General features: G+C 31.8%; 4 protein-coding genes across 8 annotated transcripts; 2 read left to right on the top strand and 2 right to left on the bottom strand.

Annotated features, from left to right (window-relative positions):
- Positions 1 to 5,895: 5,895 nt before the first annotated feature.
- Positions 5,896 to 21,394, bottom strand: LOC125072844. The gene is made up of 13 exons (XM_047683565.1): positions 21,136 to 21,394; positions 20,388 to 20,524; positions 19,471 to 19,614; positions 11,361 to 11,453; positions 10,831 to 10,936; positions 9,904 to 10,014; positions 8,668 to 8,835; positions 8,270 to 8,365; positions 7,940 to 8,074; positions 7,551 to 7,626; positions 7,160 to 7,341; positions 6,865 to 7,001; positions 5,896 to 6,790 (listed from the first exon to the last, which is right to left on the bottom strand). Exons 2-13 carry the CDS (start codon positions 20,522 to 20,524, stop codon positions 6,784 to 6,786), a joined length of 1,392 nt encoding a protein of 463 aa, XP_047539521.1. The 5' UTR covers positions 21,136 to 21,394; the 3' UTR covers positions 5,896 to 6,783.
- A 1,187-nt stretch (positions 21,395 to 22,581) lies between these two features.
- Positions 22,582 to 48,650, top strand: LOC125072638 (anoctamin-8-like). The gene is made up of 24 exons (XM_047683281.1): positions 22,582 to 22,940; positions 23,693 to 23,821; positions 27,460 to 27,589; positions 27,848 to 27,953; positions 30,030 to 30,168; positions 30,311 to 30,427; positions 33,116 to 33,222; positions 33,656 to 33,759; positions 34,622 to 34,703; positions 35,278 to 35,430; positions 35,962 to 36,079; positions 37,026 to 37,081; positions 38,162 to 38,236; positions 38,576 to 38,708; positions 38,781 to 38,959; positions 39,273 to 39,470; positions 39,810 to 39,941; positions 40,338 to 40,469; positions 41,046 to 41,191; positions 43,609 to 43,702; positions 44,802 to 44,930; positions 45,095 to 45,218; positions 45,400 to 45,542; positions 45,615 to 48,650. The coding sequence occupies exons 1-24, from the start codon at positions 22,820 to 22,822 to the stop codon at positions 45,741 to 45,743; spliced, it is 2,976 nt and encodes a 991-aa protein (XP_047539237.1). The 5' UTR covers positions 22,582 to 22,819; the 3' UTR covers positions 45,744 to 48,650.
- A 273-nt stretch (positions 48,651 to 48,923) lies between these two features.
- Positions 48,924 to 52,831, bottom strand: LOC125072748. Of its 3 annotated transcripts, none has more exons than XM_047683429.1 (2): positions 52,660 to 52,831; positions 48,924 to 52,553 (listed from the first exon to the last, which is right to left on the bottom strand). In XM_047683429.1, exon 2 carries the CDS (start codon positions 52,536 to 52,538, stop codon positions 48,996 to 48,998), a length of 3,543 nt encoding a protein of 1,180 aa, XP_047539385.1. In that variant the 5' UTR covers positions 52,539 to 52,553; positions 52,660 to 52,831; the 3' UTR covers positions 48,924 to 48,995. The 3 variants fall into 3 exon arrangements, with proteins under 3 accessions (XP_047539385.1, XP_047539386.1, XP_047539387.1); XM_047683430.1 differs by having other exon boundaries at positions 48,924 to 52,550; XM_047683431.1 differs by having other exon boundaries at positions 52,715 to 52,831.
- A 4,187-nt stretch (positions 52,832 to 57,018) lies between these two features.
- Positions 57,019 to 69,061, top strand: LOC125072787 (regulation of nuclear pre-mRNA domain-containing protein 2). 3 transcript variants are annotated; one of them, XM_047683482.1, is made up of 14 exons: positions 57,019 to 57,672; positions 57,804 to 57,951; positions 58,437 to 58,566; positions 59,373 to 59,548; positions 59,761 to 59,935; positions 60,615 to 60,752; positions 61,086 to 61,205; positions 63,688 to 63,813; positions 64,240 to 64,322; positions 64,656 to 64,734; positions 65,119 to 65,253; positions 66,017 to 66,099; positions 66,855 to 66,936; positions 67,503 to 69,061. In XM_047683482.1, the coding sequence occupies exons 1-14, from the start codon at positions 57,386 to 57,388 to the stop codon at positions 68,087 to 68,089; spliced, it is 2,349 nt and encodes a 782-aa protein (XP_047539438.1). In that variant the 5' UTR covers positions 57,019 to 57,385; the 3' UTR covers positions 68,090 to 69,061. The 3 variants fall into 3 exon arrangements, with proteins under 3 accessions (XP_047539438.1, XP_047539437.1, XP_047539439.1); XM_047683481.1 differs by having other exon boundaries at positions 67,500 to 69,000; XM_047683483.1 differs by lacking the exon at positions 61,086 to 61,205 and having other exon boundaries at positions 67,500 to 68,998.
- The last annotated feature ends 48,661 nt before the right edge of the window (positions 69,062 to 117,722 follow it).

The raw sequence follows: 117,722 nt of genomic DNA, 5'->3' as shown, positions 1-117,722 counted from the left end.
AAAAGCTGCTATATCGGTTGCCCACGTAATGAGCCCAGCTACGTGACGGGTAATGATTATTGCATTTCTGTCGTACGCTTGAAACTTCCGAATAACAAAGTTTAACCTAGTGCTATAAAATCCTAGTACATCCATCAATACCTGTTATCAAGTGAAATTCATGCTCAACTGGATTGTTGTTAGTAGAACAAAAAACGACTGAATGGCAAACGTTTGAATTGATCGAGATGAAGTTATAATTAGATAGTAGAATTAGTAACAGCCCCTAAATGTCCCACTGATGGGCTAAGGCATACTCTCCCTTTTAAGGAGAAGGTATTATTCCACCATGCTGCTTCAATGCAGGTTGGTTCACACATGTGGCAGAATTTTAATATTGCTGAATTTCGAAAGTAGGCACATACAGGTTTTCTTAACCGCCAAGCACGAAATGAATTATAAACACAAATTAAGCACGTGAAAATTCAGTGGTGCTAACCTGGGTTTGGACCCGCAATAATCGGTTAAGATGCTCGCTCGCTAACTTAAACTTTGTTAGTAGAATTGGCGCCCAGAAAATACACCAGAGCTTGGCAAAGGTGTGCTCTTAAGGTCTGGCACGAGATAAATTATATTAACTTATTCAGTGGTGCCAATACGGACTAGATTCGAACATATAGGTAACCAACGGTAAGTTTCACAGAGAATATGTAAAAAAATTTAATATGCATTATTTCATGACGTATTTATTTCCAAATTTAAATAATCTCAATCTGGGTACCTCCCATCGTTAATATTTACGATGTGTGATAAGGAAATATAAGATTCTCAAAAACTTGATCGTAAGCCATTTACAATAATGTATATTGTTATATCTGGTAGGGATTAATAGGTTTCGACGCCATTTGACCGATTAACGTGAAAGTTTGTACATCGAGGTTACAAGAGGTGTTGCACTACATACACTTAAATACCATTTAAAATAACGCTGGATGAACCCTACGAGATAGATCAAAATTGTACTACAGTATCGAACACCTTAAAAAGGTCTACAAAAAAAGTCCGCAATGGTATATGTATGTCTCTTAGGGATAACCCACACTAACCATTTGAGTCGCTAGTTTTAGATAAAAAATAAAACAACTATTTGCTACACATACGAATATATTTATAAGTGACATATATGAATTACAATATTATAATATAGAAAAAATACATTGAATTTTAACGGTTCTGTCAATGAAGGTAAAGAAGGTAAGTACAGGCCTTAGTTAATATTCATTTAAATTGAACAGATGCGACTTTAACGGTTTGCTTGAATTACAAATTCTATTTGTTTTTTTTTTAAAGAAAATTCAATCAGAGGTATTTTTTTTTTTCAGAGGCGTTTTATGAATTACACATAAATTTTCTCAATATATGATGATTATTATTAAATCCAAATTTTATTTCTTTTTAGTCGATGAAATTAAAATATATTTACCTATAATTAAAATTAAAATATATAAATTATAGAAAGTCAATCTTGAAGAAGTGACCTAATATACCTATTTTAAATATTATTTATATTAAAATCTTTTCACTCGGATAGAAAGAGTTCAGCAAAGAAATAAGTATTAAAAATTAATGTTTTAGTTAAAAATATGTTAATCTGTAGTAGTTATAATAATAAATTATGTTTAACCAATATTAAAAGTTACCATAAAAGTAAAGTACGAATAAAAATGTTACAAGTTTTTAATATTATGACAATTCGATTGAAATTACAAAATTAAATTTAAAGAAATAGTAATAATAATAATACATAATAAATATTTATTAGTATATCGTGTAGCACAAAAGATAAAAATGTAATAAAATCGATTAAAATTGATTGAACGAGAACAAACGATTGAATTCAAAAAATATAATTTTTATTATTGAATAATTTTTCTATTAAATGTTTCCAATACGAAGTAGATTCGATAACTTTCATATAAACAACTTAGTTATACACTCAATACAATTTTAAAGTAACTATTGTTGTACATATTTATTCAAACAAACGCTATAAACAAGATACTTTGTTTATTTGATTATTATAAGGGTCCAAGAAACTGTTAAATGCGCATCAGAAATCAGTAAAAATATAAATCTGATAAAATTTAATATTAATAATAGAAACATACATTTGAATATATCTACTAACATACAAGCGGTCAAGGTGGGGTAAGTGAACATTTGTATGCGTTAATAACTATGTCACTTGCTATAATAATGCACAAACTACAGATGCAAATAGAGACAATGACAAAACACCGATCACATGAAACATCAAATCGAAAATGGAATCAAAACATTGACATAAAATGCGAATAGTCAATTCAATAATTTCGAAACGATGTATACAATACTTTTAAGATCTTAAAACATAAATAAACTCTCAAAAAATATTATACAAAATAGGCTCACTCTCGTCAACGGTTCATAATCTGTTACAATTAAATCATAGATTAAAAAAAAAATTGAAAGTGAGCCTCTTAACACACTCTGATAACAGCTTTTAACACTTGTTGTTCCTAATACTCCTCCACATTCCCTTTATTATCACTAGAAGATGCATAAGTACAACAATTTTGATCTAATTCTAGGCAATTCGGTTAGCTATATCCATTAGTACTTGCGCAGTGACAACGTTAGATTTAAGTGAATACTTCGAAGAAATTTCGAACAAAAAACACAACTTGAATACTTTATTGTCAATTGGTAATAAAATAAATTAATTTTAATGACAATACATTGTGAATTAAATTTCTTCAAAGATTTTTTTCATGTATTTTTCGCGAAATGTTTAAGAGAAAATCTGTAAATAGATTTATTTGTAATATAGCAACATTGTCACAGCGTAGCATAATGAATAGTACAACAAAGGGCATAAGCTTATAATTATAAGCACTAAAGTTCGTCTCGTTGATGTCGTAAAATTCGTTACTAATTTAATTAATTTAGGTGGGTTGAAAAATGTTCATGCCCTTCGTTTTTTAATAGTTTTGGAAGAAATCAGTTAACCAGCTAACGTTTATTTTGCTGCATATTTACGGCTTTACCTATAAATTACGACGACGGAATGATTAAACAATGATGTCTTCTTCTTTCGAATATCAAATGATAATGATAGAAAGAGATAAATCTATGTTTGTTCAAACCAGCCGCTATACAAAGTTTACAAGTAAAGCCGAAAATGTTTTTACATGATCAATTACTTTGCTATAGAAAAGTTATTTATTTGAAATGAGAACGACCGATCTGTTATACTATTTTCTGTCAACTGATTTATCCAATTTACTCTTATTTTCACATTGTTTATAAAATTTTGCCGAACCGAATCAAGTTGTTTCACAGCCTTATTGAAGTCTTGGTTGTTAAGTCTCTGCCATATTTGGAATCAAGGTAGTAAGTACGCAAAACTATTACATCTTTGGTGGTTTTCGAATTAATATTAATAATAGAGATGCGTACCGTCAACAAAAAATGACGATGTAACAAAGGGGATATATTTTTAAAGCTGTTTTTTTTGGCAGAGACGAAATTATTAAAACAAGAGGCGGGAATGTATTTCCTTTGTTAATGTTCTTAAAATACGGTTGTCATTTGTATTTATATCACATTTTATTATACATATGTCAGTTGTCAATTATGGCTGTCAGAACAAAAGTGGCATATAGTTGATACGGAAACAGAGATCATTTAACTTTTCCACATTTAAATTATGGCTATTTTAAAAAGGTAAATATATGTATTTATTTTATGTAAGGCTATCATTAAACTCTTATATTTATAATATAGTTTTGAAATTTGATATTTTTATACTGTACAGGATGTAGTAATAAATATCTTTGTACGCTATCCACTTTTGCAATGACCGCCATTGTTGTTCTTAATATTATTTTGTAATACATATAATGTTCTTATTTGATCTAAGCCTCTTCTATTTGTTCTCAGTCTCAGGGAATGTATGTTGGTAAGTCTCTTCGTTGCCTTACAAAATATGTTCTTCGCATCGAACTTTTTATAAACTTCTTAAAAAATATTTGAAGAAACCATTGTTTTTTTTTTCAAGTAATTTAGTGAGTTTATTTATCTAAAGTACTTAGTACTATAACCTACTTGAAGCAATTTCTTTTAATACAATTAAATTGGCCTAGTAAAGTGATTTTCGATTACAATAATTATTTAGCACAATTCGATATAACAGGAATCGAAGGTAAATGTACGAATATAATATTTTTTGTACACTATAGTTAAAGGCATATTTTCGAATAATTGGGTTTATTCTTAAGATCACAATGTTTGTGCGTGACTATGATTTATATATTTATTATCAATTTTTGCACTCCTTGTATTATTATTGAGGAAAGCTAAAGCCGTTTCAATGTGTTTTAGTCAGTGTATTTATAAACGCAATCGTGTAGCGCTGGGGACGGACTATATATGACTTCACTGAAATAAAACTTTACCAACATCGGCTGATCCATACGAATATACATATGAATATACAAGGTAGTGCGTTTCGAATTTAAATCGTTCGTATGAAATAAAATGTAATTTCAGTTTTTTCTTCACTCTCGTGGTCGATAATGTAACGATAAATGCAATGTCTTTTTAATATTTGTTAAAAAATTACATTGTTTTATACAAAATCGTGTTTCAGCTTAAAAGATAACACCCTATTTAACATTCAAGTTCCCTCGGAGAAAAACTAGTTTCATCGCAACAACAGAGTGGCACGTATGATAAAAATAACTGTATTTGATACAGTCTCTGAGATTGTTATTCTCTTAAAGCTATAGAGTTGATATAAATTATAATATGTATTTTTGTAATACTTCGTTACATTTTGTGCAATTCGATCTTTAATACCGCAGGTGAACGCGTTATTTTATATAATATATGTACAAATATCCCACGGTTCTGACTAGATGTTGCGAATGTCTATACCACCACGCCAAGTTACAAATTACAGTTTATCTCATTTTAAGCCTCATTGATTCCAACCTCAGCCATTGTTGTTTCAAATAAATGATATATAAAAAATATAACATTAACCATCGGTTTCCAGATAATAAAATGGTTACATATATTTATGGATGTTTGTGAATATTGATATAATTGGTAATGAACTAATGACAGACTAATATGACAAGATACTATGAAAAAAAAACCAGTATTAAATTCAATTTGTCTTAGTGGCCATATATATAAAAACTACAAGGCTGAATATTTTTCTATGAAACTTATTAGTCTAAACCTATTTTTTAATCTCTGAATATGAATACTGCTGCATTTATTTCTTTCATTTATTATTTTTGATTTAAAAATATAGCCTTTTTTTGATATCGTGTTATTTAAACGCTTGCAAAGACAATATCAGCTGAACCGTCTTATACAACCCTTGGCGTGGGAATTCTAACTTTTTTTAAAATTTTTATCATGACTTTTAACTACGATAAATTCGTATTTTTGAGAGATGATGCCAGTAAACATATCATTCGGCTTTTCTCAATTTTTTATACATATTAGAAATTACTAGGAAACTCTATTTTTTTCGAAGTTTTATAATTTAATCTCTACTCATAAGCATGTCGTTTAACTAAATTTTTGCTACCTTTGATATGATAAAAGATTAAGATAGCACTTCACTCTATTCATTAATAATAGAACTTTTTGGTAACAATAATTAATCAATTAATGTTCTACCGTGGACAAGTTTATGACTACAGATTGAATATATATTTATACATATACACTCTGTTAGTAATTTGGTGAAAATTGACTTTTACTATGACTTTTGAATGTCATATTATTTAAATTTGTATTATATATATATATATAGGATACAATTTTCACTGTTTTTTTTTTTAAACATTTTTCTTCAAATTTAGAAAACTTAAGCTATTTACAAGCGTAAAACATCTATGAAGGTTTCGCGTCTTCACTAAGTGCATGTTTAATTAACGTGAACTATTTATTAAACTTTATTAGGTCTCCAGTAAATTCTAGATAAAGGAACTTTTGCAAATTAAATATTTCACTAATAGTTATGAGAAAATGCAATTTAAAAAAAATACATACATGAATATTCGAGAAGAAGTCGTTTAGGCCTAAAGATATCGATTTTTTTTTTTTAGATATTGCAATTGCATACCTTAAAACAATATTTTAGGAGAAATTATCTAAAAACGATACACAGACGTAATCGACATATTTCTAACGATATAATTCTTATACCTAAATATTATACCCAACAATGAATTTAGATTTGAGAACCCGAAACCAATTTTTGATTGAATTGAATGTTATTCAATCAAGAATATCTTTTTAATATTTATGTTTTAAAATTGCATACTGCAATACTGGTCGGTACGAGAAAAAACTGGTTATAAATAAAATTTTATATATAAAAAACTTTTAGTTTTCCGAGTTCGGTACAAAACAACACCTCCTTCCTTCGACCAGCATCTGCAGCTGTATAGATCGTCGTAAATCAGCTCCTCTTCATCATGCAATGCTTTTAATACATGAATATCAAAAAGATACCTAAAATTACAAGTTGTAAACATTTGCGACGAACATCGCTTCAAGATCAGGCTTCGTGGCCTTTCGAAATGACACCAATTTTTTTGACTTTGACTTTGAAATATTTCCAGTGAGTCTCACTGACCTGAGTGAATACTTTTTTTTTATATTAAAGATCTTCCTACAGTCCGTCGCTGGTAACCGTTGATAAGCTGCATCTTCACTCTGAGATAATTTCCGAAGTCCACCCTAAAACCTGTTTGAAAACAATGTTATATAATATATGATATTAAAATGACAAGGGCACAGTGCGCTCTCGGGTCCACTCACGTGCGCACGGCGGGGCGCAGGCTCTCGCGCAGCACGTAGTCGATGCGCTGCGCGAGGGTGGCGCGCGGCCGCAGCGCGGGGTGGAGGCGCTCCCACAGCGCGGGCGTCCACTCGAACTCCGTGTACGAGTTCACTTGCTGTGGGTGATCGTACCATTAGGTTCAACGGAAACAATATCAGCCCGAAAACGTCATTCATGTGCTATGTCCAAATATCGCTTTTATTTATTAAGAGTAAGATGCTAAATTACTTTCGCAGTTATATTGTAAAACCTTACATTAACAAGTGTACTCACTTGTATATATTCAGGATCAAGGATCTTCTGGTTATCGGTGGCCAGCACTCGAACCATGTGATCGCTGCGTGTGGCCGTGGTGAAGCGACTCTGTCTATCGTATATGGCAGATATTTCCAGATCCTGTAGAGACCTACGCAGGCGAACTATGCCTAGGAGATCGTATTGCCATACCCAGTAACCTGAAAATTTGTTTGTCCAGTACAATTGAAAATTCTTAAAAAAAAATAAAAAATTAAATCATACATATAGTATCGATTTTATTTTTTATGCATTCAAGCAACATTACAGCTCATTAGTGACAACACATAATTATATCAATAATAAAAAAAAATAGTATTTGTTTAGGAAGTCTACAATTTCTCAATTAGCACTCAGTGATGTTACTCACCATGTATGACAAGTCTTTTTAATTGAGTGCACTGCCAGCATAGTAATATAATCGGATTCACGTTAGACATGGTAAACTGAAATAAACAAAATATGTACAGACATAATTTATTCATTTACTTTTGTTTTTTAATGTTTATTAATATTTTTCATAATTTTGATATGTGAAATTACTTCTACGGAAACTTTGGGATTAAATAATAATTTTATGTTACTTTTTTATAAACTTGAAAATACGTATGGAAAAACATTTTCATTTATATATTTGGTTAGCTATAATTGATTTTAACTGATACACATTTACGCACATAATTTTTTTTTGGTGTTTACAGCACAAGTTGCACACACGCACACACACACATAAGTATGGTATAAAAATTATAATGTTACCTCAGTGGGTTCCCGGTGATGTTTGATAATCCTGCCGCAAACGTCAACAGTGTTACCCGGGGAGTCGATCCAAACGAATTCGCGTATCGTCTCCTTGTACATGAGCACAACGCGTTGGAGAATACCCACGTGTAACTGTCGAATAAAATAAAATTAACTCATATTATATCGAGACTATTACTTTGAAGATGTTTATATTTATAGCTTATAGTTTCAAGATGGACTAAAGCGGTATAATTTACCGAATGCTGTCAAAACAATAGCAGATACGCTAAAATTTTGTACGATTTTTGGATACACAGATGTAGATAATAAAACTTAGTCACTCACCGTTTCACAGAATAGAACCTTCAATGAGAACAATGGTAAACCCTCGATGAAAACTTCCTCAATCACCATGTTCATCATGCAGTGTGGGACTGTTATCTGTGAACAAAGCAGATATTATAGATGGAATCTAGAGATCTTTGATTCGAGAACGAATGCTGCTCATAGTTTGGATGTAAAAAAAATACAAAATTCTGGAAACGTTTTGACTAAAAAGAGTAAACTAAACTGGGACATATTCTTTGACATGACCGGTACAATCAGTGTCCTTCAGAATATGTTATGTGGAGCATAATCGAGGGACAGAGAAGCATTGGAAAAAAGAAAAATATGGCTTAGAAAAGAACTGTTCTGTTCTGTTGTATATTTGTATACAAATCGCAAAAAATAATAATACTTACAACAATCAAAGTCACTCGAAGGTTTCGGTTCGCGTAGTTCCAATCCACGAGGGGCAGGTTGACGGGCCGTTTTTGTCCAATATTCAGCGTGAGGTCTGTTATTTGACCCATCTGACTGAGAGTCTGCAGCGTTGGCGTACTCATCAGGTCAAAGTCGAAGATTAGTTGCTGGAAAAAAAAAAAAAAGTTAACAGTAAGCAACAGGCAATAATTTTGAGGCCAAGTTTGTATCATCTAATACATAAGACGATTGTATACATAATCTCTTAATAGTTGAGCACCATAAAAATTATAAATTAAAATATTTGTCGCATCTGTCTTTATAAATGATCACAATAATCTCAGGTTACCGGGTACATTTTAATTTAGATTTTTTCACTGCATAGATCTAATTTACGAGAAAGTTTTCAGTACATTATTTATGATTTTTTTATTACGTTTTGTGCGAATTAGCTGTACCGATGAAATAATAAATTAAGTGTTAGTAGAACTTTAGGGCGTCGCTACTTAAACGCATTAAATTTATACCATCTATAGTAATTAATGACTAGACGTTATTTTGTAATTCCTAACTGTAAAATATACTAAACCAATATACATAAAACTTATACTAGAAGATGGAAGTCCGTACAAAGAGTTAGCACATAAGATTTTCTTGTAAGCTGCAGTTCGCAGTATCACCCGTTTAAAATTTAGATTATTGGCTTGACAAGCATGAATTACACGTTCATGTGAGATTGAAACGTTCATTTTAAACGTTAATATAAATTTTATTATCATATTGAGATAAAGGTTTTCGCTTGAAAATAATAATTTTGCTTTTGGATATATGTATAAGCATATTGCACGCTCATCTGGTTAGGTCCTGCCACTCATCGTATATTCTCCCGCCAGCTGCAATGTGGTATTGTTGTTGGAAAAGTGAGTAAGCCAGTGTACGGGATATAACATCTTAGTTCCCAAGGGTTGTGGGTCATTGGTTATGTAAGAATTGGTTATGAAGAATAAAATTTCAGACAATGTCTATGGTAGTGGTAGCCGCTTAACATCAGGTGGCTGACTTGCACGTCCGCCTACCTATATCAAAAATAAATTGTATGTATATATAACATAATAGCATACAACAACATTAATATAAAAAGTTAGAGCTACTTTTAATGCAGTGACTGCTGTACGTAATCTACTCTGTTATCGCATTACTATTCAAAATTGCGTGCTTGTCGGTTAAATACTCACTCGTAACGAAGAGAATGCCATCAAACCAGCGTTGCAACGCGAAAATACTGTATCGAACGGTGAAACAGTGCTGAATGTAAGCGGTCTCGAATAATACTCCACATATTTATGCTGAAAGAGATATATAATTTTATTTTCATATTAAAAATATATATTAGAGAGATTACATCCTCCGACTGGTGAGTTCCGTTTCGGTGCTCAAAGTCAAAGTCAAAAATCTTTATTCAATATAGAAGTGTTTACACTTGCTTATTGATAGTCAAAAATCTACCACCGGTTCGGAATTTACCTCACCTCGGACCTGAGAAAAACCGGCGAAAGAAACTGATGATAATTATATTTTAGTTATTTGACACAGCTGTTCGGTAGAATGCACAATTAAAACCAATAACACTTCAGCATTACTGGCATCCTTAACGCGGATTTTCTTCTTATAATCTAGCTAACTAGCTAGATTTAACATTAACATACATTTTACATTAACAGCCTATTCATTTCCCACTGCTGGGCTAAGGACGCCTCTCCTTTTGAGGAGATGGTTTTGGAGCATACTCTACCACGCTGCTCCAATGCGGGTTGGTGAATACACATGTGGCAGAATTTCGTTGAAATTAGACACATGCAGGTTTCCTCACGATGTTTTCCTTCACCGCCGAGCACGAGATGTATTATAAACACAAATTAAGCACATCAAAATTCATTGGTGCTTGCCTGGGTTTGAACCCGCAATCATCGGTTAAGATGCACGCGATCTAACCACTGGGCTATATCGACCTAATCTAGCTAGTACCAGACTGCATTCTAAATTATATTTGCTAACTTTAATTAAAGTATGGGTTGTTTCTTGTCTAGACCAAGTGTGTTTCTTACCGGTTCTTCTGGGTAAAGGAAAGTGATTCTCAGTGAAAGGAAGTGTAAATTACTTACCGTGTATCTGTCGTTTTCATTCTTCACCGGTGCCATGATAGAACCCAGTAAACTGAATCTTTGTAAACAGTGAGAATTCTTAAACATTAAACTCTCAGTGATGATTCTGAAAAGATATTTTTTTTAATTTCACTTATCGTGAATAAAATTCTATAAGATTTATTATTAAACATTCCCGATTTGAGAAAGTCGAGGAACGTTAAAAATGTATTTAACATATATACAAATTATATATTTATATTTTGATCTAACCTGTTAATAATGTTCATACTCTATTAAAAAAAAGCATTAAATTACAGACAAATTATCAGATTAGTATACAAATGCGATAAGAACTCAATATTGCAAATGTAAACGTTAAACCCACACACGTGTAATCAACAAAACCGATCGTAATTACATTTACAATAGATGTGGCCTGAATAGGTATACGACAGGCATATAAAATCACTAGCTTTGATAATACAAGATAAATTATTTACCAACAATTATAACAGCATCGAGAAACTGCTGACGTCATATAAACTCACCGATTTATTTTGGACGCTGATATGATGTTCTTCTGTTGAAGGTAAACGGGTCCAATAAATACTAATTCTTGCAAATTCTGCGTATCAAAGAATCTGAAAGTAAATGTAAGTATTTTCATCAATATGAACTGTACAGTTCTTATTACATCATTGTGATGTCGTTACAAAATCTACGAAGAAAAAGTGTCGTTGTATAAATGTTTTTAAATTTAAAACATGTCGGCGGGCCAGGTGATGTCAAGTGGTAACTATAGACATTGGTACGAAATATTAACCATATCTTACATCGTCAATGCGACACTAATCTCTGGTATTAAGACGATGTGTACATTGTGCCTGCAATTAAGCTGGTTTTCTGATCCTTCAAAGTGAAACACACCTTGATGTATCACCCACTGATGATTGGGTGGGACTTAACCAGACTTAATTTATAATCTTGGAGGTAGAGACACCCGGGATGTTTTACCAAAGTAGGAATACTCACAGTTGAGTCACAATATATTATACACAACAATGTTACGTATATTCACAGTAATATTGAGCACTTTGATAGAATCAGTGATAATCAGTGTATGGACAATACATAAGGATAAGCTTATAACGTCGAGTTCCCGACTCCGCAAAATCAATAACTCCTTATTTGGGCTTGGTATTCTTTTCTATAATAAAATTCCGCAGATATTTTTAACTTTGCCGATTTATAAATTCAAATAATTTGTTTCAACACTATATTACATAGATGATAAAAAAAAAACGGAGAGCTAATAATTGTTGACTTTCAGTCAATGTATCTCAAATGTAGGAAAAGAGTATTTACTGAGTTTTTTTTCGTTTCTTCTCGGTAGAATCTACATTCCGAACCGATGGTAGCTTTACTTTTATAGTTCTATTAAATGACGATTTTGAATAAAGTACATTTTATTTTAATTCAGATTTTATAATAATAACAACGCATATTAAAAATATTATTGTTATTGAATAATATTTATGAATAAAAAAGTAAAGCTGTGTAACCTAAACTCACGCCGCGTGATAAAACTGTGTGAAAATTCAAATTGAACAATAATGTAATTAATTTAGCTATTTATGTAAGACACGTGCAGTACACTCGAATACAATTTGTACGAAGTGAAACCATTTAAATGACGAAATAAAAAGCCGGCCTTTGTTTATTTTGTATTGATTTTTTAATAGGAAAAGTTATAAATACAACGTAAATTAAACAAATTTAAACGAGAATATTTAATTTGAATATTCTTCAATTGGATACTTTACAATAAAAACGTAATTGGATACTTAACTATTAATAGATCGTATTGAAGTAGATATTCATTTAATTATTATTACGAGGATGAATAAAATTTCTTGGAATTAGCATTTGAATACGAAAATATATATTTTAAGTTTTTACATAATCCCCTTCTAATTCAATACAATACGCAAATCGAAATTTTCATTCCTTCCGCAAACATTTTGTTAACTGCCATTAAAGTCATCTACGTCACCATCATCAACTTTAGTTACACGATTATGATCTTAATTTTTGAGAAACAGGAGCTAAGTCCGGAGATGGTGGATGTTTAAGGATACCGAAGCAATGCGGATTGCGTAGAGCGCAACTTCCGATCGATAAGCAGGAGTGTTATTGTGAGTAAACATCACGCCCAAGGTCAGTTTTTCAGAACTCTTTTTATTAACCGTATTAAGCATTTTTTAAATTACTATTGCATACTAATTTTTAACAATAATCTTTCCTTTTGGCACGTTATAAAGGTATTTATAACGTATTAGTATTTGTAGTGTTTAATAAGCAAAAAGACATAACTCCAGTTTTGTACAAATCGGTTCATGGCATTAATAAATGGCTCTAGGATAGGGCATTCTAATAAGACTCGGACTTGATTGATTGATGATTTAAAAACTCCAGAGGCGCCTTTTAACAACACTATGTACATGCCAACATATATTTTGATTCACTCTCCTATCAACGCAGATTTTTGAACGACCAATGAGTCGACGATATATTTTGGTGCTTTTTCCGGATAATAATATGATAAACAACACTAATTAAACAGGAACAGTAATAACATTAATAATTATGATATATTTAAAATAAATAAGGCTAAATTATAATAAATTTATTTCCTTATTCGTTAACAAACTTCATGTTTGAGATTTCGTTTATAAAAATTTTTATTACTACCAATTTCTATTCGTATCCCTGCTTTCTCCATTCAAAGATACCTGTGCAAATATACATTATCTTTGATTACATTATTCCAAAATGACGATTTTAGTGTTTGTACTCGAATAAAGTGTAAATATGATACTGACTTAGTAAAATACTTTCTATTCGGTAAAAATATTAATCTATTAAATTACATGGAAAAATATCACGTTATTTTCTAACGTATTTAAACATTATTTTAATGAAACGTTTTATGCATTTAATTGAAATAAACGATATATTTTACATAAGCGGTCGTTACAAAAGCAATACATGATTTGAATTGTTAAACGTATCGTAAATATTACGAAATTTTTTACTTTAATCGACTTTCTATTGCGCAAGATAACAATAAAAATGCTTCATAATGTAAATGTACTAACATTAGAAAAGAGCAATTTATAATTCTATTAACAGTTTAGTCTTTTGAAATAACGTTTAATTTACTTGTATTTTACTTTTGATTTAAATTTACTCGTGAATCTTGTAAGATCGTTTAAATTCGTATCGTGATCGCCAGTAAAGAAATACATCACGAAGAAGTCTACATATTTGTCGAAATAAACTCTGACATGTAATGTTCATGCTTACGTAGTACATATATAAAAAGTTAGTTAGTTTAGTTAAAAAATACATATGTTTAAATGATCATTGAGCGATAAAATCTGTTAAAAAAAAATTAACAAATTTAATAATTTTGTAATTGTTAACATTTGATTGATATCAAGAAATTACGTTTCATTTTCGATTCGAATTTTCATCCAATGAACAAACTTTCTAATTGAAACACGAAATTAAAATCTTAATTTGTTGCATGCTATAAGCTTGTGCCTCAAATGCCTCAGTGTATCGTTTATCAAAACCAATTAGTAATATGATTTCATAGTTTGATATTTATGAATTTAAACCTTCAAAATAGTATATTGCTCGCACATAGGAAAACGTTTTTCTGAATATTACTATATTTGTACGTGATACGTCAATAAGGAGAGACAATACATAACAGCAACTGTAGAGATGGAACATTGTACATCACTAGTCACACAACAATATTAATAACATAAACTATATCGCTATCGTAGCAGGTCGAAGAATTTTAGAAATTTGTACTCTCCTGAACTCTTTCCGATCAGGTCGGATTTTTTGTTCTATTATATTATAAAAGTGATAAGATATGGGTTTACACACACATACACTTGTGCATCATATGTAACGTCTTCTGCAAGACGTCTCTTGCGACGTTGGTTAGTCTTCCATAAGAATACAAGCCGCGGACGAAATCGTTCCAAGGACACAATAAATAACAAAATTCACGAGCCACGATATTTATATATTTCGTAAGCATATCGGGCGAGGATATATCTGGTACTTACAAGAACTTTATGATCTCGTGAGAAACTATTTCAATTGTAGTCGCCCCTAACTAACAGCGGTGTTATTGTTAGACGTTGTGCATAAGAATTTAATATTCTCTTTAGATTTTTTAAGTATTTTTAAAAACAATCGTAATATAAAACTCTAGCCTACTTCAACATACTTAATATTATATTATGTTATCCCAAAATACATTTTAAGTAATGAGAGCGTCAAGAATATTTTTTTTATCCAATAAATATATTGTGAATGTCGTCAACAGCGCCATCTGTGTCATAATAACGTCCAGGTGATCCTTAGTTTTTCAAACTTTTTTTTTTTCAAACGCAAGCCCTTCAGGATAAGAATAATGAGAAGTCGTACTTACATTGAAATTTTCTTAATAAAAATAGAATGTCGAAATTTATCACCATTGATGTTAGTAACAAAAATAATTTCTTTATGTTACATTACATTATATGTTTGTAATAGCTTTAATTTGTATCACAAACCAACTTTATCGATTAAAACAAGTTTATTTATGATATCGATGACATTGCGTGATACGATTGTAGCTAATGTTCCTCATACATTATTGTTATGCCATGTCGTCGTTCAATACACGTTGGGCCAGTGTGTTGGACCAATACACTTGGTCAAAAATTAGTATAAAAGTGACCAGTTAACACATTAATGTAAACATTTGGCGTTGGCCGTTTGATATAATGTGAGTGTTTTCTTATTGTAGTCCCTGGTACCTATATATTTTTATACAGCGCGTCCTATTATAGTCGAAATTAATAAAAGTAGAATATCCAAAACTTCGAAATCTATTATCATTAGTCTGACGTAAAAATAATTATTAACATATCAAATATCTTTTACTTCATATTTAATAAGACCTAACTTTGGTCGGCTTAGCCGAAACATAAATTAAGCAATAATCGTAGTATCGTCTTAGTCTGAAAATAAAAGCCAGCTTTGAGAGGTTATAAATAATGATAATAATTGTTATAATTTGCTTACTTTAATTTTGAAGAATAAAAAGTGTGTCAAATAATAAACTATAATTTTATATGTAATTTTATTTTATGAATATATTGAATTTTATGTAAAAAAAATAACTTTGTTAGTGTAAACGTGTAACTTGTGATTATGATTATAAGTACGATAATCTTCTAAAATTAGTATTAATATGTATTCCAATACGTCATCGTAAACCTAAAACTTGAATTTAATTATACCCAATGCAACTATCTCTATTTAGGCGTAACTACAAACTGATTATGAGGCCAACACTGTTGGCGGAGAGCGCCAAGATCTTTTGAAGTATGTACGATAAACCAAGGCGATTCGATCGGACAACAAGTACTCGCCGCCAATGACAATTTAGACCAATCGGGCCTGTAGACATTCATCCAACACATTGGCCAAGCGTGTTGACCCAACATGCACTGCAGGCTTTACATATTTTATCAAATTTATAACATTAACGTTTTACGTTACGTCTTTTGTATTTATTTGGATCATTGCGACTTGATTTATTCCGTGTTATTATGGTTTTATTTACGCGAATTTCGCTCGATTTGCAACTAATTGGGTTAATGTACATTACTAGACTGCCAGAATAACAAAAATATAACAGTCCTAGCGTTCAATCGACACGTACGTCGTAAGTGAACATCTAAAATTGGCGTACATTTTATAGTATCATCAAAATATATTTATTATGTAGTAGATTTATTTATGTGTGAAAATGATGATATTATTTAATATTTCCATAGACGAAGGATATCTAGACTCTTGTCCCATAGAGTCCATTATATGCTGACGACATTATACTCTTTTCTTTTTATGCTTCTTCTCTTTATTAATGAAACGGCTCAAGAACAATGGTTTCTACATTTATCGTATTAAAACAGAATACATGAACTATATCAATATCAACATAAAAATTTCCTTGGTGGTAGTTTTTTGTCCGTCTGGATAGGTACCAACCACTCATCTAATATTAAACGCCAAATAATACTATTGCTGTGATCAGGTTTGAATGGTGAGCTAGTGTATCTACAGGCACTAGGGACATAACTAAATGTAAGCAATGATTAATATTTCTTACGGCGCTTATGTCTATGGGCGGTGGTGGCCACTTACCAATAATTCGCCCGTCCGTCTACCAATATGATAACATAAAAAGACACTCAAATTACGATCAAACAGGTAGATAAACGTCACATACAGATAAAATAATGTATCGTTCGAAATATTACAGAAATGCAGAAGATATTAGAAAAGTATTAAAAATACTTCATTTTATTTTTATAAAGCAGAACACAAGCTCTAGTCTGATTACTGCAAATTGTAATGTATGTAATCTTATTAAGCTAATTCATATTACCTAACACGCGTCATTACATGAATGGCAATTTTCATCGTAAGTAGATTATGTGTCATTTTGTCGTACAGTCAAGACTTCACATATTCTTGAATGTTCCTTAAAACTATAATTTTATTAAATGTCAAAATTCTATATCAATTTTATAATCCACTAGCTACCTATCCTGGCTTCGTCAACATAACGTTTTAATTGAATATCAAACCATACAAAGAAAGTTTTCGGCGAAGCGATTGGCGTACGCAGAACACCTTATCAAAATCACACTCGGATGTTTGGTTAAAGAAAGGTTAATGGATAAAAATACAAGGTATTTTATATTAAGTTCGATGTGCAACACAGATTAAATTAATTTTGAACTAAGAAGACAATCATCAAAATACAGAGGATTATTATTTACTAGTTTATTCAAAAGATTTTTTAGTTATTTCGTACCTTTTTTCATCTCTCTAAAATTAATTCTTTAAGTAACAATTAAGTAAACTGCAATCAAGAATTTTCTGCACATCGACGGTTGGAGCTCTTCAAAATGAGACCATTACCCATTATGTGCAGCTATCGTCCCATAATCACTGGGACGAAAATCGGCTTACGATATTAATATATTATTAATCATTAAAATTGAACAAAGTTGCCGTTTAAAAAAACCTTATTTATTGTTTTCGTTTTACACATAATTTAATTTTAAATATTTGTATTCAAGTAAATATTTCGATAAAACATTTAAATATAAGAAACAATTTACACAGTCAGTAATATCAATATCTTTAGTCGAATATTGAGCAAGGTAAGTTTATATTTTGCATTTGCTCCCGGTGTCGTATAATGTCAACAGTTTTTGTTCTACAATCTTCTGTATACATTTACATCAACAATATTGTATACATAATGTCGACTACCGTAACCAAAATGACGTTTACGTTTGAGGCAAATCAATTATACAATCCATCTGATCATTATGTCGGACCAGAGGAAGGGAAATCATAAATTATGGAAGATAATTTATTTTTAATATTAAATCATATTTTTTAACGTATATAAAGAACAGAACCTTGTCGAGTGGAAATTGATCTTAATGATTTTATTTAAGAACATATTCAATTTTCATTGAATTTTCTATGAGACTTTATGTTAACAATTCATCGCGTGCTCGTCTTTGCATGTTCAAAATTAAAAAAAAAAAAACGTAGGTGGTGAAATTTCAGATATATTTACATTTGTGATGAATTCGAGGGCCATTTTTAACGGAAACGCAAGAGATATTATACTGCAGGCTTGTGTTACTGTATGTGTAAACACACTCACTATATTCCCTCACTCTTTCAGGCGAAGGATGCAAGGCTTCACTTGCATACCGAGACATACTTCCTACCTCCATGATATTAAAACTAAACCCTATATTCGAACCCGATACTTTAGTTGGGTGTGTTAAAGCTAATCACTAGACTAACGAAACAAGACTGATTTACTATCACATTACATATACAATATCACATATGTTATAGCTCAAGGTGTACAGTTTATTGCAAGTCTGTTTATATAAGGCGGATACATTAAGCACGACACTTTCAAGGCACTGCACATTTCCTACACATAAACATCTGAGGAATCAAATTATAAGTCGCATGATTTATATTCCCACCTTCTTAGTTATCTTGTTCAAGGTAATTATCATCATTACTTATGTTGTATACTTATATCCAACTGAACAATTTACCATTTACATACAATACAAATTATTGCAGAGTTCCATTTTGAATGGTGAGTTAACCAGTGTAATTATGGGCACAAGGGTCATAAGTCTGCCGTAAAGGAATCATTTTTCTATTTATTTATACCAATATTAATAAGACATAAGAACTGTGATAAAATGTTACATAATAAATATTAGTTACTTTCTGCGGTGAATTGAGGAATTTATGGTAACTGAGGATCAGTAAGGTAATATTACAATTGAATTTGATTGATGATGAAACCGCAGCAAATCAGTATTCAGAATGTTTTTATAATTAAAACTTAACTTTAAGTATTTTAAAACATATGATATAATAAATAAGTATACATGGTGATTAAAAATAAATTTAAATAAAAAAGAATACAATTTTGATTAAATTATTAAAGAATATAATACTTACTGCGGCAGGACAAAATTCATAAAGTTCTCCAAATCTTTGTTGTCACTATCAATGATAATGTGAAGTTTCCTTGTGTACTTCTTGAACAGCCGTGTGACAAAGAGATTCCTCTCGAGGGTTTTCACATTTAACTTGAGTAATTCTCTGTTAAGGAATAAATAACACATTTAATTAAAGACATTTTTTTCAGAAATGTATGTTATTAGCATCTTTTAGATTTTTAAATCAAATTATTTTACAAAAAAATTCAGAACTATTGGGTATTTCTAGGAAACAAGTTTGATGCTTGTTTCTAAAAAAACATTGTTTCCTAGAAAACAATCCTCTAAAGAAACAATATCTCATTCATTAAATACAGTAAAGTATGGTTATTGCATTATGGAAATCATTTTTTCCATTGTTTTTTACTATATAAATATTTAATAATCATTTTCAATTATAAAGAAAATATAATTAATTAAAATATGCAAATGTATTCATATAAGAAAAACTATTACTACGAATGACTAGAATAATAAGATCCTTGAAAAAGAGGGATTAGTGTGAACTTTAACTGGAAAATAATATTTATAATATAAATTCTAAAGGTATGCAAATAAATAAAACTTGCAATGGTTCCATGACTATTTAACAAATAAGATTTATAATGTGTACTTTATTTCAACCATAAGAGGAAGGGTAACATTCGATATAAATAGTCAAGTGTAAGTGTTGTATTATAAATAAAGATATATTAATTATAAACTCTTAGTAGTGATACAATATAGCTAAGATATTAGCAAATTGCTTGAAAAACATAAATCTGTTTTGTTTACCTTTATTCCTACTTTGATTGGAAAAGGCTATAGAGTAATTATTTAAAAAACATGTTTCATTAAAATAGTTTTAAAACAAATTAATTGTGCAGTTATACTTACTTCTTACCCTCATATAGTAAAATGGCACTACGCCAGTGACGGCAAGTGGACAATGCAGCGAGCGCATCCTCTGTACTCAAATGATCTAATACGCATCTCAGTGAGAGGAGAGGCAAGCTGCCCCATTCTGCAGACATCTATTATCAAAATGATTGATTAAAGCACAATGCCTTAAAGTATCTGTATGATGGTTTCATTATTATTTATAGCTAAATAAAATATTTATAACAAATAATATTACAATTAGAAAAGTACTACTTTCAAGATGTTTCTCTGAGCAATGGATTGATATTGCATAGTATAAAATTATAATTTCTTACAAATTTAATAACAAATTTACTAATATATGTTTTCACATATTTATATTTTTTTAAGATACATCAATCACTTCACGCACGTAAAATATTAATCAATATTTAATACGCATAGACAGAATATTGACCTTCACTTTCTCGTCAATTTTAAAATAATTATTGTAAGTTCAAAAACATGAAAAACAAAAAAGACTACTTTATCAGCTGTTTAGCATAAGGTGTGACGACGTAACAGCTGTTTTTGAGAAAGTAGGCTGTTTATAACAAACTGCGTAAATAATTATTACTTGTATAGATATAAACCACACCTATATGCAGAACACAGTAATACAGATCAGTCAAAACAAAAACAAATCTAAAATATATTGAATTATACTATTTCCAGACTTATTTAAGGTAAAAACAAAGAAAGGTCATTTAATAAAGATACATACCTTCAGATATGTCGTATTTTCTGACGATACTATACTATATTATTCCGTGTATTATAATATTAATACTTTTAAAAAACAGCTCTCATAGGGAAAAAGATTACAATTTTATTTAAACGCCCATTGTCAATAGTATTTTTATAAGAACCGAAATCACTCGTTGCAAACACAGATTACTGGACACTTACTGAATGAGAAAACTACGTTTTACAAAAAGTGAAAACTAACTTCAAGTTGTTAACCATAGAGTAAGCAGTGCAGTGTAAGGGGAAATGGGGAATGCAGTAGAATCGAGAAGAGTTGCCAGAAATACTACATTCGTTTTATTGAAAGATTTCGTGCAGGTACAAATTAGACAAATTAACCCTAGACATCTTATAACTTTTATTTACAATTTTAATATATTAAAAAACAGCTTAGAAAAAATTGTAACAGATAGAACCAGAACCAACGATATTTTCCGAATATGTTATTTATTTTATTTTTCAATAGTAAAATATAGCATTATAACAAAGAGTAGGTAACGAAGTTACAAGTTTTAATAATACATAGTTCCATAAAAGACATATCTCCGACTCAGAAGCTTATAATAAAATAGAATATTATATTAAAATTAAGATATTTGTCAAAATTATATTAATTATCAAATCTTCACCGTGTGGTTGAATATTATTTTTATAGAAATATATCTTAGATTAAAGTCAGTCAATCAATTATTATAATTTTTATTTATACCAATCCAAAATCTTTCATAAAATAGTTACGAGAGATAACGTAAGAAATTAATTTTGTTTTTTTATGTTAGCGTATGATTGTCTAAGATTTCTTAGTATCGATTTTTTTAATGTAGTTTTGTTTACAGTTTTTAGATTTGTTTTTTAATGTAGTTTCGGGCACACTTTACAGAGACCACTTTTTATTTTACAGTAACACATTACACACATACACAGATAATAAAATTTTGCAAATCCTTTTGTGCTCAAAATTGAATGTCCAATGGCAACTTCTTACATTATAAAAGTTACACTATAGTAAACACACGAAGGACAAAAAACATTTTTTTTTATGGCATTGGTTGGCGTACGAGCATATGGGCCACCTGATGGTAAGTGGTCACCACCGCCCATAGACAAAGGCGCTGTAAGAAATATTAACCATTCCTTACATCACCTATGCGCCACCAACCTTGGGAACTAAGATGTTATGTCCCTTGTGCCTGTGATTACATTATGCTAATTGCATTCAAAATAAAAATCATATCTCAGTGACTCCTTTTTTTCAAGTGTCGTATATTAACCAGAGAAAATGAGTTACCCTTAGTAATTTTTAAAGATTTATATTTATCGGACCTGAAATTTTTGTTAAGTACTTTCAAATTATTTCGTTGAGTGCTATGGCAATTCAGTGACTACTAGGCGAGCAATGGCGGCCAAAAATCAATTTTGAATTCTGACAGATGATTGTTTGTCGCAGTAATATTTAATAAAATAAATATAAAATGCTACGCGTACATTACTATGTTTTATGTTTGAATTGTTATGAATAAGGCGGAGGTGACATTAGTTTGTGCATATTGTTATATTTCGTGAATAAGTCATTGCATACTAGTTATTGTAATCGATGATGTAAGATCATTGAAGGTCTCTGTGCGCGTTTCATTGTTCATTAGTTTTTTCGTGTATTCGTCATGGAAGGTAATAATTGTGGAATCGGTAATCATGAGAAGGAAGATAATGAAAGTAGTTCCCATTCTACACCCCAGGAACATAAATCTTTTGCCGAATTTGCGAAAGATAAATTGGATAGCGGTAAGTCAAAAAATGTTTACGAAAATGTTTTTTTTTTTTACTTTTAATTATTTTGTTTATTATCTTTTTACATTTGATACATGATTTTTCAACTGCTTATTGTGTATGTTTTTAGTATTTTGTAACAAATTTAAAAGTCTTTATTTAAATGTGAGTTACTTTTTGATTTGTCTCTTTCGTTCATGTTTTTCTCTAAGACTAACTCATGAATAGTGAACAACTGAACATGTAAATATAAAGAATTAGTTGGACATTAAAGCTATCGCACATCCAATGTTTTTAATTTTTATCTTCTAATTTGTACTTTTAAAGTTTTAATTTATTCACTTTCTTATTATAAATACTATTGATTATTTAGACGACTAATCATTTAAATACTGTACATTAATTATCTGATTATCAGTCTACTATTTTCTTGTTACTTATTTTAATTTACTAATTTTTTTATTAATAAATATTTATAAAACAAAGTTCATATCAATTATCTAACTTGTCTCTGAGAAGCTTCGTGGGCTTGAAGATACAATTGCAACCATTTAATACTCTATGATAAAATTATTATTAAACTAACAAAACAACACCAACAATTTATACTACACTAACTCGAATGTGTGCATACACTCCACTAACTATGTAAGTTTAATTTCAACATTTAAATATATGTGTATAGGACTTATTTTGTGTTAATCTTATTCCCTTTAGAACAATTTTTATTGCAATTAATTAGTTGTTTATTACACTACTTACTACAGCTGGTAGAGAACTGCGCAGACGTTTACCAATGGCAGGGCAACTGGGTGCTCATTTGATGCATCCAAGACGGTTATTGCTACACTCAACTCCGACGCAACAAACTGATGTTGTGCTCATTTTTCCTAAAGGTAAATGTGAAATTTTCTTTTTATTACACACAAAACATTTTTTATTAAAACTTGTGTTTATTGGATATTCACAATGAGGATCTATATACCTATGCGTTATAAAAGTACTTTGAATTAAAAACATTGGGATTGTCATTTAATAAGATTAATTTAAATTTAAACCACAAGTTCGGAATGTAGATTCTATCAATAAGAATAAAGATAAGAAATACTATTATACCTACATCCATTACTTATATCAATAATTGATTTATTTATTAAACATCAATAAAATTAATAAGCATCAATAATGGAATAGTTTACAGGCCCACCTAGATATACAGAATGTCCATACTTTACTTTCTTTTCAATTCAATTTAATTCAAAAGAAATCTTGATGTTCCAAATGTGATGTTCTTCTGGATAGGTACTACCCCCTCATAATATATTCTGCCTAGGGATTGCAATCCGGAAAAACGGATCCGGTAATCCGGCGAATACATTATCCGTCTACTGGATCCGGTACCAATATACCGGATCCGGGGACCGGTGCTAGCAATTTTGGCAAAATGATAGAACCTTTGCATGAGAAGACACTTTGCGCTTACTTTTTAAAAACTATTTAATCTAGGCTTAATTAAATTACATCGTTAATGTACTGCAGAACATACTATCAGCTGCTTAAAAAACTTCGATTTTGATACAGAACTGATATTATTGGCATGAGCAAGAGTCATGGTCAAAGTAGGTAAGCTTATGAATTGTTATGAACAGCTGTGCTTCGCACATTAGCTATGATTAGCTATGGTCGATATTTTATATAAAAATAACGAAGAGAAGGCAGATGACCGCCTGGCAACAACGCCAACAACATCAAATGAATCAGATACAGATGACGAAGACACATCGAATAATGGTGAACAAGGAGTTACAGTTACAATAACTGATCCTCGTCATCCTTATCTTTCTAAGGCAGAAGTAATTCTTAGATACAATGAGTTTCTTCAATAAGTGGTAAAGCTTTTCAAAAGATTGTCTACTAAACGATATGTAACTGCAAACGTATGTGACAGACGAAACAGGTAAAGAATTACGCCTTACTTTGGATTACCGCTAAAATCCTATATTTTTTTTACCGTTGTTGGATGTTGTTGGATGGAACCGGATGGGAATCCGGTCGAACCTGAAAATTACGCCAGATTGCAATCCCTAATTCTGCCGCCAAACAGCAATACTTGGTATTGTTGTTTTCCAGTTTAAAGAGTAAATGAGTCAGTACAGGCTGAAAGAAGGCGAGTGACGATGGTGGCGCGTTGGTGATAAGGATGAATTGCTGTTTCTTACAATATCAATGTCATATACAGTGGTGACTACTTTAGGCCTATTTGCCTACTTTAATTTTATAAAGAAAGCTTGTGCTATTTAATTCCCATATATAGAAACACTGTTCTCTATTACTCTCATCATTCTTTCATTCGGATCATTGTTTTGTGAGACAGATATTTTAATATGCAATGAATTCTCCTAATTCAACTTAGAATTCGTGTACAGTCTTAACAGTCACGTCTGCGCTAGACCGCAATATTGTATATACCTAACAGAACCAACGGAGCCGCGTGTAAACTGCAGATTTACGCAAATCGTTAATCAAGAGGAACGAGTGCAGTAGTTGGGCAATATAAACGTAATTGAAATCTGCTTAAACTTTTTAACAAAAATTATCTTTCAGAAAGGTTATTAACCACTAAAACGTAAGATAAAACCGATATTAAATTCAGGCTTATGTAGGCAGTAGTGTAATTCACCCAAATTCGACCTTTTCGTGTCGTAAAAGCCGACTAAAGATTTTTATTAAGCATCAATCGAGCACTTACGCACCAATAAAAGTATTCCCAAGAAACGTAGGCGTAAATAAATTAGATAAGAGCAAGCTAATGGTGATGTATAACTGTGTTAACTATAGGCAATGTTTTAATGTTTTAATATAAAATATAATGAAAATGTTAAAGAACAAAATTAAATATATTATCCGACTACAGAGTTTATATGAATTCAGCATGTATGTAAGTTTTTTCATCTGTTTTATAACTATTTATCATAACATAACGAATGAGGCATCGTTAGACCACGGCCAGCTTTATATTACTATACCGAATACCATATTCTATGTGATTAGGTTGTATGTCTGCTATATTATGCATTACAGTCAATTCTAGATTCATTTATCCCTCTCACTTTACTTTTATTTAAAAGTTGCGATAATCGTTTCGCAGACATTCAAAATGCAATTTTTTCCGAATTTATATCGTAGATAAGGATTCAATATCTCGACCAATGTTTAAGCGTAAATCCTCTTGTAGTATTAATAGAATATTTTATTATCTATGTATTAAATAAAAATATATGCAAGTTGATACTTAATAGATAAGGTATTAAGATAAATATCTCAGGTAAGACTATTTACCTTTTTATTAAAAATCAAATCGAAATCAATTTTATTCAAGTAAACTTTATGAATAGACCTTAACAATTCAAGGACCGCGTCTAAAATAAAAGTAATTCCCTGTATAAATCAGGCTGAGTAGACATTTGGCAAGGCTATTTGGCAAAGTAAAGTACCTATTTAACTTTCAAGTTCTCACGACGAATGTCGCGCTCAGGCAGGAATCGAATTGAGAGGAACTTTTTTATTTTACATTCTACTTATTCCTACCTTATTCAAAGCTAAAATAATTCATTATCTTTCAAAGTATGTTATTTACATTTTGTAACATTCGATTATTTGTATTGATGATAAATAGATAAATAATGCATAAATAGATTTAATATAATTACATATTTATGTTGCGCCAAAGTTACAACAAAATAAATAGTAAGCATATAAACCTCTATGAACAAAATACAAATGTGTCAACTTTTACATATATACAACATGCTTAGATGGAGATACATAATTAGTATTATAGTACATAGAATATTGATCTCACTTACGAAGGCGCGCCCTTCCATGTTAAATTTTGTCGGTATTTTAATGTAATAAAGTTAATAAAAATATAATCCAAATATTTGTTGCTGTATTTACTCTAAGTCGTCTCACGTACACTTCAGCGTCGTATAAGCATTGTGTGCAAGTGTCACTCACTCAACTGATGCTACTCGCTGCTTTGTTCTTTTTGTATGTAGTAGTTAAAAGTTGTCGACAAACTGACGGTGTTCCGTGTTGGTGTGTTTAAATTATTTTATGTAAAATATGAATCTTATTATATTACAAAGAGCCTTATTTGCAAGGGTTTTCCACGTGTCGTTTTGAAGTTCCGTGGTATATATACAAAAAGCCATCGATTCTTTATTTATGAAACTACTTATTAATATTTTTCTGTTTTCATTGTAAAAGATTGCCAAAGTATTAATCGCATTTCGAAATGAAATGGATCGAGTAATCGAATAATTATGATTGAAAATTAGAAAGCCAAATTGATAACCTCCTTTATTTAGAAGTCGGCTAAACAGGATTGCCTCTAGTTTATTTTGGTAACAATAAGGCAGTTCAATTTATTAAGAAACAAATTGTATATCAACTAACGAATGGCTATATAATTTAAAGCCTATAAACCTTGATTTGAAATTATTATTTATAATTCTACACAACATTTTTTTAGGTCTCCCAGACAGTATGCTACTATGGTTGCTGCAAAAGTTGCGCGGGAGTCGACCCCGATTACGCGTTTGCGTTCGTCAACATGCTTCCTCACAATGCTCTGCTTTTTATATAACTGCTGATGATGAAGTGTAAGTAAAACAGATATTCATTTATCTAAAATAAATACTTATTTTCTGGGAAACTTTTTGGTCGTAAATTTATTGTAAGGTCGTAAGTATTTGGTCTTTAATAGGTACTCTCATGTGGATTGTTTTTTGTCATTGCTGATTTTCTTTTAAATTATTATAATTTATCTGCATTCAGGCAATAATTTGCCTCAATAATATTTTAATTGTTGAAAAGTGCTAAAATATAAGATTTAACATATCTTTCTTTTCAACGTTTAGACTTTTGCAAACAGCTGAAGAAGTCCATTTGCCAAAGTTGCTGAAACCAGAATTTGGTGGCGGATATAAGGAATTCACTGTTCGGGATATGCATTGTTTTCAAAAGGTAAGGGACATTGATTTCAGTGATATGATCCATCCTTATATGACACCGCGTTAGTTCGCAATCATTCCCGATAAATGCGTTAACAGATATATTGAACTATTAAAACTTGAGATTAGTGTTATTAAACAAACAAACTCTTCATGTTATAAAATTAGAAAAAATCCTAAGTTATGTGCAAACAAGTCAATTTTGTAGTAGATAGGCCTTTTTCCTTTAAAGTAAGATGTACATCGTTTACCACCAAATTGTCAAATCTCATTATATCAGTAGGTACTTCTCCTATAATATCTACTTAAAGCTTTGCAAATATATATAACTTATCAGCAAAGCAATAGTCGACTTGTAAACCTATGCTTATATGTTGAAGAAATCGATTCTGAGAAGATATATACACGAGTAATATTTAATATCAATGAGCTTAGCTCGATTCGGGCCTACGATAAAAATGTACGTGCGTTGTATCCAGAATACAATTTCTATAAATAATATGGAATGGCAATTCTCCGTACCTTGTTACTAAGTTAGGCGTTTTATGATAGGTGAATTATGTTATGTAGTCACGGAAATCGAAGCCTATAGACCTTCTGTACAGTACGAAATAACAAATTATATTTGAGCCAACCAGACCCACAAAAATCAATAGTTACTGTTATTAAAAAGATTGTTTCAATACATACTAGCTGTGCCGTGCGGTTTTATTTGTATAAGAAATAGTAAAAAAAAACTTACATCGCGGTGGTAGGGCTTTGTGCAAGCCTGGTCTGGGTAGGTACCACCCACACATCAGATATTCTACCGCCAAACAGCAGTACGTATTGTTGTATTCTGATTTGAAGGGTGAGTAAGCCAGTGTAACTACAGGCACAAGGGACGGAACATCTTAGTTCCCAAGGTTGGTGGCGCATTTGGTGATGTAAGGAATGGTTAATATTTCTTACATAGCCATTGTCTATGGGCGGTGCTGACCACATACCATCAGGTGTCCCACTTGCTCGCCCGCCTATCGATATCATAAAAAAAAAACATCGTAACGATATTTACAATGTATTATTTTGATTTATATTAGATTAATATTATAGATTGGTAAGTTTTGCTTGTTTTTGTTCGGATACTAAAATCCAAATGATATGGCTTTTGCATTTTCTGAAGTTTAATATTTGAAAAGATAGACATAAGCTCAATGGCATGTTTATACGGACGGCATATAAAATTTTCAGACTGGACGCTTTCTAATAGAACGCTGCCAAAATTTAAACATATACGTTGTTTGTATGATTTTTAAATCTCCAATATGTTTAAAAAAGTATCACCGAACACACCAGTGGACACACCAATGGTTAGGTTACAAAAAAAATTGCCACGATTGCTTACGTTAAATTATTAATTTCACAGTATTATAAGAAAAATATTGAAGTACTCGTAAGTTATTTTCCATTATTTCAATTCCATTTTATAGCATTAATCTTATTTATTACATACTTTTCCGACAGTAATACTTTCGGAATACAATTGTATATTTCAATCTACAAGAGTCTTAAGAGTCGTACGTGCCTTATCATTATTAAGTCCGTCATTCATTTTATATTCCTATTTTGTGAAAAGTAATAATTTTTCAAGCACTCGTATTGTGTTCATTGATATTATTATTTTATTTTAGTTCAATAAAGTTAGTTAATTTAGCATTGCATGTAATGTCAGAAAAATAATAATGGCGGATGAATTAAGTGTGGTGCTTGACATTAAAACTAGGTACGTATTAAAAAAAATAAAAAAAACAAAAGCATAAAATTATGCACTTTATTAATTGAATTATAAGAATTTTTGACACACAGCACGTACATTTTTTTTATTAGTCGTTAAACTATCTTACTTTATAATAATTTTCATCGCATACATAACATTACTACAATGCAAAGATGAGCTACATCGATAACGTTGCTAACGCTACAATAAGCGCTATCTGACGTCATACGTTGCTGGATTCCAAAAGGTCCTATCTTAACGGCATTCGTATATTGTGAGTTAATAAAATTTATATCTACGATTTATGGGTAAATTAAGTTGTATATTAAACAGGGTACAACAGCCGCAGATTTGTTAAGCTCCCAAGAGCGCGGAGCGTTGGTGAAACACGTACTCGAATCGGCGCGCGCCGAGCCCGGAGACGAGCACGCACTCGAACCGGCACTCACTCTGCGACCTGGACAAAGTATCGGTAAGATGTTTGAACTTAAATTAAGATCATCTTAAAGCCTTCCAAAAAATAAAGAAGCTTTTTTAATATAAGTATTATAAAATATTTTAAATGCATTTTTTCATAATTTTAAATGCTCATAATGTAATCTTCTGTATTATAGTTCCAGCCTGCGTAAGTCGTGGTGTAGTTGCTGGAATGTTCCCACTTCATGAGCGCACTGCTCTAGAAAACCTTCGGAAAAAATGGGTTAAGACATTATTCTCACCTCAGCCATTGGGTAAGTTTTTCTTTTACGTTATCAATTCAAACATCATACATCTCAATGAGAAAGCCAAGGAATTACGAGCTCTAATGATTTTTATTTTATTTTATTAGGAAAGCAAACAGTGACATTAAAAAGTATTAAATGATATGACATGATGACGGTCTTTAACGAGGTCAATATTTTTAATTGTTTTTTTAAATACTGACTCCTTCATACAAAATTGTATTAAGCCAGGTTGCTTAAACGTCCTAACTAATTGAATATTAACTAACATTTATTAGCATAAGTTAGAATTTGTTAAGATTCGTTTGATGTTTTCAACGCTGATGAAATTGTTGTATAATATTGTGGAACTATCGTTTTGGACTCTGGATCTCGGAAACTATCCGAGGTAGATAATTTGTTTACTAACATATTAATGATAATTATAATGTTATAATCGTGAAAACATTTGATAACTTTTGCTAACTTATGATAAAATGTTAATTGGCAAATATCCAATAATGGTTTATAACTTTTGTACAATGCTGCTTCCACACTGAAGTTATACGCAGTGTGGCAGCAGCATTACTTGAATCTTCTTTGTATATCTGCTGTCCGTATTGTCGGTTGTTATAAAAATAATTTTATAACTTTCCCAAATGGAGTTTTTATACAAAGGTGGTAATATATGAAGCTTTTTTGAAAATTCATCCTTTCAGTTTATTAAGAGGACAGTCCTTGCGGAACGCTAAAATAGCGCTTACTATTTTCAAAATATTTTAAAACTGGTGAATTGATTATGGATAAAAAAATACATTCAGTATCTGAATAGATATATCTCAAGTTTCACCGGATCATATTTATAAAATATATATCAATAACTTAGTAAATTTATCGTCAACATCACTCCAAATACTGAAATCGACCTTTTCTAATAACATTTTTTAAGCTATTTAGCGGCTAGTTTATATATGTATTTTTGGTTAAATGGGGACACAAAAGTGTAAATAATAAATTCACCATGTTCAATTTCTGTTATATCACACAGTATTATAGTAATTTTTATTTAAATATTGCTTACTTTTTGGCATTCGTCGTCCATACATTTTAGTATGGAGAAAATAATTTGACGGTTTTGACTTATTATTCGACATTTATGTCAATAAATTTTCAGTTCCTCCCCAGAGCCCAAGGTGAGAGCACGTCAGTTTTTATTTCGAGCCGAGTCTTATAATTTCGCGAAACGTTTACGCACACATAGATAAGTTAGCATAAGGGTGGGGCGCGAGTGTCGTTTGATGCAATTGTTAATTTTTACTTTTTATAATAGTTTTGGACTTTTTTGTAACAAATTATAATATATTTGTTACACTTAAGTACATAAACTAGGTAAATACGACAATCAATTACATAGTAAGAAAATCAAGTCTAAAAAGTGTACGAAGGGTAACCTCTTTCCCCTAATATCGAATTAAAAGTACAAAATTGTAAGGATAAACATAGATAATACCTGAATATACCTGAATGTAATGTAATGTTTGCACTATCCTGCTTATTTTTTTCTCTAAATTCGAAATGTAAAACAAACGCCAACTCATACCATTACTCATGTCGTTTAGTTCGTCTGGTTAATTTCTAATTATTTAAATGCTTTATTAAAATAGTGCATAGTGCTAAGAAAAAACGGTTGATATACATTCCTGTGTTTCCATTTGTATTGATGTTATACTTAGTTAGTACCTTTCATGACCAGATACCGTCAACGGCCCACCCCCCTGATTTTTTTGTAATATAAAATAATTTTAATTGAATTATTTCATAAAAATACTTTTTTTTTAATAAAGACTTGTTTAACCAAGAAAAAGTATTTTGTCTTTAGTTTTTTGTTAGTTAAAAAAATTATTTGATTAATATTTACCTATTTTTATTTATAAAATTTATATTCTTTACGCCCTAATTTGGTATACCTACCAATCTTAAAATATCCAGAAAATAATAATTATTTAGTTAGACGAATGCGGTTGAAACATTAAAAATCATAATGTATATTAAGCATCTTAATGCACTCTGACCGCACCCTATGCTAGCAAATAATTTATAATTGTGTTTGCGAGTGACAACCTTATAGCTAATACATTACTCGTAATTAAATGTATTTTTATAAATCCTACGTTATGAACGCGCTATGAAAATTTAATTTATTCGTTGCACCTAAAACAAGCAACTAATTGTCTCCGGGGATGCGTACGATACACTGCATAATGCAACTGTATTATTGGAAAGTACATATGTGTGTGTCTTAAAATAAATTCCCACGCTTACAAACTACGCTCTTAATGAATATTTATATGGAAATTTGTCATTATTGAAGTTAGAAAAATGTTATTTTTTAAATCATTCCCAGTGGCTAAAATTTTGAATAAAAGTTTGATATTTTTTAAGTTAAAAACGTATAGGTTTCGAAGTAACTCAATTGTTTAGAGGTTTTAATTCCTTGCCGCGACAAGTATAAAAAAGTATAGTCAATAAAGGTCGTAGAGAAATAGGAATCTGAGATGTTCACAAACTCACCTAACTCACAGATACTTATTAACAAAGACAATTTAAAAGTTTTTGTAGTGAGAAATAGCTGGTAAATTTTACACTTAGAAGATCTTCTTTAAAAATGCTCAGCTTTAAGTCTGCTAGTTAAAATCATTATGATTTCTTAAATTTCAGATGAAATAAGCGAATATTTCGGTGTGAAGATAGCAATGTACTTCGCTTGGCTGGGACATTACACTCAGTCGCTGACAGTTCCTGCTGTTGTTGGGTTTATATTTTGGGTAAGCTCTGATTAATCAAGTAAAGTGATTTGTTTCCTTTGAACTAATGCTCTAGTGAGTTATTCGAATATGTTTATTAATACGGGAATTATTTTTTTGTTCCCTTTTTTAATAATATTAAGGAGGAGTGTGTTATATGGTAGTGCAGTAAGCTAGAATGTATATGTATACATTTACATACATTTCATAAAATAAAATAAAATATTCATAGTTTGCGTCTCTACTACTAATCACATAAAAGTCTTGACGAATTTAAAAAACAATGCATTTGTTTACATTTGTTTGGATATTGTAATAATGACAAGGAATCAAGAGTCAAGATATTTTTTTTTAATTTGATATTCATAAAAAGTGGCAAAGGTGCAAATTTCATAATTAATTTTTACTATTTGTTAATTTTATAAATAATTTAATCACGTTTTATTTTTTGTAGGTTTGGTTGGGAACGGCAAATGATTACTGGAAAGATATAGCTTATGTCTTATTTTCACTGTTCAACGTTCTTTGGGCCTGCGTTTATTTGGAGACTTGGAAAAGGTTTGCAAATGTAATTCATAGCGCTCTTTTGGTTTTTTATGTTACTTATATAAATATATATATATATATATATATAAGGTATTACTAGTAACAGTGCATTTATTTTGTACAAGGGTTCTGTATGATTCAAAAATACCAAATACAAAATGTATCGCATAATTTATACAAAGATAGACAATTGTCAATAAACTTTATAGTCGAATATTTTGTCGCTTAGAGAACTATGCGAGTAATAGCAAAAAAAGGTTAAAGCAACAATTGTTACAAAGGTGAACATATTTGTATTTAAAAAGAGAGAAAAACAAAACGATCCATTTGTTTTTTTTTTTCTTAAAGCAAGGCAAGGATAAATAAGGAAAGGAATGGTTATCTCTATCTCAATAGATTTTCTAAATGTCACTTAATTGGATAATCATCTATGTTAAAGCAAATTACAAGGTCAAATTTTGAGTGCATTGTTACTAAGTGTAACATTTGTAAATTACTTGCATAAAATCTGTACTGAGCATTAAATTATTTTAGTTATTTCCAGCTTTAATGCTCTGACAGTGCTAATCTGTTCATACCTGAACATTTTGCATATGTGTGAGTGAATGTGAAACGTATTTAATGGAACGTTTTATCCAGTAAGAAAATTAGCGTTGATTGAAATCTTTTTAATAAGTTTTTATATTCAAATGTAACATTATAATATTATATTTATGTATATAATATTTTTCTTGAATATCTTTCTTTCTTTTATCTTTCATCCGTGCTCATTTGGGGTGAAAAATTAAGTGTATTATTACTTTAAATTAAAATTAAGGTTACAGTACTTTTATTCTGAATTATGTTAACAATATACATATTTATTATTTTGCAGATACTCAAATGTCTTGGCATATAGATGGGGGACTTTGGACCAAAGGGATGAATGGCTCGTCGAACCGCGACCTTTATTTCAGGTAAGAAACTCCGGCAATAATTTTTAATTTTTGTGTATGATTCAATTTGTTATCTTGAATAAAAAAAAACATAGTAACGTAATCTGTAATTCTTAAGGAATTCTGAGTTTGAGTAAAGCAAGTTATCCTAGTGGCTTTTTGTTGAACTAATATTACCTAGTAGTCGGTTTGCACATTTAAATGGTTATTTGCCTTATTATTGCTAAGTTATATTTTTTTACGTTTTATTGACAAATGTGTTATAACACTGTTATTAAATATGGCCCCTATCCAATAAGATAGCGTCGTTTAAAGGGTACACGGTTTTTCACCCGTAGTTGTCTAATGTTCAACTATACATACATATATATACGCTCACTCTCAACCTATAATTAAATTTATTCAAGAAAGTAGGAATCATTTTTAGTTAAGTCGAATTAATAATAATTAGTATATGTATTTATTTTTGAAAGCGGATAACCAAATATTTTGTTTGTATACCAGAATAAAATTGTGGCTATAGTCTTAACGTTAGTGACAATCTATTAAAAAAAAAAATAGAACATAATTAAAATGAAAGAGTTGTCGGTACCAGGGCGAGATGGGTACGAGCGAGGTGACGGGGCGGCCCGAGCCGCAGTACGCGGCGTGGCGCCGGCGCGTGTGGCGCCACGCCGTGTCGCTGCCGCTCATGCTGCTGTGTCTCGCCGTCGCCGGCCTGGCCACCTTCGCGCTGCTCAGGACGCAGGTCAGGCGGGTGGTGGTACGGCTACCGACCTGGGATTTGAATACTCGATCTACGATTTAGCTTAAGCTACCCAAAAATATTGAGTTTTTTGTAGCCGAAGTTAGGAAGTTTGTATTGTGGCCTCCCGTGCCTTTGATAGCATTAAAAAGGCGTTGGTCGTGATTTTTTTTATTTAGGCGTTCGGGCAACTCGGCCACCTGATTGTAAATGGTCACCAACACTCATAGACATTGGCGCTGTCAAAAAAATTAACATTAACCACTAACCAAGGGTACTTCAAACTGGAACACAAGATTTTTTAGTATTACTGGTTGTGGGTGGTACCTACTCACATAGGCTTGTACAAAGCCCTACCATCAAGTAAACTCCAGTCGCGTCAGATGTCCGTTTCATAGAACTTTGTATATAAAAGAATAGAGAATTCTTTGTATAGAAAGAATAGAGTGCATGAACTGCGTTGAAATTTGGTCAAATAAAACTATTTTTACGCTTAAAACAGAGTTATTACATTTAACTTAAATTTATTCACAGGATTGGTGGGAAGATACGATATTTTATTTCAGTTGGATACCACGCGCTTTTTTGGCGATACTTATTGCAGTTGAAGAAGAAGTTTATGCACGAATCGCGAAATGGCTTAACGATAAAGGTAAGTCCTGTATATTAAACGATTTTATTTTTATTTTTCAAAGTCATTATATTTAAAATCAAAATGTGAGTTGTCAAAATTTAAATTCGTAAAAATAAAAAAAGCGTTGGGTATATTATATATATAATAAGTGTCTTTTGAAAATGAGTATTAAACTCAATTTTCAATTTTTTTTTATTAGAAATTATTATACCTAATAATGAATAGGTATATAGCGGTCCCCATTAGATAGATAAGAGATTCTTAGTTGAATTGAGGATTATGAGTACGTTTTATTATATTAATAATAAAGTACTGTACTGGATTTTAAAAAAAATTATCCTTTCTCATTTTAGTTCTACAACCACTGGTTATAAATAGTACCCCTTCCATTGACACTAGTAAAAAGATAAACAAAAGATACCTAAGGTCAATTAAAATTGCTTGGATACGATCTCTCTGGTAGGAAGCCCTTAGGAATTATTACATTTATATAAATAAAACTATTAGCTTAGTCAAAATTTAATATCATCATAGAATATAGTACGACACGTCGAAATTATATATGATGTTAATAACATTGTGTGCGTTGTGTGGATTTTACATTTTTTTGTACTAGCAACATTCACAGACAATTGAACACTAACAGAATAGCGATATTTAATATTTTTTTTGTGCATGTGCTGTGACAATACTTCGAGATTCTTCTAGATGTTTTTATAGACTTAAAATTAGAATATTTTATTCTTAAATAATATTGAATAGTTAAACTTAAATATAATAATCATTGAACTTAGTTATAGTTTTAGATGAATGTAGCGATAATATTGAAAGAGTTTGTAGTGTTATAAGATAATATAGTGCATATTGTTTTCTCTTTACCGCTTACCAAACGGGACTGGATGGAAAAATACATCATTTTAATAAAATGGTAACACCGACACGGTCCAATTTTTATAAAAAACAGAAAACTATCGACTCGAGACAAAGTATGAAAATCATCTGATTCTGAAAATAGCATTGGTTTGTATTAAGCTATGAAAAGTAATGCAATACTAAAATTACAATCATGCTTGTGCTACACTAATAGCAGGCCTGCCGCTAGTTGCTGCATCCGCGTTGATAACCATCTCTTACACAATTTCTATGTTACTTAAAGCACAACGATTTTGGGGGTAATTTTGAAAATTGGAAGTAACGTCCCATATATTCATTCATATACATTTGTAAAACACTAATAACGTCGCAGTGTTATGTCCTATCTACTTATTACTAAATACAGATCTAATGAGTTTTAGAGAGAACAACTAAAAACTTCAAGTCTATAGTTTTGAAAAACAAAAATCATAGATTAAAAGTTGGTTCTTGTGTTATCATAATATGAACCTGCGATATTATAATTGTTTTACAAATCAGGTATATTTATTAAATAATAGAAAAGAGTATTCGACATGAGTATGAATGGTTTATTCTCAACGCGATTATTACAGTAGTCTTCGGTCATCGTAGATACAGCCTAAGCGAGGTGTACGCTAATCACGCACGTTCGTTGCGGGCCTGACTAAAACATAACAACTATTAACCAAACAAATTAAAAAGTCGTTAAAGCACGGCATTCTCATAAATTTACCAAACCGCTTGCATGTGTATTAAATATACATACGTATTAGCATGGTCTAAAAATAAATTATATTAAAACCGCTTTATATATTCAACATAGCATCAAAAGTTTAATTGTTAATTGTAATGTAACATTATTAATAACTGAGTATTTAAAATTATTATTACATATTAAACTTTAACTTTTTTTTGTCGCTATACAAATATAATATATATCTTAGTATTATTTCTCAATCGCTTCATCATTGTTACACTTCACTATTTGTTTTTATAATATAGTATATAATGTTTATAAGGCATTTGATAAGAAAAAATAATTCAAGACTAGATTAGCTTCATAAACTTTAATCTCCATTTAATTATATATTGAAGTCGAATTGTTGTTTGTCTTTGTGTGTTAAAAGTGTGTTAGACGTGCTTCTATCGATATCGTTACATTCAAGAGTATTTACCATACTTTCAATGATGTATTTTCTATTTCAGTTTCAATTTGTGAATTCATTCATGAGTTTGTTCTACATTGCGTTCTATCTTCAGGATATGGATAAATTGAAAGAGGTGAGATGATTTGATGTTATGAAAATTTGGTTGCATTACATTTTACTACATTTCGATAATTATTTTGTTAATTTATTCAAGTCCGGTCGCTTCTTAACGCTTCTCTTGGATCTTTTTAATTATATTATCCGTTAGTAGACCGAATAGAGGATAATAATTTTATCGTAAATTCTCCTTGCCACTTTAGACGTACATCGTCAATTCGATCGGTTATCATTTTTTAGGCACACTATGTCAACAGATATAATTCGTGAACTTCGGTATTCCTAACATTGTAAATCATTATAGAGTTTTACATTATGTTCAGGGAAATAATAATTCGTTCATATTCACTTGTAGCAACTAGCTGTACTGCTCATAACGCGACAAATAATTGGAAACTTGAAAGAGTCCGCCTTACCGTATCTCATCGAGAATCTCAGGCTGGCGAAGATTTGTTTCGATGTTTTCGGTGCTTTAAGTCCCAGCAAAAGTGAGTTGATTTAAAATTTTTCAAATATATCATTTTAAGTTATGTGTCCTAGAACTTGTGCACACGTTTCAGTACCGACGTCCGCTGAATTGAATGAGTTATTCGAAAAGAGAACATCGTCATCTGGTGAACCGCCAGAAATGTTGATAAACGGCGGTACCGAGAAGGAAAAAAATGACAGACGAGACTCGGAAACGCTCGTTGGACAGAAGATTATACACCAAGCGGAACTCGAGTCTCAGTTGTTTAAGGTAAATTTTGTAATCTTTGTACTCGTCTCCATCATCGTTATAGTTTACTTGGTCTCATCTTACCGCACAAATACCTCACTCATACACACACATGAACACACAAAACAGACACTAGCATGTTGCACATAATAAAAACAGCACACAATTAAGAATTAGGTTAGACTTATTTTAGCACCAACACAATACGACGACGACACGACACCAGGAGAGGCTGTACAGATACCAGTCTCTTACACAGAATTACCTCAATAGAAATAACCATTTCTGTGCGAGAGAGTAGGAATAAAGTGACCATTACCTTACCTCCGGGCAGTACGAGGGCACGTTCGCGGAGTACCTGGAGATGCTGACGCAGCTGGGCCACGTGGTGCTGTTCTCGGCGGCCTTCCCGCTGGCGGCGCTGTGCGCGCTGCTCAACAACGCGTGCGAGGTGCGCGCCGACGCCTTCAAGCTGTGCCACGTGGCGCAGCGGCCCTTCGGCGAGCGCGTCAGCAGCATCGGCAGCTGGCAGGTGCGATATGTTTACAACGTCGCTGTGCGTATTCACGGCAGCATCGGTCGCCTTGACAGAATCTGTGAGAAGAAGAGTTTATAACGCCCAGTTTCCGACTCCGCAAAGTCGATAAATCCTTCTCGGGCGAGATACTCGTTTCTATTATAAAATTCCGCCAAACAAAAAACAAAATGTGTAACTTTGCCGTTATTTAAATCCAAATCATCAGCCATATTATTCAACACCAGATTATATTTTCCAAAGCGGTTGTAAGAGCCTACTCGAATGAAGTATATTTTGTTTCGTTCGTTAGTTATAACATAATTATCATATACGACATGAGCCGTTCGGCTGCAGCACGCCATGGAGGCGATGGTGGCGGTGGCGGTGCTGGTGAACTGCGCGCTCATCGGGCTGTCGGGCCCCGTGCACCGCCTGCTGCCCGACGTCACGCCCGCGCAGACCATCCTCGTCATAGTGGCGCTCGAGGTACTCGCCGTTTACAATACCAACTAATTGTGCTGTCACATCAATTCAACCGTAGCTATTTCGTCGAAAATAATATGTGCATTTGAAGAGGAAACAGATTTTAAATTAATTTTGAACTATTCTTTGTTATATTAAAAGGTAACTTGCTTCTGAGCTGATCAAATAAAGTGGACGATAATACCAAACAATATACAGAATTACGTTGTATTGAGACATCTTGACAAATCTAGTCTACTTCTAATCTAGTCAAATTACATATTATACAGATGTGGTAAATGGAGAAATGAGAATTGATCGGTTTTGAGTTTTTATTACGTGTGCAATGATTATTTGTTTAATCTTATAGTACGAATTGCTTCATTTATTATTATTAAAACGGTATAAATAATATTTCAGCATGTAGTGTTAGTGATAGTACTATGTCTGCGGATCGCCATCCCGGAGATCCCGGGCTGGTTGGCCACTGAAATGGCTAAAACGGAGTTCCAAAGGAGGGAAGCTATTAAAAACGCACATGCACCACTATTGGTAAGCTGCTACATTTAGGTGATACATTATAAATAAAAAAAATATATACGGTTAATGTTTTTATGTTTAACGAAATTATGGAAGTTTAACAGATACTAAGTACCAAGTAGTTTAAAAAAAAATTCGTCTTCTTCAAGATATTATTCAAATAATCTATTTACAATAGAGGTAAGACATATATCTATGAAAGCTGTATTGAATTTTCACCAATATCAAATGTATAAAGTTTGATCTCAATTGAATCTGTTTTAAAATACCGACGTAGTATTTGAACCAATTAAACCACGCCCAAAAACAACTAATGAAGATAAATAAAAACTTTTTAAATATCGTACGCAAAGGGCAATTAAAAACATTTGTTGTGTGCAAGTTTGAAGGGTGAGTGAGCCAGTGTAACTGCAGGCACAAGGGACATAACATCTTAGTTCCCAAGGTTGGTGGCGCACTGGCGTTGTAAGGAGTGGATAATATTTCTTACAGCGCCATTGCGCCATCGTCCGCCAACCTATCCCATAAATGAATACTCACCCGTGCGCCCGTGCGCCCGTGCGCCCGCGCGCCCGCGCGCCCGCGCAGTCGGACGGCACGAGCCAGGACGACGTGCGCGCGCCGAGCCGCGCCACGCCGCGCACGGCCACGCCCACCACGCCCAAGCAGAGCGACAAGCCCGCCGACAAGAAGCGCATCAACATCGGCAAGATCCCCGAGATCCCGCCGTTCAGGTGAGACATACCTCCGCGGGCTCATTTATTAGGATTAGCAACATAATGTGGTACTTAGCGAACGATTGCTGAGGGAGCGTTCAAGTATTACTTGAGCAATATTTCTGTGACATCCCGCAAAAAAAGTTATTTTTAAGTTTTGTTTTTTTACGTTACGTGGAAATTTTAGAATCTTCGTTGCTCTAGTAAGAAGTAAGCAATGAAATTCGTTATATGTTATCGGAAGATATTTAGTTTTTGTTTCCTTTTTGTTAACGCAAGATTGTCCGTTACCTTTGTCCGTAAAAGTAAAAAAAATGAATGCATGGATTCATGCTCCATGGAGCATTCGTCTTTTATAATTCTATTAGTCTGCTTACGTTATACTTAAACGCCTCTTTGAATGGCTTTTTGGAGTAGTTCGAAATCTCTAAAGACGCTACCGCTACTGATGGCGCTATTATTGTTTAAAGTCGAATCCTCATCGATTGATGCTCTACCGTAATTTTACTTAAACGTTATTCAGATTGGTCCCATAACTGTTCTCATGTATTGTATGTGTTGTATAAACATAAGTCAAACATGTTGATATAAAACACCATTGGTTTAACTATGAATATTTAAAGAAATATGGCTATAGCTTTCTTGGAAATGTCTTGAGGTACTGTTTATAAAAAATACTAGTAAAGATTCATTTTTAATAGATTAACAACGGCAACGACATGATTATTTCTTCACATTTCACTTAATTCGAGAATATTACGTATTTTAGATTTAGAGAATGTTAAAATATGCATGAATATACGACGGGAGGTCCAAAAGTGAGTGTATTAGAGCGAAAAGGTTACCAATGAAGACATACACACAATAAACAGGGCAAGTGCTACCCTTTCATATAAGTGAGACCGAGAGATGGAAAAATAACCAAAGGAGTTTTGCTCTTGTAAGACACCTTCGGCTTATTCAAATTCCCTATTGATTATTTTCCAGATTCCACATTTGAAGATTTATATTTGTTTTCAAATTATAAAAGAATTAACGAAGAACATTTTCAAATGAATATAACGTAAAGGCTGATATTCCGAACTGTTGTTAAAAAAAGGAAAAAAAGTTTTGTCATTTAATTAAATAAACAAATCCTCCATTTCGAAGACTTTTGGACATCCTCTCGTAGTTCATTTTAAGTTTATTAAATGCTGTCATTACGGCTATTTTCCATTAGCAAGAGTTATTGTTTTCTATAGTGTAAAGTCTTCAAATACTCATTATTATTATTATTATTATATATTAAATGTTATGTGCACGTGACGTTATTTCATGAATTTAACATTAATGTATAGTTAAGTGTTTCTTGCTAAAGAACTCTTAAAAATTGGAACGGAAACCAAGATATAATCTACTAAAATAATGTACATATTTATGATAAAATTGTAATCCAACGTCAATTGCTTATAAAATATATACAGAGTCACAGCCCTATAATAGTCTATTCGGCGTTAGTGTATACTTTTTAGGTAAAAAATATTAGAAATTGCCATTTAAGCTGGACACAATCAACCAATCAAATTTCCTTCTAAAGGATATGTATCTTCTGCAATAAAATGTAGAAAAAGAGATATAAAAAATCTATCAAATTGTTAATTTAATTCATAGCAGATTGATGAGTTTACTTAGCCAAACGTTTTATACACCATAGACACAATTTTTACAGGTAATAATTTTATAAAATTCAGTCGCTCGTCGGAACATTTGTAACGTACATTCATGTAGACGATCATGTATTTTAAATTTGTTTTTTTCATTTTGTTTTCAGTTAATTTGACACAAGTAATATGCCTGGATGGGTGTGTAGTTACAGAGTATATATTCCGTCATAATTCCATCGAGTCAGTATTTATTATCTATATGCTTATTATGATTACTCCGTTGTAATTCATTTTTGATTTGCAATAAAATTTATCTTTCGAATTTTGTAGTTTTTTTGGCTTTATAAAACTTTGAAAAAGTTAAAAAAAATACACCTTTACAGATAATTTAAAATAGACAATAAAATTCTTCAAGTATGATTATCAGCAGAATGCCTATTTATTTCAAAATTTAACGAGGTAAAATGAGTTTTAAATTTGCCTTGCTTTTTGCTGATATTGCCCTGACATTACACATATAGTTATTTGTATATTCTATTTAAAAACTTCTTTCTTTTACCATATTAAAACTGTTTCTAACAAAGATTTCCTTTAATCTAAAACACCTGAGTTTGTATATAAAATGTCCTTATTAAATGTATAGTTAATCAAAGATCACGTATCCACTATTTTCCATCCATCGCACGTTTTTTTATGCCGTAATGTTCAACGCTTTTCTATCTACCTACATTCTGCTTGCCTCCAAAACACACTGTACTTTATACAGCGTGTTCAAATAACTAATAATTTCAGACCTAAGGCAGCTTCTGTAACTGAGCCGGCGGTCACAACGGGGTCCTTACAAATGCTACAGGATGTTAGTCCGACGAAACCCATACGGCGTAAGGTAAGTAGTCTTTATTGAATGAAGAATATTAGAGAATAGAAAATAGAAAAAAATCATTTACATTAGTAGCGTTACCCAAAATATTCGACTGGTCTAATTTTTATTAATTAAAAATATTTTTTATTTTACCTTCACAAAAGGGAGACAACACAAAAATCAAAAAGTTCTTTTTTATTATATCAAACAAATTAAAAAGTTAAATCCAATGTGCACAAAGGTATTACCGATAGGATAATTCTTGGTAAGCTAGTCGCTGCATTCTCTATGTAAGTACCAAGTATTCAAAGTCAAAGTAAAAGTCAACAATCTTTATTCAATATAGAAGTGTTTACACTTGCTTGTTGATTGTCAAAAATCTACCACCGGTTCGGAATTTAGCACCTCGGACCTGAGAAGAACCGGCGAAAGAAACTCAGCGGGTTTTTTTTTTTTTACCATTTTCCATGTAATCGCAAACGCTCTTTAATGATTCTTTTGAATTATATAATTGAATAATTTTGAACGTTTTCTGGGATCCTGTTGTAAAAACGTATACATTGCCCCAAAAAAGAGTTACTAACCCTGTGTAATCGGGTACTTGGAGTAACAAGTTTATTCTTGTTCCTAGTGTTAATAGAATGTACGTCACAATTTCTGGGAAAATCATTTATGTTTTTGCGTACATACATAACATCATCAAAAACAAATTGAGAAGCGACAGTCATTATTTTAATTTCTTTAAATTTACCTCTTAACGAATCTTTTGGGCCCAGGTTATAAATTGCATGAATAGCCCTCTTCTGCAGTACAAAAATAGTATTAATGTCAGCTGCATTACCCTAGAGTAGGATGCCATACGACATTATACTGTGGAAATAACTGAAGTACACAAGGCGAGCCGTATCCACATCAGTTAAAAGTCTAATTTTTTTCACCGCATAGGCTGCAGAGCTGAGTCTATTCGCCAATTTATTATCGGGCAAACAGGGTAAAGGGTGAGCTAGTGTAATTATAGGTTTAACGGTCTAAGAAATTGCTTATATTATTTATCCTCAGTTATTAATTAATCACTATTTTATTGTTTTTTGTACACTGTCATTATTAAACATAAGCTCTATAGGAAGGTACGCCAGGCGCCCCGCTGTCTCTTCTCGGAGTACGCGGCTTGAGAGACGAACCTCTTCACAGATCTGCTCACTGCATTCCGCATCCCACTCAGCATAGACCTTTAGTCAATCCAACGCTGCAGGCAAGTATCACTAAAAGCCTAATCTGTTGTTCTATATGAAGATTACTTCATACTCTATGTCGACAAGTTTATGAGAAAAAATTGCAAAAAAAAAAAAAAAAACAAAAAAAAAAAAAAAATAACAAAATTATTCTTATCATCACGAGGATGTGCGCAATTTTCAGGAGCTTTCGGGAAGCGTCAGTGCAGGTGGGTCGGAGCCCGACTTAAATGCGGTACCATCGACGGCGCCATCCATGGACACTAGCGCTACTTCCAGCGAGGACGATAAACCTAAGGATAAGAGCAGTGAGTAACATCAATTGTTTATAAAATAGCAATCAAGAATGCGCTAACACTAGAGCAGATATTACAGATCCTAAGGCAGCGGACGTTCCGAAGGGTCCTCTCGGCCCTGGCGTAAGCTAGAATAAATCGAGGTACGATGCAATAAGTGGGAGTTGCAACTGAACATGCGGGTGTCCCTCAGGCCGCTCCCGCGCGCGCGCGGCGCTGGTGAAGCGCGTGCGCTCCGTGGCCGTGTTCTCGCTGGGGCTGCGCAAGGCGCGCGAGGCGGCCGCCGCGGCCGACAAGCACTCGCCGCACACCCCCGAGCGCCCGCACACCACGCCCGTACGTCACCCCGCCCCTCTCGGTCCCTCTGTGGGTCGTCTCTGTTTTCATAGTGTCCTTTCGTTCGCGCAGGGGCCCCCGGCTCCGATGCTGGGAGGCGAGCTGTCGCTGATACCGATCGAGCAGCTCATACAGGTGGAAGATGTCAAGCCTCGCCCTTCGATACAGGTGGAAGAAGTCCGGACTCGGCCGTCGACATGAGTATTTAACGAATATAATTTTGATGAGTCGTTCTGTTTTTGATTTTGTTTAAAATAGGTCTGTAAACGCACAACAGTTATGCGTAAATTCATTGCAAAAAATGTATCGGTTACACCTTTAATATAAATTGGGTTTATGATATAATTTTAACTGATAAATTCAATTGTAATCATAGGGTTATCTCGTATCGTACTAAAATTGCCAAATGAAACCCCGGCATTTGGGTCTAAAAATAATTTAAATTCAAGTCTAACAAAATATCGGGACATTGTTACTATTATTAATAACAGTAATTATTTTATCAAGATTTAAAAACAGCAATATAAAGGTTGAAACATTTTAAAACTCTATAGGAGTAAAGATAAACAAACCATAGATTTTTATATTCCAAGCGATTTACCATTTACCTCTGCTATATTATGCACAACAAACCGTTCTGCATTAATATATCTTTCGATACAATACAACACAATTCCAATTCAAAGTTTACATCAACTTTAATTTTATTTCCGAAAAATCCGATAACCATTTCGCCGATATTCAGAACCGCCCCTTTTTCGTGACCTCGATCAATGCTAGCGTGTCGATTCAGCGTCAAAGTTGTTTATTTTGCTTTACTCCTATTGTGATTTAATATATAAAAAATTGTAATTTCAGTAACATTCTCGTATAGTTCCTGTACCTTAAGCGAAGATCGTTAACAATATTAATATGTAAACGTCCAATCAGTGCAAAAATAAGTAATTCTGATATTTATTCAAAGATATTGGGGCTCGTGTCATAAGAAAGTGTGACGATACATTTATAAACGATTTGCCTTTTAAAATACAAGTATTGGGGATATTCAAGATAATACATAATACGTGTTTATTTTATGTGATAACAAGTCTTTCGTCAGCTTTCAAATAAAATGTTATGCATTTAGTACAAAATATTTGTATTGTTGAAAAAACCCTTTCGGAGTTTTCATATTGAAATACGCATGTTATATATAAGATGGGTAATATCGGTGATTAACTTTACCGAACTATGTCGAACAAATGGACAAAATATGGTGTTGTGTATCAAATGAAATTTTGGACATTTTTAACATTTTGTAAGAATTTTTCGATGTTGTTGATATCTTCGTTTCAAATGCAATTGTTGTAACGCAATTTGTTTCTCGAAGCTTCCAAGTTCAATAAGCAATCGTCTGACAATAAGTTGAAAATTGTGTATGTCCATCGTTTGTCTTTATCCGACCAGAGGAAATAATTGTTCAAGTAACTATACTTTCTAACGTCGGTTAAAATAAAGTTGTTAGTTTTTGTGTCTCGTGAGATATAAACGAACAACGAATTGTTCTTTTGTTTTCATTGTGGTTATTTGAAGATGAAATTACGTTTTCTTAAATGACTCCAGGTTGCAAGGAAGTAAATATCATTATAATAGGTAAATAAGTTATCGTGAATGGTACAGTATTATTTCTCAAGATAATAATATTAAAAATTTGGTCATTTTGACCATAGATTTTCTTCGAGAGTTATATTTTGTCTGGTCGGAAGTTTTTCTTATCTATCTGTGTAATACCGCTAGATTCACTTCACTCGTGTCGTTGTCTGTAGGATAGTTATAAAATAAGAAAAAGTCTGTTAAAAGTTTCTAGAAAAGTACCTAACGAATTTGATCTTAGTTTTATTTCAGTTTTTAGGCTTTATTATGAACTTTTGGGAAGTTTACATTTTAGTTTAATTTGTTTAAATTGATTTTTTAAATTTGGCTGTTTTTTTTTAACGATTATAATATTTTGACTACGACCTTATTATTTATCATTTTGGTTTAAAAGTTTCGTTTATGATTGCTCAACAAAAATTATACAAACACTGTCAATTAATACGAGAGGAGTTTCCCCGAGTTATTTTTCGAAGTCAAATACAAACTTTTTAAAATCTAGAATTCTCTATAGTTTCAATATATTTAGTTGTCAATCGATGTTGATTAGCAATACATTACAAAAGTATTGTAACTTTAATTGTTTAGGTTTAGTTTAGAATTGTTATTAATATATTTAACACTAACATTAAAAAAATAAAACTGCAGTATCTACTTCTTGCATAAATATTCTTGTATTGCTATGAAGAAGAGCTATTTATTATTGTTCATTAAAAATATTCATTTTCTTCTGTTTATTATCAAATGTATCACAGACTATTAACAGCTTTTTTATTATCAAAATTATTTATCTGTATGAAGTTATGACAGATGGATTGTGTTTTCTCCATTTTCCGATGGAAATAGTTTTTTTTTATCATTAAAATACAAATATTTTTAGTACAGTCCGGTCAAACTTTACATTTCATATAGCAATACTTTATTCCATGCAACAGTAGACATTGCAGCGATATTATAGAAACTAATATTGAGAGAAATAGTATAGTACTTGGTTTGTGGTCGATTAGTTTCAGCTTACATGCCTTATAGTTATTTTAGCATTAGAAAAGTATTAAATTGAAATATCTAAAAAATATATTTAATTCGCTATAAGAAAAATCATATATATATATAATATTTGCGTCCATCTTCAGTTTTAAATATAATGTGCTCGTGTAAACTGCCCTTAAAATTAGTATCCGGAAAAATCGTCAACAATTCCTATTTTTCTTGTTTATGTGAGCACTGAAAGTATTTATTAGCGTGTTTGGAATTCTATTGAAAACCCTATTTTTTTGTAATGTGTAAGATCGAGTAATAGTTTTGTATTATTTGAATAGTAAAAAAAAACTTATGTTTAAAATAGTACACTAAGTATTACTCGATCCGTATAACGGTGATGTAAAATGCTTTATTATTAGCATTGCGAAGTAGCTAATTAAATATTTGTTGTTATGTAATTATTTTTTATACGAAATATTGATAAACGTTGCATTTTTGAGTAGAATATAAATTTTATGTTTGCCTAACGGTAATGCTGTTTTATTTTATTTAATTCTAAATTCTTTAAGTTATTGCTCTGCAATAAATTGCCTCTCCTGTTAATGATCACGAGGAATCAATTCCATCACTGCAAATATAGAACGTCAAACTCAGTATATTTTTTCCAATGGGCCACCTCGCAATAATAAAAAAAAAAATTATATACTGTTCCTAAGTAAAATTATTAAACTTAGAATTTTCTATCAAACATAAATAATAACAAAGTACTACATGGATATGTAACATATTTATTTAAATACATCGGTTACATTGTTAATGGTTAGAATATATACATTATTTTCAATTAAATTTCTGATACATAAAAGTTATAATTTCTTCATTGCCAAACTTGATAACTTTTTCCGAAATATTGCCCAGCTTCTGGTAACTTGAATACCGTGAACCAAGAAGAGTCAAAGTTAGTATAAATGTCTCTGGTACTTGACTATTAGTTAGAAGATTACATATACACATTTCTAACGCATCTCTTGTTAAATTTGTGTTATACAAGATCGTGTCGATTACATTGGAAATAACTTCAGTGATTTCAACATTCAAGCTACAATAATAAATGTTTTTCTCTTTGAGACAATTTATAAATGAGATTAACGCATCAGTAAACCCAGTAGCTATTACCAAGGTATCTAAGTGATCGTAACTTAGTTCTCCATTTGCGTCAATCTGTTTGGGGCCCACAACTTTCTTAGAGATTATAGTTAAGTTGTAATTCCAATACAATAGATATATTTTATTCATTGGCATCGAGTGTAGGATTAGATCCATTATTTTCTCTAATATGGGCACCGTTTGTATTTTATCTGTGATATTACAAGAATATTTCAGAATTTTTTGCAAAATCTCCATTAAAAATTTATGCACTAAGAATTTATCATCGCTTTTCCCCATCAGTTCAATGCATTTTTTAATAATAATTGATGCTAGTTCCCAACATCTATTCATTTCTTTTTCGTTTTTAAAATTAACAATATATTTAACAGCAAGAATCCACTTCTCGTAAATAAGTGTGTTGTTTCCCCAAGTGTTGTCAAACATTTCTACCTTTTGTTTAAATGTCGTAGGCTCAATCATCTCATTTAATATTTTATTGCGACAAAACTCCATATCTACACAATGGATATTCTGCCCTATTTCCCTTATGACCATAATTTTCCTATCAACGTTCTTCGATTTTTGATCTGAAAATGTTTCGATCGCCTTCCAAGCTGATTCCAGATGATCACCTTTCAAAGACTCTGGCAAATAGCAACTCAAAAGACTAAAAATTTCGTCGTCGTCATCCTCGTTTAAATCTAAGGTACAGGATTTTAATACCTCATAGAGACTCTGTTGCAAATTATCATCCAATTTATTTATATAATGAAATAGACATTTGTAGAGGATTTTGCGCAGAGATACATTTTTTGTATTTTTCCAGACATCCATTATCAATTTCTTTAAATCTTCAGAATTGAAGCACCGGAATGCTAATCTTAAACCATGCTTTTGTACTGATACTGGTGCATCGAGTATGGCAGAAATAAATTGTATGGAGCTCTGTTTTGGTAAATTTGCTACATAGGAATTCAACATGGGCAAACAAAAGCTCAAGTAATCACCTTTTATAAATTTCAAAATAGCTGGTAAAGGTACAGGTGGCCTTGAGTAATAAGCAAAGCGACAAATACCTTCTTGAATCAATAAAATGTTTTGGTCAATCTTGTCATGTGCTACTTTTGATTCTGTCGGTGAGTACTTGGTAATAAAATTGATTTTGTAATCATTATCCGCAATATGAAATATACCATTAATAACAGTAAAAACAAGGTTACGTTTGTACAATAAATCTTCTTGTAATAAAAATGTTTCAAAGATCTTTATACAGTTTTTAGTGATATCATTTGAAAAATATACTCGTAGTTTTTTCATTAAACTGTTCAAATTACTGCAGATCCAGCCAGAAGAAAGTTTATCTATAGCATCTGGTAGAATATTTAAAAATTCTGTAGTATCTTGTTTTAGTAAGCGAATTAATAATACAGGTGTTAGGCAAACAGGTTCATCCTCAGTAGTTTCCCTAAACAATTCTCTGTCTTTATAAATTTCCCAGTCAAGTTTTATATATTTATAAATAATATCTGGACAGTCATGCTTTGTCTTATTAAAAAATACCAAAACATCTAAAAAGGAACCAATTATGTTATTTATTTGATCTTTATTATCATTATTATATTCTTTGTCATCGAATCTTTTTATTTTTTCACTAAACAATTTTTTGAAGAACTCAAAAACAAGATCACTTTGATCATCAGTTAAATATCTGAAGTGTGGTTTGAAATATTGTTCTATTTCATATAAATATATTCCATCAACTTGAAGGTTTGATGGTATATCTTTGTTATTTATTATGTAATAAATAATAGCAAGTGCTTTTGTTGAATTCATATACTCTCCTGTAAAGCTTTTCATACTGTGGAAAATTTTATTAATAAAATTCCAACATGACTCATTAACATTAAAAATATTGTGCAAGTCAATGATTTTATTCAAGAAGTCTTGTTTGTTAAATTCTATCTCATTGACATGTCGCTCATAGTAATATTGGGTCAGTTTTTCTAAGTCTTGCTCATTCCTAACAGCAGATACTAAAACTTTGACAATTTCAGCTCGTTTAGATCTTTCATCAGTTTTGTATATATATTTTTTTATACCCTTGAATGCCATATCAAAATTAATAAACTGATACCACAGGTAATCTTCACCTGAACCCAACAGTTCCTTCCCTTGCTCTATATGCTTCAAAGCCCATAACTCTCTTTCTTCAACTGTTAACAGCCGATAATATTTTCGTTCATAAAAGTTTTTACTCATTTCAAATTCTTTGTCATGATATTTATTCATGAAAATTTGTCTTAAGAAGCTGTAAATTTCATTAGATGGTATCAAATTCAGTATGCTTTTGTATGTTTCGTAAAAATCCATATACCAGAAATGATTTACATCACTAGGTAACAAAGCAACAGCATACTGCTTAGCATCTTCGGCAGAACTATATTTCACAATAGTTTTCATGTTTAGATTTTTCACATACAGAGAAGGATTTCTGAGAACTCTCTCTTTATGCTTGGTCATAATTTGCTTAGAGAGCCGTTGTCCTAACTTTGGTTCATTGTAACGGTCTTGGTGACCAAACTCTTCAAATAAATTTAAATATTTTTCTTTTGAAATAGAATACAAGTAACGAAAATGAATTATTTCATCTTTCGTAAACATTTGCTGACTTCTTAATTGTTTTAAATATTTCTCAATGAGATTAAATGAATTTCCAAAAAATTCCTGCAAGTCCAATTTCGTGTCAATTTTAATTTTGTTTTCTATGTACTCAAATTTGTGTGCTTCAGATGTAAAAATAAGGAATTTTAATGCATAATCTTCAAGTTTAACATTTATACAATATTTATAGAAATTAAGCATTCTTTCTTCATTTCTCACGTGACATGATATAGCACACAGCATTTTCTTTTTCATCTTAAACGACATCGATGGAAAAACATTATGATGTAAATAATCTGGATTAATTATTTGAGAAAAATTATCTCCATACAGCCATTCGCACTTCAAAGCTCTCGAAATGTATAATGTATCTCCACATTTAAGAGTTTCTATAATGTAATCAACGTTTTTATATTTCGAAGCAACGTCAATTTTAAATAATCGATCGACATCGGAATTTTCTTCGGAAGATCGAATTTCATCAAAGTTAGTTTTTTTGGAAAATGCTTCATTAACATGTTTATTCAACTCTCGTTGTCGCTGTGGCAGATTAGATCCGACTAGATCCAACATATTGCTGATTATCTTCTGAAACAAGTTTTTACTTAAATCAAATAAATATATGGAAATACCTATGTATACACTAGGTAAGAGCTTTTTATTTTGATTAAAGTAATTTATTATAATTTCTTACTTATTTCTTATGGTCGTATTGCATTAATAAAACATATTTTTTTAAAACCACTCACGTTGAATGGCTTTTATTCAGAATTATCAACACAGTTAGAAACTTGTTTTTATTAATTTATTTGACTGATGACTCCCAGTCCCAGTCTCATGCGACTCATTTTTATAGGGCACAGACTACAAATTTATAAAAGCGGATCTCATTTCAACGGGCTACACCGATGATAATATTGATTTTATCGACAATAACAAAGCGAAAGTATTGACATTAATCATAATAATAATATTTATTCCACACAAAAATCCGAAAAATTGCCTTTAAGATGGCGCGTTGAGCAATTTCTAAGGGTTTGATAGTAGTGTTTGGTGCATCACCCCAACACGAGATGCAATATACAATAAGAGATTGGCATAACGCATAATACATTTTTTTAATCAATGAAAAGTTTGCGAAATGTCTTAGTGTTTTAAATGTTTTAAAAATATAAATTAATTTTCGCACTCTGCCTGTTAGTAACTCTATATGATCTTTAAAATTTAAATGCTAGTCAAGAACATATATGCACATTGACAGCTTAAGTTGTTTTTATTGGAACAAAAGTGAATTTTGAGCAATACTGGAGTTATTGGTTGTGAATTTAAGCGAATTGAGAAGTTTACGAAATTTGTTTTAGTAGCGTTGATTGTAAGATACAGAGAGTGGATGCAATGCAGGACGGAGTTCAGTCCATTATTTCTAAATAAAATAAAACCTGTATAAGGAACATAAATTAAATTTTATTCCTAAATAACGGAACAGTGTAAATAACCGTTGAAACTAATAACAATAATAGATACCTGTTTTACAGAATTCCACCTAAACTCTAATACAGGTGCGGCGGCCAGGGCATTAAATTAATAAAAAAAGTTTACATTAACATTCAGTGACATTGTATTAGTTATTTCTTGTTGTTGAGTGGAGAGGTAATGAGCAATATCTTAATCTTTTTCATGCAAAAAAGTCGCTACCAAAATTAACATTCATGCGTTTATTAACTAGAATTTATAATTCTTCGCAGAATAATTTGAATAGGGCGCCTTTTGCCGCCGGAAATCTAACTTTGTCTCTGATTCCGTTTCACTCTATCGAGTATAAGCGAGGTTCTTCAAATTTCACCTATCTCCAGCAGCGCTATCTAAATTTGTATTGTATAAATATGTATTGATGGACACTTTTTAAACATAATATACAAAGATATTTCTCCTGACTCTTACTTTCTACACTCCAAAATTAATGTTGATGGGTACTATATTCTATGTTTATTTTAATAAGGTCGTGCAAAGTTGTCTTTGTGGTATAAATATTGGCAAGTCCAATCTATCGAACGTCATGTATAATTATTATATTTTATTTTAACGCTATGGTGCAATAGAAATACAATTATAATATATGCATAATTTTACATTTTATTTACGAGTAGCGGTAGTCGTATTTATTTATAAATACGTAGGCACATAAATTATTATTATGAATACATACACATTAGTTATTGAATAGCCGAAATAGTCGGTTCGGTACACGTAAGTAATAATTGCTTTAACATGTTATATTTGTTCCTTTGCCTTTTTCGAGTAATATTATTGTTATTTAACTGTATTTTGTGTTTTATTTCTTTTATTTTATAAACTCAAGGAACACTTTGTGCTAGCCCGTCTGGGTAGGTACCATCCGTTCATCACATATTCTTTAACGAAACAGCATTGTTGTTGTGATCCGGTATGAAAGGTGACTGAGAATCAGGGTTTACAGGCCCATAGGGACATAACATTGGTTCCCTATCTATGTTGCGATGTGAGGAATGGTTAATATTTCTTACAGCGTTAATGTATGTGTAATAGGCGACGATGACCATAAACCATCCGGTGGCTCATTTACCCGTCTGCCTATCTATATCATAAAAAAAATCTTGACATAATTAATAATTTAGCCTATTCCAACCACAAAAGGAAAAAAACAAACAAACAAGATTTGACATTGAATTAACGCGATATAATTGGCCGAGTGTTAGAATAATCTGATATTAATTATGGATTTTCGAAAAAATGGCGTTTTGAATTTGAACACCGACGAAGCTGTTATCGGAAGTAAAATTAAAGTTGATATGACTCGTTAAAAAGAATAGTTTATATTATAAATAAACACATATTAATCAAGATCTATGAGTAGCCACAATATAGCCGAGCTATAAGCAAATCGCATGAAATAGGTAAATTTAAGGTTTGTTTATCTTTAATCCTTCTTTGATCGGAATAGAGTACGAAATTTTGTTTAATCTGTCAATATGATTTTAATAATAAATTTATTCTATATTATAGTATACATTTAAATATAATCATATAAATTTAAATGTTGATCTTTTTTCTAGTTCTGACTTACGTTATTTTTGCAATTTTAAGGTTTTTGGATTTGTTCGCGTAATATTGGTTATACTCGTGGTGATTGAGTTGCGATAGCTGTGTTTTGTCCGGGGGACTTTTGAGTTTTAACCCTGATAACAGTTAATTTCTGTGCCTACTATTAAAATATATATTAACGACTATTATTAATAATATAGACCAAACAAAATATTTACTTACTGTTAAGTGCACAAATGAAGTCGTCAAATATTTTCAGTGTAATCAGCGATAGCGTTTTATCTCTTGATACGTGTTTTTTATAAAATAAACTTTAAATCTATATATAATCTGTTATTTACGCTAAGGACTGATTCATTAAACCTACTTTGTTACGAATAATGAAAATCGAATCTACGTTTGCTAAGCAATTAAAATACAAGCTATACCTACATATTGTTTCTACTTGCATTTGTGACTTTCTATTGAAATTTGGGATACATTAAGAAAAAAAATTACGCTTTTTAGACCTAACCATGTACCTATGATCGAAATTAAAAAAATTACACGATCTATTTCATGTGTTTTTTTTTTTTAATTTAGTAAATATGTTTTTAAGTATTCAGTATTCGGTCGAATATAAAAATGATGGAATAGGAACCGAATATTCGTTGCAACTCTAATAAACACAACTATCGGTTTTATCAAAGTTAATAAAAAAAGTAAGTGGTATCGTTTTGGACATGATAGAGTAGCCATCAAATTTTTATAACATTGTTTGTTGCCTTCTAACTGCACCCAAAAAAGTGCATTTCAATAAAATTAAAAGAAGAAGGATAAATAAACAAACGGTTAAATACGGATACACATAATATTTTATGCAATTGCTTAGAAAGCATATAAGCGCAGCTGTATAATTTTCTATAAACGAATTTTGTATAAATAAGCTTCTATATATGCAATTAGACCAGAGTTTCATATCACACACAATCAGAGGCTTTGGATAAGTAACAGAAAATCCTAAAGGCATCCTATTACACCTCCAAGGCTTCATAGATATTCCTTATAAGCTCGATACCAGCGTCGGTAGTCGAGCGACCATTCGTAAATCCTAATTGTTTTCTATGAAGCAGGTTATGTCTGTTAAAGTGTGCTAATAATAATTGATTTAAAATATTTTTTAAATATACTACTGAGGGTAGACAGCATTGAGATTAGGCTTTAGTTGTTGGAGTCTGAAGAACTACCAGATTTAAATATTGGAATGACTTTACAATGTTTCATCAGGTCAGGAAATATATAACGTTGGACACAACTATTAAATATTATTGCAATAATAAAAAAATATTGATAAGGTGCAATCATATCGATAATTTAATTTATCACCTTTACAGAAATACCCACAGTTAGTAATTTTAAATAGTTACTGACATAATTGGCATCAACGTTTTTCACCAGAACTGTTGAATTTTCAATAAATATTAAAAAATTCGTAAGTTTTTTTCTAATGTTCACGGTCGGACAGCTGATTTTTAATTAGCCTGTGCGTAATGGGGTTAACTGTTCATCCCACGGCAATATTTCGTTTTAAAATTGATAAAGTCGATTGTAATGCACTCTATCCATTCACATTTCCACTATCTGATACGCATACTCTATTATATATTTTAAATACAGGGAAAACTGTTGGATTTTATAAATATTATATACAGCCTTAAGGGATGTTCAGCTGAAGAATTTTCTATTTCAAAGATTATTATAGAAAATCAAATTATATTTTAATTACACATTATAAGTTGTAGGTACTAATAAAAAAATGTATATAAAGGCATAAACAGGATATATAATGCTCAAAGAAAAATATCCTTTATATTCTTCAAGACTACCATATACATAAATATGATGATTTGACATCCCTTTATTTTGAGTCTGTGAGGCTTTGTCGATTTGACAGCAGCATAGATAGACATTGCATTCTATATCTATAGAAAATGGCCGTTGTTGTATTAGGAAATACATCTTATTATTAATGTTTCTGTATTTAAAGGTACGCCTGTAGAGTTGTATAAAGCTATGAGTATGTAATATCTAATATTACGATAACATGTATCATGTAATTCGTATTAATTTCTTTTGAAAATCGTTAAATATAACAGCACCATAAAACGCGGTTTTTCTGAGTATATATTTTTTAAATATATGTGTAAATAAACTGTTTATTTCTAAATACATATTCTTTAAAAAAATATATAGTGAACGCATTGTATGGACTACATTTGTTTTGAAATTATCTTAATTTATTATCACGTGTATGTGAGATTGAAATAGTGATGTGTTGATTGTTATTCTTCATCACAACAATGGGGGAGACCGAAGAATTCAATACTTTAGCATTCGAAAAGAAGCTAACACAGCTTAAAGATACTCAGGAGAGTATACAATCATTGTCTGGATGGTGCCTAAAGCAAAGACTTCATCATAAAAAGATTGTTTCTAGTTGGTTAAACGTTTTAAAAAGAGTAAAGGTGGAACAGCGACTCGTCTTATTTTATTTAGCGAATGATGTTATTCAGTACAGTAAGAGGAAGAACTACGAGTTTGTTGAGAGTTGGGGTCTTAATTTACAAAAAGCGACGCCTTTAGTCAGGTGAGATTAAAGTGATTAATAAAAATATAAATAACATTTCCAATAAAAATTATATTTCAAGGACTTTGTGATTTTATTTGTGTAAATTAGAATAAAACTAATTGAACTAAAAAGGAGTAAATTCTCTTCAGAGATGAAAAAGTGAGGTCGAAGATTTTACGAATATTTAAAATATGGGAGCAAAGATCAGTATATGATGATGAGTTTCTCTCAGACCTCACTGGCTTGCTCAGTGCTGGAGCGATTAAAAAGACTGATGATGATCCATTGGATTTTCAAGTAAGTTGAATTTATTTACATAAGTAATAAAAATAATTTTGTGTATGTGTTAAAATTTTATACATTTTGTGTAAAATATTTTTTTGTGAATCTTATCTTGAAAACAAGCGAGACAACTATTATGTATTGTCAAGAATATTTTGTACTTCTAACATATAACTAAAATCTTACTAAATTCATCAGGAAGTTATAAAATAAAATCTAAACTGGTTTAAATTAAATAAAGATTTGGTCTCAATTGTTCAATATAATCTAATAAGATAAATGAATATGTCTAAATTTGTTATTTAAAAATATTTCCAATGGACGTTAAGACATCAGAAATCTAGGACTTATTTTATCAACTTATTATCATATTTGGTATAGTATTACCAAATATCATTTGTAAAAATCATTAAATTTATAAATGTAATAAAATAATAACATCATAAAAACCTTAGCAAAATATTTTGGATGATTTGAAAAATATATTTTATTTCTTTCAGCCACAGCAGCTTGTAAATAAAATAAAACAGTGTACAGTTCTCGAAGCAGATACAAAGGTTAAATTAAAATATGTACATGAAAATCATTTAGAATTATCCGATGCAGATGCGCTGTGCGCTAGTTTGAAAGGTATTCATATTTTTGTATTTATCATTAACAGCTAACTATAATAAACTAGTTAACGTAACAATAGCATAAGGTTATAGTCCAAAATATGTAATCTCTAAGATTTAAGAGATTTTTTTAAGAGACAATTGTACATTGTCATGTAAACAGTATATACAATAAATTGAATATATTGTGTACAATAGTATATAAGGTCTGAAAATATATAAGTTTTATCATTATGATTTGCTCTGTTAACTTGTATATGTTCTTATTAAACTTCGACCACAACAGTCTAGAATGCAGCATATTTTAGGAGTATTCCTGTTATACTCAATAATATTTTTACATCAAAGTCTCACTATCCCCCTTAGTGACATTGCTCAAGTATGTAACATCTGAAAGCTGAGAATTTGTAATCTAAACCCCATCAATCAATTTTCTTTATATAGTCTGTATATCTGATGTGTTGGCACAACTAAAAATCATTGTTTAAAGATATTAAGTATCTTTGGCTTTTAATATATAATTATTATTATTATTAATTTGAGAGTGTATTACTTTTTATTGTAATTCAATAGTGCTGTAAATACCTATAGTGGTGTATCACACTACATTGGTCCATGTACTTTTGATTGAATTGTTTTTGTGAATATGCCGATGGTGTTTCAAATAAATAAATAAATAAATAAATTACAAAATTATAAGAATATAATACAAAGTCTTAGTATTTGATGGTAGAATAAGCAATGACTGACTGATGACTTTGTAGGGCTTTCCTAATGCTCAACAAATGATCAGTGATATGAAATTCTTAATTTGTTCCACAGAAAGGAGTCATAAAGATGATGTAGAAAAGGAATTAAATGAAGGTATAGCTTGTGTTGAGCGTTATACACAGGCATTGCAGAGAGAGATTGTCGCCCGGGAAGCATTGTTAGCTTTGCTCACTTCGGCTAATCAATATTATTCTACCCAGAGAGGGGAAGTAAAAGTTGTTGCATATGTAAGTTTGTTTTTGTATACTTTTCTTGTCATTAGTAAAATGTTAATGAGATCAAATTTATTAAATTGTTATAGTTTTAAAAAGGGTTTAAATTAAGAATAACTTATTATACTGCTTATCTTTAATTTGTTTTAGTAATTACTGTTACTGTTACATAAATAATTTTGAAATTTTTACACAAATAAAACAATGAAATATGAATTTTCTAATAGGCTTACAAAAACTTTGGAGCCAGAGTGAGAGCATTAAAACGGAAACTTGATGAGTTAGTACCAACATTACCCAGTGCAGCGCCTTCACCCCCGCAGCATGACGAGGATGTTCCTTCTCCGGGTCCTGATGAAGATCTTGAATTACCAGCTCCAGTTGAGACTGGAGAGGATGATGGTGCGTATATTTATTAACTCTTAATTTTATTTCACTTCTGTAATTGCTAACTTATTTGACATTCTTACTATTAAATTTATTTATTAATTGATCTTCAAAACACCATCAACATATTCATCAATAATTAAGCAAAACTAAGAAACAAGTTCAAATCATAATTAAAAAAGTGAGATATTTTACTTGGTGGTAGGGCTTTGTGCAAGTCTGCCTGGGTAGATACCATCCATTCATCAGATATTCTTCCATTCTACCGTCAAATATCAATACATGGTATGTTATGTTCCGGCTTGAAGGGTGAGGGAGCTAGACTAAATACAGACACAAGGGACATAACTTCAGGGTTCCCAAGGTTTGTGGCACATTGATGTGATGTTAGGAATGGTTATTATGTCTTACATGCTGATGTCTGTGACCAGTGGTGACCTCATGCAATCAGGTGGTCCATTTGCGCGTTTACCTACCTAAAACATAAAAAAAAAATAAGTGAATACTGGGTATACTGTAATTTCAACCAAGTTATATATTGAAGTAAAGAACTGTAGCTTATTTTGCACATATTTTGCCATTTCATTTTCTCTCTTGTAAATTTGTTTGCTGGGAACATATCTGGTGTCTCAGTGATAAATCCGCTACGTACTTTTATATCTTTCTCGTATTTATTAAATATTATTTATTTCAGTATCATATAATATAGACCGGACATTCAACACATCTTTGTCAGCCGATGGTTCGTTGTACAATCTCGGTTTATCATCTTTCCTGACATCAGACAATCCGATGGCAATATTCAATGACACAGCCGAATTGGATATCAGTGGTGAGTTTTATAAATATATATTTTCTATTTGTAATAAATTAATATGTGTAATATAAATACAAAATAAGTATACTTCTTGTTTGTTTATAAATAAGATATGTATCATGATACGGTTCCTTTCTATTTATATTTTTAACTTTTACGTTTTACTTAACTTGCTTACTTTAAATCGGCTCAATGCCATAGTACAAGGTTTGTTTTAAAAAAAAATACACAAAGGTAAGTCAAAAATAAGTTTGTTTTGAGATGAGATTATATTTTAAATGTAGAATGTTTAAAACTTCTTATTTGCGTGTCTTTTGTACTTTCCAAAAGAGTGTTAACAATTTACAGCCAAAAAAATTGAGGTAATCAACTCCAGATCGTCTGAAAAACAAGATTTCGATTTAGGAGAAATATTGAAGAACTTTGAAACTCCCGATAATAATTCGACTTCTTCCGAAAATAATTCAGGTACGGTCGGAAAAGAGTCCTTCGATAGCGTTACAGCATGTTTTAAATATGTCTCATACAATTTGGCCATATTTTATTTATTGATATTCATTTTAAAACGTAACAAAAGACGTCTGCTTTCCTCTAACATCAATAAAAAAGAGGAATTAAAAAAAATAAGACACTTTAAATCTTTTTCCATAGACATTACGGAGCCTACTTTTTTCTGATTGCTTTCTCATTGTATCAATTAATTTATTATATAGTGTGCATAGAAATAAAAATATCATATCCTAGTTTATAGTATTGTTAATCATGCATTCGTTATTTTTGCTTGTATTCATTTTTTAAATTATTTTTTCAATTTATGGATAATTGGATAATTTCCAAATTATTTAATGCACATCCAAATTATGTATAAGATATATAGTCCGCACGCTAATATAATGGGATCTTTATCATGTATTTTGAAAATGAGTTCAGTTCTCGAGCGATGTAGCGTTAGTAAAACAATTCTGTAAATATAATTTTTCAACTAGCAAAGCAAAAAGGGTAATGATTTTTTTGCAGATTATGTCAGTGTATGTATGTATGATCAACTATGGGAAGTATAAAATTTTCTTTTCTATTATTATTTTTTGTTTTTACTTATTTTCCTAATCTAACATTGATCTTATTACTAAAGTTATTTACAACCATTTACAATAAATAACGTAACAAACATCCCGTGGGCGGTCAGACCGCGCGTGTGTCAATTCCAAAAGGTCGGATCTCATAGTAATTGTGCGCGGATTATACGAATTGCTATTTTAATCATTTAGAAAACCTATATCATCTGTACCTAAAACAAATATCACTAGTTATAGCTTATTGTATTCCACATTTGTTCAAAAATGTATAATATAACATAAAGACAATTGCAATGTAAGGAACATTAAAGAGAAATAAACAACTTTGACCTTGAATTGTTATGCTATCATTGTTCGAGATCTATATAATCTGTGGTGTACGTGAAAAAAGTCGCTTAGAATGTCGCCAAAGTTGTTACAAAATTTTAGGAGTAAAATTTGATGTAAGTAGTTAAATGTAAAAGTCCTGTATTATGTATAAAGGAAAATATTAACAGAGGACTGTTTTTAGTGCATAATCTTATATATTAATAACGTAAGCCGTTTTTTGTGCCAGTGATTATGGCACGATAGCTGCACATAAAAAAAGGTTAAATAATTTTAGAGAGCGGAAAAAAGTTACTAACCGATGGAAGGGGGGCTCGACTACGGCTGTATTTATACATATAAGAAAAAAAAAGAAAAGTAAAGTAAATGTTTTCGACAAACTACAATTGTAACTGAAATAATGTACACTATTTGACATTAAAATTGAATTTTAAAAAGTTTTCATAATTTTGGCGCTAAATGAAGTTTACAAATGAAATCAAAATAATCATAGATTCAATCACAGGTTTCGAAATTCCTAAAAACTTTTGAATACACGCAAAGTTTCGCAAGAGACCTACTAGTGTAGCTGTTAAAAAAATCTTGTTTGTTTCTTTCTCTTACTATCTTTACTTTTCCTGTCATTGAATTTTTTGTATAGTTGGCAATTGTTCATAGTGATAATTTGATTTATATTTTAACTTTATTTGAATTGTTTTTGTCTATTTTTACCAAATACATCAATCATTCAAAGAAATATATTCTCCTATTTTTTTGTTTGTAAAAAAAAAAATCTTGTTCAAAGTTATCTTATATATGACATGTGGCCATCGTGTTGCTGAATGAATGAATGAAAGAAAATAGACGTTTAATGATGAATGATTACTGATGTGTTAATAATGTTTTGAACGTTCAACTGGTTTAGTTAACAGGTGATCTCATATTAATTTTTATTTTTTTCAGCTTGATTTAATTATTTGGAGAAATATATTCACAATCTGATTAAATATCTTGTATGTCCCGTTCACAATATAAGAGTAAATAAGGAATTCTCCTGACTTGATAAAACTTGCTCAAAACTTAATAGTTTGTAATAGTGTGTTATAATTTGAATCGTGTGTGAGTTAGTGTAATTTCTACTGCCCCAATGAGCAAACAAATTAGAAGCTAATAAGAATTTGTAATTTACAGTGTATTAACAGTATAGAAATAATAATAAAAAGTCTATATTTTTTACACTGTTTTTGTCACTAACAAAGGTCATTTACTATCATTTGCAACAAACGTTCTTCTGCTAACCTACTGTAATTTAAAAAAGGATCGCCTCTTTTGATTTGTTTTTTTGTTATTTTTTGTATTGTATGTCGTTTTGTCTACAATGTGCACTGAATTGATATATCATTTATGAATAAACTTTCCGAAATTCATTACAAAAGGCGAATATTTTATGAAAGAGGTTCTTCAGTGTGTTATCCTGATGAGTCTTTCGAATTAATTCACAAGAATAATGATTCGATTAATTTAAATATAAATCATATCGAATACTTAGCGCAATAGTTTTGTTTCAGCTGCCAGTGCGAATATTTCACAGAAGTCGCAAGATGCCTTGCCCGGTCTAGATCTCCTGACTCCCGATAGTACGGGCAATCCCGCCCCTCCAACATCTTTTTACGGAACTATGGAGACCATCACGAGTAAGTATCCTTTATTATCCTCGAAGTGAATTTGTGGTGGCAAGTCTGCCTAAATAGGTACCATTAACTAAAAATTGAATTTATCCTAAAACTGCAAAATTTTGTGTTGCTATATAAAACTTGAGACACGTATTTTAACTTCATATCTTGTCGTATCTATATAAAAATATTTATGTACCGTTAGTAGAAAAAAAAAACATTTCATTTTAAAATATGATATTTCTCATTTGTTGTGTAGTTTCATAATGTGTATCATTTATCTATATCAGAATACTTTTATTATGTTTATCTTACGTAATTTATTTGTTTTTTGAATTTCGAATTTTTGAAGTCTGATGCGTTTCAGATATCACACCCTACGTGCAGACTTACAAAATTTAACAAAACATATAGGTATGTTAATTAATTAATGAAATTATATAACAGTTGCAGATGAGCCGGATCAGCCATACTTACCTGAAGCATTGACGAATACCCAATGGAATAACCCTACCTGGACTGTACCCGCGGTTAGTATATTTAATATAAACGTTTAAAAATTATTTAACTGCAAATATTATTAGTTGACGGTAAATGAAAAATAATATTTAAATCTTTGAAATTACATAAGGTTTTGTATAAAACAAATAGCTTATTTCATTGAATAATTTTAAACAAAAAGGATATTCACGGTATGATGATCCTGATTCGAAACAGTTTTTTTGGCCTTCACTGTTATTCTGTGCTGATTGCTGATTCCAGTTCATTTTGTTCATTTTATCGTGCAGGATATTATAGTCTATCTAACCTCTCGACTGTAGACGAGTTATTTATTCGTGTTATTGAAATATATATTTTGACAGGACATACCACCAGCGGATGTCGACCATCGCGGTATATTGCCACCACCGCCGCCGCCGCCGATACTGCCGATATTGGGTCGTGAGTAAAAATATATACTATACGATTTAAAAATTTACATGAATATGTCTATTTTAGGGTAGGGTTTTTATGATATCATTCAAATTTTGAATTTTTTTTTCAAAAGCCTGTACACGGAAGGACTTGATAATCTTGGGTACGTATTTTTTTTTAAACTGGAATTTTTATATTTAAATGTAACCCAACGACGTAGATCGGTCGTTTCGACGTGACGACATTATTTTGCCGTTAAGTATACGCTCATTACGACTCGTGTGGAATAGCTCTATATGCCTATAAAATCCAAACTGTTGAGGATTTTGATACACCCAAAAACGGTATATGTTTATTGGTAACTAATGTATGATTTTTAAACCCTTTAAATTTTATTATTATTTTTCGTAGACATAGACGACGTGGACCACCGCCTGCTGCCCGGCCTGCCGCCGCCGCCGCCCGCGCGCCACCCCGCGCACCTCCCCGCGCCCCACGCCGCGCCGCACCCCGCGCCGCACCCCGCGCACCACCCCGCACACCAAGGTGCGTGCGCGCGGCTCGCTGTTGTACGCGGTGCTTCGTTGGGAATTTGAACTGATCGCGATACAATATCAATATTATAAAGACTCATAATCCGGTGGTAGGAATAGTTCAAGTTAGTACGTAATTTAAAATATAAATTTATGGGCTTAGGTATGCCGTCATTTTCTATGAGCACACTAGTCATTTGTAACATAAAACGCTATCGAAGCTGTCTCCAGAATGAATTAAGAGCTCGTGAATAAAAGTAGATTATTTTTTTTGAGAAAATAATTATTATGATCAAGTTTTAGATGAAATATTCAATACCTAAATTTCGTTACATCGGATATTATTTGCAGTACACCCTATCGTCATCGTCAGACCATGCTCTCCAAATTTTTCATATGTTGTCACTCTACCAAGTGGACTTTTTCTTTCAAATTTTTCCAGAGACGGTCTCCACTTAAGTCCTCATCCACCCCATTGGTTATCTTTTCTCCGGCAAATGTGATCCGCCTCGGCCACTTCGACTTTCTAATTTTATCTATGACTTTGTCGTTACTACAATCCTCGAACGTTCAAATTCAAAACGGTTACGTGAAAATGATTATAGTACTTTTTTTCGTAATGTTGTGCATTATAATAAAAAAAAAAATCACTTAGAAGAATGTGCTTGAATTTTTTTTAAATTATTATATCTTTGAATACTTGTTAATGATAATATTTGTTACCAACTTGTACATACTAACTATTAGTTCAATGTTTTATGTATATTATTTTTCAGACGTCGATCACAGAAATTTAATATCGTTAACGCACCAGCCTGCAGCGCCTCAGCCTGTTTCTAGACCGCATATTGTTGACCAAGTAAGTTTAGAAAGAAACAGATATAGTGTGAGAGAGAAAGTGTGTAAAAAATAAGTAAAACATACTTGGTGGTAGGGCTTTGTACCCTTCTGGGCAGGTACTACCTACTCATCAGATATACTGCCACCAAGCAGCAATACTTGGTACTGTTGTGTTCTTGTGTACACAACTCAACGGATATACCATCTTAGCTCTCAAGGTTTTGTGGCACATTGGCGAAGTAAGGGATGGTTAATATTTCTAACTGTACCAATATGCGGTGGACCACTTAACATCAGGTGGTCCATTTGCCGGTCCCCCTACCTATAACATAAAAAAGTTATATTCTAGATATTCTACCGCCAAATAACAGTACTCTGTATTGTTGTGTTCCGGTTAGAAGGGTGAGTGAGCCAATGTAATCACAGGCACACGGGCAATATCATCTTAGTTCCCAAGGTTGGTGGCGAATAGGTGATGTAAGCAATGGTTAATATTTCTTACAGCGCCTTCGTCTATGGTCAGTGGTGACCACTTACCATCAGGTGGCCCATATGCTCGTCCGCCAACCAATGCCATAAAAAATCTAATTATCTATGTAACTTGATAGCTGAAATAGAGTAATTACTGAGATTCTTGTCGGATCTTCTAGTTTTCCATTCCGAACCTGGAGCTTCCTCAAATAATGTCTTTTTTGATTTGTACGAAACGTTTAGGATGAAACGCTTCTTCGCAAACAAGTTTTACGTCTGTCATGTTAAAATATTTTTTTCTAGGATTATAGAGTTCCGCCGATGCTGCCGCCGACGGATATTGTCGAGAGCGTTGACATGGATCTGTCTGAGGATGAGGAGCAACGTAAGTATATCGTTATATTTTTTTATTCACCAACCAGTTGATTGATATATTAGGTTTGGGTGAGCGTTATCTTTTGTAAGAATTTTAAATTAATTTACATAAAAAATATAATTGAAAAATAAATTGTATTTTATATTAGCCAAATAAAACAAACATTAAATAAATAGTTATTTATTATTTAAAAATTTAATTTAAATTTAGGCTAGGAAGCAAAACTACAATGACTAACCCGTTTTACAATTGACGATAAATTCTCAAATATTTATCTAAAATACAATTTTTTTAAAAACAGCGATTTAATAATATACCGTAAGATGTTCTTTACGGCTCTACTACATTTTTATAAAAGAAACAAAAATAATTGCACTCAATTATGATGAATTTGTACAAATGTAAGAAAATAAATAACTATGCCATGCTGTACAGAATTGGGTATCTGTATTTGTCCTTAAATAAAATACAATAGCTATGTTATTGTACGTCGATTTATTAAATATATGTATGAATATATATTCACTATCAGTAATAAAAATAATTTAGGAAATGTTTTATTTTAATTTCAGAAGGAATGTACCCGACGCAACAAATCCAGAACGAGCATCGACGCAATAGTTTCAACAACAATAAAGTTTTAGTCGGAGGCGATATCGAGAAAGTGAACCACGTAGATAACAACCACATAAACCTTGTACAAATGAACACTAACCCAATAAACGCTATGAATAAAGACGGCCCTCATAGTGCCCCTATAGTTACTCCCCTATCTAACCCATTCGACAATATGCCATCTGGCCTTAAGTTCAATATACCACCAAACTTCCAGAATATGCCGCCGAATTTCAAAAAGCCGGCAAGTTTCGATGAAATTAGAGAGGAAAACTCTAAAGATATATTATACGAAGATGATCTGAGAAGCAGAAATTTGGAAGTACCAGTCGATCGAAGAAATCCTTCGCCACCGGAATACGAAGATTTTGCAAAAGAGAGCGACTGGCAAGCGGGACCTAGGCCGTTTATGAATCAAAGGTTTCCTAGAAATTGGGGACCCCGGACTAACTTTAGACCACAGAACTACAGTCCCCAGTTTTGGCCGAGAAACGGTCCCAGACCAGCCAATAGATGGATGGGACCTAGGTCGCAAAGATTTTGGTGATCACGTGTTAGTGGTAGTGGTAGTGAAAAAGAGTTCTTATTTATAGTGACAGAAGCCTCTATTTTGACTGTAAGATTAGTATAGGGACTTAAATCATTTATGTATATTACCAGCTAAGTTTCATTTGGTCGAGTTGTAGAGGAAAAATTTTGGCTTGTTTTTATTTCAGAGTTATTATGCACATTATTAAAATTAAAATATAAGTATGCCGTATTTTGTTTTTATTGCAAGCGGTTTGTGAATTTGTCTTGTCTATGATTATAATTCGTTAAAGTTATTTAAGTACCCTCAAATAAACTTTACTGTCTTTGAAACTAAATTCTGTTACAGTTGTCGATTTATTGGATATAATTGATAACATAATTTATATATGTCGATTTGTTACACAAAAGTACAAAACCTCGCTGGACGATTTTAGTCGCTCACGTTTTATATGCGCGATCTGTTCCAATAATTGTACCTTTTATGTCGTTTTAAAATTGAGTATCTGGAAGTCATTTATACTAGATGGAATTTTTTAAGCAGTTTTTAACCCATGGGATTTTATATAAAGTCTACAATATATTAGTCAATTTAAATTTTACGTTTTAGGTATAAAATAGGTCCAAGATTAATCTTCAGGATTCATATAAATATTAAATTGAGCGTAAGTAGGTCTATATTGTCTAGGTAACGGAACTCTAATAGTTTTATAAAATTGTGTTATCTGTGGTTAAGTCTTAATAATTTCTTCCTTCTTATAATCCTTACTTTCATTTTAATTTTAAGTCACAGTATGTAGTGACGTTATATATACTAGACTCATAAATGTGTCAGACTATTAATTGCAGAGTAGGTGCTATAACAAATAATTCTTTAATAGTTTCTGCCTACAGTTACACCCGCGTGTGAGAGGGAGGGAGCTGTAAGGTACTCTGTGTCCCTTTTCGGTAACCTTCGCAACGGTTATTATTTTTATTAAAATAAATTATCTATATTTATTTTACCCCTACTTGGGACTCCCCGTTATTAATTATTTATATATTTAAAAAAAAATTAGATATTAAACAATAGTCAATAGACTATTTATATAGAATTTTTCTCATTAATAAGTCTAGGAAGAAAAACTAAGAAAGTAAGTAGTTTACAGAAATGTTGATTTAATATTATTTAAGAACGTTAATTTACGGCCGTTACAAAATACGCGAATAACTTAGACACTCCTGATTGTTATGATTATCTTATTATTTAAATTGACCTGTTTGGACGATTCCAGTGGCAGGAGGAGTGAAGATAAACTAATCACGTGACCTTGAGTTGCCATGACGTCATTAATAAAAAAAGGCCGTTTTGAATGTCAACGTCAAAAGTTGTTCGGAGCTATGGAAGTAAAATGAAAGTGGATATAAGTAGTTAAGAAGTTGGAATAATGCTGAATTCTAAATAAAGACATATAATTAAGAACTGTTTGTTGTTATTAATATAGCAGAGCTAGTAGCAAATCAAATGAAATATGTAAATCTAAGGTTTGTTTATCTTTACTACTCCTACCGTTGAAATGTAGTATCGTAGCGGTCCTCAAACATTGAATCATTTATCACCATAATCACGAACATGAGAACTCGATATGGAACATCAAACGTGGATCTTAATAAAATAACGCTGGGTAAATCTTGGTATTTACTGTTATAATATTTTGTTTGTCAACTATTTCGCTCACTGTGAAGGAAAACATTAAAAGTAAATCTGCTTGCGTCGAATTAAACATTAATTATTATTATATAACATAGCATTAAAGCAGCATAATGTAATAAGTGCCAATATATTTTTATAACACTAAAACATTTGCTCTTAGGTATTGTTATTGACTGATAGGATGATCACAAACGACTTGACCTTGAATTAAAAATGTTTTATTAAAATCTTACGCTTCCGCTTTACATAACTTGCCTAAATGCTCCCAGCGTTTTTATTTAAAATAAGAATTTCAATAGAAATTAAACATCCGTGAGTTATTTACTGTTTTAATATTATTTGCGTGAATGTTACTTATTGTATTAAATAATTTAATCCGAGTTTCAATGCCCATAAGCTTAGTATGTCTGTTTTATAATTATGACGAATATTAATTTCGAAGTCTAAGTGTATTGGACATTGGATACTAAAACAGACTTGTCTAAACAAAGTTATTTTTTTTGGTAACAAGCACTCTTCATTTCTTTGTAAGTAACTACTTACAAACTAAAATAAAATTATTGGTAAAGTTGTATTTTAAAAATAAATATTTATTTCTATTTCTGTGAACGCAGATTTGAACTAAATACAATCTGTTACTATCAATATTTAAACGTTTATAAAATGATCGTTTTCCCGTCGATGGGTAAAATATCGATTAAAATAGATTTTTCTTACTTCAATAAAAAAAAATTGAATACTTGTTTGACATATTACATAGGACAATTAACCAGAGTAAATGAACGCATTAAATCGAAGTAAACATCATTATTAATGTATAATATTAAAGCCAAATAATTATTATACAGTAAAAATTTTCGCATTCAATATCCGGTTTTGAGTTAGCGAAATGACAGTCAATATTTAATATACCTTTTTTAATCGAAAAATCGATTTAATCGAATTGTGTAATTTAAAAAAAATATATGCTATTTTTTTTTTCAAGCAATACTTATCTGAATTTGACAGCATTATAAACAGTTTTTAGACCACACGCCGTCTTGCATGTCCTTTATTTTTTTTATAAACTTTCCTTTTCACTTTAAAAGTCTTTGGTGAGATTTTAAGTTTAAATCAGCTACATACTTTAAGTCACAGTAATTTTCTTATTATGTTACTATGTGTCAGCATATTTTAAAGTCAGGTGATCCAATAGTCCCTTTAGTCGAGCCTGCTTTGGGATAGTATCCAGTATGTCTTGTGTCATTTTTTATTTATTAACCTACATATATGTCCTATGTAAATTATATTTAATATATCCTTTTAAAGTTTATCTTTAGTTGTTATGCTTTTTATTGCATGATTGATGGTTGTATGTGATTGAAGTGTCCACCATCTTCAATCATACGTCTCAGTCTGAGGCAACGCTCATTCAGGCCTTTCCGGCTCATCTTTTTTTGACTCTGGGAAGTCAAGGATTGTGGGAACTCCTTTTGTGCTTTATTTTAATATGCGATAAAGATCTTATATAAATTTTCAAATTCAAAACAAAATTTAGTAGAGGCTCTATTCATTCGGATTTTAAAGTTTGAACGCTGCAACAAGTAAATATTAGTAGGTCGATTTGAATATGTATAAAAAGGTCAGCAGTGAGGTATTTAACTCGGAGCGTAGGAGCGATCATCTAGCTAGTCATTAAAGTATTTTGAGTCGCTCTTAAATTTGGGTGATGCGTAAAATTGACCTTTGTGGAGTTGAGTTCGACTTAAGATTAAGTGACTTCAGTATTTATTCGTTTTAAATATGTTTATTTATACTGATACATTTTTAATATGGACATTTATCTTGGTTTCGGGTTGATAAGTATTATTTGACAACTCCTAGTTTTTCCTTCACTATATATGTAGGGCGTGGGACGGAAACAGATCCGAGGTGCAAAATTTGAGAATATATATTTTGGTCAGGTTACATTGATTAAGATCGCTTTTGTCTGATCTGGGGTTTCACTGTAGATTTGCCGTTGTAGATCGGGATAAATTAGTTTAAGAGTTGTTTATGAACGGATTCAAATAAAGAACTTAACATAACCCTCTAACAAACCCCTCAATATATTTTTTTTCTCTTACATAGATCCAAAAAAGGTTTTACGAGAGATGCATAATAACTTTAGACACTAAATTAAACAGACATAAATTGGAACATCCCTGTCTGAAGTTAAATTAGTTTGGAAACAGAATCGGATTAAAAAAAATCTTCTAGAATATGCTTTTAACGGCAAACGTTTTTTTTTGTTCTCGAAACTGTTTTTTGTTTCGTTTCTATGTGATAAATAAATGCATAACTTTCGTATTCCTGATTTATATTATATTATTTTATTTTTACACTTAATATATTATGGTATATTTGTTTCAGCTTATTATTAGAAATCTGTCTTTTCTGCTTATGGTAGTTAAACCTCAATTTCGTCGCAGCATACATATTTATGACCTAAAATTTAAGCAAGGCAGAATTTTTCCGAGACCACGAATAATTGTTATCTAATATATCTCAATTAGGATAGGAATATCAAAATAGGATCCTATGATGTTGTAAATATAGTCGATACTTATTTAAGTTTCTTAAAGCCAATATAGGTTATGTCAATATTTGGCAGACGAAGTTTTTCCCTGCATTAAGAATATATTCCAATTATCAAATCAAATCGAAATCCTTTTTTGATGTCCTGTAAGTATTATTATGAAGTATTCAGAGAAACATAAATAAATATCGACTATATTCAGTGATTTTTATATATAAAAATTATGTAAAATATTTTATACTATTTAATTTCATAATTTTTAAGAATTTTAGACTGAATATATGTTATTGTTATGAATAGTTTTCGTTTTAGATATAAAGATAAAGTGTATTTTTTAGTTTTAGTCTTTAAAATAACTAATTTCTCTCATTTGCAATATTTTTCTAGTCTTAAGAATTCGTATTTGCAGGGTTACTTTGGTCTATATGAAAGAAAGGTTTATGAATATTATTATTTAAGTGGATATGACGTATCAAATCTCCGCAAAATGACAAATAAATTATTATTTGCAAATATCTCCTTATTTTTTTGTCGTTTAATTAAATCACTTTAAAGGAAATTAAATATATTATCATTTAATTTATGAATTAATATTCAAATGTAAAAAAAAAAGTTATTATGATGTTTTACGAAACTATTTCGTTCATGTTAATTTTATTTCAGATAATTTGTTATTGAACAAGAAACAATAAGTGTTCAGATTAAAATGTGTAATTTTAAGTTATCGCTTTGGATATTAAATTATTAAATCACTTGTCATACTCAGATTATGAAAAAAAGGCAGATGGAGTGCGCGCAACGACCTTTTGATTTCCAAGTCATCAGTAACAAATAAAAATTTGAAATTAATTTCAAATAAGTCTAAATATACCACTTCAAATGATATTTCGCCATAATTTTTATTTATTGAGATTGCGTCGCTAAGGACTGCGAGTTTTCATGAATAAGGCTTCCAGTAAAAACTCAAATAGAGGTCTATATACAGACAATAATTTTTTTTAATAATATCGTGGCATCTCTATCCTATTATTATTAGTATCTATTTTAACTAGGATAAGAAGAATTTATTATCCTAGTTTTTTTTTCAATGGCAAAAAAAACATTATAGTCAAAGAGTATACAATCATTACGTTTTAGTAATAATATTCGTTATATGTCGAAGTCGACACGTATTATGTAAATGTACTTTTTTTTTCGTGATGATGATGAACTTGACAATCAAATGTTTGTATTTATTTTTAAAAATCTTAAATTAATTTACTGTAACTTGCGTGTAAGTAATACTAGAAGATAAAGGTAGAAATTTTGCAATCTATGGAACTTTTTCATTGTGTTTATAATTTTTAAACGCCTTTCAATTTAAATATTGGACAAGTTTATAAAAGTGCCTGCATAATTTAGTGTAGCGTTAATTATAGTATCTACTGTTGTGAACTAGACCAGTGAAAACGCACATTACCTATTTAAGTCAATTAAATTAAAGGAAAACTTTGATTCCTTTGATTATAGTTTAGAATTATCGTGTTTGCGAGTTACTTTGACCATGGGAGATAACTACAACCCTCTATGGCAGACCCGACTTAAGCAGAACAAGCAAGTAGTGCAAGAAGTTATCTGGTGATTTCCCTTCTCTCCCTATAGATCCTTAAGAGAATTTCTGGGCGTCTCAGCGATTGTTTAAGACGACAATCATCGCCGAGGGGCTTCTAACGTGCGGCGCTCGAGTTGTTTTAAACCCTTACACAACGGGGAACAAAAAAAAATTAACACTTAACCAGGAATAACGTAATTCAAACCTTAAATATAAATATCATTACATCTGAGAGCGCATAATTTAGTTTTATGTTCCGCATTGCTTGCGTGCATACATGTGCAAAGCAGTTTGCACAGGTAAAGGCATGAGTGAAAGGTTTCACAAATTATCAAAATTAAAAAATAATACATAATTGCCAGTAATATAAACATAAACTAACTCTCTTATAACAAAAACTCTGCCTCTGACTCTACTTGCTATTGACATCAAACGCCCATCATTATTATTGTAACAATTAAATATACATAAAAAAAAACAAATGATATTACACGCAAATTTAAACTGAATGGACAAAGTGACTGGCAAGCACCGTGTAACCTTTATTTTTGTATCTGTAATATATAGTTGTAAACACGAGTAGATTGCAAAATTTATTGAAAACTTTCAATTTGTAAGAAAATCTAACTAATTGATAAGAAAATCGAATTTCTGAAGTAAATGCATCAAGATTAAAGGTGAAATAATGATGATATATTTGTGTTTGATTTCATATCTTTAATATTTGTTCTCAGGACCGGATGCGTGCAGTATGAACGTCAGGAAGAAGTGTTCGTAATATCGGAAAAAGAAGATTTGTGTGACATAGGGTACGATTTTGTCGTTCTTTTTGTATATCTTTAAAAGTTTTACTAACTTACATAAAACAATAATATTAAACTCGGGTCAAAAATCCAAATTATTTGTATTGCTTTGAATTAATTTATTTCACGCATTAATGGTGTAAGAAATGACTCAAGATTCTTACAGTGGACAGAGGCGATTTACCTTATGTAGACAATTTGGCAGTTTGCCTTTTTACTCTGAATAAATTAGAAAATAGACCGGCATTGTGACAGCTTGGTTGAATAATGATAGACTTCAAACTCCTGTGGTCGAAATTTGATCAAAACCATTGTTGAAAAATTGTGTAAAACGTACCTATGATTGTTTTTTTTTGTACTCTTATTTCTAATTCTTTAATGATAACTGAAAATACGTCATTATATACTAAGTAACAAAATATACATGAATCGGTACGTAAACCGTTAGACTAACAAAGGAGGAAAAAGAACTGAACAACTTTGTCTTTGTCTGTCAATTTATTTATATATACTACAATTATTATAATTGTCCAAAAAAAATAATATATATATATATAAAACTCTACAATATTATTAGTAATCCTGTTATATGACATAATATGACAATAAATAAACTTAAAGTATCAAGAATTAAATGTGAAACTAAATCTGAAAATTCAATCTATGCGAATGTACATTTAAGGCTTTGTGTACAACATGCAATGCCCCAAGAACATGTCTGATAAAGACACACTATAGTCACACTGTAGAACGTGCAATTTAGATGCTAACTTTGATACTAGAACTTAGAATATTCTAAACTTAATTTTGGATTACACAAAGCTAGCACGCTAGGTTCCATCGAGTGTCATAGTTTGTTGATCAAAATTTACATGCTAACTAACTACTCGTACCTATCGTATGTATTTTGGTTATTTTAATACGTTTCTTTATGAGTGTCTCGGTTTATTAGGTAGCCATGAATAGACGTCGATGTTTTTGATTCAGGATATTAAGAAGTTATTTGGAATTTTTTCAGAGGCAGTTTGAAACTTGTCAGTGAAAAGTCGCGCATCATTTTACAATTTCTTTCAATTAAAAAACTTTATTGTTACTTACGATGATTTCTTCGTAATTCTACTGTCGCGTTCTTTACTTTACAATGTATATCTTTAAGATACGTAAGGTATATATCTATATTCGTACACTTAATTCTGTAGATCTGTAATTTTTTGTATAAATGATTTTCGTTTCTCCGATTTTCAATCATTATGTTGACATGAGCTATTTTAAGTCCGGTATGATACGTTCGATTCTGCGATTTTCTTATCGCAAGAACGCTGAGTTGAGCTCGAGATCGGCTTCCTTACATTAAGTCAACGTTTTAACTTTACGAAGTGATATTAAAATACCACAAAGTCTTTTTTTCTCCTAGTTTTATTTTATTACACACAGTTACCTTTATTAATTATCATTCTCAATTTAATTGACCAACAATCGAGTTCTACCTATTGAAGTTTCTATAATTACGACATTACAAACGCCATCATGGAAGTTTCTCGAAACTAGGGCTTCTTAGTGCAATTATTAATAGCGAATGGAACTATTATGTGCACTCTAGACTAACAGCTTGTGACGCAAGGCGAGTTATATAACTGCAACTAGTGATATGTTGGAACTAGGAAGTGTGGCTAGAAAATAAATATCATTTTAATAATGGTACTAAAAATTGGTATTAACGCTTCGGTCGTGTCGTATTTGCCGTTCCACCGGACTATAAGTGCGAGGAAAAAGAGAGTATATCTGTGTTTGCGCACACATTTGTGCTTGTAATACGTCCTGCGTAGTTGGTTGGTTCCCTTGAGATTGTCTTTCGTATCCGAATTCGGTCAGTACGACGTCATCATCAAGATACTGCAGGTGAAACGGACAAATTCCAATTCGATGTTAAATTCCTGGTACGACTACAAATTTTAATATAGCTACTTAAATAAATATAGGCAATTATCCAAAACCTGAATCATTTAGAATATATCTCAAATAGGCTATTTCGGATACGTACATGATCGTACAGATTTTATAGCCTTAAATAATTACTCTTGAAAATATCATACGTGACAGAAGATCTCTAATTTCCAGTCGGAATCGCAGGTTTAACACGAGTTTTACGACTTTGATATACGACCTCACAACTTTAAGCACTCTTTAGTCCCAGAGTTGTGAAAGAAAGATAGTTCGGAAAGAAACTGTTTATTAAGACAAGAATAGATGCGTGTCAATTATATATGTGCTTTACAAAGTGACGCGAGAGTGTGCTACAAAATCAAAATAATTATTACTACAAATAGGTTCTTACACGACACTCTTGAAACGTTCTTTAGCGACATTATACTTATTAAATTAATACTCTATTACAAATAATTATTTTTATAGCATGATCCTAATCAATAATTGTTTAATTTTTGAAAATCTGTTATCTTTAAAAATCTTATTTGTTTTTCAAATGTAATGATTACAATAAAATTGGCCATCTAATATTTAAGAAATTAGCTAACAACAAAACATTATTAAATTGTTCCAAAAGTGTTTAAACCCAATTCATTTTCGCCCCATAAATTTTAAAATAACGCGCAAAGCGACAAATAATGGAGCGAAAAGTTCCTTTTGCCCGGACATTTTATCCGACATAATCTGTACGTAGGCCGTTAGTCGGTAATTAGTGGTGCTGAAAAACACTTAAACGGCGTCGGTTAATGCGAAAAAAAAAAACACTAACGACTTGGAGAATACCATGTAGGTATGTGGATTTAGGTTTGTTAAGAATAATATTGGTTTTTTAATAGCTACACTAAATATTTTTTAGAAAAAAAGTATTTTCTTTGGGTGGGAATCAAATTAAGAATGAATGAACGCATTCTTGAACCATTTTCTCTTTTAATAAAAAATATAAACACGGTATTGAATAATTAAATTATAACCCAAAACAAAAAATTATTATTATAAAAATAACGATTTTACTCAAATTTAATAAATAATAATTATAGATGATACTACGCCATAACATATTTGGACGATGAGCTAAATTAGTCATTCAATTGACAGCATAGCCTTTTTACTGAGCGGCACCGTTCAGCCAGTGGTCTTAATGTCATTCAATTAATACACCTTCCGTTCATAGAATAGAGTATTTTAAATACGTAGTTGTCTGCGATATAATATATATGTACTTAGAGCTCAAAACTGCATATAGAAATATATTGATAGATTCAAAATATGGTGTGATTTCTCTGTTATTTTATTCAAACTATCTAGATATATGTAAGAATATAGATGCTACTAAAATATTGGGCGTGGCCCAATATGAAATCTTTATTAAAATCGTCCAAACAGCCAACGCATTTGAAATGTTATCATAACATATCTTCGAGTTTATAAGACTTCATAAAGTGAATCGAAAGAAAAAGTACATTTCCACGACCTAAATCCGTCTCTCACAAAGGCAGGAACCCGAGCCACAGTAATATCTGGAGTATAAAGGATAGCGAACTCGGCACTAATTTCATGGGCATCAAGTAAACTAGGTCCTTTTTATTGCTTTGTAAGCATAAAATATTAGAGCAGTAATATTTTATTCTTTATTAGTTATCTTGTAACGCATGTTCGAGTTAACTAAAATAGTGAAACTAATTATTATAATAGTATTGTTTTACGGCATTTTTTGTTATAACGTTAAAAAGTATCATCCAGAAAATGTCCCAAAACTGGACCACATTTGGCAAAATTTAAGTATATTATAAATGTTTTGATTTATCATATATAGAAAGGCTGTCTAGGTTGTAGTTTTCTTGAATTCGTGGTGGTACGATTACGAGCTTCTATATTATGAATGAAACTATATTACCCTACTGAATTTAACTTCTAAGGCATCCGTATGGATCCTACCCGCATAATATACACTGGCATACTGTCAAATATAATTACATCATAAATACTAAAATAATCACATAGAAAAGTTGCCTTGACTAATTTAACTGGGCATATTCCTAAGAAAAGCTTGATGATGAATGAAACGGATGATTTAAAGTGAACTTTGTGAGATTTTATCCCAAAAAATATCGTATCATTGTAAATGCGTAAGTAAGATTGTTTTTTTGTTACGTTTCACGTCTTAACTAGCCGATCATTATGAATTAGTACGTTGTTATCAGGTGTACCTACAGAAAAGGGAGCTTAACACCACCCACCCTCCACTAAAAGTGTTCGAAATGACATTTTATAAAAAAGAAACATCATAAGCGAAAACTAGTAGGCATTGTGTTTTTTAATTTTATTAAAAAATATTTTTATATTATTAAAAACAAGTTTTACTCACTACCTACCTGTGAGAAGTGTACTGTTTTTGCATCAAAATTTAAACGCTGCACTTAATTTCGACCTTGAAATGCCACTTTAATCTCGACCATTGAAGTTTTTTCAAAATAAAAAATACAATCAGTACCACGTCAAGCTCAAGCGATCTCTCAGCCCGTGGCAAGGTGCCAGCTTACACAGCCAACCCTACGCGATGCATTTTTTTGTTTTCACAGAAATATTTCAATATCTCCAAAACTATTTGAAATTAGAACAGATTCTAGTTATGAAATAACGTTACGATTATTATAAACTATGATTTGTTTTGAATAATTACTTTTTACGTATAAATGTTTGTTACATTCTTTTTTTTTAGTGTTGGTGTAAGAAAGTCGATATGGTTCAATGGTTAGAATATGTAAACCTTATCGACATAATCTACGAATGTCTCGTGAACAAGACATTCGTAGGTAATGTCGAAATATCGAGCTCCACCTTATTATTATTTATAATAAAAACCATGGTAAATATCCCGTTTTAAATACTGTTAGTAATAAAAATAACCATGTTAATTTAAAATCTTATATGTAAACCTTAACCGGTGATTGTGGGTTCCAATTTTTATATACTAAATTTGTGTTTTTAATTATTGAACCCGTGTACTAATGCATTTCCCCAATGCATGTGTACGTTTTTGTTGTAGTTATTATTGTAAAATGGCCGCTGTTCTCAGGTGGTGGAATATACTTTTCTTTGCCTAAATGTAAATAACAAATCACGAGTACCTATATGGTTAGAAATGTAAAATGCGATACTTTATTCGTTTCTGCACATGGTTTGTTTTTAAAAGTTAAATATTGATTGAAGATTAGTGGATTTACTCGGATGGTTTTCTGATGGTAGCTATAAGTACCTATTTTGTTTTGTAAACTTTTATGCGTAAATAAATAAATAAAAAAATACTAGTAAATAATTTTACATGTATTATTATGTATCACCTCGCCAAGATTATCACGATTACATAATTATGGATTAGCTAACCTAACATTTTGTTAATAATACTAGAATTTGTATCGTTAGAAAATATTTTATAAACTGAAAGAATTTCCGTACAATTCTAGACGAATACATTTATAATCCGTTGAAGAAAACATTCAGAATTAAAACGAAATTTCAGTTTCATTCTTTTGAATTGAGTTTTTCTCCGAAGGTAAAGTTTTGTGTGGAATTGTGTTAATTATCCCTCGGGACCCTTTGTATTGGAACCGGGAACGGAAACAGCGAAATAAAAGTAATGGAAGATGCAATAATCGTTACAGCTAAGCGGAAAGCCTTTGATATATTTTTAACTTTCCTTTTGCGAGTTATTTTGTAATTTCTTAAAATCAAAATTGTTGAACGTCTCTGTCTACTACAGTATTAAGTTTGATTCTATTTTGTAGAAGGATGTGTTTGGTTTAAAGAGTATATATAATACATACTCAAATCAAAAATATTAACTCTACTACCCTGATACTATTGATTTAAAGTAGTAGTGGTTTCAGAGTAAGTATATCGACTACAATCAAACAAATCTCCTTATTAGTAAAGATTTGAAATAACATCCCGACGTTTCGAACACTTTGCAGTGTTCGTGGTCACGGGCAGACTGACCACGAACACTGCAAAGTGCTCGAAACGTCGGGATGTTAAAATAATTAATATACGCGATTAAATCCGTTAAAAACTAGTTTTATTTCAATGTGTAATAATCGCGAAAATCTTAGACAACATTAGTAAAGATTTATTGAGCTTTATTTAAAACGTATATGCAATAAATGTTTCAAGTCCTAAAAGAGTAACTACCCCCAATGTCAATGCGCCACCAACCACGGAATCTAATACTGCTGTCTCTTGTGTCTACAATTACAATGAACGGAAAACAGTCATACAAAATATTGATAAAAGTTGATATTTCTCCAAATATTCTACCTCAGTAGTATAACAAATGAGGTCTCACTCAACGTCTTTATCTCTATAGAAACTTGGTAGGAATAAAAATGTTCGTGAATTATACAAAGAAGAATCATTAAACCTTTGTCACTTATAGTCTAAGTAATTATATTTTTTTTATAGTATAGGTCGGCGGACGGGCTCTTGGGCCAACTGATAGTAAGTTGCCCCAGTCACCTTGTCGCTGTAAGCAACCATTTCACAAATAGTCCATATGCCTCCAACTTTGGGAGATATTATGTCACTTGTACCTGTAGTTACGCTGGCACATTCACCCTTCAAGCCGGAACACAAGTATACACTAGACACTGCTGTTTGGTGGCAGACTATTTGATGAGAGTGTGGTGATACTCAGACGGGCGTGCACAAAACTATACTTAGTATATTAGATTGTCATTCTTTCGCGTCATTGTTTAATAAGCAACTAAGGTGAGGTTTTTATTTAAAATTATAAAAAAATAACTTTTAATTATTCGCCATTTGGTAGCCTCTTCGTAAGGATAAAATTTACAGAAACATCATTTTCGAAATAATTATGAAATGATTAACAATGAATTTTTTAACGCAGTTGATTGCGGAGAATATTTTTTACTAAATGCGGTGATGTAAATGAAATGATAAATTAATTTAAAGCCGTCCATAAAATCCTTTTCAAAAAATTGTTTCCGACTTAATGTTTTCCTTTCTGGTATAGCCAAAGTCTCATTAAAATACTTAAGGGAAAAAAATAAAACAGAATTAAATTAAAGAAATATAAAAAAGGATGAATTAAAATTTCTTCTTCTAAAAGAACACAGGCAACTTTTGATAAAAACTTGCTACCCTACTCTACATAAGCAACATGGAAGATCTCATTACTAAGAGGTTATCACACTTCATTTTGTATATAAAGATAAAATTAAGTATTAGTAGTTCATCAAACGTTGCTACAATGTCCAACAGAGATGCTACACCGTCAGACGGAATGGAAATATGTAACAGTTTGCATCTTACTTCACATCTGTATTTAAAGATGTTAACTCTCACTCGCTCAATTAAAATTAATTGCGACTCTTTTTCTATTTCAAATATGAGAACAGAATGTCCTTAAAAAGCTACAAACTATTAATACCTCAAAGGGGACTGGATCGGATATCTTAATATCGCTGTTTATAAATAAATGTGCATGAAATTTGAAAAAGCGTCTTACAGTGGTTATAAATCATTACAAAAGTCAATGAAATCTGGTGTTCCTTAGGGCTCATACTTGGGTCCTTTTCTTTTCAATATCTTAGTCGATGATATAATTAATTGTTTTTTTACGCCTTTTATTTGTGCTGATGATTTACAAATGTTATAAGTCGTTGGTAAATTAAATAAAAAAACAATTACATTTATATTTATTTGTTTTTAATGTAGATTATTATTATCTGTAAGAGCTTCAAACTTGAAGTTTGTAGTTTGGGCTTACTAAATTATCTCATATAGAATTTTTTACCATGTTTTTTATTCGTTTTATCGATTGTGATAAATTGTGACAGATAATCTATATACAAGAGACTTGAAAATATCGTCCAATCCAACATACAGATGCTTTGAATATAAACTGAAACAGTACAAGGGAATGATTTCTATAAGACTAATGTCCGCTTACGATGTTCAAGAAACATTTGGTTTTGCTTACGTACGTCAGAATTGACTACGAAGCGTTATTCAAATCATTTCCAAAGATACGTTTCGTAAGTTACTAAGACTAATAGGAACTCGTATCCCAAAATACGTAATATAATATAAGAATCGGTATGGAAAATCTTAGATAATCATGTACACTTACCAGAGTAATGATGATACATGTTAATTAATTTTACAGACTCTGATCTAAGTCACGTAACATTCGCACTGACATTAATTACATGAGCTAAATTAATCATTCCTGTTTCCTTAACTTTCATGTAAATAGAATATTTATTTTCTGCTCAATAAGACATCTTGTTATTTTTTTTTTATTCAGAGATGCTGAATACAAATAACTAAAAGAATACAATATCGATAATGGCCACAGAGTATTTTTTTTTGTATTATTTATTGTTGTTGGCCGTAATGGTCTTGACAGCGTGAACGGGCCGAGTGTAAGACTTAAGAAAAGCCTCAGAGCAATATTTTATATTGTTTCTTAAATAATAAACACGTGATTACAATAGCCGTCGTAATAATAACATTTTCTTAAAATAGAATAAACGTATCTGATACAAATAAAATCATTTAATGTTTAACAATGCTTTAACAAATTGATTAATAAATAAATGTTTAGTTATATCAAATTTAATCAAAATAACATAAAATGAAATAAATCACACAATATATATATACAATGTAATATATCTCTAAGTCTATAATTGCTAGAAGTGCTTCGATTATGAGCTCATTTGAGTTATGAAACTGTAAAAGACGTTACAAATTTGATATATAAAATAAAAAAAATACATCGATAAAGATTCAAACTACAGCTTTGTTGTTTGAGAAGCAAACAATGCATTAAAATTATGTATTCCTTACCGAATTTTATGTACATGAGAGCTAGTGACCACGTTTTCAAGGGTCATTATTGAGGCTGGGTTTGATGTAGCGCTTGGCAGTAAACAATGTAACGCCTTAATTGCTTTGCTGCCCAAAATATTATATGAATATATATTCTATTACGGTTTGCTAGCTACCTTTCGCATCTTGTATTCGCACGGTTTTATTACGGGTTAACCCAGAGGCTATTGAGGTGGATATATAAATAAATATTATATCACAAACATTATCGCGACAAGCGATCTCTGCCCTCGTATCCCAACACGACCCGTCGCTAATATATCTTGACGCAAGTATTACCTTTTAGAGTTTTTAAACGCAATATGTAAAATTTCGGAATGTAATTTTATTTTTAAATAAATAAGTATTTGTTGTAACATGATTGCATATGTAGATAAGTAGATATATATACACTTATTTATAAATGTTAGCACATACAAACATACTTTCTCATAACACAATATGATAAACATCAGGATAGAAACAAGCTTACAAAGACTGCCTAGCGCCATTGCAATTTTTATCTGTCCATTCTATCTGACAGTCTGTTAACTAATTAAATTAAAGTTTTATCTATGAAAATAATCATGGAACAAGTTTAAAATTCGAATAACAACGACTGACCATTTACGGATAACTCTTATTGACATTTACTTTACAGTTTGACAATAAACTAAATCGAATTCAGTATACGTGACCTTGTGAATAATTTCCAAGTGACACAAATACACATATTATATTTTAAAATTCGAACGAGAAAGACTGGCCTATTCTGGAAATCTCAAATTAATTTTTGCTATAAATTTTGAGAATGAACTAAATGAATATTCATTATACGTGACCTTGGGATTATTTTCCACGTGACACAGACACACAGATTACAGTTTAAAATTCGAACGACAAAGACCTATTACGGAAATATCCAATTTACGCTCCCTGTACGGCTTGACAATCAAGTGACGTACGCATACGCAATCGTACCAGCCATAATGGTTCACAGATCAGTACATGCAATGCATCTCTATAAAAGATGCATCTGCCCCACTGGCAGTGCATCAGGCGATTTATCCTTATTTATTGCTTTGTTTTGCTGCGGATTTGTGGAAATAGGCCGTATTTTATTTATGTTGGTTCGTTTGTAATTTATGCGTATCATACTATTTCATTATGTGGTTTAAAAATGATGACCAGTTATTGCGTTTTGTTATTTATTTGTACGTCTATACGGATACAGTGTTTCAGTCGGTTAAGTGAATTTTAATTTATTTTAAACTATTTGTCGCTCGTGGATTTGCTCGCTTTTTAGGCCTTGGTATAAAAAGTATTCTAAGCTTATTTCCTTCCTTCGAGCTCAAGCTTGCTCTAAACGAGTAACACAGAGAGACAGACTTACTTTTGAATTTATAATATTAGTATATATAACGTTACTTTTTATAATTTTACTCTAATTCTTAATAAAAATGCCCGTAAGTAAGATCATTATTTTAAATGAACATTTGGAAAACCTTACGCAATGACGATTTATCTATACTAATATAAAGACAAAAACTTGTATGTTTGTTTGTAGGGTAAAAAACACTGGTAAAATCGCTGGCGTAAAACTACTTACAGTTCTATAGAGTATAAATTATATTTATATGATATAATTTTCTTTATTAATAAGCTGAATCCTTGCGAAGCTGGGGCGGGCGGCTATCAAATTAGTACCTATTAAAAAAAAGAAAATAAACATTGAAGTATAAGCTCAATCATTTCGTACCAGCAGTGTGATTCTGTAAATAGTCACTTCGTATTATACTCGCGAAATTATGACAAATGGCATACGTTATATTTAAACAAATTAATTCTTTAAATTTTATAATCAATAAGATCAATTTCGTGTATTACATTCTGACATTTCACGTTCGTGATCTGCGGTGAGTTTCGAGTTTCCTCTTACAGAATACATTTACATTGTACAATGTACAATTTGATACGATAAAAGGTTGCAAGATGTTTTGCTCAATTAAATTCTAAATCCAATCATTTTAATATCGTATACTCGTAACGTAATTGAATTACATAAAATTATCCCATAAATTAAATCCCTCGATCTCAGCGAGTTATTAATTGCTTTATTTAATCACTATAGTAACTTATTATTCATTCAATTATATTCCTTATACTATATTATAATACGGTATACAATGGTTTACATGATAATAAGACATGTCAGCGCGATTAGTACCCCAGAAAGATCGCTGTCGTAAAATGTCGCCATCAGGGTAGCCATAGTGGTATCAAATCTCAGCTAACTGCAAATGTAGGGGCTATGAGCTGAGCGGGCTATAATAATCAGACTCCGTGAATATCCCACCCACTGCTTGGTAACGGCCTGTGCTTATATAGACATTCCGATTATTTAATTCAACTTAATAACGTCGTTTGATATTCATGTGTCAGTTCATTTTCCATGAGATTCCACTGAGCACGGGATAATTGGTAGGTAAACACTTATAAATAAAATAAAAAACAAGATGTTCGGCCGGATTCGAACCCATAGTTAAGTTACAGATCTTTAGAAATCAATAATTAAAATTCATAGAATAAATAAAAACTAGTTTATACGATTAAAAGTAGGTACTGACTAAAAATAATTTCGCTGATTTTGTGGCTACGAATGAGTTATAAACTAACCCATAAACCTCGGTCGGCTTCATAATGTTAATCCCATGGAATCACTTCGTGAAAACATCGGTTTTTCTATAAGCTTCTTCAAGCGTATGAAGGAGATATAAGCGCACTTATATGCTATAATAACATAATAATATTTACTTATATAATAGTAGAGTTATGAAACTTGGAGTATTTCTTGAAAAAAAAGACATAATAGAGGTTAAACAGTATCAATAAGTTCTTGGTTGTCGTATGCATTTCTACAAATACCTGTAGATAAATGAGTCAGTATCCGGACATATCATAACGAGTCAGTAACCGTACGGACTTTCTGTTCCTTACTCTCATGATTAATTGAATTAAGCAAATCCGATACTTATTGAAAGAGCTCTTCAACGACTTCCCAAGGCGCGCTAGTGCAAATGCTGCCCACTTCCGAGCTCCAGCCAAAATCGGCGTCTACTGAGAATTTACCGACGGAAAAATCAGCTAAATTTATAATGACCTATCTTTTAAGCCTTATCCGAATTCGAACTAAGAACTCAAACTCAACTCAACGAACGAAGAACTCGATATTTAAGGTAACCAGTGAAAACTCAGTTCTATCCTATACTTCGAATGTACATACTTTCGGATACCATTGGTCTGAGATTTATCGGAAATTAAATGCTCTGATCATAATAGATCCGGCAATCGATTCTTCTATTATAACTTAAATGACAAATAAAAAATAATATAATTAAGAAAGATAAATTGTACAGAAGCTAAGTGTACTGACCGACGTGAATAGCATCGTCGACCTTGAATTTGTCATTCGGTCCTATTATTGTCAAAGAAAAGGAGATTCGTCCTTTTAACTTTTACAATGTCTGATGATAATAATTCAAGACGGGACACCAAAATTTCACCGAACAATGAAAGCACAATATAGTAATAAACGGTCTATCTACACCCTGACTCCCTTTCACCGAAGTCACGTATTTCATTTCGTATTCAAATTGCTCCGATATGAGCCTAAAGTTGAAAATCAAATTCCTTCCTTCGAAGTGTGAAATATTATAATTGTGAATTGATGGTTTTTGTTAGCTACATTTTTTTTCCAATAATTTCTTTCATTTCGTATTAAACGATCAATGAATTGTTATCGTGCACGATATTGCGTAATCACGTACAAATTTTAATATTTTTTTCAGTTATTAATTTTTTAGCTAGATGTTTTTTTTTCCAATAATTTATTTATTTGAATATAGAATGATCACGAATTCTTTGTAAACGATTATACGGTATGATTGCTTTTATTTTAAATTCGATTGTACTGAAACTATTGAGAAAATTCCATATTTTTCCAGTTACTAATTAAAAACTTGACAATTGAAATGTTTACGTGTTTTATTGCTTACGTTTATATAATACTAATACAATAATCAATCGTTACTATCGCGGAGAATCGATGGATTGTCAAATTGCTAATATTTCTGATTGTGTAGATATTTCTTTTGTTCATTCAAAAATACGAGAACCATTTGTTTTGGTTACGTTTCTGTGTTTATTCTTCGATAGCTCTGCGGTTTGTTTATTTTTTTTTTATTCAATTGATTATATACATAGGGTTTTATATTAATTTTCAAATTCTATCTCGATAAGTGGTGGTAGAAACTAGTGGATTTTCTATTTGTTCTTTACATTGAACTCAATAGTTTCTTTTATCGTGAATTAATTTGAATGATTCTTATTTTTCGACTAATTGATTTATCGGTCTCTATATAGAATTCGTCTTTTGTGTATATTTCTCAATATAGGCGTTGTGAGTGAAATAATTATTCTGGTGTATGAAATTCTAATAAATCTATTATCATTACATAGTATAAAACAAAGTCGCTTATCGCTGTCTGTCCCTTTGTATGCTTAGATTTTTATAATAACACAACGGACTTTGATGCGGATTTTTTTTAGGTATATTGATTCAAGAGAAAGGTTTATTTGTATAATACGTGCACAATGTAGTAGAGAAACACAGATAATTTTAGGGGTTTCTAAAGTGATGTCATAAATAAATACATTTTTTGCGCTTACATTGTAAACACTGGCTGAAACCAACGAGATAGATCAAAATAATGTACTACAGTAATGTACACCTTAAAAAGATCTTCAAAAAAGTCTGTAATAGTATATATCTATCTCTTAGGGATAGCTCACAATAACCTATAGATCAATGGCCCAGCATGTAATTTAAATGAATATTTTCGAAGATAATACAGATTTAAAACGCAGGGACATAGCGGCTTGTATTGTCTAATCACTGAAAACTATGAACGTTTAAGACATTCTGTAGAATATTTAGTACCAGCATTGCACCCGTGCGAAGCCGGGGTGGGTCGCTGGTTAATAAATAAAGTATACTTTGATTATTTTTTGTTCACCATATTTTATATTTAATTGTAGTTAGAGCCATTAAAAGTTAAATAAAAAGTTAAGAATATTATGGTCACAATTTTATTAGTAAATATATTCTTAGCCCGATAGTGTTTGCCAAACACTACCGGGCTATTGCCAATGTAATAACACCATTAACATCTGACGATAATCGTTTTAACTTGGATGATTAATTACACGTACCGTAGACTAAGTAATGATCTTCACTATTATAGTATCTATTTATTATATATTATTCAATGTCTATAACTAAATCATAGAAAAAATAGGTCGGCGTAGTATACATAATGGTCTATTTAAGACTGATAGGAGCAGTTCCAAAGTTCTTCTTGTTTATGTTATTATACAATTAGTGAGTTTATCGTTAAATAATCGTTTCATTCCTAATTTGTGGTACGTTGGTAATGAATCGATCGAATATTGGCTATTTATTGATATGTGTAAATAATCACAAATTGACAAATAAAAGATACCGCTGAGTTTTTTTCGTTCTTCTCTTCTTGATTTGACTTCTTCCTGTTGAGAAAAATATTTGAAGGTATTCCACCAAGCGGTTCCAATGTTGAAATTTAAGTTCATTTATTCAATGTGCATTTGTGGCGAGGGTAGTGGTGTGGAAGCCCTGACATTGCAGCTCGTCTGTAAACATACGGCATCCATAATGAGCAGACTTGTGAGCAATACCGCCTTAAGTACTTTAGCGTTCAAGCTGAACAGTCATCTTTGCTTCGAATGCTGCCCACAAGTTTGTTACGCGGTTATTTTTTAAGTTCTCAGATAGTTCTTAGTTATATTTTTATATTATAAAGTTCTAACACAAGAGGTTATGAATCTGTACTAACAAAATCTGGACATGATGTCTAAAATAAAGATACCACCAGTTCGGAAAATAATATAGCGACCTGAAAAGATACGGTGATTTATTTTTATACTTAAATAAACTTGTTTACGCACTGGTTTATGTCACCTGTTACCGTCGCTTTAAGTATTTACTTATATCTATGGTAATCCTTGGAGCTGATAAATTATAAATTTGAAATTCATATTAAATGTAATAACGCAGCGGGGGACCCTTGATTATAGTACTGAAGAGCTCTGACCTTTAGATTAACCTTTTAAACGACAATAAGAAAATCCTCCGCTCCATTAGAAAACGATCCGAAAACAGTCATAATACAAACACCCTTCATATTTATATATATGTACATAACCCTCTTTGTTTCCAAACACAGGAATGAAATTAATTTGTCATGACTCCTTTCGTGTATAATCTTTCAAAACTAATGCAGCACCAACTTTGGAAACTGAGATGTTATGGTCCACTAGCTCACTCATCCTTCACAGGTGTGTAAAGAGGTCTTTCTTTTTATTGTTTCACTGGATCACAACAATACTAAGTATTGCTGCTCGGTGGTAGAATATATGATGAAGGGGTGGTACATACAGAGCCTTTCCTGGAAGTAAAGCCTAGACTATTTCCAATCTCCGGCTATAATCAAAACCACCTATCAATAATAACAAACGATATCGGCCTCGGCGGACTATCTCAAGGAAGACTAGCCACGCAAAACATATTCTAGTGTACAAGTGAGTGCGCAAACATAGTGGCACTGTCTATTCCCAGACTCTAAGAGTTCAGGCGCAGGTTTTACGTGCTTTCTGAAGCACGGAAATGTTACTAATTCTAAATTACAGAGTTCGGGTAGCTACTAATAAAGAAGATAGATAAACTATAAAAACAAACAATAACTTTCATTCAATTGTCCCGAGGTTTGCACTCGGGACCTATAAATATTCCCAAAAGATACATTTTCTTCGTCATGAAAGATATAAGAGCCGTCTTGACTTTTATATAGTGACCCAGTAGACGTCAACGTGACCTGATGAATGCGAGTTTAATTGCGGAAAAGTGCCGCTATTTTTGGGCGTCCTTAGTTAACTTTTATATTTCTTTTCTTGGAAGGAAAACATCACTAGGAAACGATCACGTCGTTTCATATTTATTCCACAACACTTATGATCAGTTAGCATGCTAAACTGGCTATTATTTGACAAAATTTAAGGTCGATTCACCTTAAAACTGTATTAAAACGTATATTGGGATGCATTTTTTACAAAGCGATGGCAGGGCTTGGTGCAAGACATGTCTGGGTAGGTACCATCTATTCATCAGACGTCTCCATACCGCAATACTTAGGTTGAGTGAGTGAACCAGTGTAACTACAGGCACAAAAGAAATAATATCTTAATTTCTTAGAATGGTGGCGCATTGGTGACGTAAGGAATATTTCTTACAGCGCCAATGTCAAAGGACGGTAGTGATCACTTACTACCAGGACCCATTTGTCGTCAGCCTACTAGCCTATAACATAAAAAAGAAACATTAAATATTTATTAAGTAATAAAAAATATATTTAAAAGCAAGTTGTAATAACATTTAGGAGTGTCATTAGAAACGCCTGCTTTTAGATTTCTCAACTCATAAACGCTAAGCTCTGCTAGTATTAGTCTCGATGGTATACCTGAACGAAACAATATTCAGGCGAAATTATTATATCCTGTCATTGTATTATAAACTTTATTTCTTACGATGTAAGGCACAATAGGCAATGCAATTATTCTTCATACAGTGCAAGTAAACAATGTAAGTTGAATATTCTGTTTATTTACTTTTGCGCTATCGTTATTAGGGTAGCAATTCTCTCTGTATATAGAATGTTTTCGGATTGGATTCTTCAGATCAATTTACATTTTTTTTGTTCATTTGTCAGTGAATTTTATTTATCTTTTTGGCAACAATAGATATATATTAAAAGATTCGTAATTAAGGTAAACTCTACGAGGACATTATTTATTTATTTCTATATAGCCATCAGAGGACGATAATGGTTAATCTTGCTTATGGCTTGTATATCTTGGGTTACGAGATGTTATCGCACTGGTAATTACTTTGCCTCAATTAGCGTTCAAGGATACTCGAAAGCCGAGATGGTGCAGTTGCAAGGAGAGGTGGATCTTACCCCAAGAAATTCCACCCAGGCAGGCACCGAGTTTTCACCTCGTGTTCATCGACAGAACACCTGGCTGAGTTGGAAATTGCAACAAACTCTAAACCTTTAGAGGAATTGAAGTGTTTGTCCAGGAGTGGGACATTTATTCACTCTCAAACCGGATTCCAGCAAAATATTCATCATAAATTGAACATAACATTGATAATAATAATCATTCTCCTTTTATTCTTTTCTCAATTAAGAAATAGCAGACGTAAAATAACGCAAGAAATACGTTTCGTTCATAAGACGCAAGATAAGAATATCAGATATCGACTTGCGATTTTTCTGCAAATTATAGCTGTAATGAAAATACGTCTATGAATTGGTACTATTATAACAACACAAAGCGCAAAGATCGCATGTTAAAGATTTATGTTAATTAAAACGACTGCGAACTACACGACATTGAACATTTTATTCCTTATTAATAAAACTTAATTTCGCAAGTCTACTCATAAATAAATCATTTTGATTACCGACGATTCCGAGGAATGAAACTGATATGATAAAAGTAGAACACTTACTTCTCAGAAGTATGAAATACTTTACTTTTAATCAAATAAGTTAGTAACATTTCGTATTAAAGTATATTTTTATTATAATGCTAGTTGTCGCTCGCGGCTTCGCTCGTGTTTTAGACGTTGATCGTCAAGTGAAAGCCATAGAAAAGTTGAAGCTGGAATTGGTTCAGTTCAAGTTGGAGTGATGGAATTTGGTATGATGTTTCATACCGAATTCCATCAAATTCAGTTCATTGGTTTGACCGTGAAAGAGCAACAGGGATACAGACATATTTTAGAAATTATAATATTAGTATAACATTTCACATAAATGTTGTGCTTATATTGTGGTAAGTCGGAAGGATACGCAGCTGTTTTGCCTTCTCTTTCTGGACTTATTCGTATCTCAAAAGGAGGCTAGTAGGAGCTGTCCAATTAGTTCTGAGGTGAGGTAAGATTGAAGGGTTTTTAAGGCACATTTAGCACTAGACCAAGCAAGTGCCTCAACCAGCGTCAGACAATCTGCCGGTAGATGTCTGCCAAATCCGTGAACTATTTTCAGTGTATGTAAGATGCACTACGCATTGTACTGAAATGTGCATTATACATACATTTACTGAATCAAAAAACGAGTATATCTTCATGAATTGATTTTCTGAAGTATGATTGCTTAATAATCGTGATGGTGATTTCTTCCTCGGCGGCTATTCTCAAATTAGACAAATTAAAGTGCACAGGTACTTGAGCAAACACAAGTGCCTCTAGTACTTCCTCATAGACCAAGGTGATGGCGAATCTGACAGCATGGAGTTCAGGTTCTGCAACCATAGTGCGCCATAGCGCCGAAGTATAAACACTAACAATTTCCCTACTCTGGGCTGCAACTTAGTAATGCTCGACGGAAAACTCCAAATGCTCAACGTCTTCTATCGTATTGCGAACATATATTATACGTTTCATAGATACTATTATTTATCATAATTCTAAGAAATTTATATTTTCTTTATATCTTCATTGAAATATGAATGAAAATATGAAAACCACTTCAAGGCGTAAATAAAGTGGCTGGCGTCTTTAAGATAAAACTTATAAGTTAGCGTAAAGTTTGATAATTACTCAATGTGTACTTGCGCTGATTCTGGTAATGTTTTCTCATTTCTACGCCTCCGTAGCAGTCGAAACTACGTACGAGTTTTGATAGTATACGAAATTTATTCTCTCATTTGCAAAATGAACGCGGTGAAACTTAATTGCGAACTTGATATGTTTCCAAAAAGACATTTGAATAAAGAAATTATTTATCATTTATTAGATTATGGCGAAGCCATTAAAGACAATATATTTGTTATATTTGGAAGCCCAAATCTTTGCTATAAAGATGTACAATTTATTTGTATGCAGGGAGTAATATCCGGTAAGCTATAGTATTCCCCTAGATTATATTTATTGTATGTCATATTTATTATTATAATTAAATAATAAATATGATTGCACCCGTGAAAAGCCGGGTTGGGTGGCTTCTATAAGAAATACAACATATGGCCTAATTGCGTTTGTTTATAAGGTTTCGGATACCGTGGTTCCAAGTTCGAATCGGACGTTGGGCTGTCAATGAGTTTTTTTTAAATTTTATATTCAAAACTGATTAGACGCAGCCTAGATTTTGGAGGTAAGAATTTATAAGCTAGGTAGCTAGGTTAGGAAGCACGTAAATTTCATAAGGTCTCGTGCCAGATCTCTCCGTTCGTAGCAGGTTGTTGTGCCATAGAACTTTGAGAGTGTATTTAAGTATTTGTCCACATCATAAAGAATAAGGTGATTAAAATATTCTATATCTACGGCAATTTTTTTACGTGAATTTTGTAGTTAATTAATGGCAACATGTTTCAGGAAATACAAACCTTATATATTATTAGCGTAAGCCGATATTTGTCCCAGTGATTATGGGACGGTAGATAGAAAAATAAAGAGGATTCTTGATAGAAATTTATTAAATTATTACAATTTAACAAAGAATTAATTTTAGAGAGCGGAAATAAGTTACTGGCCGGTTAGAGAGCGCTACTACGACTGCATAAGGAAAAAATGAAAAACGTAAACAAAATTAAAGTAAATTGTTATCGCAAACTTTGATTCTAACTGAACTAACGTATACTATTTGACATTAATAATTTCATTTAAATAAGGTTTCATTATTTTGGCAAATGTAGATCAGTGACTGTGACGATGAAATGAAATGGAAACAAAACCTGTCATAGGTTCCGTTCAAAAATATTTTGAATAAACGCGTAGTGTCGCGGAAGACCTACTAGTTTATATAAACAACAATTAATTAATTTTAGAATCTTAATTACAAAACAAATTATTGTAAGCATGTTAGTTTAAGATATCAATGAAAAATGTATTTAAATTTATTATTATTTTTAAATTTAATATTCAATTTATTAATTAATCCAAATTTTTAAGTTATTACTAATTACTAATTCTCTTAATTTTTTATTGAATTTATTTTAACAAAATAAAATGTATGTTATTAACGTGATCAATTATATTACTGAACTTCTAAATTATAATATTTATTGCTTTATTTAATCTAGTTAGTAGTTAATCTCTAGTATTTTAGTATTATAAAATTATTTTAGTAAAAATATACCTGTGTATTGTACCTAAAAATGCGTGTTGTGGCCGTCTTAAAGAGTCGCACACTTTATATTTAGTATAAATATGTTTTTATGTATAACATGTGTAAGTGTAGTGACTGCTGATGGTCCTTAATAAATAAATAAATAAATAAATAAACATTATGTTGGAAAGTTATTGTGATATAATTCTATTTAGTCTGTATTAAACCAATGATGTAAAGCTGAAGGTTAATATAGTTGGTATAATCCAAATTTTACAACGAAATTCACTTGAAATTAATAATTTCTCGTCAAACACCAATACCATCCATGAGATTACAAGTCGCTAAATAGCGACATACCCAATAACACTAAACGTAACATTTTGTGCTTGGTCTAGCATTGTAAGGAGCAGTTCATATTAAAGGGAATTTATTGCGACAATTTTCAATAAAGACAAAACGAGTTAATCTGCGAGATGTTTGTAAGAATTTGATTGCAACATAGAGCGTAATCGTTCGTAGCATTTGTGAAGCAAAAATATTTCACATTTAGTATATAAAAGGATACATAAAAATAAATGACCTGTTTCCTATTCTAAGTTATAATGGATTCGTGTATGGAATGGCATTGAAACCAGTACAGCCATTCAAGTGTGATAATGATAACGAAAAAATGTACATTTTTATATCTATACATATAATAAAATTGGAGTGTCTGTTTGTAATATTAAAATAACCCATTATTACTAAATGCATATGTATATATACACGGTACATATACCAAATAGAATATATATAGAATAAAAATAAAATCACGCTACAATATCTAAATAACTTAAATTCAAACAACGGGCACGAAGTCGCGGGCACAGCTAATTATGAATATAAGAATATAATACAATTCAGTTTGAAAGTGTTGTCTCGTATTTTTACAAATTTTTCGTAACAGCAATACTGTGTACTTAAAGTCGTATTATAAATGTTGTACTGTGAACACGTCTTTAGGGCATCGAAAGTTCATGTGCACTTGCATTTTACTGACAATCGCATAACAGTTTGTTCAAATGTCCATAGCTTTTGATGCGCCGCCAAACCCAAATCGATGGTAAAACTACTATTGTATGGTGTTTGTATTTACACTATCACACGTAATATACATCGATTACCGTGAATATTAGGAAGGTAAAATATTTGCTTATAAAACATTTATCTGCTATAAAAAATTTATATTAGTGACAATGTGTTTTTTTTAGGAGTTAGTTATTCAACCCTTCAATTATTTAACGTTTATAAGTAAAAATGTACACTCACGATTAAAAAAACCACACCCTTAGTTCCGGTTGACACTTATTACAGTGATAATTAGTTTCAACCGGAATGACTTAGTAAAATGGCAATTACTGTAAAACACAAGGTTAAAGAAATGCCCACATAATATTTAAATTTTCGAGACCTTATATATATTGGGGCGAACCAAACGCTAGTGCGATTCAGAAACCAGCCCCTTCATACAAATTTTCAGTACAAACATTTTCTTTTTTAAGTTTGGCAATACGAACGAGTTGAAAGCCAGTTGTTAAAACTTGAATAGATTTTATTTGAGTTAGGAAAGTTAGTTCTGATCTTTCAAAATTACTATTTATAATACTCTTACAGAATTTGCAAGGAAATAAGACATGGCCTGCATGTCCTACCCTCCAACTATTTGTCAAAGCTTGTCAATGTCGGGTAGACCAAAGAAATTACGTCAGAGGGATCACGGCATCCTCAGACAAACATTTGTGCGGGCCTTTGCGAGCGATGTTCGTTAGATAGTTGCTTTTAATATTCATGGTCCTTATTTATCATTAAATTATGCTAGTTTCGTAATTTGTAATAATTGTCCTAATTAATTAAAAAGTTGTGAATAAGAATAGAGATAGTGTTTACGTTTAAATTATTATTCTGAATTATAAAAAGAGGTAGATTAGTTGCGTGTTGTTTATATTTTTAATTTATCCTACTTCTGGTTTTTAAGAATACCTTATAATATACGCACGAAGGTATTGAAATAATTAGTAAAATGCTTATTTAATATTAAAATGAACATAATCCAGTAGATTGTTCCGTAGTCTATCCACGTCGGCAGCGATATTGATACTTTAAACAGCGAGATTCAGTACTTCAGTTAGATAAGCTCTCGGGTCGCCAGAGGTTATTAGTATGATTTTTAATCCATGATTTCATATTTTAGAATTTACGATTTTTAAAATAGGGCAAGAACATTGATTCCATAAGCAACGGCTTGTTCTCTGATTAGTGAATATATATTTTTTAACTTTCATAACGGCAAGCAAACTGTCAAAAAGGACATCCAAAAAAAGGATTGACGCTAGAAAAAGTTTTTAAAAAATTTATAATTATAGTAAATTTTCATCAAAGATTGAGTCATTTGATTTATTTAAAAATCGTGTATCGAAACTTTGTCCAATTTATGCAAAATTTTGGTAACGGGGCGGCATTTTTTACAGTAGCCATAGAATATGGTTGAATTCAGCAACAGGAATTTGTCAATGTGTCACTAACCTTGGAAACTGAAATGTTTTGTCACTTAAGCGAGAAGTTATGCTGAGTCTCACACGATCAGATGTGTGGGTGCTACGTACCCAGACAGGCTTGCACACAGTTGCAGATTTTCTTATTTATATAGACAGACATTTCTTATTAGCGCCAAGTATAAGATGTTTATTACTTATTGTTAGACGCGCCATCCTTAGTGTCCATGTGTTTTATTCAATGCACCATCAATCTTGTATATATTTAAGTAAGTGTGCTCTTAATTCGTAAAATGACTTCTTTGTTTCTCTTTATTTCCATCAACAAACGTAAACCACACGCTACATTAGAATGGAAGTCAGAATTTGCTGGATTCGACTATAAGCCTATTCTGTGAACACGCAGTCCGCATTCACAATGAAACTTTTCAACGTATTGCGTTGAATTATTTAAACATTTGTTTTTGTATTCTATTTGCAAACCGGTTGAAATCTTTAATTAAAGCTTTAAAAATAAATGTTTTAGCGAATTGAATGTTAAAATATCTTCGTAGAATGAATACAATTCTTCAAGCATTGTTGCTGCCACTTAGAGGGTGATTTCAATATCTACGTCGTAGATTCAGAACGTCGCAGGTTAACATAAGTGATTTATTTGGAATGTACCTTTATTAAAATTTAAGTCATGTAACATCTATGTGATAATTTAGATTATTCAAAAGTATTGTTAATTATATTATCCTTCAATATATATAATACTAGATGTCGACCACGGTTTCGCTTGCTTTCTAGTTGGTCTACTAGTGTTAAAAAAGTACCTACGTCCTTCTGGTTCCATGCTTGCGCAAAGGATGTCTTAAAGAAGTCAAACTCAAACTCAAACTAAAATTTTTACTAATTGTTTTGTAATTTTCTCTGTAATTGATTTAAGTGTAAATCTTTTGAGGAAATAAATGTCTGTAACCGTAAGTAAATCTTAAAAAGCTGATTACTTTAAAAAAAATGGTCGCGCATTTGAGCATGTTTGCCTTATACTATAAGATATATGTATATATGCATTTCATTACATTTATATTGTTATTCTTACGCATATAAGCCGAGGTGAACCAGTCAGTTGCATGTAATCGATTAACGCAATTTGAAATCCGCGAACATAAAACATTGTTCTTTTTTATATGTAAGAAAAGAGATCTTATATCATTCAAAATTAAAAATAGAACTTCCGAACAAATCATGGGCGCGTGGAATAATGCCGAGTAAGTAAGCATTCCGTTGTAGCGCAATTTCGATCCTCTAGACGAGAATTGACACGGTCTGTCATCAAGATGATAAGACGTTATATTTTTAATAAATGTGTTTGCCCTATTGCTCTCAGGTCCGAGTGCTTTAAACGCAAAGGGAACAAAGACATAATTTGAATTCACATTTGTTTGTGAATTTGATTTAAATAAAAAGAGTTATCTATAAATCGGGACTCCTAACATCTACTGAATTTATAGACCGGTTAGTTAATACAAAGAATACTTATAGAATCTATTTTAAAGATATAATATAGCAGTCGTTAAACCTTCCAAGAAAACTATGGCACGGTCGTTTAGTTTTACACCTGTCACTAATGGTGTTTGATGGGCGCTATTAAGAAAACAGCGCAATTAAGCGCAATGACTTATTATGTAAATTTCACTTAGAGCTGAGATGGCTCAGTGGCTAATGGTAGGTTGATTACAAGTTCAAACCCAGGTAAGCACCACTGAATTTTTATGAGCTTCATTCGTGTTTATAATTTATCTTGTGCTCGGCGGTAAAGGAAAGCATCGTGAGGTATTCATCAATTAAATTCTGTCACATGCGTATCCACCAACCTACATTGGAGCAGAAGGGTGGAATAGTCTTCAAACCTTCTCCTTGAAGGAAGAGGAGTCTTTGGTCCAGTTGTGGGTTATTTACAGGCTGTAATTCAACTTGACAATATGCGTCGTCGGCAGCTCATAGTCTGGCTGAGCTGAGTCACTTTATGTAAGTGAAACAAAAACGAGTATTATTAACTAAACGTCCTTCCAAGTAACTTGTATAAATATAAGCGTAACCACGATTAAATTAATTAGTGGTAGCTCAGTGTAATAGAAATACTTAGTACTGTTGTGTTTAGATTTGAAGGGTGAGTTAGTGTAACTACAGACTATGTCCCTTATAAACATACATACATAACATCCTATTTCCAAGGTTGGTAGCGCAGTGGTAATATAAAGAACGTTTACTATCTTATACAGCGTTAATGTGTTTTGTATATATTTGTATATATATGTATATACATAACTTACCATTTGTCGGATCACGTACTAATGACATAAAAAAAAATGTAATTAAAATTAAACTTTAAATGGGTTAAGTATTTTTATTGCTAATATTTTTTAAATATTCCACTTAAAATTATATCAGTCATATTAATTATTGGAGTAGCTAATTGCTTACTAGTTTAACGGTGATGTCTGTTGTAACATAAATACAACTCATTACAATACTACGTGTTGTAGCTATATAAAAGTATATTTTCGTTATTCGTGTCATATATATGTACTAATATAAAATATGTATATATAGATACGTATTAAACGTTATAAAAAGTTATAATGGAAAATAAATTGATTGTAAAAGATAAGAGATCTTACGCTGCTGTTAGATCGCTTGCCAGCTATGTTGGTATTCTGCCAAAACCTATAAGTACGCCGTAACAGTATGTAAATTCGTGCAATTCCAGTCAAATGTAGGCGCAAACTATGTCTAAAATAAACGTCTATATCACACACAACCTTGTGAAAAAACGTGAGTTCATACTGACACACAAATACACCTTTGCCATACGTATATATACAAACGAATTAAAAACAGATTTATAAATGTTGGCTAGAAATTCATTAAATTAAATACTTATACTTATGCCTTTGCTGTTTTTACTTATAATAAATTATAACATTTAGCTAGTTTCATGTTAAGATAAGTTTTTTTACGTTCATATTTTAGAGTATTTTTTAGTAAATTTGATAAATATATAATAAATTAATAAACGTTTATATTAAACGGTATTAGGCTGAGTAGTCTTGAGCCTTGGGCAGCAAATTTAGAGATCAATTGTTTTTATAAGGTTTTTAGCCACTGACAGCACTAACATAAAAAATATAAAAATCCGCCTAACTAATAGGCGGATTTTTGGCATCTTTTAGTAAGAAATCGACGTCCCACTTATGACATCTTCCTTCCCTATCATGTTTTATTATATACATACATATATAATGTCAACAGAATAGCTGATTTAACACCGACTCTAACAGTCGTAGGAGTAATGGCGGCAAAAAGTATGTAGCCTATACTTGAAAAAAATGAAATCCGCCATTACTATTAACAAAGTTTATGTTTATACGATACTTGATGAAGTTGGTGGTTAGTCTTTAAGCAAGCGCGTCTAGTACAGACCACTTATGATTTATTGTTACAACAGACGGCAACGTTTTGAAATACTGTGCACCGGTTTGAAGCGGTTACGTATTTTCCCCGGGACGAGCAGCGAGAACATCACAATAGTCACAATTAATCTGTGATTACAAACGGTTTCATTTAATCTAACTAAAGAACAAGGACAATTAAAAAAAATGTAGGCTCATGTTGTCTAATTGCTCTGGTTATTACGTGACTCGGTCCACGTAATTATTCGTGTTTTGCTTCAAAACAAAAGCGACTGTTCGCAATATACATATTTTTATTTTCATATTATAACCGAGGGTTGTTAAGGTCGTACAGGTTTTACATTACACCGTTTATTAAGATATCTTTTGTGTTTTTTTTTTTGTTATACAATAAAGAAATTAATTACGTTTTTTTGTTCGATATTTTATTAAGAAGCGAGGCCGATATTTTATTTAAAATCATATTTGTATATTATTCCATGTATTATAAATGTGGTATTTCGTGGTAATATGGGACGCCCACACACATAAACATACACTTTACAATTAAATATAAAAAGAGTATTATATCACTATAAACAAAGCCTTATTGATATCTGTGAATGTAACACTACGTAAGTGTGTTTATTACTTAATAACGACTAAATGAATTTTATGCGAAGTTGTTATAGTAGTTTTGTTTTTTTAATTTATTTTACAACGGCGAATGTGTCACGAGATTGTAGACCTTGACCTTGGTATTAGCGTTCTGTTGATTAATTTGTGTTTATTATTTGCCTTGGTGCGTGATTCGCTTAAGAAAACTCCCATAGTCGGTTTTTTTGTAACCTACCTAAATATAGTGTCAGGCCCGTAGGGCCCCTAGGGTTTGAGATTTTTTTTAACTATTATTGTACTACCATGCATAAATAAGGTTTTCTGTCAGTATAAAATTGAGCAAATGCTGACGGGTTCGTCAAAATGGCAGATTCTTTGTTACTTATAATTTAACTTCGATAATGTCATAATCATCGATATGTCTACTCAGATATAGAATTATTCGATTGACGGTCGCTAGTTCCTGGGAGAGCGTGCTAGTCCTTCAGTGGGAAACCACAGGAGTTGACACTAGATCAATTGGAATTCGGGCAGATGGGCCAAACATATCTTATTTCAGTTTATATATTGCTCTACTGGTAGTCTCAGCACTCTGAACTTGAAGCAATACTAGAAAGAAAATTGTTTAAAAGATTAAATCTACTCTTTGCCTGCGTCTACTAGTCACAAAAGACTTGGTCGTTTTTTTTTCCACAGAACTTTTATTAAACGGGGATATGACGCTGGTATTTATGGCACAAGTTCTCGCTTTCATGATCTGTAAAGCAATCATTCTCAAGATTAAATATTATATAGAGCATTTAGTAAAGTCTTTTGTGTAATATTAGATTATGCTTGGACTGTGCCATAAATGAAACTGCTTAAAATAATTCTAAGCCTATCAGCATTAAGTTGCCATGCGCTATTTATTTAGAGTTTTTCAATGTAATAGGTATTTAGACGGCCAAATGAGCCACCTGATGGTATGTGGTCACCACCATTCATACACATTAGCACTGAAACGTCAATGCACTACCAAACTTGGGAGCTAAGATGCTATGACTCTTGTCGGTAGTTACACACTCTTTCAACCCTTCAAACTGAAACACAACAATGCTAAGTATCGCTGTTTGGTGGTAGAATATCTGATGAGTTGGTGGTAACAATAAGGCTATCACTAAGCCCTACCACCATTTAAACAGGGTTATGATAGTGTTGTTTTTTTACACGTTAATATATGGCATACTTTTATATATATAGCTGCTTACCTGGCGACAACCTTTTTTGTAAATACTTCAAATCGTTCATATACTAACAGTTTTAAGACTGGGTTTAAACCAATAAAATCGTTGAATGGTTTGAGGACACATAGAGGTCGTAGTCCTACCCACTAAAACCTCCTCGAGTTTTCACCTCGCCTCGCCTAAGGGTGGAGCTACGGGAACGCTCGTGACTTACAATTGCGGCCCCATCAGCGGCAGCCGCCATAAGGCGACTGAATACATGAAAGGGCGCCCAGGGCGCGCCTTCCTCCTCTGCCTTTGTGTCGCAATGTGACGAACTCCCCCAAGTCCGCCACTGGAGGCCGGGCGTCAAGAGCTGTCGGCCTGCGGCGGATAAGATGATAGGCTCCGCCGCTGAACACCGGTGTAAACACACCTCGTATATCTAACGAGTCTTCCAACGAGGCCTCTCACATGGTCCACTTTGCCCACCAGAGACGAACCAGGAGCGGCCCCGTGGCATCCCGCCGCGTCAATCTTAGCCGTGGCCCGCGAGCAAGCTCAATCCCCCCGTTACCCAGGGTGAACCCCGAGCGCGTGGTACCTACCCATACGGGCTCGCAAAAGAAAATGAGTGCGTGTGAGTATCAGTATTATAATATACTGAATCTATTGATTGACACGCTATCGCTTATGACTTGAATCTGCTAATTTGTAGTTTAGAGTCTTATCCGCTTGTGTCCTCTAGCAATCCGAGTGGAGGCAAACTAATCCTGTAGTAATTTCGTCTCAGCTTCTCGGCGGAATTGAATCGAAAGGCCTACGCTCGGTTATATAAACGCTACGTTAAGTTCGAAATGAACGGAGAGCAAGATAGTTCGCACCAGATGTGGTGATGCAACTTGTTACGTAGACACATTCCGTGGTTTCTTACTAAAGAGGACGTCTATCTATTAGGGGAAGAAAACATTGTTTTTATTTTTTAATTTCGGTTTTAATAGCAAAGGTAAAGGCTAAATGTATTGTTAATTGAAGTAGTCGAAGCTCTAAAATTAATTTATATAATTTTGGAGTTGATTTGAAATTATTCAATTAATCTCGACACCCAAGGTAATTTCATTACAGTATGTGTAACTGAGTAAATGTATAGAAGTTTGTTTTACAGATGTCCTAAAGCGTATATATAAACGTTACAAACAAATTTGACCTTGAAATGTATTATTACTAAGCGCGCCAAAAATTAAGATTGCAAAAAATGTAAGGATTTTTTTTACTTTTATGAATGAGATGTCTCAGTTCGTGGAATGCGTGACTCCTAAAGGATGATAAAAGATTCAATTAGATTAGATTAAAATTACTTAGCGGTTACTTTTTTACTCTACAATTACTATACAGTCTATACGAGATGAGTTATGGACAAATCCCGTAAAATAACGATCTCCTGTAATATCGTATCAATTATGTTGTACTATAAATATAAGATACCATAATATCCCATTGTACAGATGACCATATTACATATATATGTTAACATATGTATGTTTTTCATGTCAAATAAGTAGGTGGACTGGCAAGTGGGCCACCTGATGGTGAGTAGTCACCACTACTCCTTGACGTTGTTATTGTAAGAAATAATAACCTTTGTCGCCTATATCGCCAGTGCCTTATCCTTTGAGACCTAATATGTTATGTCTCTTGTGCCTGCACTGGTTCACTCACCCCCCAAACTGGAACATCAATAATCAGTATTCTTGTTATGAGTATCTATCTACCCTGACGGGCTTAAGACTGTTGACAAATCCTTGGAAATAATATGAAACAGAAATAAAAAGATACGGAAAGAAACACTGAGTTATCTTTTGTGTATAAATTATCGTGTTTGACCTTGAAGAAAAACATCATCTGAAAATATCCTTTCATAGTATAGAAATAACTTTAGCTTAAACTTATTTTTGTATCTCTTATTCTATCCAGGAGAGTGCACTTTATTTACTCCTCGTCTGGTCGACACTCATTTCAGATAACGTCGCTCACGCGTCTGACACATTTACCGGTACCATGTGGGCTCATGAGAATAACGTATTAAGATGAAAACAAAATTATAGAATTAGGAATGATACTCGTATGTAATGACAGTAGGAAAATATGTAAGTAAGTTCAATAAGTTTTGATACTATGATGTTATATATATATTTTTTTAGCATTAGCAGCCTGTAATTTTCCCACTGCTGGACTAAAGGCCTCCTCTCCCTTTGAGGAGAAGGTTTTGGAGCATATTCCACCAAGCTGCTCCAATGCGGGTCGATGGAATGCACATGTGGCAGAATTTCGCAGAGCAATAATCATCGGTTAAGATGCACGCGTTCTAACCACTGGGCCATCTCAGCTCTGTTGTTATATAGTCAAGTCAAGTCAAAAATCTTTATTCAATATAGAAGTGTTTACACTTGCTTATTGATTGTCAAAAATCTACCACCGGTTCGGAATTTAGCACCTCGGACCTGAGAAGAACCGGCGAAAGAAACTCAGCGGGAATACATTGCCTCAAAAAAGAGTTACTAACCCTGTGTAATCGGGTACTTGGAGTAACAAGTTTATTCTTGTTCCTAGTGTTAATAGAATGTACGTCACAATTTCTGGGAAAATCATTTATGTTTTTGCGTACATACATAACATTACCAAAAACAAATTGAGAAGCGATAGTCATTATTTTAATTTCTTTAAATTTACCTCTTAACGAATCTTTTGGGCCCAGGTTATAAATTGCACGAATAGCCCTCTTCTGCAGTACAAAAATAGTATTAATGTCAGCTGCATTACCCCAGAGTAGGATGCCATACGACATTATACTGTGGAAATAACTGAAGTACACAAGGCGATATTTATAATATATTTTTTGGGGTGGTATTATTTTAAGCTGTCATTGTTGTTCATTGTTCATCTTTCAAATCTGTGTGCTGAAAATCAATGTTGGAATTCCAACATGAGCTAGCTCTTCCGTCCCACGAGTGCCGCAACTTTCTTTAAACAAGTATTTGTTTTTGTAATTAAGATTAGCTTTTTAATTAACAGCCTAGTCATTTTACTTAACGTTTTTTAACGTTCTAAATAACATTTAGCCAATACATCAGTTCATTGAAAAAGATAATTTAGTTTAGTCTCTCCTGTGAATAATAATAAGTTAGCTTTGGTTATAATATATATGGTTGGTTAAATGAATTCTTATAAATTATACTTAAGTATATGTAGTCTTGGTCTTAATAAAAAAGTATTTAATGTCCTTTATTGTAATATATAAAACGCATCAAACGTGCGGCAGCAGTTCAACACGAATCGTTTAATTTGAAAGCGCTTTAAACTGGACTATTTTTAGTAACTGACATTAACGCATTGTTCTTTGTACTCATTGGGATACAGCGAAAATAGATTTTATTCATGGAAACATTCAAATATTTTGTGATAGACAACAAAAATAATAATTGAATGTGAAGTCGAACCATGCAGAAGATTTGAAAAAAGAAGTTCAAACGCCCTATTAGTGGCCTCTGCTCTATGCAAAGTAGAATTTATTTTGAACATCTTAAGCGTCGAGAGCTTATTTAAAAACTTGTGAGCTAAAGCGATAGCGTGTTCAGGTGGAAATAGAATATGTGAGATATTTATTTTAAAATTGTTAATTCCATTGTGTTTATTTATTAAGATGTATTAACCATGCATGACATTAATATTCTTTGCAAGTAAGTAATCTGAAGTGTTAATGGCCTCTGCATTGCCTGAATCACATGAAAAAGTGTCGTGGGTTTCGTCTGGCATACAAATATGCAAATTAATTATAACAGTAAAACTATGTAAAAGTAATTTATTAATGAGAATTATTTTGGATGGGTTTAGTAAAAAGAAAAGAGTTTCTGAATCACGCTTACGTTTGGTTCACCCCAATCTATATAGGGTCACGTTTCAAGTATAGTGAGGTGCGATCTCATAGGAGACACCTTCAGGATGAAAGTCACTCGGAGCCCGATAGGGCCTCAAATTTCAAGGCCGAGTCTAGTACTCCCTCCCAAGCCCGGTGGCGCTGGAAAGGCCAGTAGGGCCAACAGTAAAACGAAAAACCGACACAAAATAACAAGTATAGTGTTGGCTTTTTTGGAACGTTGAGTTTCATTGCAATTACCATAGAATGTTGATAAGTGTCAAACGAAACAACAGAAGTGGTCTTCTTGCATCGTGAGTGTACATTGTGGATGATGTGGATGCATAAAAAGTTGTATATATATTTTATTTTTAATGTATTCGTATTCAATTCGCAATTAATGGAAAGAGATAAAAACAGACCTTGAAAAATTACACAAGTACTTATTTATGTATGAAGGTAAGGTTATACATATGAAAAATAAGCATTTTTTATATGTTAATGGTAGGTACAAAATTCGATCAGGTTGTAAGAAACTTAAAAACAAAATTAACAGTATATTTTTATTACAGTTAAAAGGATGAAGAACAAATTATTCCCCTGTTCACAAATATTGACACTGTTATATTATAAACTAAAAATACTACTAAATTCCTCATACTATCAATGTAAGTAAATGTTAGTAGGTTGATAGAATCTCTTAATTAAATTATTTCAAGCGTTTATGTGAACACAGCAGCTAAGTTGCCTTAGAATATCGAACGGTGGAAGTCTTCTATTTTATATAATCGCTATAATTAAATATACTTCAGTCGACTAGGCTACTACTGGCAGTTTTTAATCATAATTTCGTAGGATTATTAAAAAAAAAGCTATCACTGAGTTGAAATGTAGATATCACCGAGAATAACTGGAATTAATCTCATTAGATATTTCTTCTACCAACTTAGAACCAATGAATCAAATAAAATTATATTTTATTCACATTTTGCTAAATCCTTTTTGAATACAGAGGGTATTATAAAAAGAAGGCATTTTCAAATTTTACCACCAAAGGTTAAGACTGAATTGTACCAATTTTAATTTTTATCATTTTGCTTGATGTCATTTCTATTGCGTGTTTAATGATCATCCGTATTTTAGTACACTTTGATTTTAACTTCAGATGTGTTGTCGGTAAACCACAACTATGTCTTTACTTAGTTTAATGACTCGATTTGTTACGAATGAGATACTGCAAGGAATTTCGGATAGTTTCAAGGTATATTACAAAACGAATTTCGTTATCAAGTAAATATATTTTGCTTTAAATTAATATTAATTTAAAACATTTGATTATTTTATTATAAATAATTTCATTATTAAATAAGGGTGTATTTTTTTATTATTACAATTTATTTTGTAACGGATTAAAATATCTTAATTTATTATTTGCTATTGATATTTTTTCTAACGTAGTTTAGATTTTGGGAGACCTATGCCTTGACGCCAAATGGCATGGTGCTTTCGTATGCCGTAATGTTGTGTGTGCGTGGCACACATACCTATTATTGTGAAATTCTGTGAAAATGGGGCACTTTTTGGTAAGTGGCCATTACCACCCATAGATGTTAGCGATGTAAGAAATATTAACCATCCTTGGTAAGTAAGATGTCCTTTGTACCTGTAGTTACACTGGCTCACTCACATTTTGAACTGGAGCACAAAAATACTAAGCTTTGCTGTTAGGCGGTAGAATATTTAATGTGTTGGTGGTATCTACACATTAAATATTCTATTAAACAGAGGCCTACCACCAAGTATTTATATATTTGTATATTGGTTGTCATCAATTATAAATTATTTTTAAAACAAGCGTTTCACTGGCGTTTCACCGACTTCAATAAATTATCAACTAAAAGTCACCAACAAAAGTTTCAGCTTCTTGTAGTTGAAATAGTTTTCCGTAAGTTCATATTCATTGCCTTTCATGACAAATATTAGAGAGATTAAATTTCATAACAATTTCCATAGTTTCTAAGTCGCATTCATTTCTCTTGAGCCGACTTCATTGCGAGAATTCATTTGGCTTGCGACGCGTTTGTTTTATATTAAATTCTCCTTCTCTTATTGTTCTCAATCTGTGTTAATGTGCAATTGTGTGCGTTAGTACGCACTTGTATTAGTATTCCGCGTGTCTTCGTGAATTTTATCGTGTGGGTGCGGAGATCGTGTTTTATTGTGTTGTGTGAAAATGAATTACTCGTTGAGCTTCCTTGCTAGAGTTTCTTTTTTGTTTTCAACGCTCGTAGATCACTTTTTTTGAGTTATGAACAAAATTATGAATTAAAATTGCGGAAGTTGTAAGTGAGAGACGAAAAAGCTACCAACTAATATACCTGTACCTGTACTTATAAAAAAATCCTGTACTTTGATATATTTTTTTCTTTGATAGTTCATTTAATATGCCTTTAAAATATCATTACTACCTTTAAATATTAAGATAATTAAAGATAGCCAATTAACTTATCTGAAGTATTTTTTTTGACATTTTAAGGGATTTTGTAAATAATATTACAGGGGGTCAATTTTACTAACGTATCAAAGTTGGGATACGTTTACGATCCATGTGCGACTATTTCTGACAGAAATAAACCTCAGATTAATTTTAACAGATGATCAATTCTAGGTACATATATCGGCTAGGTTATCCCGATTATATTTCGATCTAACTGCGACCAAACTGCAACCGGATCGTTGTAAATAGGATAGGAAAACGGCTGAACGACAACGATAACGTTTCGATTCGATTGCGATGTTCGATTTGTTAGTAGAATTTTGCACTTGCGTAAAATACATATTCTAAAGCAAAAACTTACTTAGTCTAGAGTCAGTAAGATTTAAGCATAAGGGACATATCATCTTAGTTCCTATGGTTGGTCACGCATTGAGGATGTTGAGGATGGTTGTCAATGTCTATGGGTGGTAGTGACCACTTATCGTCGTGTGGCCCATTTGTTTCACCACCTACCTGCATTGTAAAGAAAACAGTTGCAACAGTGGGTTATTTTCACGTTTACCTACCTATAAAATAAAATAAAATAAAGTATAGTACCATTGATATGTGATGCATGATTCATTTTCCAGCTCTTACAATTTCAGAATTATTTCAAATAGTCTAACTTATTAAATATAAACATATAAATACAGATAAAAAAAATACAAAAAGTTTTATTTCTTATAATATGCTTCCACTTAAAGAGTATCCAATAAAGTAGATAGCAAATGCTTCGTCTTCCATTTACAACTTATTTCAATTCAACAAAAAGTCATGGTGGAAATCATGCAACATTGCATTTATTTGTTGTGAAGTAAACAACTTCAAGTATTACGTATGCAGTGTCATATTTTAATATAAAAGATTACTTCAATAATAACTTAAGCATCAATGAACTTTTGGCCAATCAAAATTTAAAAAAGCAACCTTTCTGTTCCAGTATAAACAGCTGATATTTTGCTGAAAATTATAAACAATAACAAAAATTGATTATAAAATCCAGTAGAGTTTGTTTCGCTGGTTGTTTTTATATATTTATTTTTAACTGATATCGATGATGGAGTAATATTTTTAATTGAGAACATGATTGAAGCCGTTGATACTGCGAATTGCAGTTACTAATGTACTATCATTATATACTTAAACCTTTTCCGAAACGTGCTTCGTCTTCATTACATAGTATTAAAACAAATTTGCTTACCGCTGTCTGTCCCTATGTATGCTTAGATCTTTAAAATTACTCAAAGGATTTTGATGCGGTTATTTTTAAATGGATAGATTGATTCAAGAGGTCAATGTCGTAAATAAACACATTTTTTGCGCTTACATTGCAAATGCTGGTTGAACCCCACAAGACAGATAAAATAATGTCCTATAGTATTGCCTTTCTTATAAAGGTCTTCAAAAAAGTCCGCGATGGTATATGTCTATTTCTTAGGGATAACCCACAATAACCAATTTTATTAGTATTGTGTAATGACTGAAAAACTGTGAACGCCGTAAGACATTCTATAGTATATTTAATATCAGCATTGCACCCGTGCAAAGCCGGGGCGAGTCGCTAGTTAAATATAAGTCTGGAAAATGAAACATCTATTTTATTATTGTAGTAAAGAACAGAGAGCACGTGGTACTTAAAAGTCATTTCATTACTAAGTAAAAATTTAAGGGAAAAACATCGCGATGAAACTAAGGCTTGTCGAATTATTTATTTCCATCTGCACTTGAATAATATATTGGAATATGTTCAAACGACGAAAGGAAGAGAAGGTCGAGACAGTTAGGCGAAGGCAGTACATTTATATAAGCTTAGTAAAATCAATAATCTCTTCAGTGACACTTTGGAGTTGTTTAATTAACGTGTCCATATTGTTATCCAGAAGTTCAAGGAGTTATATACGACACATTACGTTAGGTATTCGTAAAAGGATAAGTGAATGAAGAATTAAGAGCAAACGAAAGTTATAATGGAGTTTTATTAATTTGATTTAACATCCCTATGAGATATTTGTGTTTATGTGTTTGTTTGTTTGTATTTTTTATACGCAAATTGATCAAGACCTTTACGGAGATGATTTTTATAAAATATCCGCAGAATTACATTATCTAAATACTATCTAGATATATAAGCTGATGATAAAAACTAGTATTACAACTATGATGTCCCCCTGAACGATTAGAAATTTGCCCATTACGCAGGAAATATATATATATTTTTATGTAATATGTAGGCGGATCGGCAAGTGAGCCACCTGATGGTAAGTGGTCACCACCGCCCATAGACATTGACGCGGTAAGAAATAATAATCATTTCTTACATCACACCAATGCACCACGAACCTTGGCTTGGTAGTTACAATGACTCACTTACCCTTCAAACCGAAACACAACGATACTAAGTATTGCTGTCTGACGGTAGAATATATGATTAGTGGGTGGGACCTACCCAGACGGGCTTCTTAATATAAAAGCATTACACTTACTCATTGATCGTCTTAAATCTACCACCGGCCCGTGAGAGCCTGGCAAGCAACAGTCCAAACCTAGGAGGCAATTAAAGCAATCTAGTATACCCGTGTGAATATACGAATTTAAGTTTGTTTTAAAATCGGTCATTACAAAAAAATACACGTGCATAAGAAAAACAAGCAATGTACAAAAATAATATTAAAATATTACGGTATAAAAAGTTTATACGTTGTAAATTAATTTTTAGTATAATTGTTCCCATTATACTTAAACTCATCATTCATTTCGGTTTAACAAAGAGATTTTGACGTTTCAGTAATTACATCTTTCGATATAATTTAACTTTTATGGCACGTTTTCGTTCTAATCTTAAAAAGACAACAACTGTTAATAAAGATTGACCGTTTGATAAAATTGTAGACTTTCTTCTACTAATTTATTCTTTATTCACGGCTCCTCTTAAAAGCCTCAGTTTGGTTACTTTGCATTAAAGATCTTGGATTCATGACTGATTGAACAATCGAGTAAATGATGGCCAGTGTAACGGATATCTACAAGTAATCCAAGTAACTTGTTGATTTTCAGACAGCATATATTTTACATAATTGTGTTTTAAATGTCGAAAAAGAATAACAACTGAGTTTCTTGCCGGTCCTTCTCGGTAGAATCTTTATTCCGAACCGGTGATAGCTTTACGTTTAATACAGATCTGTAAAATGACGATTAAAAAGTGCTTATGAAAGTGCGTGAATACAGTTTTTTTTTTTTTTTTCATCTTGAAGTATATACACATAGCACCCATGCCTCAAATTGCAAAAATGTAGATAGATAGTAACATTGTAGATTGTTAATTATGCTGTACCAAAAGTTTTAACGTAGCATACTGAAGTAGTCTATGAAGGTTGGAAACTATGGATTCATCCACTTAATTGCTCCTTATGCGGGTATCGCATTCAAGGTACTTGGTTAATTATGCTTTGCGTGTAGGTGCTTACCGTAACTTAACTCTCCATATCATTGTTACTTATTAAGCAATTTTATTCCTAATTAATAACGACCTCGGTCCTCGCAGTTTTATTTTAAATATGAATTAATTCTAAAAAAATATATAAATGAATGTTTATCGCTTGAAAATATGATTATAGATTTATCATTAAAATCAAAATACGCGCATATTTATTCTATTGATATAGATGTATTTTGATTTTATGCATTTGAATACTTGGTGGTAGGCCATAATGTTGTTTGTGAATTCGAATAAAAGTCTTCCGATCGGGGTTAATAAAGGAGACTTCTGCTATATGAAGTTATTTATAAAAATATTGATTATTAGTAAAATTCAAATATCGTCTAAAAATTTAAAATATATTGATTTTTTAGTTTATTAACCCAATTGTCATACATATATTGTCATAAGTAGATATTTTCTATTATCTTTAATTTAGAAGTAAAAAAAAAAACAGAACAAACCAGCTATAATAATAAATCTCAAATATCATTTAAATATATCAACAATAAAAACGGACCTAGAATTTATCCTTGTGAAATTTCTTTTAAGAATTCGAAGAGCCTTACCTATTGACACTAATAGATTAAACAGAGAAAATACTTTTAACATGATTATATAATAATTATATCCAAGAAACGTTTTTAAATAATTAAAGTTGAGAAGATGTTTTTAAAATAATATAACCGAATCGAGTGATGATAATTTTTGCTGTTTCCTTAGGTGTATTTTCTTTTAAAATACGCTTTCAACTTCACATTCCGAAATTCATAAAACAATAATACGAAAAAAAATTAACGAGAAAATACATTTAAAAAATTATTAAAAGCGATCAAAACCGCGACTAATAGCTAGTACCTAATACGTGCTACGAATGGTGAATACAAATTTCGTTTAAAATTAATCCATAACAAGTGACTTTATTGTGTCACATTCACGCAATTATTATCGAAGTTTTGATTACTTTAGGTCTAGAAATTTGATTATCATGTTATATTCTGATCTAGTTAAATAAAGACCCATTAGTTTAGTTTGCTTCCATAATTACATTTACTTGGTCATTCTCTGCCTTTATTTAATCCCACAGATGAATGCTGTGAACGTTTTTGCTATATCACGTTGATATAAATTGTGGGAATTTAACGAATTATTTTTAATTTCGCTTTGTGTCTTTATTTTTATCTTTTGCAGTTCCACAAAGTTTAGTACAAAAGCACTGGTCACCTTACTGGTGATAATTACGATAGTCATAAGTGTACGTAATAATTTTAATAGTTGAAATTCCACGAAATATCATTAAAAATATCAACCTGAATATAAATCCCCTTGTAAGTTTCGATTAACATGTACGCATAAAGGTAAATCAATTGAAGTATTATAAATTACAACTAGATTTGGTATAAAAAAGTATAAGTGAGTAAAAAAATCCATAGCCTTATATCAAGCCACTAGACCAACGAGGCAGTCATAAATTACGAATGATAAAGCTAGTTAAGAAAGTGCAAAACATTTGATCGATTTATAAAAAATGCAGTTTATCTTCCTCAATTTCAGTCTATTTTTATGATTTTACATTCTCCATGAAAATAAAATGATATAAATAAATATTACCAGGGGAAAATCATCAATACTAAAAAGTAGTCTCCAAAAGATAACTCCTTTAAAATCCACAATTCTTTTTAAATTGTGAAATATACATTAAACATTGGAGAAAGTTTTGAATCCATACTGACTTTTATAAGAATTCAGCCAGCCAAAGGCTAAGTTACAACTTCCCCGTTCTATTTCTGAGTATTTACACTCAGTACTTTAAGAAACAAAAGCTGAGACTTTTCTATTTGAAAAATATTACGGAAATTTAATTCTCTTTCTCATATAAGACTGCTGGCTAGTATATTAATACACTCTTCTCGACCTGTCGAGGGATTTCCAACCTTGTGTATTTACCTTAAAGTTTATTTTAGAAGGATATATTTAGAAGTGGCTGTATAACATGCAACTTGGAAACAATAGGAAACTAAAAGTTAGGATGTGTGACTTGTCATTAGGGAGTTTGCTTTTATTGATGCGGTTTGTTCGATCTTGTAGTTTACCCACTGCGGATTACATTGGCTTGTAGTTCGAAATAACTTGGAAAATACATGCATGCTTCTACACGCCCTTCCAGATAATGAGAATTCAGTTAATTTCCGAAGAACCAATATTGCATTTGTTTTTTATAAGGTCATCTATTCGATACGTTTATTAACTTAAAGTGACACTAATCCTGGAGTGAAATCGAGAGCCAAAAAGGGCCTGGAAGAGAATTAGAGGGCTCAGATCAAGATGTGGTATATCGTCGTTTTGTATGTATGGTATGTTGGTGGGGCCTTACTATCTGAGGGCCCTGGAGAAGTTTTATTATTTCTAATTAGCGAAACTTTTTAATATATTCTTTCGAAATAAACGCATTTCTAAACAAACATGTTTGAGAATTATTTAACTTTTTTGATTAGCATTTTAGACCAGAATTGTTAGGCATAAAAAAACGTATTAATTAAAAATACGATTATGTATTTTATACTTAGTATTAAAATTATTGTTGTTTCGTATTATCCTCGTTAATAATTTACTTGTTACAATATGTACGCGCGAGAGAAAAGTGGACTGTATTTTTGGTATAAAAGGGTGTTACCTCAAAACTCTGGGCTCGGTGAAGACACGTTCTTCTTGGGAGCGCTCCCTTGGTCTTCATACACTCGAAGAACACAGCCAAAGGGATGGGTGATATTATAGGAGAAGGATAAGTCCGTTACACAAGCTAATTTCAAAAGCGCGGCGCACTCACATAACACACGTTACCGCGGCTCACACCAGAAGGGAAGAGAGAAAAAAAGTACGTCATACGTCAAATCATTCCATAGACAAAACATAGACGTTTCAACGTACGCATACACCTAAATACGCTACATACCGCCCGCCTTAGAGTCACTCACTCTAATATAAACACTCGGACGGTTTCTACACTACACTATAACTAAACTATACTATTATTGACTAAAATACAAAAATATATTATTCACTGTCCGGAGCGGACGCACTATAACAACTGCACGCTTGCAAACACCTTGTGCAGTGCGCACAGAAACCACTCGAATCACACCATCCTTGCCGGGATGCGTATTCTCAATAACACCGAGACACCATTGCAAGGGTGGTAAATTGTCCTCTTTGAGGACCACTAATGAGCCTATCTTAACATTGTTCAGTGACTCTGTCCACTTGGACCTTTGTTGTAACGTATGGAGATACTCTTGACTCCATCGTTGTCTGCACGATATTACAAAAAATATGCAAGACACAAAATTCACATACCATTTTACTCGCTTTCACAAAGTTTTGACCACAATCACAATACACATCCGTACACACACCTCTACGGTTACAAAATCGTAAGCAATAAAGGCTTCAGCTGTTAATTCTGACACTAACTATAAGTGGATTGCACGTACACACAAACAAACACACATAGGACTTATAAAGTTTGGCATTTCTATGAGTTCCTAGTTTTATCATAAAAGGCCCACAATAATCAATACCAACACGTAAAAAAGCACGACACCTATCCACTCGAAAAGAAGGCAAATCGCCCATAAGCGGTTGCACAGCTTTCGGCTTATTCCTAAAACAAGTAATACACTGAAATACTCTTTGCCGAACAATACTACGAGCTGACAGTATCCAATACTTCTGTTGCAATAAATATTGTAATGTTTGTACACCAACATGTAAATAGATTTTATGGTAATAATCAATAATTAATTTTGTAAGATGATTTCTTTTAGGTAAGATAATTTGATTTTTTATATCATTATTCAACGAAGAATTAGACAACCGCCCGCCAACACGCAGTATGCCAGACCTATCTATAAAGGTTTTAGCCTTTGTATACCAGTTGCACACGGTCTATTTTTTGATAAACAATTAAACACATCGCTAAACTCATTTCTTTGAACTAACTTAATCAAATTCAATAACGCTAAATTGTACTCCGACCCTGTAATATAATTACACTTAGTTTTTTCAACATTTAAACAATTAACTTTAAACCGATAACACCACGCCGTAACACACACTAGCTTAGAAAGATCTGAGTACTTATGTAGCAAATCAAAATCAATGTCATTCACACAAACAAAAGCTTTAATAACACGCCTTTCACTATTTATAATATTAACTTCACTATCCCCTATGTCATTAGTCATAGACACAGGCCACTGATCCCGTGACAAACGTAACCAAGGAGGCCCTTGCCACCAAAGGTTGTATGAAAGTAACTCTGAGGGTAACATTCCTCGCGAAGCACCGTCCGCGGGGTTATGAACCGAAGCAATATGAAACCAATTTTCAGGACTAACATTACACTGACACTCACTGGCTCGATTAGCCACAAAAGTTTTATATTGATGAGATGAACTCTTTATCCAGGACAAAGCGATAGTAGAATCAGTCCACGCAAAAACTCTATCGATCTTTATTCTATCTTCGAACACGTTCATAACATATTTAATCAAACGAGATAGAATTACTGCAGCACACAACTCCAACCGTGGTATACTAATCCTTTTAAGAGGTGCAACACGAGATTTCGACATAAGTAAATACGTCTCACTGCGTCCATTAGCAGCAGTAACCCGAAAGTAGACAACAGCAGCGTAACCACGCTCAGAACTATCTGAGAACCCATGAAGCTCAATCGAAGCTGCATTCGTCGATACAAATCGATTTATTCTCACACTCGACAAGACTGAAAACTCCTTAGTATATTGTAACCACACCCTTTTAAGATCAACTGGTAAAGGTTCATCCCACGATAAACCACGCACCCACAATTGTTGCATCACACACTTAGCAAACAATGTGACTGGGCTTAACCACCCTAAGGGATCGTAACACTTAGCAATTTGAGATAACACTGCTCGTTTGGTACACTCACACGAATCGAGTCTAACATTATAGTGGAACACATCACTTTGTGGATTCCATTGCACACCCAACACCTTGATGACACTTTCATCTTCTGCTGCAATAAAATTCACACTAAGTTCCTTATCACATTCAGGAATATTAATCAACACAGAAGGATTGTTACTTGCCCACTTGCGAAGTT

Source organism: Vanessa atalanta, chromosome 22, assembly GCF_905147765.1.
Source record: "Vanessa atalanta chromosome 22, ilVanAtal1.2, whole genome shotgun sequence".
Lineage (NCBI taxonomy): Eukaryota > Metazoa > Arthropoda > Insecta > Lepidoptera > Nymphalidae > Vanessa > Vanessa atalanta.
This window is presented reverse-complemented; position numbering and strand designations above follow the sequence as displayed.

What these genes read in the sequence shown, in the direction of transcription:
- LOC125072638 (XM_047683281.1), top strand. Translation starts at nt 22,820, where the DNA reads ATGGAAGGTAATAATTGTGGAATCGGTAATCATGAGAAGGAAGATAAT. An exon ending in TCGAGTCTCAGTTGTTTAAG is followed by an intron (nt 38,960 to 39,272) that starts GTAAATTTTGTA and finishes ACCTCCGGGCAG; the next exon opens with TACGAGGGCACGTTCGCGGA. An exon ending in GCAGCATCGGCAGCTGGCAG is followed by an intron (nt 39,471 to 39,809) that starts GTGCGATATGTT and finishes GTTCGGCTGCAG; the next exon opens with CACGCCATGGAGGCGATGGT.
- LOC125072748 (XM_047683429.1), bottom strand. Translation starts at nt 52,538, where the DNA reads ATGTTGGATCTAGTCGGATCTAATCTGCCACAGCGACAACGAGAGTTG.
- LOC125072844 (XM_047683565.1), bottom strand. Translation starts at nt 20,524, where the DNA reads ATGTCTGCAGAATGGGGCAGCTTGCCTCTCCTCTCACTGAGATGCGTA. An exon ending in TCAGCGTCCAAAATAAATCG is followed by an intron (nt 10,937 to 11,360) that starts GTGAGTTTATAT and finishes ATATCTTTTCAG; the next exon opens with AATCATCACTGAGAGTTTAA. An exon ending in TGGCATTCTCTTCGTTACGA is followed by an intron (nt 8,836 to 9,903) that starts GTGAGTATTTAA and finishes TTTTTTTTCCAG; the next exon opens with CAACTAATCTTCGACTTTGA.
- LOC125072787 (XM_047683481.1), top strand. Translation starts at nt 57,386, where the DNA reads ATGGGGGAGACCGAAGAATTCAATACTTTAGCATTCGAAAAGAAGCTA. An exon ending in AGCCGAATTGGATATCAGTG is followed by an intron (nt 60,753 to 61,085) that starts GTGAGTTTTATA and finishes AACAATTTACAG; the next exon opens with CCAAAAAAATTGAGGTAATC. An exon ending in GTCTGAGGATGAGGAGCAAC is followed by an intron (nt 66,937 to 67,499) that starts GTAAGTATATCG and finishes TTTTAATTTCAG; the next exon opens with AAGGAATGTACCCGACGCAA.